Below are 138,012 nucleotides of genomic sequence, written 5' to 3'. Positions count from 1 at the left end.
ACACACACACACACACACACACACACACACACACACACACACACACACGTGGTGTTGGTGGTGGAGGTGCTTTTTTGTTGTTGTTTATCCGAGGGTAGATGAGACTAGCTGCTGGCGCCTGCCATTCGTGGGCAAGGCTTCTGGGTTCATCCCCAGCACCATAAGAAACAAAAAAGTTTCAACAACGAAAGCTCAGGCTTAAACTTGGGAGAGGGTAATAGAGCTACAAGAAACCGAACAAAAAGGAGGGAAGCACCGGAAGCCGGGGTGGCAAGCAGGTTGGAAACTGTCTCTCTTCCAGAGCTCTGCGGAACAGCTTCAGCCTACAGCTTTTAGCGAAAAGCTAGGGGAAAATTTCAGGGCCCAAGGAGCCCTCCCTATGAGCTGGGCACCAAGAAGCTGGGGCCGAGCTGGGCTTTCTATTTCACGCACTCCAGTATTTGAGACGGTTGCTCCGGCCACAGGTAGAATCGGGGTCCCGGGAAACCACAACGCCTTTGGCTGGAACCCCAATGGCTCCAGTGTGTCACAGAGCCACCAAGTCCGCAGGAGGGATCTGCGGAGGTGGTAGCTACGGAATCCCGACAGGATGTTAGCAACTTTCCCTAAGGCATCGGATGCTACAGTTCTCCCCGCCCCACTGAGGCGGCAGACCGCTGGGGCAGCTTTCAGCTACAGCCTCAGCTCCTATTGGTGGCGGCTTCAAACCTTCTCCGCCCATTTCAGCCCACACCAGGGGGCCGTTGGTTCCAGCCACCATCCAGGGAAGGTCTGTTTGAGCTATCCCTGTCCGCAGGCACCGGTTTCCAGCCCTCTGCAGCCGCCTACTGTGAAGACCGCCAGGAGACTGAGAGAGACCGATGCTCTGGGCAAAGCTGGACTAAGGGGTCCTGCTCATTTTTTTTTTTCTCCCTCAACTGGAAAAGAGTCCATGAAAACCAAAAGAAGCGCCAAAAGAAGGCTGCAGTTTGGAAAAAAGACCAGGGTGGCGCGATTTACACTTCTTTCTGCGTTGCAGGACACTCAGTGCCCCTCCCACTTCGCCACCTACCCCAGTCCGTTCGGCCACACCGCACTTCTCCTGCCTGAGAGCCCAAGCCCTGGAGCAATGGAAGTCTCTAACCTCTCAGGCGCCACCCCTGGCATCGCCTTTCCTCCCGGACCCGAGAGCGGCAGTGACGGCCCAAGTTCCTACAGGGGCGTGGGGTCCACCCCAGGAGGGCTCACCTTGCCTGGCCGCGAGCCGCCTTTCTCTGTCTTCACCGTGCTGGTGGTCACTTTATTGGTGTTGCTGATCGCTGCCACTTTCTTATGGAACCTTCTAGTTTTGGTGACTATCCTGCGCGTCCGCGCCTTTCACCGCGTGCCCCATAACTTGGTGGCCTCGACAGCCGTCTCGGACGTCCTGGTAGCGGCGCTGGTGATGCCGCTGAGCCTGGTGAGCGAGCTGTCGGCCGGGCGACGTTGGCACCTGGGCAGGAGTCTGTGCCACGTGTGGATCTCCTTCGACGTGTTGTGCTGCACGGCCAGCATCTGGAACGTGGCGGCCATCGCCCTGGACCGCTACTGGACCATCACGCGCCACCTGCAGTACACGCTGCGCACGCGGCGCCGCGCTTCTGCGCTCATGATCGCGGTCACCTGGGCGCTGTCGGCGCTCATCGCGCTCGCCCCGCTGCTCTTTGGCTGGGGAGAAGCCTACGACGCTCGGCTGCAGCGTTGCCAGGTGAGCCAGGAGCCCTCCTACGCCGTCTTCTCCACCTGCGGAGCCTTCTACCTTCCCCTGGCGGTGGTGCTCTTCGTCTACTGGAAGATTTACAAAGCTGCCAAGTTTCGGTTTGGCCGCAGACGCCGAGCTGTGGTGCCCTTGCCCGTCCCCATGCAGGTAAGGGACTGGTGGCGGGTTTGGGGATGGGGGATCCCGGAAAAAAGACATTTAGAAAAGGGAAGAATCTACAGAGTTTGGATAGCTTTCGAAGAACACGTGGGGTGCCTTATCGCTTGTGCTTCTAGCGAACCACCTGTGGGATGTGCACCTGAGAAAATGGTTTCTTCACTTGCACATTAGGACTAGTGCTGGAGCCTCCAAACCTCAAAAGTGTGTGTATGTGTGTGTGTGTGTGTGTGCGCGCGCGCGCGCATGAGCGTGCTTGCGCGCGCTTGTGCGAGTGTATTGAGACAGGGTCTCATGAGGCCCAGACTGAAATCCAACTCTTTATGTAGCTAAGGACAGCCTTGGACTCCGCCAACCAAGTGGAGGATTATAGGCATGCGTCACCAGTCTCTGCGTAAGCAATGGAGGGAGAGGAAAAGGATGGGACTCAGAGTTTCCTGTGTGAGAGACAGCTCAGTGTACCAACTCAGCTCCAGCTCCAGCCTGTCTTTCTCGGTAGTGATGGAGCCTGTCTGATTAGCTGGGCTCAGGCAAGCAAGCTGGCTCATTTGGAAAAGGCGCTTTCCACCAGGCCTCGCAGCCTGAGTTCTTTCTCTGAGTCCATGTCCTCACGTGGACCACACCTTGGATTCTGGAGTGGCTCTGCCCACATCAGGCTTGGTGCTGCCAACTTTTGATCCCTGCAAGGCCAGACTGTCCTGACTGTGGTTGGATGTCATTTACTTTGATATAAGTAAAGAAACTACTGTAGTGTTCACGCTTTGTTGACACTCCAAGCTCCACGCACACACCCACCAGTGTCCATGCTCTGAAATGCTAGAAGCCACTTCCCAGTCTCTCTCTCTGACTGGATGTGTGTATTGCTACTCTCCTCACTCTCTCTCTCTCCCTCCCTCTTCTTGCTCTCTCTCTCCCTCCCCATTCCTCCTCCCTTTCTCCCCCTCCCCGTGTGTGTGTGTGTGTGTGTGTGTGTGTGTGTGTATGTATGTGTGTGTGTGTGTGTGTGTGTGTGTGTGTATGTTTAAAAAAACCTCCATTATCAGTCCTGTTGTTTATCCCAATCCCAGAGCTGTTCCTGGAGGTTTGGGAGTGAGAAATTGGGTCGTGGTTCCAATTCCAGACATTCGTTACTTAATACCTGTGTGCCTCATTTTTCTGTTAAAACGAGTTAGTTACTACTTTTACTTTAATTTAAAATTTAAGGCAGGGTCTCAGGTATTACAAGCTGGCCTGGAACTTCCTTGAGTAGCGAGGGATGACCTTGAACTTCTGATTCCTCTCCCTGTACCTTAAAAGTACTGGAATTAGAAGCAGTACCATCATGCCTGGTCTATGTTGTTCTGGGAATAAAACTTACTGCTTTATGCATGTTGGGCAACGGTTCTACCAACTGAGTCATACACCCAGCCGTAGGTCCTATTATATAAGGCCCCTGGTGAGGTCCATGAACTAAAAAATGCAAAAATACTACCTACATAGTCCTGACGAGTGGCAGAGCTGACTGAGGAAAGAATGTTTCAACAGCCCATCAATTTAGCTGCATCAGCAAGCTGCAGGTTCAAAGAGAGACCCTGTCTCAAAAAATATGATGAAGAGCAATTGAGAAAGACACTTAATGGCACAGAAGTCTGGACTGGACACACATACCTATGTGCACAGACTCACAGATACAATGTGTGGCCCAGGAAACATGTCAAAATGAAAGAAATAGGAAAGGTTGTTGTTTATTTTACTTTTCCAAGTCAGCCCAGGTGCTAGCTACTACAGAAGTACATGAGCTTTTAAAAGTAGATTCATTTTCATTTAATTAAATGACAGAGAAATTTTTTTTTAACACAAAACAGGAATGTCAAGTCTATAATTGGAAGGTGTTGGAAAGGAGAACTTTATTCAGAATTAATGATGTTCTTTGAAAGGTCCCTCGGAAATGCCTGGGGTGATTATAGCTTTTCTGTCTGGTTGCAGGGGTAGGGCTGGCTTTTTTTTAATAGCTGTAATCAATCCAGTTATGCTCCTAGGAAAACCACCATGGAATGGATGCCTGAAAGACGTACCATGCGTGACTTGACTCTTTATTTTGACAGAAGAAACAGTACTTATTTATTTATTTGGTTTGCTTTTGCATCACTGGAGATAAAACCCAGAACTTCGTCCATGCTAGGCAGGCACGCCACCATATGACACCATCCCCAGTCCTTACTATTCTTTTTTTTATTTAAAGTTATTTACTTATTATTAAGTGTATTGGTGTTTTGCATGAATGTATGTTTGTGTGAAAGTGTCTGATCCCCTGGAACTGGAGTTATAGACAGCCATGTGGGTGCTGAGAATTGAAACCGGGTTCTCTGGAAGAACAGCCAGTGCTCTTAACTGCTGAGCTATTTCTCCATCCCGTTCAGCCCTTACTAATCACTTAGGACACATCCCGTTTAGACAGGTGATATGAAGAGGTGAAAGGACAGCTGGCTGGCCAGTCAGAAGTAGCCAGTGATGGAGAGAAAGAATTCCAGAAGGCAGGGCCAGCATTGCACTGAGTTACTCTTTTTTAAAATTAAAAAAAATATTTATTTTTTAAATAAATTACAGTTTATTCACTCTGTATCCCAGCTGTAGCCCCCTCTCTCATCCCCTCCTATCCCACCCTCCCTCCTTCTTCTCCTCCCTTGGCCCTCCCCCAGTCCACTGATAGGGGAGATCCTCCTCCCCTTCCCTCTGACCCTAACCTATCAGGTCTCATAAGGACTGGCTGCACTGTCTTCCTCTGTGGCCTGGTAAGGCTGCCCCCACCCCTCAGGGGGAGGTGATCAAAGAGTCAGCCACTGAGTTCATGTCAGAGACAGTTCCTGTTCCCATTACTAGAGAACCCACTTGGAGACTGAGCTGCCATAGGCTACATCTGTGCAGGGGTTCTAGGTTATCTCCATGCATGGTCTTTGGTTGGAGTATCAGCCTCAAAAAAGACTCCTGTCCCCAGAATTTTTGGTTCTGTTGCTCTCCTTGTGGAGCTCCTGTCCACTTCAGGTCTTTCCCCTTCTTTCCTAAGATTCCCTGCACTCTGCCCAAAGTTTGGCTATGAGTCTCAGCATCTGCTTTGATACCTTGCTGGGTAGAGTCTTTCAGAGGCCGTCCGTGGTAGGCTCCTGTCCTGTTGCCTGATTTCTCCGAGTTACTCTTTAGTGGTAGGCTCTGGGGAAAACCCTTCTCCACTCTGGGCCTCAGCTTGTAAAATGCATAATATTATCTCTGTTGTGCTTTGAACGGGAAATGTTCCCCATAGGCTCCTATGTTTGAACCCTTGGCTCCCAGCTGGGGATGCTGTTTTGGGAAGGTTGTGAAGTTTTTAAGAGCCAGAGCCTCCCCAGGAGTGGGCCTTAATCTCCCAGCTCTGCTTTCCTCCCATGTTCTGCTTCCTGGCTGAGGATGCAGTGTTGGCAGACACCTCCCCCTCTTGTCATCATGGCTTCCCTACCATGATGGACTGTGCTTGAGAACCATAGGCAAAAGTAGACCCTTCCTCCATTAAGTTGCTTTTTGTAAGATATTTGGTCAGAGAAACCAGAAGAATATTTAATACCAAATGGTGGTTGGTTAGGTGGTTAGTTAGTTAGTAAGTAACTTACTTAGTTTTTAGACAGTGTCTCTCTATCTAGCCCTGGCTGTCCTGGAATTCTCTATATAGATCAGGCTGGCCTTGAACTCATGGAGATCTGCTTGTTTCTGTCTGCCAAGAGCTAGGATTAAAGTTGTGCACCACCACAACTGGCTGATGCTTAGTTTTTAACTGTCAACTAGATACAAACTAGAATAACGTAGGAAGAGAGTCTTAACCAAGAAACTGTCTGAATTAGGCGGACCTATCGGCATGTCTGTGAGGGATTGTATTAATTGAGTTAATTGCTGTGCGAAGACCCAGTCTGCCTTTGCTGGCCCCATTCCCTAGACAGGGCTTCCTAAACTGTGTAAGAGAGGAAAGCCAGCAGGCGGGCCTGAAGCATCTCCCTCTCTGCTCTGGACTGTGGATATGATGTGACTAGTCACTTCAGGCTCGTGCCACTGTGACTTCTGGACTGTGATAGACTGGAACCTGGAATCATTACTACATCGCTCTCTCTCCGAAGGCTTTGGTGTTGTTGTTTATTTTGTTTTGTTTGTTTTTGGTCAGGGTGTTTTATCACAATAGTGGAAATAAAACCAAGATACACAGTATCCTATGCCTTACTGACCAAACTAGTACTATCTCTCCTTTCCAGAACCAGATGAAATTTTAGCTTAAACAAAAATGTAACTAACTTAACCTCAATTAATGTGCTTACATTTTCCCCTTCTGAGCATTAACCCTGGATCTTTAGCCCTTGAAGAGCTACCAACTCTCACCCTCAACAACAAAACCCACCTAAATATTAGAATTGTAACAAGTGTACCTTATCTAAGAGTTCAGGCAAATTGTGTGTGTGTGTGTGTGTGTGTGTATGTGTGTGTGTGTATGTGTGTGTGTTTTTCTGCACTGACAGGATGGTTTATTTGTGTCAAGCCAACTGTGTTCTGCTTTTATTTTTACAAAGAAAAATGCCCTCATTTCTTCTACACATGGGAAGCAGTTGAGAAAATTTTCTGTTTGGGGTTGTCAGACATGATAGGCATCCTCTGTCTATGGTGGCGGATATTTTGGGATGAAGCTTTTCAAACTTGGAGTTTGGGTACTGCAAAGGAGAGAAATCCCTGGATGTTTCAAGCCTTGGTCTGACATCTTTGTTTAGAAATGGCTACTTCTTTCATGACATGACATTTTGGGGCTTGGGCTCAAGGTCCTTCCACTGGCAAGGCGAGCATTTTACCAACTGTACTATCCCCCTAGCACGCCAGAGACTTTTTTACTGCTGAACTATTTGCCCCTTCATAGCCTCTTTAGGTGACATGTGGAAAGGGTGCTGTAGTGCACACTGCCAGAGGAAAAAGTCTTTTATGCATCTATGTTTAGACTTATTTGATGTGGTTTATGCATCTATGTTTAGACTCATTTGATGTGGTTTATGCATCTATGTTTAGACTCATTTGATGTGGTTTTGGTTTTTGTTTATTTTTTTTTTTTCAAACAGAGGTAGGGACCTTGGGAAAAGGGAGCAGGAAACAGAAGCTGAAAGTAGGCCTGAGAAGAATTCTGACTAGAAAGCCAGGCCACCCGACACTCTTTAGTCTTTATCTTTAGTGATGCTACTCCAAGTGAGAGCAGATGGACATGTAGATGTGCAGAGAGCCGCATCCAGCACCGTAAGTCCATAGTGGTCCTGATAGTTGCTTCCAGCTAGGTTTGGGGGAAGAGCAGGAACCAGTTATTGCTTGGCAGCTTGGCACCTCTGCATCTGCCAAGAAGGAAGATAGAGGCAGACGCCAGCCATTTCGCTGTAACACTATGCCATTGGTTAAGCCTCTATTTCCTGGGTACTGCCAGGGAGCAGGTGCTGGAGCTAGGTAGTTCCTGTACTAAGAAGATATCGTTCCTTCCCCTATTTCAGATATTACACACATAGTCACCCAAATTGTTACAAAAGGGGGAAATAAGGTCTTAATACAGGGAATAATGACTGAGTTCAGAGAATTGTAGGTATGTTCTTTGAGGACTAGTAATTTAAGAGGTAAACAGGAGTATGTGTGCGTGTGATAGATAGTAGATAGATATGCACACACACACAGAGAGAGAGAGAGAGAGGGAGAGGAAAGAGAATGTGCAGAAATGTAGCCAATTATTGTCCTGTCTGTGTATGTTTGTGTGCACGGTTGTGTACATGCAGCTTTCAAGTGTGGGTGCACATACACATGGAACCTGTGAATGTGGAAGCCAGACGTTGGTATGGGTTCTTGGTTGATTGCTCTCCTTTATATCGTGAGGCAGCTCTCTCACTGCCCCCAGAGCTTGCTGTTTTAGTCAACCTAGCTAGCCAGCTTGCTCTATCTCCATTTTTCTTGCTGGGATTGTAGGTGGGCTGTCATGCCTGACCAGCATTTATGTGGGTGCTAGGAATCTGAACCTGTGTGGCAAGTGTTTTACCCATTGAGTCATCTCCCCAGTCTCGTAACTAATTTATGATACAAACACATTTAGAGTTTGTTTTTTAATATAGGCAAAGCAGAATTATTACATTATTTATAAGGAATTCATTTACCATAGCAATTACACAGTATGAGTGAGTTTGAGGCCAGCCTGGAAAAATGAGGCCTCAAAAGAAAAACCATACAGTATTCCCTTCCCTCCTCCTATTCTTCCCATGTCCCTCCTCTTCCAAATTCACCTGGCCTCCTCTTCTTTAACTGTTGTTGTTACATTTACCTGTAAACAAACGAACGTCTAGATTCAACCTTCTGAGTCCATTCATTGTTGATTGTGTGTATGTTTCTAGGTCTGACCACTTGGATTAGATAACCAATCAGAGGCTCATTCCTGGGCAAGACTACTTCTTCCTCTCTCAGCATTGTTAATTGCTTGTAGCTCTTCACCTGTGGATGGGGTTTCCTCAGTCCATGTTGGCATACCAACTATTGTTGGAATTGTTCAGGTATTGTTTAGGCAGCCATGTTGTTGACATTTTGTGGGTACAGCTTTGCTGTCGTAGCCAAAAGGCAACAACCTCTCAGCAGGTTTTCTGGTCCTCTGGCTCTCACAATCTTTCCACCCTCTTTTCTTCAATGTTTCTGGGCCTTAGGTGCAGGAGTTGTGCTGCAGATCTCTCAAATGGAGCTGTGCATCACATGGTAAATTATTTATTTGTGTTTTGACTAGTTGTAGCTTTTAATAATGGTCTCTTACTGGTGCAAAAAGAAAAGAAGCTTCTTTGATAAGGGATGTGTTCTCCACTTGCCTGGGTCCCTACCATTTGTGCTCCATTATTTCATTTTTGGGACAGGGTCTCAAGTATTTCAAGAGGACCTCAAAGCTACTCTATAGTTGAGGACAACTGATCTAGCCTTCACCTCCTCAGGTCTTATATGCTACAGTGAAACAAATGGCTTAGTGCAGCCAGTGCAAGCACTCTACAGACTGAACTATGCTAGCTCTACTCTAGAGCCATTCTAATAGATATGTAATGGCATCTCATTGCTCTTTTGATTTGTATTTATTGGATAACACATGAGGTGGAACATATTTTCATGTTTTATGACATGTATATTTTTCTTATAAAAATTTAAAACTACTATATTTGTTTGTTTGTTGGTTTGTTTGTTTGTTCATGGTGTACATACATGTAGACCAAAGAAAAACTTTCTATGGTCCACTCTCACTTAAAACCATGTGGGCCTTGGTCATCAAATTCAGATCCGTGGTGTATGAGTTAGGGTATCTATTGCTATGAAGTGACAAAATGACTATGCCAGTTTTGTTTTGTTTTTTTAAAGAAAAACATTTAATTGGGGCTGGCTTACAGGTTCAGAGATTTAGTCCATTATCTTCATGGCAGGAAGCATGACGGCACACAGGCAGACATGGTACTGGAGAGGTAGCTGAGAGTTTTACATCTGGATCAGCAGGCAGCAGAAAGGGAAAATGACACTGGGTCTGGCTTGAGCTTCTGAAACTTCGAAGCCCACCCCCACTGACACACTTCCTCAACAAGGCCAAACCTCCAATAATGCCATTTCCTATAGGCCTGTGGGGGCCATTTCCATTCAAACTACCATATTTGGGCTTGGCATCAAGTATCTTTGCCCACTTGCCATCTTGTCAGCCCAAGATAAGTAGTTATAAAAATTTTTAAGTGATGTGTCTGTTAAAGTTTTTTTTGATCTATTTTTAAATAGGTTGTTTTACTTTCTTTTTTTTTCTGCATGTGTGTGTATGTATGTTTGCATGTGTGTAAGCATAAATGTGTGTGTAGGTGCATATGGAGGTATCTTCCTTAATCTTTCTCCATCTTTTAAAAATGTCATTTAACTTTATTTTATGTGAATTGGCGTGAGGGCATCAAACCCTTTGGAACTGGAGTTATGGAACTGAGCTACCATGTGGGTGCTGGGAATCGAACCCAGGTCCTTTGGAAGAGCAGACAATGTTCTTAACCACTGAGCAATCTCTCCTTCCCCCTCTCTATCTTATGTATTGAGACAGGGTCTCTCGATGAACTCAGAGCTTGCTTTTTGGCTCATCTTTTTATTATTATTATTTTAAATTATATGTGTTGGGTATACACATATAAGCAGTGCCCAAGGGTGCCAGCAGAGGGTGATAGATGCCCTGGAACCAGAATTTCAGTGAACCACCTGATGTGGGTGATGGAAACAAAATCTGGTCCTCTGGAGGAGCAGTAAGTTCTCTGAACCACTGAGGTATCTCTCTAGCCCTCAGCTGGTTGCTCTATTTTTTCCTGAGCTTGGATTACAGGCAGTTCTCTATACCTATCTGGTATTTATTTTTTCCATTAACTAACTAACTAACTAACTAACTAACTAACTAACTAACTAATTAATTGTTTACTTAATTAATTAATTAACTTTACATCTGATTACAGCCCCCCTCCTCTCAGTTCCATCCCCATACTCTTTTCCACATTTTCTCCTCCCCTTCTCCTCAGAGATGGGGAGGTGCTCTCCATGGGTACCAACCTGTCCTGGCACATCAAGTTACGGCAGGACAAGGCAGCCAGGCTAGGGGAAAGGGACCCAAAGGCAGGCAAGAGAGTCAGAGACAGCTCCCGCTCCAAATGTCGACCAAGTCAATAACCCACATGATAACCAAGTTGCACATCTGTTACATGTATGTAAAGGGCCTAGGTCTAGCCCATGAATGTTTTTTGGTTGGTGGTTTAGTCTCTGTGAGTCCCCATGGGCACAGGATAGTTAACTCTCCTACCTGGCATTTATGTGAGTTCTAGGGAATATGCACTTGGGTCCACACATGTAGGGAAAGTGCTTTACTCATTGAACCATCTACTTAGCCCAGTTCACACTGATGACTTTTCAGAATCTTTGTGGCTGAGCACGGTGGTGCACACCTATAATCCCAGCACTCAGGGAGGCAGGGGCAGGTGGATCTCTGTGAGTTCAAGGCCAGCCTGGTCTACAAAATGAGTCCAAGACAGGCAAGCTACACAGAGAAACTGTGTCTTAAAAAACAAAAACAAGAAAGAAAGAAAGAAAGGAAGGAAGGAAGGAAGGAAGGAAGGAAGGAAGGAAGGAAGGAAGAAAGAAAGAATCTTTGTCTACTTGCATATTTCAGATAATGGCCTTTTATTTGTTGACCTGTTGTTGCTGCTGCTTGTTTTCCTGGAATTATTTCCCTAGGACTGTGGATTGTCTTTTCTTCCTCTTGACCATGTTTTAGAGATCAGAGAATTTTAAAGTATTAATTTGTGGCACACCAATTCTTCCCTTAATGGTTGTACTGGTGGCATTATATCTAAAAAGTCATTATAAATCCAAACATATCTAGATTTTCCTCTACAGTATTTCCTAGAAATTTATATTTGCTCTATGATATATTTTGTTTTTGAGAAGGTGTAGAGGGTGTTTAGTTGTTGTAGCCCCACTTGTTGAAAATATTTTTTATCCATATTACCTTTGCTGTCTTGTCAAAGATCAGCTATCTATATGTTCCAAGTTTGTTTCTATTGCTGTGATAAAATACTCTGACAAAAACAAAACAAAACAAAAACAACAACAACAAAAAAAAAAAACAGCTTCAGGGAGAAAGAGTTTATTTTACCTCCCACTTCTGGGTTCTAGTACATCATCGTGGGGAAACCAGGACAACAGGAACTTGAAATGGCTAGTTACATCACATCTGTAGCCAAGAGCAGAGAGGAATGAATGACTACATGCTTACTACCGCTTAGCTCACTTTCTCTACTCTTACACAGCCCAGGACTCAACCCTAGGGAATGGTACTGCCTGAAGTGTGATGGGTCTTCCCATGTCACTTAATGTAATAAAGACAATCACTCACAGACATGCGCAAAGGCCAACATTGTATACATAATCCCTCACTGAGATGTTCTTCCCAAGCGATTGCGGATTACATCAGTTGGCAATTGAATCATCATACATACACTATATACGTAGGCTATTTCATTATTGGGCTCTCCATGTTCCCTTGATTCTTCTGCCAACATAACAAGCTCTTGGTTACTAAAGCTTTCTAGTATGATTTTTTTTTTAAGACTTATTTTTATTTACGTGTATAACAAGTCTCCATTTGACTATTTGTATGTGAGTGCAGGTAAGCGCAGAGGCCAGCATGGGCCACCAGATCCCCTGTAATTGGGATGTTTTGACATGGGTGCTGCTAACTGAACTCCAGACTTCTGGAACAGTCTAAAGCTCTCTTAACTCCTGAGCCGTAGATCTAGCCCCTTTAGTATGTTTTGAAGTTAAGTGGTGTTAATCCTTCAAGTTTGTGGTTCTCCTTCAGTATTGCTTATGTAAATTTCTACCTTAGGAAGCAAGATGGAAGGAATAAGTTCTGAAGTAAGAGTCAGAATAGAAATTTTAAAAAAGCTAGAACTCAATGGAGATCAATCAATAAATCCAAAAGCTATTTTAAAAAAGTGATCAATTAAACAGTAAAATTCTAGACAAGCTAAGGAAAAATGGCAGTAATTAATTTCAATGAAAAAGAGGACATCATTACAGATCCCACAGTCATGAAGAGGATAATCAGGGATTGGGGAGATGGCCAAGTGGGCAAAGTGCTTGCTGTATGTGCTGGTTATGTTTTTGTCAACTGACACAAACCTAGAGTCACCTGAGAAGAGGGGACCTCATATAAAGACATGCTTCAGTCTCACTGGTCTGTGGTCATTCCTGTGAGATGTTGTCATGGTTGGTGATTGATGTTGGAAGTCCTAGACCATGTGGGCGACACCATCCCCAGGCAAGTGGGCCTGGGCTGTGGCAATAAGCCTCGTTATTCCATGGTTTCTGCTTCAGTTCCTACCCTGACTTTCCTTAGGGATTGGCACTTAACCTGGAAGTGTAAGCTAAATAAATCCTGTCTTCCTCACGTTGCTTTTGGTCAGAATGTTTTAGCACAGGAACAGAAAAGCAAAGAACATCATGCAAGCATGAGGATCTAAGTTCAAACTCCAGATCCCACAGAAACTTGTTTTGGGGTCGGTGCCCTGGGCGGTAAACTTTACTCATGCTTGCTGGTCTCATCTCTTCAGGTGGGACTGTAAGCCTAAAGTGTCTGAGTTTAATGCTTATCTTCTCTAAGGTAGATTAGACTATGGTAAATTAATCTCTCCTGACACTAAGCTTTGTTTGGAACAATAAAATGATCTTATGGGTTTCAAAACAGGTCTTCCTGTCACCTACAGGAAGCCCAAAATGATCCCCTCACACTACTTGTTTCCAGCACAGGGAAGAGCTCCTGAAGGTACCAAATTATAGAAGTGTGTGTTTCACTTCCTGTCTCCTTCCCTGAGTGAGTTCTCCTGTGGAGTTGTGTGTATGTGTGTGTCCATGTATGTGTGGAGGCCAAAGGTCGATGTTAGGCATCTTCCTCAGTCACATTGCACCCTGCTTCTTAAAATTATGTATGTATTTGTGTCTGTGTGAGAGTATGTGTACCTATGCCTGTGTGCAGAAGCAAGATGAGGACAGTAGATGTGAGGACATCTGAACCTAGGGCTCCTATCTTCTCAGTGAGGCTGGAAGCCAGCAAGCTCAGCAATGCTTGTGTCTCTACCCCCTCAGCTCTGATGTTGCAGGTACATATAGGACACAGGGATCTAAAGTACAGTCCTCACAGCTGTACAGCTAGTGGTCTGAACTGCTGAGCCATCTCCCCATCCCTCTTCAGCTTGTCTTTTGAACCACGGTCTCTCACTGACCCTAGAGCTCACCAGTTTGGCTAGACTGGATGGACAGTGAGCCACAGAGCTCCTCCTGTCTCCACCTCCTCCTGTCTCCATCTCCCGGGAACTCCCCATTACAAGCGCATGGAATTTCTGTTGGGTTCTTAGGCCTTCATCTTGCAGAGCAAACACATCATTATCTCCCCAGCCACATCTGGAGCTTTTAGCACTCAGGTATGTCCATGCTGAGCTTTAAGCACCTAGCCAGTCACATTTGCTATTTTCTGTCCCGGTACACTGGTTCCTGCTTGTGGGTGCCTGTTCCCTCCAGCTGTGAGTCCCTGTAGTCCCTGGCTTCTGTCTTTGAAGGACACCCGAGCCTTCTGACTTCACTTCGCTGACAGACTGAGAATTGCTGATTTTTTTTTTTTTTTCCAGTTCAGCTTTTCCCCTTGTTCTGTTGTTTAAATCCCATATCTCCTTTATTCCAAGGCAAAGGAGGCCCCTCCGGAGGCTGAGATGGTCTTCACAGCTCGTCGCAGGGCGACAGTGATCTTCCAGACCAGCGGAGACTCGTGGCGGGAGCAGAAGGAGAAGCGGGCAGCCATGATGGTGGGGATCCTGATTGGCGTGTTCGTGCTGTGTTGGATCCCCTTCTTCCTGACGGAGCTCATCAGCCCACTCTGCGCCTGCAGCCTGCCACCCATCTGGAAAAGCATATTCCTGTGGCTCGGGTATTCAAATTCTTTCTTCAACCCCTTAATTTACACCGCCTTTAATAAGAACTACAACAATGCCTTCAAGAGCCTCTTCACTAAGCAGAGATAAGAAGGGCTGGGGGGACAGAAGGGAAGACCTGGGAAGAGCGAGGGGATCTGTAATTCTCGCTCCACCACACCACACTAACGACAGTGTTGTACCGCCGGGACTGGAATGTTCAAAAGTTCTCATGAAGGGTGGCAACTGTTCGCCACACATGTCCATGCCTTCTGCAGAAGGACATGACAGACATTACCAGTGAATTGTACATTTTATAGTAGGTCAAACCTTTTTGGGATGTGTTTTAGTTGTTACTGATAATTTGCTAGACTTGACACGTGACACAGTTGATTTTGTGTTTGCTTTATTCACTACTTTGTCCTTCGGGAAGGGTCTCTCTGAGACTGTCTCCTTGACATAGCTTCTCCTCTACGCATTCTCCACTGGAGGAGGAGTTTGGCCTTTCTTAGCCTCATGTAATTCAGTGGTTCTCAGTTTGGGAACAGAGGAGCCTCACCTGAAGCTTGGTTACAGAGTGTTCCATGCAGGTGTCTTCAAGATGCTCACTAGACAGAGGCACCTGCTGCTGAGCCAGGTGGCCTGCTTTTGATCCTCGAGACACACACAATGGAAGAAAGAAAACTACTACAACTTGTCTTTGACCTCCAGATATGTGTCAGACCACCCCTCCCCCATGTGCACACAAAATAAATAATACCTTTGCTTTCAAAATAGAAAAACAGTGTTCAGTAATTCATACAGACCAATCAGACTCTCAAAGAGGTCTGATGGTCTAGTATTGTGTTTTAATGGTTTTTCTGTTTTGTTTTTGTTGTTATATTTTGAGACAGGGTCTCCGGTGTAGCCCTGTCTGGACTGGGACCCATTATGTAGACCAGGCTGGGCCCCTAATGCACAGAGATCCACCTGCCTCTGCCTCCCAAGTGCCAGCTGGGATTAAAGGCATGCATATTATCATGTGAAGCTTTTTTTTTTTAATTTAACATTTTAGTCCATTTTAGTCCGAGGTACTTATATTACTCTTTAAAGTTTTTTAAGATTTATGTTTATTTTTACTGATTGTGTGTGTGTGTGTGTGTGTGTGTGTGTGTGTGTGTGTGTGTGTATGCTGGCGTCTGCAGGGACCAGAAGAGGGTATCAGATCCTCTGAAGGTGGAGTTACAGGTAGTTCTAAGCTGCCCCATGTGAATGCTAAGAACTTAACTCTGGTCCTCTGCAAGATCAACAAGTGCTTGTAACTGCTGAGCCATCTCTCAAGCTCCGTACTTCACTCTTTAGATACTTAAATGGGCATTTCTGGGGACAATCCAGAGAGCAGGACCCCTTAGAGCTCCCCATGTGGCCTGTTTTAAAGTTTCTTTTATCACAGGGAAGAACAACAGTGAGAAGCTGCTCCTGCTGCTGTGTGTGTATGTATGTACACATGCCTGTTTGTATGTCTATGTGCCTGTGTGTGTGTACCTGTGCATGCATGTTTGTGCACATGTGTATGTAACCAATAAAAATACTTCTGAGGTGTTCCTTTCTTGGGCCCCTATCAATTTATTTATGGTGCTTACTCCAAGATGGGGAGTGTGACACCAAAAGAACCTCTATTTCAGTGGTTCTCAGCCTTCCTAATCCTGTAACTCTTTAGTACAGTTCCTTGTGTTGTGGTGACGCCAACCATAACATTATTTTCATTGCTACTTTGTAGCTGTGATTTTGTTGCTGTTATGAATTGTAATGTAAATCTCTATATGCAGGATACCTGATAAGTGATCCCTGTGAAAAGGTCGTTCACTCCCAGTGGGGCCACGACCCACAGGTTGAGAACCACAGCTCTATATTGTACCACTACCTTAGGCTTAAAGACACTAAGGGTGGTCATCAGCTGTGCAGCTATAAAAACTTGGGTGGTCCATGGGAACAGCCCTTATGGCCTTGCTCAGATGCCTGTGGTCTGAGAGGGGTTTTCCAACTCCTGTTTCTCTTTTTAGTCTCCTTGGTGTGAGCAGAGTGTTCTCAAGAGAGGGTAAGAGGGTGAAAAGCCAAAGCCCTAAAATTCACATTAAGTCTACTGATGCCCCAGGGGCAGAAGCCCAAGGTGGAGACAGAGAAGTACACAGTAGCAGGTAAGAAAAACAGAACTGGGAAATGGCTCAAGACAAAGTGCTTACCATGAAATCCTGAGGACTTGAGTCCGAATCACCAAAACCGAAATAAAGCTAAACATAGAAGCATGTGTCTGTAATAGCAGCATTCCTATGGTGAGGGTCCCTGGAAGCTTCTGGGTCAGGTATGAGGCAGCGAGCAAAAGCCTTTGCCCCAAAGCAAGACTGCAGGTGAAGATTAGCATCCAAGGTTGCTCTCTGACCTCCACACTCTGTGGCAAGTGCTCATCTACACTTACACACACACACACACACACACACACACACACACACACACACACACAAATTGAGAAAGAGAGGTAAAAAATTTTAATCAAGGAAAAAAAGTCCAAAAATAATATAGAAACAGTAGGGGCTAGAAATGTAGCTCAGTTAGCACAATGCTTTTTTATCAGGTACAGGTCCTGGGTTTGATACCGATTACCACATAAAGCAAGGATGGTGGTACATGCCTCATGATCCCACTTAGGTGGAGGCAGGCAGATCAGGAGGTCAAGGTCATCCTCAACTATATAGAGTGTTCAAGTCTGAGACCCTGTCTCAAATACATACATACATACACACACCCAAACACCCAGACCCACACGTGTGTGTGTGTGTGTGTGTGTGTATACAATACATAACCCAAACCACACACACTGGCAGAAAGAGGTCTTCAGAAGCTTTTGTGTGAGTTGTATGTATTATGCTATGACAGTGGGTCCCCTACATTTTGCCCTTACCTTCCTGCAATCAATCAGCTCCGGGAGGAGGAGCCCATTAGAGCTGCTTCCTTCTCAAAACTCACAATGGCTCTTCAAACTCACTGGGGCATGTGTCTTTTTACTCACTTTGTCCCTCTGCTTGGAAGTGTCACCCAGCTCTCCATGTGACTCTCCCTGGTCAGTGGCTGAGGCCTTCCCTAGTTTCTCAGTACGGCAAGGCAGCCACCACCAAACGCAGTCCTCCGGGATCATTCTTCAAAGCTGCTGATGGAGTGCCTTCTTGTTGTGCGCCTTCGCCTGATTCCAGTCCCTCTTCACTACTCTGCCAGTGCCTGATACTTTGGTTGAATGTGTGGGTGAGCAATGAAGATCCCCACTGCACAGGAACATGGAGGCAAACAGGCCCCAGGTTGGTTCAGAATCTTATCATGCCTCCAGGAATTCTGGATTCCTATCTCTTTACCTAGCCCAGCTCGAGATGTCAAGATGTCTTTGCTCTGTCTTCAGATGGCTGATGCTACTCAAACAGTCTTTCCTCCTACCACTTGAAAACAACAGAAGGGTAGAGGGAGCTCCCTTGATGCCACTCTTGTTGATGTAGCCAGGATCCTGCCTTTGCAAGGCCACGTTAGCACTGCCCCAACATGTCACAGCTACTCTGGACCTTTGTTTATAAATCAGCCAAACGAGTACAGGTTCCCCTGCCTTACAACAGCCGCCTTTGGGCTGGATATGGTCAGAGCTTAGGAGTGTTCCTGCACGCACATCAGGTGGCTGACATATGCCTGTTAATTCCAGCTCCAGGGTTACCTAATGTCCTCTCTTGGCACACAGGATTCAGCACACACACGTATATACACAAACATGAGAGTAGAATAAACTATAGGCTGTGGTCCAGTCTAACAATGGCTGTCCATGAATAGGTCTAAGAATCCAGTAGTTGTTCAACAAATGGGTGTGGGTGTCTCAGCTGGTCTTCAGCATACAACAGAATCCCACAGAAGTAGGTTCTAATGCCAAGGAAGGAATGGGCTTGTCAGTGAGAGGAAGCAGGTGAAGTGAGCAAGTGAGAAGGGAGGCAGGAAGGGAGGGAGATCTTCTTTTTTCCAAGTCCACTATATAGAAAGCCAAATAGAAGGTGTGGTCCAAATTAAAGGTGGATCTTCTCATGCCAAAAGATCTGGATAAGGTTTATCTTCCCACCTCAAAGACCTTAGTTGGAAGTTGGTCTTCCCTCTTCAAGTGATTTAATTAAGAAAAAGTCCCTCTCAGGAGTGCACAGTCATTTGAGTTTTAGTTAATTCCAGATGTGGTCAAGTTGGCATCCATGAATAGCTATCACTGCTTCTGACCTCAGGGCTTTCTTTGCTTTTGTTAAGAAAAAGGATTATCTGGGTGTGGTGGTGCACACCTTTAGTCCCAGCACTGTGGAGGCAGAGGCAGGCAGATCTCTGAGTTGAGGCAGTACTGGTGAGGTAGAGGCCAGAGGATCACAGATTCAAAGTCACCCTTGCTATACAGAGTTTGGGAGGAGGAGGAGAAGGGAAGGACGGAAAGATTGGTGGAAATGGAATCCTCTCCCATGATTTTTAAAAAATGAAACTAAATTAAACTTCAAAAACTATTTATTTTTGAGTAGATAATGCATGTACATGGTACAAAATTTCAGAGTACAAAAGGCAAATGGTGAAAAGTCATTCCCACCCTCTTCCAAGAGGCAACCAAGGTTGCCAGGCTACTGTGTCACTTCTCAGAGACACTCTGAGAACACGCAAGCAGACATATCACCAGCAGATGTGTCAGTATATGCACACGCACATATGCAGACACACACCTACAACACATGTATTTATCTCTATTCCAAATACTAGCATTTCATGCATGTTCACTGATGTTTTCTTCCCCCACTTAACCATGTGGCTCCAAGATCCCATGAATGTTCCCTGCCAATAAACACAGCAGGTTTATTCTTTTAACTGTCTGCAGACTGCTCCAGTGTAGAGATGGGTCATGATTTTTCACCCCTGTTCTGAATTACTGGTAGTTTCTTTTTGTTATTATAAACGTTGCTTTAATAAAAGTTTCTGTACATAAGAAAAGTTCCTAGATGTGGCACTGCTGGTTCAAAAGGCGGTACACTGGGATTTGTGAACTGTCCAACTGTCCTCCATGGAGGCTGTACTTGTACTTTGCCATGACTGTGGCGTGCTACTGCCCACAGCTGTATGACACCACCCATCTGAAGGAAGAACATACTCATGAGCCTATGTGACACTAATGTGCCCTCCTTGCCATAATACTGGACATCTTCCAAAAGGTGATCTTGGTTAAAGGCTGGAAACTTCCAGAAAACGCCTTTTCCATTCCCCCTTCAAGGTTACAGACTGAACACATGCCTGAAAGGGCTTCTCTAAAGCTGCTGACTAGAACTGCCAGCCTGCTTCAACCTGAGCATGGACTAGGTTAAATCTCTAATTTGCTACTATGGGATGCCAAGATAACAATTTGGAGGGCCAACTTAATCAACTGGAATGTTCTGACTATCTGAGGAACCACAGCAAGGTGGGCAAGGCCCCCTGCTTCTGCTGCCCTTACACATTGCAAAGGGGAAAAGTGCAGACCTGGCAAAGGCCTGGGACCTTAAGCAGTGACACGCGTCATTAGGACCGACAACAGCAGTTCGGTGGGTGGACCGTGACATGATCAGGAGGCCAATGTGAAGTCATTACCTAAAATCGTGGAGAGGACACATGAGGAAAGTATCGATGGAGGGGAGATCGGTCCTTTTAGGAAACTGATACAGGCTAATAAAGATACAGAAGGGATGACTCCCCTATGGTGTCAAATGTACTGCAGATGAGGTACTGCAGCCCTGCTCATGATCTGTATGTCATATTTATTCTGAGAAAGAATAGAAGCATTACTTCTTTGTATGTGCATGCACATGTATATGCCCATGCATGTAAAGGTCAGAGGTCAACTCAGATGTCTTGATTGCTCTCTACCTTACTATATGAGACAGGTTATCTCACTGAATTGGAGCTTACCAAATCAGCTAGTCTGGCTGGTCAGTGAGCCTGACAGCTGTCTCTGCCTGTCTAGTTTGGAAAATACACTGCTCTGCTTGGCTTTTTACATGGATGATGGGGATCCTAGCTCAGGTCCTCATGCTTGCAAGACAAGTACTTTACTGACTGAGCCATCTCCCCTGGCTTCTACTCTGCCTACTGCCACCTGCTGCTAGAAGGGAGAGCAAGGAAAACTCTAAGATGCATCTCATAAGGTTCTTCCTCTGGCCATGCTCAGCTATAAGAACAGACAATGGCACCCATGTTACTGGGCTCTGCATTGTATTGTTCTGCATTACGGTGTTCTTTTTCTCTGTGACCAACCTTGGCAATGAACACATCATAAAACACTTCCTTACAGTACTTCTCAGAGCATATTTCAATTCAACTGCCTGAACCTTCACAAGTCAAAGTCACTGTCAGAAGTTCTTGCTGGGATGCACAGCTCCCTTAAACTGACCACCCATCACCTGGAGTGTAGGCAAGACAGAGCCATGGGGAGGCAGAGGGAATGCAGAGTGTATATGCTACAGTCAGGCTGGATGTCCCAGATACTCCTTCAGGTAGTGTCTACTTTACTCAAGGAAGAAAAGGTGAGTCTGCCAAAGCAATGATCCATGGAAATGCCACTTTGAGAGGTAGTAAGGGGGCCATAGGAAGGCCTGCCCCATGCTTTGTTCAAGGTTTCGAGAGGTCTCCAAGAACAGTCTGGAGAAGGAATGCCCTGCCTGGTAACCAATGCTGGTTTGGTACTCCATGAGCCCGTGTCTTCTCTCTTGAACCATGGGCTACAAACCAGACCCCCATCCAGAGGATCAGATTAAAGGAGCTTATGCCCAACATGGACTCTGCTTCATTAGAAATAACATCACCCTTCTGGATATGAGTTGGCAGCTCTTCTGTAGTACTCTGCACTGCCCCTGTAGTGCTAGCTGGCCAAGCACAGGACATGGGAGAACAGCAGAATGTCCCTACATCTTTCTAGACCTTTCACCACCACCGTAGTTTAACTTTGGTCACAGCTGCTGTGAGTTGAGTTTGGTCTCAACCAGAGCATCCTCAGGTAAGTCATGAAAATTAAGGAGGAAGGAAGGTAGCTCCTGCTCTAGAGGCTGGTCCTAAGAATGCATGGTACTAGCCAGCCCTGTGAACTAGCTCACTTCCCTGAATCTGATTTCTCTTAAAGCGCGCGTGCGCACACACACACACACACACACACAAAAGCCACTTACAGATGTTTTACTACTAATTCTGGTAAAAGCCACTAGGCTCAACACAATGTCTGGGTACAGAAGACATTGATCTGGGAGGCTCCTCCCTCCCACCAGTCTTTCAGGTAATCTCCTCAGCCTATAAACAGGTCAGACTGCACAGCCCACTTCATGCTGGAATTACCTACAAAGGTGCTGTCTATGTTTCAGGTTGCCTGAAGCAAATGTAGGATTCTCAGTGCTGGCTTTTGTGGTCTAATTCAAAGAGTATACACAACACAGCCTAGAAGGCTCCAAAACAATACAGGTGAGCCATTGTGCATGGTTGCCCACCTGAACTAGACATTAAGACATTACTCTTTTAGACACCACATACTTTGAATGTGGCACATAGAGAAATCAGGACAGATCTGAGCTAGAAGCGTCTTCCCTGTTGGCTAGCTTTCACAGCGTCAAATGCTGCTTGGAGTGGTGGTGTCAGCAACAGTCTTAACCAGCCACAGACTTGCATACTATGATATCAACTTGCCAGGCAAGCTGTGAGGATTAGTGCAATAGTGGCATGACTGTTATGGGGGTAAGAACTGTATTCTGTTTAGATCTGTGGCCTGTTCCCCAGGAGGAGTTCACACCTGCTACTGTAAAACCAGTAACAGGATCCTCTCATTGATCTGTGTTAATTCCTGTAGATTAAAAAATCAGACAAATCAGTATCCACCGATCTCTCTCTACCAGGAGTGAGCAACCTTTTGCTGTTACAACCTGACACTGACATCTACAAAGTTTACACAGAGTTAAGTGTAATGGAGAAAAAAAACCCAAAAAAACAGAGAGAAAATAATCTCCATGTTTTAAATTACTTTACAATTTTGCGTTGGGCTACATTCACAGTTATCCTTGGCTACAGGCAGACTGTAGTTGAGCAAGCCTATAACCATACCAAAAGCAACTCTCCAGAAACAGCATCTAATAAAGGTTCCCATTTCCAAAACCATTCTAGTTGCTTTAGATCAGTTATTCCAGACCTCTCCCAGACATGGGCAGGTGGACTCCAGTACCTCACCTGCCTCCATCTACTTCCCTACACCTGTGGTCAAACACTGACACTAGCCAGAGTTCTGCACGATCAAGCTTGTTCTCAAGAAAACACAGGCGGGTGGCCCACTCCTCTGAACTGGAATAGTTCCGAAACCTTCAAAATGCTGTCGCCTCCCTCAAGGTACTATTGTATTTTTATTAACATCATTATTATCATTATTGTTTCATAAGTACTTATTTCAGCTGAGCCTTTTCACAATGCTCCCATGACCACGCAGGTGCTAGTGGAGGTCGAGGTGCACACACGGCTCACAGAAGAGTGCTGGTACAGGGGGTGATGCTTTAGGCGCTGCTGTTTCTATCCAGCTCTGCACCCTGGTTCAGGAACTGATGATGCTGTTAAGGCTGAATGGGCTTTTTTGGGGGTCGGGGAGACAGTCTTATGCAGTCCAGGCTGGTTTCCAGTTTGCTGTTTCGCCTCGGATAACCTTGATTTCTTGATCCTCAGGCTTCTACTTCCTGAGAGCTAGGATCATAAGTGTGCCCTGCCATGTCTGTTTTATGTGATGTGAGACATGGAACCCAGGCAAGCATGCTTCCAGCTGAACAGCTTTTCATTTGTCTAAGTCTGAATGCCTCTTAATCACATTAGGAAACTGAACGAATAGTGCTTCTGTGCCCGCTTGCCTGACATACTTATGCTTGTTGAATGGTCGTAACCTGCTGTTCAGATCATGTGTGAGCCAACTTTATGCAGAAGGGGACAACAACCTCACACTGGGGTTTACGCATGATCCAGTTAGTTGCTAGGTTCTTCACAGCTGGGGGCGGGGCATGGTCTGCTCATTTCCAGAGGCCCCTCCTTCCCATCTCAGCCAACATCCTATTCCTTTCTTATCTAGCCCAATTGCTGTTTCCTCCATGGAGTCCTCGTGCTCCTGTGCACATACCTTCTTTTTCTCCATGCACAGCACAGTCTCTACCCATGTCTGTCCTGATAGCACTCAACAGTGTGCACATCTTAATCTTCACTCAGACCCTGACATCTGCAGTGCAAGAACAGGGGATATGCCTCCAACAAGGGCCTATCTACATAAGGAGAGCTTCAATTCTTACTGAGGTGTCCTCAATGAAAGGCGCACGAACATTTTTTTCTATCAAGGGAACCTGGGCGGTGTGCAGGGTTAAGGGGTGGCAACAAGCCGCTCTCACAGCTATCCCTGACCGCTTGCTGCTCAGGGCGGGACACATCTACAGCCACACCAAGGGAAATGCCTGAGAAGCATGGCTCTAGTTGAAGGGTTGCCATTCCCAGAACCCATCACGGTCACTTTCTATCAGCCTTCCCACCACAGACAGATGGCCTCCACTAAACCCGAACCTCACTTTCTGTCTCTACACCTGTGAGCTAATTGCTTTCTCTGCATGCCAGCCCAACCTGTAATCCACACACACTGTGAGAAGCCGGAACGAAAGGCACAACTGTAGATGAAGGGGCTGGCTACTCACCCAGCAGCCTTCTGAAACATTTCAGAAGTCAAGTTTTGGGGCTTATGTGGGTTGTATCTGTTCTCTGGGTGCCTGCTAGATGCCAGAGGAGCAGGTGTAGTGTTCTGCTACATTTACCTCAGGGCTTATTTCTCAGTAGTTGCTCAATTAATACTTGCTGAACACAATGCTCTTTATTCTCAGGGCCCACAGAAATCCAGGTAGCTTCATAAATGCAGTGTTACTGGAGCAATAAAAGTTGAATGGACAGAGTGCATGAGCACTGCCCACATTTCTGGGTGTCATCCAAGCCGTGATGTTAGTCTAGTCAATCTGAGTCCATCAGCCAGGAGAGATGAAATGAAACAAAAAGGAGAAAGGAAACATCCATCCATCCGGTTGAAATGAATCTTCCCGTATCTCTCCTCCATCATTTTCAGAACCGTTTCAGAATCCTGTAGTCCATACATGTCATTAAAAATATATCAATGATATATAGAAATGGAGATGGATTCTCAGGAGGCCTTGGCTTTGATCTTGGACAGCAAGAGCTCATTCTTTCGGCCCTCCTAGAAAAGCAGAGTAAGAGAGAAGCAGTGACTGTTCATCATTAGTACTCACTTGGGGGGAGGGGTCTCCAAAGATGCCCTAGCCCCCTCCTCAGTCTTAGCAACTGTCTTTTTTTTGAGACAGAGTCTCACATAGCCCAGGTTGATCTTGAACTGGCTACAAATGACCCTGGATTTGGATTGCAAAGCTAGCCCCCTACCAACTGAACTACATCTCCTGCCCCTTTGTAGCCATTTTCTGACAAGTCAGTCAGTTTCATGAAGCTGCGAGCACAGTGACGCTCCTTGGTGACCTACTGACCTATGTCAAGACAGATGTCATGAAGCCTCTGGGCTGAAGACAGGAGACCAGGCACTGCCTTTCCTACAGACAGAACTTTCTAAAATCTCCAGAGGACAGGAGCAGAAGGCAGACACTTCTGTGCTAGTCTGCTTGGCAGGGTAAGGAGAGAAGGGGCCCTGGAGACCATCCCCTAAGATGGGACTAGGCAGCTCCAATGTACACATAGACAAAACATAGGTTCTAATAGTGAAGATGCTGAGTAGTCTCAGCCTTAAGAAGTAAGTGCACAGAAGGCACAGTGAGCGGTATTTACGAAGGACACTCCCTTCTCCAATAATGAGCTCTATGAGGTCTGTGACTTAATCACGTTGAAGGTTGTCACTGAGGGACATCATTGGCCCCATTTCCTGCCAGTGGCGCCCGGTGTCCTGAGATACCAGTTACCCTTCTGTGTTCCCTTCCTCTGGTAAACGCTACAGCTCGTCACCTGATGACAGCTCAAGACACTTCTGTTAGCAAACCTCCAACAAAGATAGGCCTTTCCCAAAGCTACTTAACGTTTCTAACCAAAAGAGACCTGAGAGGCTGGGGAGACGGCTCATTGGCCAAGTGGGCCTGCTGAGCAAGTATGCTGAGTCTGAATCCACATCCCCCACACAGAAAGCTCAGCATGATTGTGCACATGTCTGTGACCCTGGCGCTTCGGGGACAGAGGCAGAAGGATTGGTGGGACTTCCTGGCTGCCGGCCTAGCTCTAAACCCAGTGAGAGATCTTGCTCAGGAGAATATAGCAGAAGGAAAGAGCACACCCCCAATGTCCTCCTCTGGTCTGCACAGACACACATGGACATGCGCTTGAAAACACAAGTATCACACATGGACTCTGCATAAGTGTCGGGGCTCTCCCCATGCTTCGGGGCCTTGGCTGCTCCCTGATGTGCTCTTGTCCTCCTCATAGTCCAGCCTAGCTCAGCCTGTAGAGCCTGCTCTCACCACAACAATGGCACTTGTCGCCCCACATGGTAAAGTCTGAGACTGTCACTTCTATTGTATCTTGTTTATTTGTTTCTCAGCTTCTGTCTCCCTCACCACAGTGAGGCTCCTTGAGGACAGAGAGCAGGTCTGTTTACAGCCTGGTTTACACCAGAGGCACAGTCAGAGCTGGAGAACATTGGAAAGGATGAGATTTGTTGCAATGCCTGTAGACATGCATACGGCTGCCAAAAATTAAATCAAAACAAAGGGTAGGGCAGGTAGAGAAGGTATATGGTAGAAGAGGAAGACAGAATAATCTTTAAAAATGAATGAAAACAGTATCATTGGCATGGGACATTTTCTTTTTATTTTGTTGATTTGTGTATGTGTATATATGCTTGCATGTGTGCCTATAGAGGTCAGAAGACAGAGGTCAGGCTTAGCTGCTGCTCTTCAGGCATTTTCTACCTTGCTTCTTTTAAAAAGTTCTATTTATTTATTTTGTGTGTGTGTGTGCCTGTCGTGGAGATCAGGCAACTTTTGGGGGCTGGTTCTCCCTCTCTACCATGTGGGTAATGGGTATTGAACCCAAGTCATAAAGCTTGGTAGAAAGGATCTTTACTCACTAAGCCATCTTGCTGGCCCTACTTTACTTTTTAGAGACAGAGAGGGTGTCTCTCTGGCCTGACACTCATGAGTAGTTGGCAAGCCTTACCAACAAGACTCAGAGATCCTCCTGCTTTCTCCCTAGCACTGAGGTTACAAGCAAGCACCATACCTGTTTTTTTCCTCCCCTGTGAGTTCTGGGGATCAAACTCAAGTACTCCCACTTTCACAGCAAGCACCTTAAGGACTAAGGCATCTCTCCAACACTCCAGCTCCAGTCTTTAATGGCACCTTGAGGTGCGGTGAGGTGCATCTGATCTTGGCTGCCATCTGTCCAGCCTGCACCCTCTCACCTCTTTGAACTCTTTCACAGTCTTGAAGTAGAGCCTCTGCTTCTCCAGGAGCTCCAAGTATTGATCGTTCAACTGGTCTCTTCTCATCTTGTTCTCCTGCTTCTTCTTCTCCATCTGTTGGAAACATTTTGGCAAATGGTGGTGAATAAATAGGCATTCTGATAGCAACCACAACATGCAGCATAATTAACATTCATTATCTGTTTCTTCCAGGCCTTCCCACATAAACATAATTTCTCAGTTGGCCTCTTTTCTTGAATGATATCATCTGCAGGCTCTATAATCTATTCAGCAGTTTAATTTTATGGAATGATGAACAGAATGTACTTCTGGGTGTTTCTCAACTTAGATTCTCAACTACTTTGTCTCTAGAGGGTATATGTGAGTGCTTACAAGTGGTTTTGAGTATCACAACTACAAGGAAGGAGAGTTGCTGGTGTCATTGGGAAGGAGAAGCTGCTTTCCACCCTAAAGGGTTCAGGACTGTGACAAGGCACAGTTATCTGGCCCAGAGTGTCAGCTGCTGTTTTGGGTGAGTGACCCTGATGTATGGAGTTGTGTATTTTTAATAAAATAGCCTCTTGCTCTTTCAGTTACCATAACTGTGTTATAGCATAAGCTATCTACAACTATCTTAACCATTTGAGATTGTTTTTAGGCTTCTGACCTTATACACAGTCACTAGATATTGACTTAGAGATTTCTAAGGTAGTCAAGAGCTGGAGGAAATAGACGATGGAGGACAACTTGTGGGAGCCACCTTTCTCTTTCCATCATGTGCCTGTACCCAGTGAGTCACCTAGTTGGCCCAAACTTGTTTTAGAGACAGAGACTCTCACTGGCCTGAAACTTGCCAAATACCCCAGACTGGATGGCTATCAAGCCCCAGGGATGTTCCTGTCTTCAGGTTCCTAGCACTGGGAATAAAAGCATGTGCTAGCATCACTTGATACTTTCTCAGGCTTCTAGGGATTAAACTCAGATCCTTTATTCACTTGATAAACAGTATTGGACCTACAGTGAGCCTGAAGTTAGCCATGGAGGAGTAAAGTTTTTGTTCTCACAGGGCACATCCTGGCAACTGATAGCAAACCAGAGCAGACCAACCCACCATCCAAGAGCCTGACAAACAAGTGCACCTCACAGTTATGAGCAGCATCAGTGCCGAGGAAAATGGGATGGAGATAGTGAGGGCATGTGGATCCGACGCACATGGCTGAGAGGAGGGCCAGCCCAGCAGGATGTACAGAATTGTCTGAAGCTAAGTGGAGAACATCAGCTGGCCAGGAGATGAAGGCAGAAAGAGCAGGTAAAGCCTGTGTGAGCATGTGTGTGTGTATGTTGCCTGTGTCTAGGTGCGTATGTGTGTGCATGTATGTAGACCAGGAGAATAGCTTGGCTATTATCCCTCACCTTGTTTTTTGAGAAAGGGTCTCTACCTGGCCTAGGACTGGATATATAAGTCAGGCTGGCTGGCCACTGAGCCCCAGGAATCCCCTGTCCCTGTCCCCACATCTGGATCATAAACACACGCCACCACACCCTGCTTCTTTTAAGGGAAGGAGTGGCTTTAGGATGAAATGTCATGAGATAAATGCCCACGGTGGAGGTGGCTGGACAGGACAGGAAGGCTGCTGGGAAGTGAGCTCTTTATCTGTGAAACAGGGGAGGGGAGCATCACTCAGTTAATGCCCTCCAGTGGGGAGCAGCACAGGAGTGCTGAAATCCTGGCAGCTATGACTGAGAGCAATGAGGAGGCCTTCCCCACCAGAGTCTCACGCCTGGTGGGAAGCAATGTGGAGGTATGCAGTCTGGATGGACAGCCTACACCCAGGACCTTGTCACCTCACAGACCCTGCAGTGCTGTAAAATAAGCCAGCTGACCTTCATCCTGCTTTGTTTAATGCCTTCAACAATTTGTTCCATCTGCCTTAAAAACTGGTCCCGCGCAGCAGGGGAGGCCATGGCTCTGAAAGAGAAATCAGCAGAGGTATGTGTGGCACATGGGACTGTTAGAAAGGGGGTGGGGGACCTAGATTGTGCCCCAACAATTCAACTAGACCTTTGCAGGGCACAGTGGCCCAGAGAGCCACCAAGAACATGGGCAGTCAGGGTGGCAAACCTCTGATGTGATAACCGAAAGTGAATCTTTTGGTTTCCCCATTCTCCCTGTGTTCCTGTGGCAACGGATAGCAAAAGGACCAGTTTTCTTTGACTGGATGGAGGTAGATTTTACAACTGTGTAGGTAAGAACATGCCACTCCTTTAATCTACAGAGACAATACGTGTGCCCCTTTTTAGCAGCAGTATGCACACAGGCAACTTCTGGCAGCTAGCCTTCTAAGGACCTTCAGCTTCTTCCTTACAATTTTTAGTCAGTATTTTTTCTCAACACAAAATGTGAATAGAAATAATAAAAATGCCATTTGCTATGAAGTATGGCATGTGCTGCTTAGGAAATGAATTCGGTTTTGTTTTTAAGTATCTGAGGACAGGGAGACATCTGAGGACAGGAAGACTGTCCTGGAATTAGAGGACAGTTCTGAATATTCCTAGCCCTGAGCTGGGAACCTGGAACTGTGCAGGAGATGGCAGAATGGGGGGTAGACTTCCTGGTGTGCCCACTACACCTTCTCTACATCCCTGTAGAGGGATGGAGACCAGGAGGCTCAGGGCCTGCCATGGGCTAACACAGGCTTGTGTTAGAAAAGGGAAGCATGTTATTCTGGGAGCAAGCCTTGGGCTACCAGCAAGGTGGGTAGGTTAGCTCACCAGAGCTGATACATTCCAAGGTTACCTGGTGACCTTGCTGTACAATTTACTTTTTTTTTTTTTTTTTTTTTTTTTTTTTTTTTTTTTTACACAGAATCTCATATAGGTTAGGCTGGTCTTAAATGCATTTTTTTTTAGTAAAAAAATGTCTCCAAACTCTTGATGGTCCTATTATCTCTTCGAAGTGATGGGATTACAGGCATGTATCAAGAAGCCGCAGTTTCTGCAGTGCTGGGGATTGAATCCAGGGCTTCATGCACAGTACAAAAGCACTCCAGCACTGAGCTAAGTGCCCAGTTTAGAGGATGCATGTTAACTTACAAACTACCCCTTCAGGCACCCTTCCTCAGGGTCCACAGAAGAGTGGCTAGGGGGGATGGTTACCAGGGAGGAGGGCAACCAGGGAGGACGGTGACCAGGGAAAAGAGCAGCCAGGAAGAAGGGTGGCCAGGGAGGAGGATGGCAGTACTTACTGTGAGAAGTTCTCATGAATTGAGTTAAGCAGGCTAATCTGGAGGAGTGAGAAGGAATTGTGTAAGTACAAGGCTGAAAGGTCCTCACACTACCTCAGATTGCTAGAAAGCTTGCTTAGGGCTGGGACAACAGCACTGAGGGCGAGCCTTGTCAAGCAGGTCAAGTAACACATGAAAGAACAAAAGAAAGAGCAACATGTTCTTACCTGCATAGTTTTCCTCAGAGAATCCATCACTATTTACTTAAAGAAAACTATTTTCCCTACAATGCATGACTGCAAGAATTCGGAAGGACAGCTCTTTAAAGGACGTGGCTGCCAGCTGAGAGGACTCGAGCAGCACGGCTCTTTGGACAAACTGTCAGCACAGATCATTTTGGTCTTCTGAAATGTGACTCTGTGTTGAGGCTGTCATCCCAGGTGGTCAGTGGGGAGGACAGAGAAGACACCGCCCACCCTCCACTGTCACACTCCCACCACCAACATGGCCAGCTGCCAAGTGGTCCTGAGAGCTTCTGACAAAACATACCCTTCATGGTCCTGTTCCCATGGAAACTGTCTCTGCTCTCACAGCTAGAGCCTCCACCTGACCTTATCAGACATGCAGGGAAGGGCTCTGCCTGGGGTTCCCCTGGCTGTGTACTGTTTAACCTGTTGGCTCATCCATAAGCAGTTGGCATACTTGGACCTCAGACTCACAACACACAAGATAGGGATGACATTCTTACCTTTAATGCTTTGAAAAGTGTGGGTTGTTTTCTTTGTTTTGTCTCATGTGTTTATAAGTGTAATTGCATGAGGCCAGAGAACACCTCGGCTGCCATTCCTCATGACACCAACCAGCTTGCTTTTTAAGATAGGGCCTCTCACTGGCCTGAAGCTTACCAAGGAGGCTAGGATGGGGATGGGGCAGTCATTCCCCAGAGATCTGTCTGTCTCTGCTACCCAATGCTGGGATTACAAACACAGTACCATTCTGTTCTTTCTTTGTTTTGTTGTTGTTTTCTAATATGGGTTCTGGGCATTGAGCTCAGGACCTCATGTTTGGAAGGCAAGCACTTTATACACAGAGCCATCTTCCCAGCCCCTCGGGACGGTGTCTCTCACATGGTACTACAGAACGGGATACCAGCTTCCCTTCATGGCAGCTAAGTCCCACATAATCTCCTGCTTTGCAGTGACAGACTCCCCTCCTTGGCCCAGGAAGGCAGGTTCTTTCTACTCAGACTAAATGCCTCCACCTCAGGCTCTAGGTCCATCTGAATCTTCTGAATTTACCATGCCGTCAATGGCTCGTCTGTTATTTTCTTTCCGTAAAGGCTCTTACTAGGGCTGGTGTGACGTCTTGGTGTAAAGGTGCCTGCTGCCAAGCCAGAAGACCTGAGTTCTGTTCCTGGAGCTCACAAGCTGTTCTCTGACCTCCACGTATGTACAAGCCCCTCCCCCGCAATTAATTTTAAAATGTAATAAGAAAAGAAAGAAATAAACAAGCAACGGCTCTTACCTCCTTTTCCAGATAAACCTTTTTGTCATCCAGGGTATTGTACAAAGTGAAGAACTGCTTGGTTTCCTTGTGCACTGCGGAAACTGCCAATGCAGAGAGATCAGCATCCCAGCTGAAGAAATCATTGATCCACAGCATCCTGACCCTGTGTGGCATGTGCCAAGGGCCTTATGCACACTTAATCATCATGGAAGCCTTTGCCTCTGTGTATACATGTTTGTACATGTGCATTTGGAGGTCAGAGGTTGACACTGGCTGTCTTCTCCCTCTTTACCTTACTTTTTTGAGGCAAGCTCTTTCGCTGGACCTAGAGCTCACTAAACTAGCCTTGGTGTTCAGTGAGCGTCAAGGATCTACCTGTCTCCAGTGTGTGTACCACCACGCCTGGCTGGGTACCGCTGTATGTGGACGCTTTGTCTGCATGCATGCATGTGCACTACATGTGTGCCATGGACCGTGGCGGGTACTGGGTCTCATGGATCTGCAGTTACGCACATCTATGAGTTGTCATGTGGGTGCTAGGAATTCAGCCTGGGTCGGCTGCAAAAACATGGACACTAAACACTGAACCAGCTTACCAGCCTTTAAAACAACATGATTCTTGGGATCAAGATCAAACTCAAGTCCCCAAGCTTGTAAGCACTTTATTAATGGAACCATCTCCTTAGACCCTGACAGGATGCAATCACTGGGTTGGCTGGATTATGAGAACATGACGCTCTAAAGCAACTCCAGTGAGACCCGGTGGAGCAGCATCAAGGGCCACCTGGAGATGATGGGGTGAGGATCCTTCCTAAGACGCTGGAAAGAATAGTGGGCTCAGGTGGTTAGCCACTGGAGAGCTGGCCAAAGCTGGCTCTCGAGCTCATGTACATCTACAGAGAGGACAGTAGGAGCACCAGGAGTCAGCTCCTGGGGCTGTTCAGCAGGCCCGGTGATGAAGTGCGGTCCTTTTCCAGGTAGCATTTGTGGCTGTGCTCTGGCCAATGCTGCACCCACTAGAGTGGATGGAGACTCTTGCCTCCCGTCCCTCCCGAGGCTTGATAGGCCATGTGTTTGATCAATGCACCTACTCTGACGGTAGAGTTCAATAAATCGCTTCTGATACTGTATCAGCTCTGCTCGACTGGGCACTTCGTCAATCTTGCGATGCAAAATCGCTATTTCTCGATTTCTTCGAGCCTAAATGCAAAGAGGTGGGGAGAGGACATTTGGTAAAGGGCGTTCTGTATTTGTCTGCTCCCCACACCCTGAGCTGGCAACAAAGACACACATACGGCTACTGGCTGGCGGTCCTCATGTGGGATCGCGACTGACCTGAGGACAGGCAGTGAAGGAAGAGTCGCAGGTGACAGGTGCCATCCTGTTTCCTCTCCAAAATGTACTCTCAAATCCTCTACTTGGAAGCTCACAACTGGCTCCTCACACCCTTTTTGCAGGGAGATCGTCCTATCAGGTGTACGGGAGACAGCGGGGTGTTGCTCCTAAGTCTGGTCTCCGTAGCTCTGGACTGAAGGATGCAGCCAAGGCTATGCACCCTGTCAGTGCTTATAGGTACTTGCCCTCATGGGAATCTTAAGGCAGAACCAATCAATCTTTAAAAATGGGTTTTTGTTAGTTTTTTTTGTTTATAATATGTGCCATGGTAGGTGGTAGAATTCAGAGGACAATTTGTGGATGTTCTTCCGCTTTTACCATGTGGGTCACGGGGATCAAACTCAGGTTGTGAAGGATGGAATCTACCTCTAGGTGGAGACAGACCCTTGTTTCCTCCCTTAAGGCCTTGTTGGTCCTGAGGTGAGGGAGCAGGCCAGGAGGCTACCCCTATGAGGTGGGTTCATGTCAGGATAAGGTCATTTTCCTTCCCCCAATCCCTGCTTCTCAGGGCAGTCCCTGTGAATTGCCATTACATTTGGATTGGTCTGCCTGCCTGCCTTTCTGAGTCCAGACTGCAGTGTTAATGATTCCTTTTTCTCTTCTTTGTCCTTCTCTTTCTAATGCTGGGAAGAGCCTAACTATACTTTTAAAATGGCTAACCAACGCCATGGGCCTTTTGCTCTTTTTCCAAAGCTGCCCTCCCTTCTGTGTTTCTGTGCGGCTGACCTCGACTCTCCTCTTCATGCTTCTTCCGGGCAGCTCTGATTCACAGCCTGCCTTAAAGGGGTTTTCCTTTAAGCTCTAATTGATAAATTGTCCTTGAGCTTCTGTTTCAGTCTGTTCATAACTCTTTTATTAATGAAGCCAAGAACCCCACAAGGGAACCTCGGTTGCCCTAGCACCATACGATGGCTCTGCTGGATTCCCCAAGATTTCTAGTGACCCCTCCCTCCTGCCTTCCGATTCTTCAATAAGCAGAGCCTGTCCCTGCGCTCCTACATAGCAGGCGTACACTTGCCTCCTGGCATCTTTGTTCTAGCTTGGCCTCAGCCTTGCCTCGCTGGTAGTCTGTGTGGCATTTCCCACAAAACAGCCTTGTACTTTGGCATATATGGGCAGATCTTGGTCCTCAGATAACTAGTTCCTAGAGGCCAGGTCTTCCCAGTTCCTGTTACTGGGACCTGACGCATGGCTGAATATGTAGGAAGTAGCTAGTCAGGGTCTCCATACATCAGCAGGGCTCAGACTGTATTAATTCTATGTACCTATAAATATTTGCACTTGATCTTACTGAAGGCTGAGAAGCCATCTTTAAATATTTGAAGGGTACTCATGCATGGTCGTGCATATCTATAATCCCAGCACTTGGGAGGTAAGGTAGGATTATCAGAAGTTCAAGGACAGCTGGGGCTACACACAGAGTTTGAGCTATAAGACACCCTCTCAAAACATTAAAAATCAAAATAGTGCTCCTGTATCAGGAACATATGTGACTCATCTGAATTTAACCAAATATCACACAAAATAATTAAGAGCCAGGAAGGCAAGAATAACCTCTCCTAAGCTCCCAAAGCCCCATGGTCATTCCTACCAAAGGTTGACTTCAACTACCCCCACCCCCACCACCAAGAAAAGGAAAGTGGCCCAAATCAACATGATGTAAGACAGGCAAGGGCCTTTATTTTATTTTTTTTTGAGGGGGGGGGGCGGTCCTGAATCTTCATGAGCCAGATGCTGGCAATACAACAGACTCAGAAATATAGAATTGATTGTGCTTAGGTTTGGAGCTGGCTTTACAATCTCCTTGCTCCAGATAGTAAGTAGACCTGAACTGAAATCCTGCCTCTGGGACCTAGCTGAGGTTTGCCTTTGGAGAGACAGCCTCCTTGAATTATTTTTTATCATTTTATGTGCATAGGTGTTTTGCCTGCACGTACATGTATGTCTGTGTACCATGTGGGTACCTAGTGCCCTTGGAAGTTAGAAGAGGGTGCTGAATTTCCTAGAATTGGAGTGAAAGGTGGTTGTGAGCAGCCATGTGGGTGCTGGGTCAAGTGGAAGATCAACCAGTATTAACTGCTGAGCCATCTCTTCAATGCCCTCCAGATTCTATTTTCCTTTTTAATGATATGTATTTGTGTGTTTATATGTGTGTGTGTGCACATACATAAACACATGAGTTTATGTGTTTATGGGGGGGTGCACATGAGTATGGGTACCTATGGAGATCAGAAGAGGGTGTCAGATTCCCTGGAGTTGGACTTACAGGCGGCTGTGAGGCACTCTCTGCAAGAGCAGCAAGTGCTCATAACTGCTTAGCCATCTCCCCAGGCCCCTAAACCTATGTTTTTCCACATAGAACTATTATAATCATGAGGCCAATCATATCTACTCTGCATGTAAGGTGAAGTTCAACTCCAAACAGCAATACTGAAAGTAACAGACATTTGTGGTGCTGTCAGCAGCACCACCTTCCACCACGGCATGACTGGATGCAAAGACAGACCCTGGTCACTCTACTTCTAATATACTGAGACCTTCTGTTCAATCACAGGGCATTCATACCAGCCAGGCGTCTCTGTGCTCCCCTGGTGGACACTCACCTGTAGTAACCGGATCTTGTACAGCTTCTCTTTTTCCATGTTGTACCGTCTGTCCAGGTCCTCCTAAGAGCGAGAACAGGCAGGCTACAGTTATCTAGGATGGAACTTCCATTCTCTGGTGGAGTCTTTGGAAGTTGAGTGCATTAGCTTGAGCCTCAAGTTCCTTCTCTCAAATGGCCAAGTTTAGAACCTTATACCTGTGAGACACTTCCACAATACATCCTAAATATTCCTTTTATTAGGATCCTGACTGAATCCAATGTTCTATGTAGAAGAAAAAAAATATTTATTATGACTGTGGAGGGACAGGTATGTTCCACAGAGTGAACTGTGGAGGTCAGAGGACAACTTTGTGGAGTTGGTTCTCTTTCCACCACATGTGGGTTCTGAGGATTGAACTCATGTCTTGTAATGCAAGTACTTTACCTGCTGAGCCACCCCACCCGCCCTGAAATCCAATGTCCTTAAGTGAGTCCCTCCCTTGGGCTCCTGAAGCCCCCTTATCTCAGAACACCTACAACAAAAGGGAGACAACACATTGCCTTAAGAGTCTTTGCTCTATGTCTCTGTGTTTTCAGCTAACACTGTTTCTGCCTGGACCTGAAGTATCCAAAATGACAACCACTAACCTTACATGTCTATATAAACAAACTTGCATCAAGTAAAATAAGAAAAATAAATCAGTCTCTCAGTTGCAATAACTGTTCACTATGTGTGGGAAGATGCTTATGCAAACATCTTCATTACAGAAAGTTCTTTTTGGACAGAGCTAATGCATAGGTGGGGCTCTACAAGGAACATGGGGAAAAAAAACACCTGGACAGTCTGTATCTCAGAGAACATTACAGAAGGGGCATGTGTGCCCAAGAACACACATAGCACCTGCACAGTTTCTCGCACAGGCTCAGCTGTAGTTGATGCCTAACAGGTATCACTGAAGGAGTCCCTTGTCCAGGCTCCTAACAGGTTACGAAGAACCACCCTTAAAGAAGGTCCTGCTTGGTATCCCCTGCTCCCTTCCTAGTCCTCTTCTTTACATGGAACAAGTAGTATTTTAACTCATGTCAGGATTCATCAAACTAGAGCATGCTATGGATAGCATATAGCCTTTGAGCCATGTCTGACTTTTGGCCTGTTACTGTAAAGAGAGTTGAGCTAGAATATAGTCATGTTCATTTATTTATAAAATATGTGATATAATGTCATCACTTATAAAGTTCATGCTTAAAACATGCGATTAAGTTACCAAAAAAAAAATTCCTCATATTTTAAGTAAGTTTACGTTGAGATTTGTGTTGTGCTGCAGGTTGGACACACCTGATACATAGCATGGCAGCTGGAGCAAAGAAAGCAATTTCCCCTCCTCACCACCCTTTCACTCCTCAGGGCTCATGTGGCCAACACAGGCCTCCTCTGGCCGAGGAGTGAAATGTCTACAATGGTGCCATGCCTCCAGCAGGCCAGCAGAAGAGGAGGTGGCTATACAGACTATACCAGGCTGGGAAACTGTGCTAGGAGGACGGAAAGGGGGCTGACACATTCTTCAGAACAATGCCAAGGAGGAGGAGATACTTACGTTGTGAGTCATGGTGGAGGTCAGCGCGCCCTTTGGCTCTCCACTGTGGAGACTCTGAAAGGATGGAAATGCGGTCAGCACCTTTGCTCAAGGTGGAGCAGACAGAAGCTGTGTATCTACACTCCACAGACAGGAGGTGTGAGGAGCAACTGCGGGGCTGAAGTGAACCTCTGTTTTCTGAAGAGTGGCCAGATGATTTGAGAATTCCAGATCTTAGGTTTGCCAGGTACACCCCAATAAGCTGGCTCTTCTGAGTGTGTGTATGTGGGGGTGTCGGTGTTGCTATCTTCATCAATCACTCTCCACCTTACTTACTGTAAAATGAGTGTTTGTGCATGTCAGAGGACAACTTGCTGTGCCTTCCCTTTAGCATGTGCGACCCAAGGATCAATTAGGTCATCAGCACTTGGTGGTAGCACTTTTACTGCATGTCTTATCTTTCTGAGACTCAGGCTCTTCAATGAACCTGGAATTTAACCAGTTTGGCTAGACTGGCTGGCCAGTGAGCTTCAGGGATCCTTCGGTGTCCACCTCCTTACTGCCTAGCTTCTCCACAGGGGCTGGGTCCTTACACTTGCACAGCAAACAGTTTATCCTTTGAGCCAGCCCCTTGGAGCTCGTTCTCAATAGAAGAATTCCTTTGATGGGATGTGATGAGGCAGAAATGTGATCTCTGCCAACTCAGAGGCCAGTGGAGCTGACAATGGCTAAAAGGCTCAAAGCTGGAGAAGTACCTGAAGACAGCCTGTGCTGCATTCCTGTCTCTGTTGTTCATTCCTCCTCTCTCATGGAAGTGGACCGCTCAGACTGAAATGACATAGCAGCTCTAAGGCCTTGGCCTGTCTGGCTTGGGCAGCAGTGTTGTGCATGGCCCGATGTCGACTGGAGAGTGCTAGGCACAGTGGTGGAATACATGGCAGAACACATGGGAGCTGAGACACAGACCTTTCCTTCCCTGACCTTCCCATTCTCCTGCTGCAAGTGCAGGGCGGGTTCATTGAGTGGGATCCTGGGTCATGACCATCCCACACCAGAAGCACAAGGAGATAACCTTTGGATAAAGTGCGGTAAAGGAAAATGAATAAAATCCAAGAAATCCACAGGGTCTCGTGGCTCAGGCCTGTAATCCAGCAACTCAGAAGGCTGAGGTAGAAGGATCCAAGTTCAAGGCCACTCTGAATAAAGCAGTGTAGTGAGATATTCTGGGATGTACCTTAGTGACAGTGCTTGCCTAACATGCATGTGCACTTGAATTCTGGGAAAGCAAACATTCAGGAAAACAGACTTGAGCTTAGACCCAGGGTGTCAGGCACACACTTAAGCCAGAATGCTTATACATTTCTGGCCTCTGTGTTTGTTTTTTTGTTGCCTTTTGGGAGTGGGCCACATTTCTAAGTAGAGGTGGAGGGAGGGTTTGGAGTTCTGTGCCTGTAGCTGCTCCTTCCACACCCAGAAGAAGATAAGAGCCAAGAAAATCACACACACACACACACACAAAATGCTATGTGTGCTGAGCACAGTGCGTGCTAAGGTGTACACAGTGCGCAGAAGCTGAAGGAAGGCTTCCCGTGCTCCGCTCTATTTTCCTCTGCCTTAGTTCCTTAAGATAGAGTCGTACCCTGAACCTAGAAGTAGGCTGGTAGTCAGAGAGGCCCCGCAATCCTCCTGCCTCCACCCACTACACTGATGGGGGTATAGGCCTTTGTAGCCGTGCTTGCCCCATCTTTTAAAAAAAGAAATATTTATTTTTATTTCATGTGTCTGAGTGTTTTACCTGCACTGTATGCCTGTGTACCACCTCGTACCCTTGGGGGCCAGGAGAGAGCATCAGACCCCTAGAATTGAAGTTACAGAAGGTTGTGTCACCCTCTGCATGCTGGGAATTGAATGAGTGCCGCTGGAAGAGCAGTTAAGTGCTCTTAACCACGAAGCCACCTCTCCAGCCACTCCAGTCTAGCTTTTTGCACAGGTGCAGGGGACTAGAACTCAGGTGCTCATGGAGCAAGCACTCCCACCCAGTGAGCCATCTCGCCAATTCTGGGAGATGCACATTTACAGGCCCAGCTCAAGTAAACTGGCGTGCTTTTTGGAACATGACTAATGCTGGTGCTGAGAGCATGGCTGTTCTCCCCAGGCTCGATTTAGCTGTTGCTGTCTTTAAACAGTGTAGCTGGGCTGAACAGCGTGAGACCTCCCATCCCATCCAAGAGGTAAGAGCTAATCTACTGACCACAGGGGGGCTCTTAGTGGCACAGCTGCCCCTAAGCTGCTAGGAACCCCCTTTTGGGTAGTTGCCTGTGAGTCACCCAAGCCCCTGGAACCAACCCCAAACAAGAAAATATATTACATTGGTTCACCAAGCCAGACTTAGGCAGAACCCGTCCCTGGCCTGTGAGAACATGGAGAAAGGAAGAGTCCCGGCACTGAACTGCTGCAATCCTTCCTCAGCCAGCCAGAAAGCAGCTGGTGGCACTGAGGGCTAACTGAAACCTTTACCTTCTCGCTTGGCGCTCTCTCAGCTTTGAGGGTCTCGATGTCCTGCTGTAGCCGAGCCATCTCCTCCTGGAAAAGCAACATGAACCTTTACAAGGTCAGATAAACCCCCATCGGAGGTTAACTGTTAAACCAGACGTGTTTTGCTTTTACATTTATGTTCGTGTGTGTATTCATGCTCATATTGTGCACCCTGGCATGTTAGAAGTCAAAGGATAACCTATGGAGTCAATTTTTCTCTGTCCACAGTGTGCATCCCTGATGCACAGCCCTGGCGGCACTGTTACGCACTGTTAGCTGAGCCGCCTTGCCTGCCCAGCTTAACTACTCGACGCAGACATTTCTTTCATTGGTTGTGGCAGGACAAAAGCCAGCAGGGAAGCAGGTGCTCTGCTTCCACTTGCAAACTCACCCCTTCCTGGAAAAGAGCTTTCCCAGGCATGCAAGAACAGAACTCACTTCCGCCACCGTCACCTCCAGGCCCGAGTCAGCCGTTTTCACTGCACAGGCCAGGATGCCCAGCGGCACCAGGAAGGCCAACGGAGAGCCTCAGCACAGCTCCCGTCTGGCCACCAACACCACACAGCACTTACCCGGCAGTGCGCTTTGAACTCTTGCTCCTGGCTTTTCAGACTTTCATTCATGGCTACGAGTGCTCTCAGGCTCTGCAGAATGCTGGGGAGACAGCAGACAACGGCACAGGATGGGCCATTACGACGTGATTTTATGAACTGCCGCTAAGGCCACATTGAGAATACAAAGACTTCCTTTTTAATTTCCTTTGTTTTCCTCAAGGCTGTAATGGGAGTGCCACAAATGGTCATGACTTCTATCTCCGACTATGCATTTGGACCCTCAAGCCCATGAGGAGACAAAAACATATATGACAGGATTCTAGAATGAGAATGTCAACTCTGGAACTATGAATGAACTTCAGTAGTACTCACTTATCATTTATTTACCTATACTCAGGGTAAACACACTATCAAAACCCACGTGCGTGTGGTCTGTGCACGTATGTGTCCGTGTGTATGCCTGTGTGTGTGCACGTGTATGTGTGTGTGCACGTGTATGCCTGTGTGTGTGTGCAGGTGCGTGGGTGGCAGCTACAGGATGATCTCACATGTTGTTCTTCAGGTGCAAGCCCCCATTTCCTTACATGTATTTATTTTGTGAGTGAGTGTACTTGTCAGCATGTGTGGAGGTCTGAGCACAACTTGTGGGAGTCAGTTCTCTCCCGCCATGTGGGTTCCTGGAAGTAAACTCAGGCCATCAGACTCCATAGTGAGCACTTCACCCCATGGAGCTGACTCAGCAGCCTGTCCCTCCCCGTGTTCTCCGAGGCCCGAGACCTGACAAGTACTTTAGCCTGGCTGGCCGGCAAGTGCCAGGGCCTTGTCTCTGCCTCCCTGGCTCTGGGATTACAAGGCACCACTACGTTCAGCCCTTTCAGGTTGGATCTGGGACACTAAACTTAGGTTTCCATGTGCCCCCAGCCCTGTTTCACTGTTTTTAAAATCAGAGCACCAGAACAAAACTGCTGTGATCACAAGGAGAGCTGAGGAGAGGAGGATGACTGGGTGCAGCCCAGCATCTCTGTGAGCAGCAGGGTGATTGCTGTTCCCTGCCAGATGAGACGTTATCTGAATTTCCATAAAGCTCCAGCCCATGACCTCTGGCTCCTCTGCCCCTGGATCAGACAAATCAAAGTCAGACACTGCGGCCAGTTTCCTCAAAGGGATGACGGCACATGCTGAAGCCCTTACCTCGGGTCGGCTTTGGCTTCTAATTTTTCCAGGGCTGCCTGCTCTTTGTCTAGCTTCTCAGTCTGATTCTTCAGCTGCAAGAGAGAACCAGGGCATCACTGGCTATAAAAGCAAACAGGAGGGTGTGCTCCATGAGCCACCCTGCCTCCGGGCTCATTTGAGATAAGTGACCCAGTCCACTGGATTTTGTTATACGCTGAGAAAATAGATGGGCCTGAAGATGGGAGAGAGGGGGAGAGGCTGCAGGGGAGCGTGCTCTGGCTATGGAAACTGTGGCAGCGACTCCACAGTGTTGAGAAAGAGGAGGAAAGAACCCAAGGCAATGCTGATAGCAATGCGCTTGGAGTAGGAGAAGGGTAAGCACAACCCAACACCCTCCTCTCCATACCCACACAACAACATACCCACCCCCACCCAGAAAGAGAGAAAAAGAGAGAGAGGCAGTCAAACAGACAGAGATAGACAAGGAGGGAAGAGAAAGAGTAACTAGTGTCATGACAGGGCTAAAACTTCCCAGCCTCTTGAATGGTGTACTGTCTGGTTTTGCGTCAACTTGACATAAGCTAGAGTCATCAGAGAGGAAGGAGCCTCAATTGAGAGCATGTCTCCATAAGATCAGGCTGCAGGCAGGCCTATACAACATTTTCTTAATTAGTGATCAATGGAGGAGGGCCCAGCTATTATGGGTGGTGCCATCCCTGGGCTGGTGGTCCTGGGTTCTATACGAAAGCACACTAAGGGAGTCATGTAAAGCCAGCCAGTAAGCAGCACCCTTCCATAGCCTCTATATCACCTCCTGTGAAGTTCCTGCTCTTTGATGTCCTGACTTCCTTTGATGAACAGTGATATGGAAATGTAAGCCAAACAAACCCTTTCTTCCCCAACTTGCTTTTATGATGTTTAGTCGCAGCAACAGAAACTCTAACATCTTCTTCTGAGTTAGCTAACAACAAGAAATCTTGAAGAAAATGCAGATTTTAACGCACAGCAGCAGACTTCTGTGCATGGTGTATGAGTGAGCACATATGCACCTGCCTGAGCGGGTGCCTGTGGAGTCAGATGCTCATGCTCAGAAGTCTGTCTCCGCTTTGGCTCCCATAACTTTATTTTCTGTGACCTGATCTCTCACTGAAATAGAAGGTCAAGGTTTTGCTAGCCTAGCTGTCTAGTGGGCTGCTGGGATCCACCTATCTTCATGCCCCAGTGCCGGGGTTACAAACACCACCAACATGCCCGGCTTTGACCTGGACAATCAGGCTCTGAACATACGCCCTTATGCTTACACAGCAAGCATTTTACCCACTGAGCCATCTCTTTAACCCTTCTACTGTTTTGTTTTTAAGTACATCTTTTACAAAGACCTAGAAAGCAAGGTCTAAAACAATGACCATGGCAAACTCCGTGGCATATAAAGAAATATGCACATATGGGCTGATAAGCTGGCTTAGCAAGCCTGATATCCGAATTTAGTCCTGGAATCCCCATGGTGGTAGGGAACCACCTTCCACAATTTGTCCTCTGACCTCTACACATGTGTGTACAGCAAAGGACACTGTCAACAGAACAAAACGACAGCCTACAGCCTGGGAAAAGATCTTCACTAACCTTCCATCTGACACAGGGATAATATCCAAAATATATAAAGAACTCAAGAAATCAAACACCAACCAACCAAATAATCCAATTAAAAAATGGGGTACAGAGCAAAACAGAATTCCAACAGAGGAATATCGAATGGCTGAAAGACACTTAAAGAAATGTTCAACATCCTTAGTCATCAGGAAAATACAAATCAAAATAACTCTGAGAGTCTATCTTATATCCATTAGAATGGCTAAGATAAAAAACTCAAGTGACAGCACATGCTGGAGAGGATGTGAAGAAAGGGAAACCCTCCTCCAATGCTGGAGTACAAAATTATACAACCACTTTGGAAATCAATCTGGCACTTTCTCATAAAATTGGGAATAGCACTACCTCAAGACCCAGCTATACAACTCCTGGACATATACCCAAAAGATGCTCCACCATACAACAAGGACACTTGGTCAACTATGCTCTTAGCAGCTTTATTCAAAATAGCCAGAATTTTAAAACAACCTAGATGTCCCTCAACTGAAAAATGAATAAAGAAATTTTGGTACATTTACACAATGGAATACTACTCAGCTATTAAAAACAAGGAAATCATTAAGTTTGCAGGCAAATGGATGAAACTAGAAAAGATCATCCTGAGTATAGTAACCCAGACCCTGAAGGACACTCATGGTATATATTCACTTATAAGCGGATATTAGCCATATAATACAGGATAACCATACTACAATCCACAGACCTAAAGAGGCTATGTAACAAGGAGGACTCTAGGAGAATGCTTAATTCTCATTCAGAAGGCAAAAGCGGAGCCAGTTGAAGAGAGACAACAGGACAAGAGCCCCCACTAAATGTCTCCTGAAAGACTCCACCCAGCAGGGATCAAAGCAGATGCTGAGATTCACAGCCAAACTTTGGACAGAGTGCAGGGAATCTTATGGAAAAGTATGGAAATAGAAGGACCCAGAGGGGACAGGAGCTCCACAAGAAAACCAACAAGGCCAAAAAATCTGGGTCCAAGGGCCCCTGCGGAGACTGATGTACCAACCAAGAACCATGTACGGAGAGGACCGTGACCCCCTGCTCAGATGTAGCCCATAGGCAGCTCAGTCTCCATGTGGGTGCCCTACTAAGGGGAGCAGGGCCTGTCTCTGTCATGGACTCTGTTTCCTGCTGTTTGATCACGTCCCCCAAGAAGAGGCGGACTTGCTAGGCCACAGAGGAAGAGGATGCAGGCAGTCCTGATGAGACTTGATAGGCTGGAATAAGATGGTAGGGGTGGGGGTGCTCCCCCTTTCTGAGGACTAGGGGATAGGTATAGGGGGTAAGAAGGAGGGAGGGTGGGACCAGGAGGAGATGAAGGAGGGGGCTACAATCAGGATGTAAAGTGAATAAATTAAAACAAATTTAAATAAAGAAAAGAAAATGGCAGCACAGCCAGGTGTTGCATCAAACCCCTCTCATCTCATCTCCAAATAATCCAGGCTATGAGGCTGGAACATGAAAGCGGGTTAACTCATGGGACAAGACAGAAGGCTAGCAGATGGGAATGGCTATGGAGAACTAGCCAGCATGGGTGAGAAGAATGGTTGGGAAGGCTGAGTCCTGTATTAGGAGAGCCAGGTTGACTGACAAAGCAATGAAGTCCGATTCCACTACATACAAGAGAGCATCTCAGGGCCCCAGATGGCTGGCAAGAGAGCAAGGAGAATGGGAAGCTTCCCAGCTCTGAATATCTGTTGCCAACAGCTCATTTGCCATGTAGAAGGCAGCACCCTTTCCAAGATACAATGGAAGCAAGCTGCCATGATGGTTAATACTGAACTTGTCAGGAGCTGGAATCACCCCTGAGACAAGCTCTGGGCATACTTGTAATAAATTAGCCAGGTTAGGTCAGCTTCTGAGCAAGCCCAGGAGTTTTTCGTCATTAGGTTCACTGAGCTGGGAAGGCCCACCCTACAAGTCTGAAGCGCTATCCCATGGGCTGGTGCCCTAAACTGCAGAAAAAGGAGAAGGTGAGCTGAGCACCAGCATCCATCTGCCTGCCTCCTGACTGGATGTGGCGAGGCCAGCTGCTTCAAGTTCCTGCAGCCTTGACTTCTGCACTACAGGGAGCTACATGCTTCAGCTGTGAGCCAAACTGAAGCCTTCCTGAAGCTTAAGCTGCTTCCTGCCAGGGGTTTGGTCACAGTAACAAGGGAAGTAGCTGTGGAGAGTATACAGTATTGACAGGTGGAGAGAGGAAACTTTACACCAGATGAACATATAACCTAGAACCCTCAAACATCTGCACACAGGCAAAAACCGGTGTATCAACTTGTAAACGAATTCTGACTAAAGAGACAGCAATAGAGCAATGTAAGACTTAGATACAAGGAGTGCCCACCACAGAGACCTGGGACCTGCTCATTCAGAAGGCGTTAGGCTTCCAGGGAGGGAATCAGAACTGACTGGTAGGACTGCCATACAGATAGAGGTTAGAGCTGAGGGCCCATGCCACGGAGGCAGCCAGCTCATGTCCTGCCCTTCCTGGGGAGGTTGTGGCTGTCTCCGCGGGTGTCATGTGCTAGTACCATCTGTCTGCCACCTTCCATGCCCTGCTTCGCTTAAGTGGGAAAACCAGTCTATTTTCATCAAGGTAGTCTGTCCTGGAAGGGCAGGTTTCATAGAAATGGAAATTAGATCTGTGTCATGAGAGGGCTCAGAGCACTCATGTCTGACCACGCACTGCTGGCCGAATGATGCTTTCATTAGCTGGTGTGGCGGTGACAGGTCCTGTCCTCAGAGTCTAGTCCACAGCAGGGAAGATAGGTTTTGTGGCAGTGCTTGACCCGAGCCATCACTGTATCCACACTGCAGTGATGTGACCTGGTGACTGTGCACCCTCAGGCCACTGTCAACAAGTGGGAAGATCTGCTTACCTCTGTCAGTGTCTTCTTCGTGTCACTGTACTTGGCTTGGAGGCTGTTACGATTCGCTTGCAGCTGAGTGAGAGAAAAAGGACATTCACTTCAGTGGAATCCTTTGCTCTGTATAGATGTCAGTGGGATCCCTCTTTTACAATGAGAAAGTAGAAACCAGAAAGGCCAAAACTGACTTGAACTGTACGACTTCCATTTTAATTTTTCAACAATTCTCTATTTGCTTGTATGGTCGGCTTTCCAGGGAGACTATATGAAGGTCTTCCAAAACAGTCCCACCTATTATCAAGAACTATGAAGGACCTCCTTAACAGCTCTCTTAAGAAATGTCACTTGGGGCTGGTGAGATGGCTCAGACAGTAAGGCGCCTGCACCACGCCTGATGATCTGAGTTCAATCCCCAGGGCTCATGTGTTAGAAGGAAAGAACTGATTCTAGCAAATTTTTGTGTGACTTCCATGACACATACCCCATCTCACAAATAAATGAGACATGCTGATCTGGTTCTCCACTCCCTGCCATCACCAGCCTATCTACCACAGCTGCCTCCCTTATCCTTCTTGCCCACACCACACGCCATGCAGAACGACAGGCAGCACATGCTACTGCCCTGCCGCAATTCTCTGCAGCTTCCACAGTTCTCCGGGCACAAGGTGCTCTGTCACCAGTCTGCCCATGACATAGCTCACACCAGACTCCTCAACTACCAGACAGGAACTGGCCAATGCTTCCTCTTTGATTATTTTGCTTCGAAAATCTCCACTGGCTCCCCAACATCTCCATGCAGACCAGTCAATACCTATTCATCTCTCCAGACTCAGTCAGCCGTGACTTCGGGCTTAGTTAGTTCTATTAGTCACCAGCTCCGGGACCTCCCCTTCAGGCCCTCATCACCACGGTAACTAAATGGCGAGTGTGACGGCTGTTTCACTTACCGCAGGTCGCCAGTACCCTCTAGGGTCCTGGCGGGCAATGCCCTTACCCGGTACTCATTCACCTCTGCAGTTTAGATCAGCGCTTAGCACACACAACACTACGTGTTTGTGTAGAAATAACATTTTGATCCTGTATATTTTCACGTGTGTGTGTGTATACGTGTGTGCACACAGAAGCAATAAAAACAGGGTCAGGCAGCTAGTTACAGCTAGCTGTGAGTGGCAAATGTGGGTGCTGGGAACTAGAACACATGTCCTGTGCAAGGGCAGAAAGACCTTCCACTGGCTAAGCCCTCTTCCCTGCCTTGTCCTGTATCTTCTGTGACAGGGGTTAGCAAACTCTTCCTATGAAGGACCAGACAGTAACTAGTTGAGGTTTGTGGGTCATTTGGTCTCTTCTACAAGTATTCAACTCTCTTACAGTAGCTTGAAAGCAGTCACAAAAAAACAAGTAAGCAAATGAGTGTTTAGCTGTTAAAAAAAACAAAAAACAAACAAACAAACAAAAAACCCTTTACTCACAGGGTTGGGGAGAGGCTTAGTGGACAGAGCGCCTACCATGCAAGCCTGAAGACAGAAGACTGGACCCCTAGAACTCATAGATGACTGTGGCAACTTGCCTCCCGTTCCAGTGCATAGGAGGCAGAGACAAGGGATATCCCTGGCAACTTAGCTAGACTAGTCAAACTGGTTCAGCCGCTGGCTTCTACATGCCATTTAGGCACAGGTACGCACATCTGCGCAGCAGTACCTCCACATACCTGCAAACAAGCACACGCACCTAGAGTGGACTGAGGACTGCAGTACACCTGCGCTAGAGCTCCCTCTGACCAATCTACAAGGCTCGCTCGTTCGTTCGTTCGTTCGTTCGTTCGTTCATTCATCTTTCTGATTTCTCTCCTCTCGGAAGAATCAAGTTTATTAGCTCAAGTGGAAATATAAAAACACTCACCTCTTCTAGATGTTTAGTCTTCTGCAGAATCTGCTTATTCAAGGACATGACTTTCCGCTGATGTAGTTGGGAGGTTCCTAGTTTTTCTGGACTTTCTTCAGCAGACAGCTCGGACTGCTGTGGGGAAACCCAAAGCAGATAATGAACTCAACTTCCTTCTCCATTCAGGTCGTGTGTCTGTACTCAGTGTAAGCAATGCAGTTCTGGGCAGCCAGTCACACACAGCAGGGCATCTGTCATGTCCTGCTCAGAACCAAAATCTAGACAGGGAAAGTCTGACACAACAACTGAGGTGCCAGTCAGCGATTCTGCTTTGGAGCAGGGGAAAGCATGGGTGCAGGCTGCCCAGCTAAGGTCAACAGAGGGTCTGAGTGCGGGACCAGAGGTCTTAGTGGTTTCTTCATAAGACCACCTGGAATCATCCAGAGTTACAACCTGGGGCTGGCTAGATGACTAAGTGGGAAAAAGCACCTGCTATCACGCATGTCAAGTTTGATCCCCCAGAGGTATAGGCTGTCCTCTGATCTCCACATGTATACAGTGGTACATGTGCAAAAACAGACACATACACAAACACACACATACACAATAAATGAACATAATAAAAAATTAAAAGCTGTAAACTGATTCACTTCCATCAAAGCTCTATAGTATGTAGTTGCAAAGACTAATCATTTCCGAGCATGAATAATAAGAAGCAAGTTCTTCATCCTACTCATCCCCGACACCCCCCCCCCCCCCCCCCCCCCCCCTTACCTATCTTCTCTTTTTAAAGAAGACAGTCCAAGAAGGAGAAAGTTGCCAAAGAAGGCATATAGTAAACTTCTGAGGGGGCAGGAGAAGGGCAAACAGGCATAAAGACTGTAAGAACTGCAGGGGGGAAAGGAGAGATTTCTGGATAGTGTCATAGGGTGAATGACTGACACTTTCTAAAAGAGGTGATGACTAGTACTAAGGGGTGATGCAAGCATGGAAGCAAGGGCTAGGGAAAGATGGCTCAATGGCAAAGGTGCTTGCCAACAAGCCCCAGGCCCATCATGGTGGAGGAAGAGAATTTACTCCCAAAAATTGTCATCTGACTTAAATGCATGCTTCCCAACCCCTGCCAGTCCCACAGTTTTTTTGTTTTTGTGTTTTTTTAAAGAAAGTAAGAAACTTGGTACAGAAAGCTGATAGAAACTTCTATCTCAATGACAAGAGGAGCCTGGCGAGATGGCTCAGCCATTAAAAGCACTTACTACCCCTGCACAGACACTGCTTCAGTTCTCAGCATATAGATGGTGCCTTACCACTACTTGCAATGCCTGTCCAAGGGGATCTGATGCCCTGTCTGGCCTCTGTGGTTACCAGGCACATACAACATGGAGGCAAAAACATTGAGAAATCTTTTTAAGAGGAACCCTTGGAGAAGAGACAGAAAGATCTGCTTGATGCAGTGCAATCCCTGTAAGAGACAGCTTTACTCAACAACCAAATGGCCCTCACAGCCCCAAGCCCAAGCTAAGCAGTGATTTGCAGCCTCAGTGTGGCAGAGCCCTTGGGTAACTTACTGTCCCTGCATGTTCCCCCAGTGCTCGGAAGAGTGAAGAGAGCAGCCCTGCGGAAGAGCGATGGCAACAACAGGGAGGGGGGAGAGGGAGGAGGAATCTGCAGAGGCATAAGCTCTGCTTATGTTGCTGAGGCTTTCCCTCAGGAACTTACACCACTGCTAACAGACGATCAAAGTTTTCTGTTGATTTGTTTTGCTGTTTAATGACTCTGGCGTTTGGGAACAGTGGGCTGGGTATGGCCACAGTGAAGAGCCGGGAGGAACATTCTGTATACTGAGGCTGACAGGCCAGAAAGGAAACAGGACACCCCTGGGGCTGGAGAGATGGCTCAGCAGTCAAGAGGGTACAGTGCATTCACAGAGGACTAGAGCTCCAGAGTTCAGTATCCGGCACATGATTGTGCCCGGCAGCTCACAACCATCCTTAACCTCCACTCTTGGAGCTCTGATGGCTCTGGCCTCCAAGAGCACCTGCCTGCACATGTGTATGCATGCATACGAAAACGCAATTAAAAAGAAGTAGGAAATGAAATATTAGGCATCGTAACTCAGCGCTTTAAAAACACAACCATTTGCCCACGTGATGGTTGGTATTGACTGTCAGCTTGACAGGCTCTGCGATCACTGAGGAGGCAAGCCTCCAGGCACTCCTGTGAGGGGTTACGTTGATTGGGTTAAATGAGGTAGTAAGGCACTCAGCTTGCTGGATTTCTGGAAACTGAAGTTAACATTTTAAGAATAGTTTTGTATGTATCGAGGTACAACACATAGCCTAGGGCAGAATAAGCGCTTTCTGAACTATCTGAGGGCAGAGGGAAAAGGGCAACAGTAAAGCCTCCTACTCTCAATCACTTCAAAGCCAGAGCTGCGGTGGAGTCACCGGACCTTACCCGCTTTGACTGCCCATCCTCAACAATACTATTAACCTGACCCTGTTTATAGCTGGCAGCTCTTTCCAAGTGACATCTAGTACACAACCTCGCCCAACACTGACCTCCAAAGCACCACAGGCAGAGATAGCAACATGTCACGTTACTATCAGAAGTCGGTAGGTCCGCCGTTCTGTTTACAGTGTGGCTCTACCTTTGCCCAGGCTATGCTAGAACTGAGGGCCGCAGCAGAGGATGACCTCGGAAGTGCTGGGGCCACAGGGGTGCACCACCATGCTTCATGTGCGCGTGCATGCCAGAGTCTCACTCTGTACCCCAGGCCATCTTTAGAACATTACATAGTCTGAAATGGCCTCAAATTCTCCCTCAATTGCTTTTATGGTCAGTCTCCAGAATAAAAACTGCCTTTTTTTTAAAAAAAAGCTTTTTATAGTAATAATAAACACTAGGGCATTACCTGTCGTCTCCATGCTCTTTTGACATATCTGCACAGTGAAATTTTCTAGATGTTACATGTGACACTGCTCTAACGTTGACGTGGAATACATTGATTATTATTCGTCAATGACTCAATCCATAAGCTCTCGGTCCTCAGAACATTTCAGAAATCCTTAAAAGGGAAGCTGAAACTAAATGTGTTGAGAAATATTACTTACATACAAAGTAAGCTCACTTATGACATCTATTCTTCGTTGTCAACTTGATTAATCTGGAATTAAATAAAAACCCAAGCAGCTGGGCACAGCTGTGAGAACTTTTCCTTGATTGGCTCATTTGGGGCTATACTTTCTGGTATATAAAAGATACTGAAGAAGAAAGCATTTGCCTGCTTGCCCTCACTCTTACTGTTAAGTTCATCTGTCCTGCTGCTGAGGCATTCCTTCACTGGTATTAGAGCCTACTTCTCTGGGATTCTGATGTATGTTGGAAGACCAGCTGAAACATCCATTTGTGGAACTCAACAATATTGGATTCTTGGACATTCTGTTTAAAGACAGCCATTATTAGACTAGCCAAACCACAGCCTATAAACCACTCTAACACACACACACACACACACACACACACACACACACACACACACCCCAGTTCTGTTCCTTAGAAAACCTTGACTATTACACTTTGTAATCTACTCAGTGCCTGGAACTCAACAATTGACCCACTGTTTGGAAAAGTAAATAAACTGAGGGAGGCCACCAAGAGTTTAAGGATGAAAGGGAAAGGTCTCTATCCACTCACTCAGCATCATATAATATGGAGAAAACACACTCACACAGGAAGAATGCTTAAGCTTTTCAAATCCATGTTATGTCTTTATTAGAATATGCTCCAAGAAACAAGGGCTTTCAAAATCCTTCTGTTGGTGCTAAGTGACAATATACATTCTATGGAATCTCTCTTTTTCATGTGTGTTCATGAAGATATGTGCAGCTGTGCATAAGGGTGCAAATGTGTGTGTGTGTGTGTATGGAAGCCAGGGGTTGATTTTGGGAGTCTTTCTCAATTATTCTTTACCATATCTTTGGAGACATGGTCTCTTACTGAAACTGGAGATCCTGATTCAGCTAGGCTCGTTGGCCAGAGTCTCCACCTTCCCATGATGGGATTGCAGATATGGGGCACTGCCTACCGCTTTTTAGATACATCTGAACTCAGGTCTTCACGCTTGTGTGGTAGGCACAGTACCCACTGAGCCATTCCTCTAGTCTCTGCAGTCTCTTAAACTTTCATTAATTCACATTAATTAACTCAGGATTCTGAGTACTATATCCATATTGCTACATTTCTCTAGTCTGAGTGAAATGACAAATACTTGTATGTGCAGGCCCACTATTCTAGGTTTTGAATGTAGACATGGGGCTTCAGGGAGCTGCTTGTCCAGCTGGTAAACTTTTGAACAAAGCAGTTTATTCTAGAGCTATAGTGAAGAGTGCTCTCAACCTAAGCAATGAAGGTCTGACTGCTTTTCAAACATACTTTTTATTAAACAATCCATTATGTCCTTTTTTTCAAATTATCTTCCTAACAGCCAAGAGAACCCAGAATGAAGGCAAAAACAGGCCCTTGGAGCAGCTGAGCTCATCTGCCACTGGCTGACTGAAAGTCCAGTGGGAGAGCAGGCTGAAAAGGACCAAAATGCACCTTTAACAATAGTACAAAGTTGGTGAGATGGAGAAGACAAGACAGGGCTTGACACCCAACCTTCGATAGGAAAAAGTTTAAATCTCGGCATCTCAACAGTCTATTTATAAAATACAACATCTGTCCAAAACGGCCAGTCATCGACAAACACAGCCTGTGTGCCCACCAAGGAGCAAGGGTTAATATGCCGATCTCATTTTGCTCAACAATTGCAGATTAAGAACGTGCCTGTAAAGCCACAGTGTGGATTAGCAGACTCTGCTGCAGAGCTCATGTTTTCAAACATGACAGACAGAAATGACACCTGTTCTTAGGGGAGATGGCTTTAAATGTCACTTGATGGCGTTAGGCTAGTTCAAAATGTTAAACACCCAAGAGAAAAAGGAAATGATTGCTTTTCCTAAAACGATATCCTTTCAGAATCAAATGAGCCCCGGAAGGTTACCTATGCATTAACCTTTATCCCTGAGTTCTCTTTTTCACACTGTACTTCAAACCCAGGGCGTTGTGCATGCCAGGGAAGCGCTCTACCCCTGAGCTATGTCCCCAGCTCTTTCATCTAGTGCAGGAAGCTGCCCCTTACAGGTCCTTCTTCCTACCAGTGCGTTTTCTAGGATGAGAAAGGCAAGAGCCCTACACGCCCACCTTACACAGGGTTCTCCACAGTGATCAACGTAACTTCAGTGTCCAGCATCTTGTAAGCCTCCAATTGAAATCAAGCAGACAGATGACAAAGCACAGCTCAGTTTCCCTCCTAAAACAAAGCTGTGAGCCAGGAAGAATGCTATGGAATTCTGGGAGGCCAACATGTAAGTGAAAGTGAGAATCTAGAAGGTGTGCGCCCTCCGTGAAGGTTACTACCCTGAGGGTATTTTCCAAAACCTTGTAATGTCTAGCTTTGATTTTACGGTTGATTAATAAAAGCCCCACATTAGCTTTGGCTTTACTGTAAGAGGAAAAGGTACACAATGAATGCTCTGGAGACAGGATCAGCTTCACGGAGTTCTGCCGTCTAAATCCACAAAGCTCCCTGCATGCCTACACAACTGCAAGGCAGGAGTCAAGTGTGGCGGTGCACACAGGCAATCCCAGCACTTGGGAGGTACAGCAGGATGACCAGATACAGACTGAGTTAAAGCCAGCCTGTGCTCATGAGACCCTGTGTCAAAACCCAACAGAAAACCACCTGCCGGTCAGGACTCTACTAGTGCTGAGGTCCCTGTTGCCCAAAATGCAAAACTAGATCCTCCCTGGAACAACAGTCCTAGAACCACCTGCCCCCAATAATTTCCACAGAAAGCTCTCTGGGAAATACGGTGAATCCACAGCCAAAATTCACAGGCAGGCTGGAGAGATGGCCGAGTGGGTAAGGTGCCTGTCACCAAGCCTGACGACCTGAGGCTGATCCCTGGGGCCCACAGAGTGGAAGTAGAACAGACTAAAGCAAAAGCTGTCCTAGTGGCCTCATGTGTGTATGCCATGCTGTATACATCCACTCTTAGCCTGAAAATGTAAATATAACTTAGACATTCCTCACAGCACCCTGAAAAGAAAAGCATGCAAGCCAGCAGGGACAGGCAAGGCAACAAGCCCCACTAACCCTGAAACACATGCACGGGTATGTGACTGGTCACCTTATGTAGGAGCACCCACAGTTCTTCTATGGTGGGGTGTCAGTGTCTCTCACTGCCTTGCCTGCTGTCCTCTGGACATACAGTACTGCAAGCGACCTTCTGAGCCGCTCCCCTTATTTTTTCTTTGAGACAGGGTCTCTCACTGAAAACTGGGGCTCACTGACTGGGGTAGGCTGCCTGGCCAGCAAGCCCCAGGGATCCTCCGGTCTCTCTTCGCCAGCGTTGAGACTGAACACAATGCCTGTCTTTTTATGTGGGTTTTGAGGCCTGAACCCAAGTCCTTATGCTTCTGTGACTGAGCCATCTCCAGAGCCCCCTAGTTGTCTTTACAACTGTTTTATGAAGCTTTTAAACATAACCTGGAAAACAGTGGCCAAGTCACAAAAAGGGGGCAGTTACATAACTCAAAGACAGGAGCCTCAAGTTGGCAGATAAAGTACTAATTTCTTCTCCTGGGTCCGTCCTATGGGATTCAGTATATAAATGTCCTGAGGGCCTCTGGGTGCTAGGCACCATGTGCTAATTTTTAGCGACACCAGCATGTTCCTGTGGGAAATCATCATCCCCAGTCCAGAGGCACTGCCAATCAGAGATCCCAACTTGGATACAACAAATGGCCTGAGTGGAAATAAATCACCCAAGCCTGCCAAACAGGGATGAATCTCTCTCAGGATTTAATACGGAGATATGGGAAGAGGCTGTAGGAATAAAACAGTCTGTGGTCAGCCCTGCAAGGTGAAGACCTTATGAAAAAGGTGAGCTCAGGCAAAGGGCCGTGATAAACGCTGAGTCCCGGGACCCCAGGAGAGCGCCGGTCACTACGAGGCTCTCCCTTGCACGCTCCAGCCGTAGAGTTGCTGTCACTCACACTCTGGCCAGGCCAGTGGATGATGACGGAACTCAAGAGGCACACCTTCCAACTACTTCACACTGTCACTTGAACCAGTCAAAGTGCTGAAAGTGAGTGACTGTTGAGTGCTCAGCCCTAAATGGGACCACATCAACCCCCTGAGGAACACTAGCGGCAAGGGGACAGGAGGGGAAAGAATGTAAGGCAGAGGATGGCAAGGGTGCTGGGAAACACTATCTCCCACACATGACATCCACACTGATGAACTCAGAGACGGCTACGGTTACCTGCACAAGACCCTCCTAAGACCAAGTCAGTCAACGTTCCATACCAGGTGGGTGAAAAGTTCATGAGGCTTCATGTGGTTACCCAAGGAGCAGTTGATGGTTGCTGGGGGAGGGAGAGTCACTCTCTTCAGTTGTGTAGCCATTGGTAAAGTGTGCACAGACTACAGTAAATAGTCCTCAAGGGTTTATCCAAGTAGCCTTATTAAAACTCAGTAGGAGGGACACACATCACCACCAACAAAACACAAAAGATACAAAAACAAGAGGGTCTGTCAAAAAGAAGGGTTCAGTGGGGGAGGGATAGAGGGTAATTGGGGTGAAAATGACCAAGATAGATTATATACATGTATGATATTGTCAAACAAAAACATAAGAAAAATTGTATTTTATGAAAATATAATATAAATATATTAACATATAATCTTCTTGAGTACATATGGGGTTATCATGTCTGCAAGCCTGTGCTGAGCTACCCTGGCATCTGAGTTCTCTGGAAGAAGGGTTCTTTCCTTTGTGTTTCTACATGTGAACCCTTGGACCAGCCCCAGGTCTAATTATCTGCTGAGACAAAGGTACTCTCAAAAGCAGGTGCTGGAGTGCAGTCGCCAGAAGCAAAAGGTCAGGACGAATGGAGCCTTCCAACTCCAACCAGGAAAAGAGTGCCCGCTATAAACAAGGTTCTCAGACATAGCTCCCCCTGGAAGCATCATGAAGACGACAGCACCCAGGCTGCGCTGCTCCGTTTTATTTATTTTAAGACTGTTATCTACTTATTTTGTGTGTACACGTGTAAATATGTATGGAGATCGGGAGACAACTTGTGGGAGCCTGTTTGCTCTTTCCACCATGATCATTAGTATTGGTAGCAAGTGCCGTAATTGGATGAGCTTTCTCTTTGGTCTAAAATGCTATATTTAAAAAGGAGCTATAAGAGAATGTCATAATGTGTTCTGTAATGACATGAAAAGTCATTGGACGCCATAGAAGAAACTTCCATAGCTTCTGTGGGCCAACAAGATGGCTTAGTGGTAAAATGCCCTCCCATTCAGGCCCAATGACCTGGGTTTGATGCCAATAGTCCAGTTAAAAGAGGAAAAAGAAGATTGAGCCTCAGGCTATACCAGGCTCCCTTACTTCTGTGGTCCATTCCTAGCACACACATTCCTTTCAAATACAGTGCCCAAGGCAGCTGGTGGACGTGAGCATCCCTGAGAAGCCATATGGGCAGTGCAGGATCAGAAGGCAGAACTAGAGATAGCACTCACAGCTCGACTTCTTCCCAGTGACCTTCCAGTTGGCTAAACAGACAGGTTCTAAAAGCAAGTGATTGGGCATTTGAACCAGGAAAGTGCTAACGCTGCACAGGGATGCAGAAATGACTGGGCCTCCGTAACCTACACTTTCTTCTTCTGAAAAATGGATATAACATTATGTACTAATTCGCCTAGCACCAACACTTGTAGTATTCAGTGAGTGGTCCAGCTAAACAACAGAATGTGGTCCATGTTGACAGCAACAGAGATGTACAAATAAATATGAAGATGAAGGCAGAAGGTCATAGGCAAGAAGACAGCTTGGAAAGATCAAATCACCTTGGGCAAACAAGATGCTCACTAAGTAAAGGTACTTGCCACTGTGCCTGTCATGAATTCAACCCTAGCACCCATACGGTGGAAGGAGAGAAGCAAGTCTGGACAGCTGCCTTTGACCTCCACAAGTAAGTCATGGTACACACACCCCTCCCTACCACACACAAGAGCACATAACAGATAATGTGTAAAAAAGGATCTTTTAGAGCTAAAAAAAAAAAAAAAAAAAAAAAAAAATTGCTGGGCTGGGGAGATGGTTCGGCATTCCTACAGGTGAAGACAAGAGAATATTCTAATAGGAGATGGGCCAGGAAGCCTGTAGAACCAAGAGCAGAGCAACACAAGAGAGACTTACTTCAAACAACATGGAAGGTGAAAGGTCATGTGACCTCCACACATGTGCACACACACATAAAAAGAAACTTGTGAACTAACAGTTTACAAAATACCTACCAGAGAGAACATGCAGATTCTCCTTCCAGAAGACAGATCTACCTACACCTTCAAACCTACAGAATCCAGCAGGCCTCCATCAGGATCTCCCAGGGACATCAGCTAAGGCTGAGTCAGTCGGCTAAGCCCCAGGGTGTCAAGATGGCTGGTGGTGGGTTAGCAGCAGCATCGGGGCTGCCCCTTCCTGCTCTTCCCATAACCTTGAGCATGTCCTTGCCCAGCTTCTTTCTTTTATTCTGACTTCTAAAGAGGCCTGTGGAATCAGTGGGCTCAGAGAAGTTTTGGGAAGGCCAAGCTGTTACATTGTCTGCAGACCACAGCAGCAGACTCCTCTCTGTTAAAAACAGAATCTGATGTGCTGGGAAAGTTAAGACTTCAACACTAAAAGGCTCAGTGAGGCCTTCTAGAACATTTTGTGAGTGTTAAGTGTTGAGAATAGGGAGATGAGGCTACCAAGCCCAGAGCCTCCAATGCTCATGAACCATAGCCGCAAAAGCTTTGTCCCCCCCTGACCCTTACAAGGACCAAATTAAATTGAGTTACCTATCCCACTGACAGCTTTGAGACACATTACGCTGTCAGAAGAAACTGTGAGCCTTACAACTGAAAGATGAACCTCGCACTTACTTATTTCCTCCTCATCTTCATATCCCAAAGCCCAATACCTTTCAAGCACCTGAGCCAGGTAGGCTGTTCAATTTATTCCTTGTTCACAAAAATCCTTTTTACACTTTCCCCTGTGAAAGTGGTTTGGTCCTTTCTCCTCACTAAAGAAAAATTCACACAGGTGACGGTCCCGCTTGGGTTCCTCTCAGGTAGCACTAATGGCGTCTCCCTGGAGCACTCTGTCCTCATCTCTATCTACAGCAGTGCTATTCCCAAAATAACTGAGAGCAGCAACGCCAATCTGAGAGGAAACACTAGTGCCCAGTGTGGAGGCAAGCCATGGTGCTGGGACAAGAAGACAACAAAGTAGGGGGTGTGCTGTGTGGCCAGCCTGTGTTGAGAGCCACGTCCTTGTAGCATCTAAAACAGAGCAAAGTTCCACACACTCAGATTCTTCCCCAAACCACCCAACACAAATCCACACCCCGGCACGACTCCTTCCTCTCTCCCTTCCCCTTCCTTTTCCATTCCTCCCTTCAATTTCCTTTCTGTCCTCCCTTCTTCCCCTCATTTGCCTTCTTTCCTTCCTCAAAGGTGTAGTCTCACCTAAGGGCTAGCCTCAAACTTTCCATGCTCCTGCATACCACCATTCCTGGTGTGCTACAGTTTCAGCACCATCTTAACTAGCAGCTGTACAACTTCACTGAGGTGACCTTCCTCACCACAAACAGCACCCAATGCATCCCACCACAACTGGCTCCAAGCTGAAGGCAACCAGTTTGGCTAGAGGCATTGACAAGGCAATAAAAAACAAACACAGCAATAACAAGCAGAGTTATAATAAAACAAAGGTCAGTTTGTATTTTACATTAGATAGAAAGCAGAGTAAAGCTTAAGTGTGTCATAGTAAAACAAAGATATTATTTGACAAATAGTACTAGGGTAAATGGATACAAATGGAAAAGCCAGGACAGACTCATACATCAGAATCAATAAAATCTAGTTGAAGCATTAACTGCAAGAAGAAATTAGTTGAGGGCCAGTGAGCTGGCTCAGGAGGTAAAGATGCTTGCAGCCAAGCTTGACAACCTGAGCTTAATTCCTGGGACCCACAGTGTGGGAGGAGAGGACCAATTCCTGCAGATCCTTTTCAACCTCTGGCCTCCACATGCATGCAGGCACACACACACAGACACACACACACAGACATAAACACAGAATGACTGACAGGAGACCAGGAACCTTTTGGGGCAGTGAATTTCACCACTCTTTCCACAACTACACATGGCAGTCTTTTGAGGTTGCTACACCTTTACAGTAAGGGAACTCTCTCCTGGCTCAATCTCTGGTGACACCTCAGTGTTCCCCTTTCTAGGTGATACATAGAAAGACAAGACCTTTTGGAGTTTTTGAAGCTAGATAGAAAATCCATGTTCAGAAGCAAACACTTGGCTGATAGGGAAATAAGGAAAGCCCACAGTGGACACCCTCTATTCAGTGACGCTTCACTGAGACCCCCACCTCAGGCACCAGGGACGCTCTTCCCCTAGTGCCACCTACACAATCACTACAGACGCCTCAAGTGCAGAGGAACAGTGGAACCTGTTCCCAAGGCATCAGCACAAGAAAATCAGAGCCGCCCACTCCAGAAATGATGCTCAGAGGATAGCTGAGGAAGGAGGGATAGGACACAAGACCCTTCTGATGGTGGTTTTAATTGCACACCAGACACAATCTAGAACCACCTTGGAAGCATGTCTCAGAAAGCAGCTGTCTAGATCAGGCTGGCCTGTGGGAGTGGCTGTGGGAATTTCTTAGTTGGGTTAACTGAGTGGGGAATACATTCAGGCAATACTTCATGGGCAGGGCCCTGGGCAGAAGGAAAAGGAGAGAGAGTTGAACACTGGCATACATGCATTAACTGACTGTGTCCTCTGATCTTGACTGTGGTTCACATTCTTCCTGACTCCACCCCCACTGCAAAGATGAAGTATAACCCAGAACTTTGAGCCAAATAAGTACTTTCTCCTGGAAGTTGTTTTTGTGGGGTATTTTCATGGTAACAGGAAATGAAAAACAACAATAACAAAAACCAAGGCAGTCTTGTAAATCAGATTTCACCTGGGCTATGGCACAATGAAATATGACCGAGGCTCTTGTTCATTCTACACATTTTTTAAAACTCCATCAAAAACTTTTGCCTTGGGCTTGCCTCAGCTATGCAGTTTACCTCCTAAATGGCAAACGGCACTGTTCCTCAGGCCACTTGGCAAAGCAGGCCTGAGTAATAGGCAGCCTGACAGGGAGGAAAGATGGTGTTGGCACTTCTAACTAATGTACCTGGTAATTCCAACTACACTCCATGATTACATGGGGAAGGAGGCAGGAATCAGGAGGGGAGAGCTGTGGGTGTGATCTGAAGCCCAGGCCCTGGCAGGCAGCGACCTACCTTCCCTGCGTACTCAGACACAATCTGCTTGATCTCGGCAGAGCAGAGACCCACGATCTGGCCCACGGAGCTTGCACTGAGACGGCTCTGCAATCAAATGAGGTATGTTCTCAGGGACACTTGCCCATCACAGAACTGTGTAATACAAAACACCCAGCATTGCCCCGGGAGAGTGATGTGGCTTTGACCACTGACTCACCCACAGTACTCAGGACAGGAGTCAGAGCCACCCGCTCCTGTCTCTGACTCACTCAACTGGTTGTGTTAGCTTCCTTGGCCCCAGGGTACCCTGCAATCACCCTCTATCTCCCAAGTCAGTTAGTAGCTATGCTGGCTTGGGTCCAGTACCCTTGCCAACTTCCTCATGCCCTGGGTGTCCCTCCTAACTTCCCCTGTGGCCTTGGGTATCCCTGCTAACTTCCCCTCAACACTGCTTACCCCTACTAGCTTTCCTTCAGGCCCAGGGTACCCCTAGGATTCCTTCTTCTCCTCCACTCCCACATCCAGACATTTGGGGGCCTGGGACCCACGTATGAGAAGTACAAGAGGAACCATAAGCCCTAAAGTATCTCTTTATTCCCACAGGTCTTTCCTGATCTTGAAAGAAAGGCTCTTATCCAAGGAACAGCCAATCTTGGGCAGGCCCATGACCTGAGAGAGGGCTCACTGGAAACACAGGATTTCATCTTCTACATAGCTTGTTTCAGAAGAAGACAGGGGTTCCCATGGTTACAGAGAAGCAGGAGTGACCCTTGCTTTTCTGTAGAGGCCAATAAGGCACCCCTGCAGGAACATATCACCCTAACAGGGTCCTTAAACTCTCACTCTTCGAAGGCCCTGATGACAATGCTGGGCATTATAAAAAGCTTCCTGGTGAAGACAGAGGGCTCTGAAGACAGTGTTCCCCTGCCTCGGGTCCCCAGAACAGATTGGGGTGAGGCTGAGTCTCCACCCCTGTGTCTCCCCTACACTCCCATCCCTACTAGCCCTCACCTCCTCATTTGCCATGGCGGTCATCTTGGTCATCAGCGACTGAATACGTTGCTGAAACAGAAGAGAATAATGATGAGTGGTTCCGATCGGGTAAGACTAAAGCATGTGCCTGCATGGGTCTTTGTGGTGAAACCTCAGAGTTGCTATTTTAATGTGGGTTAACTGCAAACCTCATAATATTTCAAGAAAGGGAACTGTAAGGGTGGAAGGTAGCGTGAGAAAGCTGTGGATGGGAGCTAACTCTCTCCACAAACGACCAAACTGGAACCTCAGAGGGCCAGTACGTGCTACACACCTCTTCAGCTGCTTGAAGCTCATCTTCTTCATGTGCATCCGCTTTCTCTGCAGCTGACAGCCCTGCAGCAAGGGCTGTTTTCTTGTCCTCAGCCTGGAAGGGAAGATGAGGAAACAGTTGAGCATCAGAGTTGAAGACTCAGCAAAAACAAGACAGGCTTGCACAGAAAAAGCCTGTGGGGGGGAAAAATATCTGGGGCCCAACTGAAAGAGAATGGATAAGCGAGGGACTCCAGGTCAAGTTCCAGCCAGTTCTGAGGCAGGCCAGTCAGGCACGGGTTGGTGAGGCCGGCCTTGTGCCATGTCACATCTGCATGCTGAGCTTCAATCAATTCTCCCTGCTCTGTAGCTCTAGGATGCTTCTGTTCCTGGCCTGCAGATGTGGCAGGCTAGCAACATTGAGATGAACAAGCAGGGGACAAAGGTGACAGGTATATTCCCAGGGACCCTGCCTTCCCAGGACCTGGTGTTTGGTCAGCGGCACCCCCGCTACCCTGCCTACAGCTGTTGCCACCTTCCAGCCTAGGTATTTCTTACCTTCTCTGTTTTGCTCTGTCGACTAAATCCATATCTCCTGTAAGCCACAAGAAAGAGTTTAATTACTATTCAAAAATCACAATAAAGTCCCCCAAATGTATTTCTTCGGATGTCTCCCTCAGTCACTTTCCAAGTTTTCCCAAGACAGCATCTCTCGGTGAGCTCAGAGCTCACTAATTTAGCTAGAATGACTGGCCAGTGAGCCCTGGGATCCTCCTGTTTCTGTGCCCCAGCATTGGGGTTATAGGCTCACACCATCACAGCTGGCTTTCACAAGGGTGCTGGGCAGTGAGTTAGGGCCTTGCGCCTGTGTGGCAAACCAAGTAGGCCATATCCCTAGCCCTTGCTTAGATTGTTCTATGAAAAGATAAAATATTTCAAGCACCTTCCCCAGAAACATAATCTATCAGATTCTGAATATGGCCAGTCATGTTATCTGCTGTACACATGCTATAAAAGGAGACACTAAGATAATACAATATTCCTTAAGAACACTCGTTACTCTTGGAATCAGGAACTGCATCTCAGAACCACACTGCAAGCTAAAAACCTTATAAACATCTGTGTTAAAAACAAACAGACAAACTACATTTAAGGGCAACACACTTTAATATTACTTTAATGACTTCAAGTCATGCCCATATTTTCTTTTCAAACAAATACCAAACACAATGTCAGTAATGTCTACTTATCATGAAACCTTAACTTTGAAAGGTACACAGATGCATTTCAGCTTAAATTAGTTTTGTTTTTGGCTTAAAACAAAAACTATGCTTTAACAAAAATAAAGCAAATACAATAATAGAAAAAAAGACTCAACCAAAAGCAAAAGGTGCAATGCAGCCTTGCAGATCTTAGTTTGGAATAAAATCGCACGCAAGCATTTAAGAACAAAACAAATTAAGGTTTTGCTCTGCCCCTTCTCGGGGACACACCTTGACTGTGGGATCAGTGTGCAGCCCTCCCTGGTCACCTGCTCCTGAATGTCCACCATCCCCGGCCAATCTCACTAAGGTCTCCTCGGCAGCCTCCTGTCCTCGGGCTTCCTCAGTCCTTCATTGCTCCTTCCAGGCCCTGTTCTGCCTCATCCGAGCAGCTCTTGCTCCATCTACTGTCTGCAGAGAGCCTTACACAGTCTGCCCAGTTCTGCATCTGCCTCTTTGCTCTATGGAATGTCTCCAAGTGCACACATACAAAGCCAGGACCAGCCGCACAACCCCCCCCCCCGCCCACCTCCACTATGGTGGTTACGTGAGCAAAAGTCTGCACCCTTCTGATGGGTGATACTGCTTTTACAATTTGAATTTCTAATGTTTGTTGAATAAAAAAATACAAATGAAAGAAAATGCAGAAGTAAGATGACCTGAGCACTGCCTAACTTTGCAATAGGCTGCAACAGAACTGGAAAAGACCAAAAACGATATTGCTGGGCAGAGGGCCAAAGAACAGTGAATTTAATCTAAGGCTAAAGTGTGGGTCTCCACAGTCCTGCAGAGGACCTTATGGAAGCCTCTGTGGCTTAGGAGGTGCTGCCCGAATTAGCAGGGGTTAAAAAGCACATCCGAGTTAACGTTTTTCAAGGCACACCTACAACTCTGAGACATTGGAGATGGAAAGTTGTAGATCCTAAGCCCAAACACCTTGCCGTTATCCTGAACCTGCTTAGCAGTCAGTCACTGCCCACCTCTAACGTGATACAACCTTTTGGGATGAGTTTAGCATGCCACCAGCTTCCACTAGCCCAACAGCTAAGATTGGCACCAGACAGCATCCCTGCTCCACAGCACATCTCCTTGGTTTGTTAACACACCTATCTGATGTAATGGGGGAGGGGGCTTTTGTTCTATGGAGTTTCAGTAAACCATTTCCATGTAGGAACATGCTATTTTGGGAAACCTGAATCCATGTTCCTGGACCTTATTAACTTATTTAAGAATAAACTACTTTAGAACATCCCTTTTTCACCAACCAAAAGCTAAGAGTCACCAGACAACATCCATCTCTGACTATAGCTTCTCCAAGTAGGCTGTGAGCCCTATGCCAACCTAATGCTTCCACCAATGTATATAAAAAGTGCCTTATTTATGACATGGAACTGCTTCCATAGCAGAACCCAGAACTGGGGGTGACTTAAATCTGCGGCTCCAGGCCATGGTCTGGAGTCTGAGTGACTGAATCCCATGATTCAATCCCTGGGAGCTCCCAGTGCAGACAGAGGCCACAGCACAGCTTTATCACGTTCCCTTATCGTGTCTGTGTGTGTGTACCTCATTTTAAAGACAGCGTCTTTAAGACAGGCCTGGCGCTCACCCATCAGCCTAGGCTGGCTGTGGTGAGCCATGAGTATGTTTCTGCTTTCTAGCCCTGGAATGACAAGGAATGCCACCACATGCAGCTTTTACTGTGGGTTCTAGGGACTGAACCTTAGTCCTCATGATGGTAAAGAGAGCAGTTTACCAAAAGAGCCATCTCTGTATGCCTTCATTAATAATTTTTATCAAGAGGCCATGCATTTTAGTTTTGAACAGTTCCTGCCCCATCTCAAAATAATGTTGTTGGTCTGAACAGTCTCTAAACTGAAAAGCACTCAATTCTAGGCAGCAAAAGATGAGCTAAGAGGATGGCCATCACATGTGGTTTAGAGTCCACAGAAAAGACTCTATGGCTTCTAAAGCACACTAGTTTCATTGGTGGGAAGGAAAGAGATGACCTCAGACCATCACCTCAAAACAAGCAAATAATCAAAACCAAGCAAGTGGCAGGTGAGATGGCTCAGTGGGTAAAGACACTTGTCATGCAAGCCCGAAAACCTGAGTTTGATCCCTAGAGCCTACATAAAGATGAAAGAACTGAGTTGTCTTCGGACCCCTCTACATACACATATACACAAACACATACATCATGCCTTGCACTCAGTCCTCATCACACACACACACACATGCAAACGACAGTAAATACTGTCTTTCCTTGAAAAGCTAGAAAAGGTAAGTCTAATTTCCTCTCTTGTTTGCCACTGTTTCCCACAGGAAGGCACCATGAGACACTCAGAAAGAGGCTAGTGAGAAAGAGTTAGCGTCAACCACACAACAAGGGCCCGGACACAAGGGCAGGGAGCACAAAGCACATACTCACATCAAAGGATCGGTCACCCTGGGTAGAGAATGCAGGACACGGGGAAGGTTAATGTCCAGTGTTGACCAAGGCATTCAAAGGAAGGCCTGTCCTTGTACGTTTAAGAAAGTGAGGCTCTAAAAGTGAAACTCTTCCGTAAGGCCAAAATAACTGTAAGAATAGTAAAGCTTGCTCTTCAGATTGTCCCTTTTCCAGTCAGAGCACTCTTTGCCCCTCAGGATTACTGCAGGGTCCAGGGAGACTGCTGCGGGTGCTCTGTGGACTGTCTGTTTTAAAGGCGGACCAGAAAACACACCCTGGCCTCTGCACCAAGTTAGTTCCCCAAGGAGGTCAGAGAACATGCATGGCAACACTCTTATTTCCAGAACTACAGAGGCCAGGCTCAGAAATGGATCCTGAATGTCACAGGCAGACTCAATCAGGCAGAACCTAGCTTTCTTTTCTTTCCATGATACAGGGTCTCGATATGTAGCCTTGGCTAGCTTGGAACTCACTCTGTCGACTAGGCTGGCCTCAAACTCACTGAGATCTGCCTGCCTGTGCCTCCTGGGCATGCATCGCCACTCCAGCAGCCATCCAACTTTAATTCAAAAGAAATGGACTGTCAGCTTTCTTTCTTCTTTGTTTCTTTAATTTAGAAAGGAAAGACAGTTTATTAAGAAAAAAACACTCCTGGAGATGGGAGAGTGCTAGTAAGCTGATATAAAAACTCAAAAAGCCTTTGTGTGTGTGTGTGTGTACAGGAAAGTGGAGGCCAGAGGACTAAGTTGCTCAGGATTTGGTGCCCCTTGGTAGTCCACACCTTCTCCCTACAGGCTTGGTGCTCACCTAGTAGGCTTCGTTTAGGCTGGCTGGACAGAGATCTCCTGCATGTCCCTGTCTCTACTTTCCTAGCTCTAGAAAAACAAATGTGTGTCCCCATAGTGGACTTTTTTAGGTGGGACTGGGCACTGGAGTACTTGCTGTAAGGCAAGTACTCCGTTGGCTAAGTGACCACTCCAGCTTTTCTTTGAAATGGTGTCATAAAATAGGTTCTGACCAGTACCCACTCCGTACCTGCCGTATTCCAGAAGAGTGGAGTGGACTCGGGACTCCTCATCCAGCAGCTCCTCTGCTCCCCGCTGCCTTCTGTACTTTCGACGGGGCTTGTAAGCGTCCTGAGGGGATGAGAAAGGCAAGGTATGGAGCATGAGAGGCTGCCATGGACAGTGGCTGGGTGTCTCCTCCAGCCACTGGGGAGCAAGATGGGGGTACCCAGCCAGCTCACATCAGGGGCCGCAGGACACAGAGATTAGGTGTTATAATTCTAACTGTCAACTTGACACAGCCTAGAATCACCTGGGAAGAGAGTCTAGATCAGGCTGGCCTGTGGACATGCCTGTGGGGGCTGTTGTGACTGCCTTAATCCACGTGGGAAGACTGAGCCTGAACCTGGGCGGCACCGTTCCCCGAGGCAGGGGCCTGGACGGTAAAGGAGAAGAGAAAGCTGCCTGAGCGCTGTAGCTGTGTGCACCTCCCTGCTCTTGACTGTGATGTGACTAGCTGCCTTCAGTCTCAGTTCACCCCACAACGACGGACGGGAAGCTGGAAGCTCAAGCCAAAGAAACTCTTATTCTGTTTGTTTTGTTTTTGTTTGTTTTGGTCAGGGTATTTCATCACAGTAACAGAAAGGAAACGAGAGCACAAGGTTTAGGAAGCTCGGCGAGAGGCCATGCTGGGGCTGCCTCTGGCACCTGCAACGAGCTGAAGACCACAAGCCTCAAGTGCTGAGAGGAAGGACAGGACCTGCCACCAGGGCAGAAGTCACCGAAGAGAATGGCCTCTGCTCTTGTGGTTTCCTTCTCTTTCTCTCCTTCCTTCCTTTTCTTTCGTCCTTACATAGCTGAGAGTGGCCTTGAATTTCTGACCCTTCTGCCTCCAGCTCCAGAGTGCTGGGGTTACTGAAGCATGTTCTGTCATCTCCAGCTTCTGTCCATGGTGCTGAGGGACTGAGCTGAGGTCTTTTCAACAATGTGTTTCTTTAATTCCAGATTTTATATTGTGATTGTTAGTTTTAATTGTCAATGCAACAATTAGAATCATGTAGGAAGAGACTCCTAATAAAAAACCGTCTCGAGCAGGTCAGCTTGTGGTCACAACCAAGAGAAGGCTGGCTGAGAGTTAAGCACACATGCGCTCATTCTCTCTGTTCAGACAGTGAATGTGGCTGCTTTAAGTTCCTGCCTTGACCTATAATGGTGGACTGCAACCTGGAGCTGTGGCCTCAGACAAACACTCCCTGCCTTTCTGTTAGAGTGTTTTATTGTAACAACAGAAAGGAAACTACATCACGTAACTTACTTAATCGAGGAACAATAAAAACAAGCAAACACAGAAACGAAATACCTTATTATGTTATCCTCACCAAGCATATTCAGATTATACTTTATGTTTAGCCTTAAAAATATTTTTGGTGCAGTGAGTGGTAGAAAGCCATGTTTTTGTGAATGGAAAACAAAGGAGCACAGCGCTACCCATCTGGGATTCTAGACTTGTTACCTACAGAGCCACACACATGTATGGACTTCATAGAACTCATCTCTTCAGTGTTCCCTGTTTTACGATCACGCTTCCTGCCATCACTGTTTTGTTTTACCTAAATTCCTTCCTATTCTTATTCCAGCACCAGCTTGTTAAATTCCTGATGCAAACTCTTTGTTTTTATTAGAATCAATCCAAATTTCTAGATGACTTTGAAGAGCAGGTATCTTTATGACAATGTCTTGCTTTAAGATAAAGGTTTGGAAACAGGACTGGAACCTACCATAGATGTCCTCTGAAAAACTCCACCCAACAGGGAATCGAAGTAGATGCTGGGACTCACAGCCAAACTCTGGGCAGAGTGCAGGAAGAGTAAAGAGATAGTAGGACTCGGAGGGGACAGGAGCTCCACAAGGAGACCAACAGAGCCAACAAATCTGGGCCCAGGAGGCCCTTCCAGGACTGATGCTCCAACCAAGGACCATGCATGGAGAGGACCTACACACCCTGCTCAGCTGTAGCCCACAGGCACCACAGTCTCCATGTGGGTTCCCTAGTAAGGGGAGTAGAGGCTGTGTCTGACAAAGACTCAGTTGCCTGCTCTTTGATCCTTTCCCCCTGGTGGGGGTCCTTGCCAGAACACAGAGGAAGAGGATGCAGGCAGTCCTGATGAGACTTGATAGGCTGGGGTCAGACGGTAGGGGAGGAGGACTCCCCCTTTCTGAGGACTAGGGGAAGGGAAGAAAGGGGAAAGAAGGAGGGAGAGAGGGACCAGGAGGAGACAAAATTTAAAAAATTTTTGAAGAAAGAGAGAAAGAGACAGAGAAAGGTTTGTGTCTCCCATGATCTTCTGAACAGCCTGTCAAGTGAACAGTCATTATGTGGTTGACCTTCCCACAACCCCGGGCCACAAACCAGCTCACTATCAGACGTGTGTGTCAAGCAATCATCCTAAAAGGTCTCTACACAGTAACGGAAACTTCAATTTTTTCGGAATCTAACACCAGAACGTACGATGGTTGTGGTTTAACTGTAAACTGCCCCCTATAGGCTCCTGTGTTTGAACACTCGGTCGCAGCTGGAGCTTCTGTTTGTGATGATTCTGGAACTTCTGGGCGATGCAGCTTTCATGGAAGAAGTGTGTGACCTGGGGTGGCTTTGAAATTGGCCCCACTCTTGTTATCTCTGCTTCCTGTGTGGACAAAATGCAACCACTCTGCTTCGTGGCTGTCATGCCTTCCTCACCTTGATGGACTCCATCTCCGTGGAGCTGTGCAAACCAGAATAAACCCTTTCTTACCTTCGCTGCTTCTGTTTGGGGTATTTTGTCACAGTAGCAGAGATAAAACACTCCAGAGGGCCACAGCTGAAACAAAAGTGCTCTGGAACTTGAATATCAAAAAGCTTAAGGAAACTAAAATGTCCTGTACATTTTTGCTGCTTCAAAATTATTAAGAATTTTTCCCCTCTTTTATGACAAAGTCTTGCTTTATTTATCCAGGCTAGCCTCAAACTCCTTGTTTCAAGAAATCCTCCAGATCCGGTGGGACTACAGACACATGCCTGGCTACAGTTGTTTTCGTTATAAACGTACAATATAACGAATATAAGTCTACTTTATATGGCACACCTTCTGGTTGAATGTGCACATACATATGTACATATGTACACATTTGACATACGTGTGGCATACAGTACACATCCAATAATCACTAGTGCCCACGTCCTGATGGCCTCATTTGTCAGTTCACCCCCAAGAGGTATCCTATAAGCCCCTTCAAACAGTAGCACTGTACTCCAGTTAGAGCTGTTCCCTGGAGATGACCCAACTTACTAAGTCCTAGTTTACTTTTCTTTATGAAAACTTTCGCTATCCTTAACATGCATAATCTCAAAATTTTAAGCATGTATTTATTGTACGTGTGTTCATGCTTGTGCATGTGGAGATCAGAGGTCAACTTGTGGGAGTCAGTTCTCTCAGGACTGGCAGCAAGGCCCTTTTTCCACTATGCCATTTCACTGGCCCTTATCACATTTTGCAGAAAATATCTGGCACAATGCTTGAGGGCTGTTCTCGTAAAGTTTTACCACAAATATCCCCTAGTTCACCCCCAGTGTCTCTACAAATAGCAAACTATAAATAGCATAAACCAGACTCACACAAAAATGAAAACTAGAATGAACCCTTGACACTGACTGCATGTAATTTAATTCCCACCAAGCTCTCGTGTTATAATAGCACTGCATAATTGAGCTTAACTGCTATTCTCCTCTGTTACCATTGAAAGAGCCAATGACTCAAGACAGGAAATTGGATTCTTCTAAAAAAAGACTTCAAAACAATAGCATAGGGAAACCCAGAGCCAAGGGGACCGCTCGCTCTGCACACAGATGGTAGGCTGGCTGTGTACACTTTTAGTATGTACCTTCATATGCACCTTAACCTTTGATACTGTGAAAGTATTATGAAGCAGAGGCAGAGGCAGAGGCAAGGCACATGCTATTACTTTTAATTTACTGCTGAAGAAGCAGGGGCTGGGCATGTGGCTCAGTTGATAGAGCACTTGCCTAGCATTCGTGAGGCCCTGGCTTCCAGCCACAGACCTGCATAAACACGGTGTGGTAAAATACACCTGTAACTGAGCACTCATGAGGTAGAGAAAGAAGATTAGAAGTTCAGTGTCATCCTCAGCTATATAGTGATGTCAAGGGCAACGCAGGGTAACATGAGACCCTGTTTCAGTAAAACAAAACAAAACAAATCCAACAAATGAAATAATTTGTCCAAGATCCTGGGATATAGTATTGGGTCTAGGATGGCATTAGCCTAAGATAGCATTAGCCTACAATAACATTAGGATTAGGATAGCATTAGGCTAGGATAGCACTGGACTAGCCTAAGATAGCATTAGCCTACAATAGCATTAGGCTAGGATAGCATTAGGCCAGAATAGCACTAGCCCATTAGCCAGGTCTTCCCACGTCAATTAATAATTAAGGCAACCCCTCCCCAACAGGCCAACCTGTTCTAGACACCCCCTCATTGAGACTGTCTTCCTAGGTGATGCTAGACTGTGTCTGGCTGACAATCAAAGCTGACCGTTGCAGCATCTCTGGCAGACACTTTTTAGTCGAGGAGCTATACATACATGTGCTTCCCACCCAGCAGGGCTCCACAGGTGCTTACACCAAGTGCCATGCCCCACCCCAAAAGCAAACAACTGTAATTTACCAGTGCTTTCCTTCTTTTCTAATTTTTACATTAATAAAGAAGCAAGCAAATCAAGGCCGCTGGGTACTAAGTGACAGAGATGTGGAGACAAATGGACAGTATTCATTTGTGCGTGCTGTTCCAGACACAGCCCCAACCTCATCCCGGGCCTGGGCTTCCCGTGAGCAGAGCTCTCCTGCAGACCCAACCGTCTTCTCACAGATCCAGCACGGGTGCCACGTCCAGGCTCTGTGAGTCTGTACCACATTGTGCCACTAAGCTGGGTACATTGGTGCATACCTGTAACCCTGGCACTTAGGAGGCTGAGGCAGGAGAATTACCACAATTTCAAGGAAATTGAGGGATACACAGTAAAACTCAGTCTCAAGAACAAAACTCTCAAGATTTTCTCTTACTTCCCGCTTCAAAACAGAATGGAGCTGACAAGACAAAGAAGTGTAACATGGCACAGAGGGTTACACCTGAGTTCTTCATGTCTTCTACCATCAAGTGACATGTGCCTTTCAATGTCATCACTTTGGGACAACGCAAATTCAGGTCCAGAATTATTTTTTCTGTACAGATTCCTGAGCCAGCTCACAAAGCCATATGGGCCAGGCAAACTCAGCTTCTCATTTTGCTGCAACCTGGGCATCAGCATTAAACACACAGTTGCTTTTTAAGCTGGGTGGCCTATTACTAATCAGCACTAATTCAAACACCAAAACAAGTAACTCAGCTGGGGTAAGGGCTCTGTGGGTAAATGCACCTGCCATGGCGGCATAACGACTTGAGTGTATATCCCTAGAAGTTTACATCCCTACATTAAAAAAAAAAAAAAAATGTATAATTTGAGTATCTTTAATCTTAGCACTTCTACAGGGAAATAGGCAGCGGAGACAGAACAATCACCAGAAACTCAGACACTCTCAGGCCTGCTGCACAGCCCCAAAACCAGGCAAAACACCCCATCTTAAACAGGGTGAGAGGTGAGGATAGCACCCGAGTTGTCCTCTTACCACGGCTGAATCCTTGCGAACCAGACATGTAGAATGTTAGACATGCCAGATACAATGCTAATGTGATGTAATGTTAGACATGCTAGGACAAAATAAAGTCATAAACAGAGGCACAATGTGCCGTGTGCTGCTTCTAGGAGAGAGAGACTGCACCAGACATAGAGCCTTTATTCTCTTCAGCTCAAAGCCCGAGGCTGCGGTCTCCCGGCTCTGTTTCACAGCATCTTAACAAAGCTCCCCACCCCCACTAGGGAAGCAGCTCATGTGCACAGACTCAGTATCAGAATGCACCCGTATGGTGGCTTTCCTGCATAGACTCAAAGCTACTTTGTCTTCCCAAAGCCCGAGTGGGGATGGGGCAGGAGGAGGCGGGGCAGTGAGTTCCATTCACCATACACGGTGGTTCATCGTCTGTTCCCTAGGGCTGTGCAGTTGTTCCTGACTCTGATGGAGGAAGGGGAGCTTTGCATGCTGATTTTTATCCCTGAAAACCAGAACTAAGGACTCAGGGCACGTCGGTGGGCTCCTGTGTCCTGGTGTGTGTGTCCTGAGTGTGTAAAGCAGGTAGGGATGCTAGTATACATTCTCTGCTGCCTGCTCCTGGGTGACGTGTGACTTCTAGAGGGGATGTTTGGAGGCTACACAGTACCAGGGCAGATGCACAAGAACAGGGGGACGTACCGAGAGGTCAACAACGGTCTTGATGGCCTTGTCTTTTCTCTTTAGGAAGTCATCATCCTGCAAGACAGAACACAGGAACTCAACCAGTTCTACTGAGGACTAAAATCAGCTGGACGTGCCAATCTCCCTTATCGAACAATTGTTCATTGCTGCTGTGCATGAAGAACTCCAAATCTGCTTGTTAAAAATTTCTATATGTATGTGCATGTTCCTGTATGCACAGGTGCATGCATGCGTGGGGAGTCAGGAAGATTACCAAAGCTGTTCTTCCTCAGAATTGTCCACCCTTTACTTTTTTGGCAACAGTCTCTCACTGTTCTTAAACTGGCCAAGTGAGCTAAGCCGGGTCCCCTGGGAGCCTTAGGGACCTGCCTGTCCCTACTTCCCCAGGATTGGTAGGACAGCCTGGCTCCTAAAATGTCAGTCCAAGAATCACAGTCGGTATCCCCTGCTTGCAAGGCAGGTGCTTTACCAACTGAGCTAGCTCCCCAGCTCTCAATTTTCTTATTAATTGGAATATATCTCCCATGGGAAGAAGCTAGAACCTCTGCAAATAACGCCAACGGGGCCTTATAGGCAGGAAGAGAAAGGGAGGCTACGGAGAGTAGGGGTTAGACAAGCAGCCTCTGCCCAGTCCTTCAAAGCACTAAACGCTTCGGTAAGTCACCTCAACTCCAAGCTTCAGTTCTTCCATCGCCTGTACAAAGGAACAGCTGCCAGGATGAAAATGGAAGGCAGTGATGTGCTAAAGTATTCGATGGTGCTTAGTGTTCTTATTGTTGCAATTACTATAAACCAAGCCTGCGGGAAATGTGCTACACAAGTGTTTTTTACAAAAATAGAATCGTGGGCCGAGGAGATGGCTCCGTCAGTAATGTCTTGTCCCACAGGCATAAAGACCTGAACTGGATACAGCCAGAACCCACGTAAAAAAGTTAGGCAAGGCGGCACACATTTGTAATCCCGGCACTGGGAGGTAGGGACAGGAGGACCAGCCAGTCTAGATGAATCTATTAGCTCTAGGTGCAGAGGGAGGCCTAGCCCATAATGTAAGAGAAAAGAAAACAGAAAAAAAGTGGAGTGACTGAGGGAGCTACCTGAGGTCAATCAGGTACACACATGCATGCACTCGACCATATACATAATACGCACAAGCTTTTGCAATTTAGTGAAAGTTCTGAGTCAAACACTGAACTTGAGGAGAGAGAACAATAAAACTGTAGAGATTTATCCTCATCAGCCATCTAAAGAACACTTCTAAGTAACCACAAGGCTGCTCAGAGGTGCCGAGAGGGGGCAGGGCGCAGGAGAGCTGCACTCTCTCTACCCTAGGACTCTCCCGTGCGCACTCACCGCCTGTGAGAACAAGGAAGGAACAGCACACACACATTTAGCCAGAGATGCTTCTTCTGCAGCGGACAGCTGTTAATAACAAGAATTAGGACCAGCCAAAGTGCTGAGAATGCCTGTTGAGTGCTCACCCCTAAATGGGACACATATGCCAACTGCAGGATAGAGTATAAATGGGAGAGCTCGGAGAGGATCTGTGCTGGTGGCTGCCCCCCCTCCCCGCTTTTGCTGGTTTGCTGGACTTGCCCCTAGAAACCCGACCCCCTGATCAGCAGGAAGAAGTCGAAACAGGGAATAGGCCCCCATTCCTTTAACCTTTCTCACCTACCTAGTGTTGGGGGTTGGAAGGGATTGGGGTAGAGAAGAGTGGTAGATATAAGAACCCAATAAAGTAGCCTAAAAAAAGTACACCTAGACACAGCTGCATGGCTCAGGGGACATCACAGAAGAGAATGCATAAAGAATTTAAGAACTGGAGGATGAGGAAGAGGGCGGTGGAGTACATGACATGGCCTCTGCACTCACAAGCTCACTGTGACTCCCAGCACAGGATCAGCCAACAATCCAGCAAGGAGTACCAGCTGCACGAGTGGGGTAAGAGAAAACGAGGGAGGAGAGCATGATGTGAGAAGGCAACATGTGGACACGCTGTCCATGCTGGGCAGGAAGGAGCTGGAAGTAGGTGTGATCAAGATACACCTCATACATGTATAAAATTAAAGATTAGAAGAAAACCCAGCAAGCTGAAGAGGTGGCTCAGGCGCAAGAGCTCTCAATGCTCTTACAGAGGACACCAGGTGCTTCCGAGCACGCATGTCAGGTGGCAGGCACACGGCCTCCTGTAACTAGCTTCAGGGAACTCCTCAGGCACTTGCATTCATGAAAACACACAAACACACACAATCCAAATAAAACAAATCTAGAAAAGAAAAAAAAAATTATGCATACCAGGACTGAAAATACCTAGTAAATAAAAAGAAGAAAGTGGAGCACAATACTGACCTCTGGGAGACTGTAGGTCTTCTGGAACTGGGATATAGAATAGGATCGGATGTAGTCACCCATTTCTTCCTTTGTTTCTATAGCTCGTTTCACCAGCCACTGGGGAAGAAAGTGAGGAAGTGTGAGGTGACAGGAATGGACTCCTAGTACAGTGGAACTGCGCAGCCTGGGAAGCCAAGTCAGCACGACTGACCCGAGCAGGTGAGAAGAAACCATGAGCACACCCCGTTCCACGAGAAGGGCAACCAGCTGGGCATCTGAGATGCCAAGATCCGGTGACCTGATGTGACCAGCCCTAAGAAACTGAGCAGCGTCTGACAGCTACAGGCCTGTCTGCCTCTGTCAAGGGAAGGGAAAATCCTTTGGCATTCTTTTGTCATGTAGCTCAGGCTGACCTGAAACCCACTATGTAGCTGAGGATCTCCCCAAGTGCTAGGACGACAGGCATGTGTCCATCTCTTGCTTAAGCCTTGCTAGGGATGGAACCCACAGCTTACTGCATGCTGGGCAAGAACTCGACTAACTAAGTGAAATCCCTAGCTCTCAGTTCCCTAATGCTCTCTTATTCTCTCTCTTCACACACACACACACACACACACACACACACACACGCACGCACGCACGCACGCGCACACACGCACGCACGCGCGCACGCACGCACGCACGCACGGGTGCTTTGCCTGCAAGCATATCTGTGCACCATGTGCACACACTGCCTAGAAAAGTCAAAATCCTCTACACCTGGAGTTGCAGATGGCTGTTGGCTGCCATGCCGGTGCTGGGAGTTGAAACCGCATCCTCCGGAAGAGCAGTCAGTGCTCCTAACTGCTGAGACCCTTTTCCAACCCCTCCATATTTTTATTTATGCACACGTGAGTGCATGGGGAAGGGCAGCACATAAGTGAAGGAGCCTGCAGAAGCTAGCAGGGAGCACTGGATCCCCCAGAGCCAGAGGCACCCTGGGTGTGAACTGTGATGTGGGTGCTGGACACTGGAGTCTGGTCCTCTGAAAGAGCAGTGAATGCTCTTAAGAGCTGAGCCATCCCCAGGCCCAGCTTAGCATCTATATTGAAAGGATCAGACTAACTTTGTAACCTATATGTCTTCTAAAGCCTATAGTTTTAAGTTTTAGGTCCAGGTTAAGCTAAAGCCTCTTAGTACCTTTCCAGAGAACAAAGGAATGTGACTCTATCTGTGAGGACAGATATAAAAAAGAGAGCAAGCAATGACCTTCACTCAGCAAAAAGAATGACCAGACCCTTGTCTTCAAGATAGTGTTTCTTAGCAATCAACCTAGATGGCCTCAATCTTTCTCCTGAGTAGACCCAAAAGCCCGCAGCCCCATCCTCAAGAATGAGCTAACCACCCCCACCTTCAATTGCAGCTGCATCCACACTTGGCTGGACTGGCCAAGCTTGAGCACCTAAGACTAACCAATTATCTTACTTTATAACTTCCTCATCCAATCCTAAATTGCCAAGACTGCAACCTCAAAATTCCCACGCCTTGTCTTTTAAAAACCCAAGGCCTTTGTCTCCCGGGGCCACTCCTTGCTGACCAGCAGGGGTGACCTCATTGCACAATGGCTAAAATAAACCTCTTGCGATTTTGCATTGATGAGATCTGGTCTCCTGAGTTCTCTTCATCCTTTCTGAATATTAGGCTCATGCTGGGCCTAACAATATATTCTAGATAGCGAAGAACTACAACAGGAGCAAAGCAACTCAACATTAGAGCTCTTCGTGAACAACTGTGAACAACGAAAGCTCAAGGTGCCTGAACTCACAGAGCTCCTTCTACCTCTGCCTCCTGAATGCTGGGATTACAGGTGTGCCACCACAGCTCGGCTTCAGCGGCTAATCTTAATGGCAACGTTTTTTTTTTTTTTTCTGTTTGTTGCAAGAAGAGAGAGAGTATCATAGAGAACGCTTGGGGTGCGACCTCTCTTCTGTCAGATGAAGGAAATCCTGGGGGGGGGGGGCAGGGCTGTATTAGAGTAGGTATGAGTATTGGGCCTAAGGCGCTGGGATCACAGAAGGGAACATTCTCAGAATTCTTGTGACATTTAAGGTAGATGGTCCTGAGTTTTCTAGAACCTTACACAGAGACACTACATTACTTTGCTCAATGATCTGTAGCTACAAAGATAAAGCTGGGCGGTTTTCCGTATCAGGTGGCTGAAAAGCCTGCGTTTTACTATGGTTCCCAGTCCTATGAGGCTGGTATCTGGAAGAAGCTAGCTCTGCTCTTCCTAGTTTCTGACTTTAAAACTCATGTAATTAAAATTGAAGCATGCTGTTGTGTAACATTTTCTTCCATGATTGAAACAGGAAAGGTAAACAACTCAAAATAACACCAGGAAGTCCCTGAAATTGACCAGATTCACTAGCCTCCACCCTGCCAGAGTAAGCAATAAACGCTGAAAAGGCCACTAGGACACAAGGAAGCCAAGCTACAAAGAAGACTCTGAGTGCGAACCGGCAGCCTAGAAGAAGCAGAAAGCGGGGAGCTGCTGGAAGAGGGTTAGACCGGAAGGATGCTCTCCAACTTAATGAGCTGCCAGGAGGCTGTGCAGTGTGCTCCAGGCTCCCAGCTGCCTTCGAGGCAGCTCCGTCCCTGCAAGTAAGCCCTCACCCACATTCCTGTAAGTAACTCTAAGAGTATCCTTCAGTTCAGGCTGAACTTTGGTGCTATCTGTACTTTGGTCTGCTGTGGGCTCCCTATCTGAGGTGAGTAGCAATATGTGGTATGTCTCCCCAGAAAAAGTTTTGCCATATAACACTTGTACCAACACAAATATGCATATCACACACATGCTCGAATTCATTCACATACTGACACACACACACACACCATGGACAGTGCACACACTGAGCCTCCTTTTTATTCCTGCTCTCCATTCATTCTTTCCACCATTAATGAACACATCAGAAGAGAGAACCTTTTGTCAGAGTTACCAGCTCCTCCTCAGAGAGAAGACCTCCATCCTCAAAGCTATTTGGGGACAGTGTGGTTTACCAGGCTCATGGCATACTTGGCCAGGTCCAGTTGCCTAGGCACCTAGATATGTGGCCCATAGCAAGGTACTCCGGGGGAAAGTCTATAATCTGTTTTTATTAACTAAATGCAGTATCTTGATTATAGACGTTGGAGAACTTCTCATCTTCCAACCTTTATGTGGGTTCTGAATTTAGGTCATCTCAATAATTCAAATTACGCTTGTGTAGAAGGCTGCCAGCACAAGTAAGAGACATCATTAGGCAGCAGCTGCCCAGAATAGGTTGGCCTCAAGAGCATGCTACACAGCACAGACACCATGGGAGGCATCCCTGTGCTGTGTACACCCTGGGAGGACCACCCCTTCTGTTATTAGCATCTTCCACTCTCTTCCAGTTTACCACCAGCCCCACCGCCAGAGACCGTGGACACTGCTGAAATCATAAACAGAGCAGGAAGCACTAGCATTAGCCTGTACTCGAGCCTCCTCCATTCCCACCAGGAACCATGGCCCCGGATTATATGGTTCTGTCCCAGTTCCTTTTTGTTTCTGTGACAGAAAAATCTCAACAAAAAAACAGGAAAGCAAAAGTTTACTCCTTCTCACAAGTACAGGTTACAGTCTATCTCTGTGAGCAAGTCAAGAACTTCAAACAGCTAGTTGCAGCTCGTCCACAGTCTAGAGCAGAGAGAAAGGAATATGTGTACAGCTAGTGTTGAGCTGTACTCTCTTCTCCTCAAGAGTCTGGGACCCACGCCAGGAACGGCGCTGCTCCCTTTCAGGCTGGGTCTTCCCACATCAATTATAACAAGCAAGACACTCCCTCACAGACACGCCCAGAGGCCAAGCGGATCTACAGTCCACTGCTGCTCCCTTCCAGTGCGATTCTAGGTGGTGTCATACTGAGGAGAGCACTAACCGTGTAGCCAGGCAGTGGTGCTCCACACCCTTAAATCCAGCATCTGGGAGGTAGAGGCACAAAAATGTCTTGAGTTCAAGGCCCACCTGGTCTACTGAATTCAAGGACAGCTAGGGTTACAGAGAAACCCTGTCACAAACAAACCAACAAACAAACAAGTGCAGAGATGCTGCGTGATGGATCATGTGATCTGGGAGAGACGTCTGCGTCCCAGCATCCTCTCAGAGAACCTGCTCTCCAGTCCCCAATATCAAAGAGAATGGAGGGAACCCCCTAATCAACAGTCACTTTCTACCGTGACTCCTCCAGCCTTGAAAAGAGTGCCTACGTTTACAGACTCAGATGCAGTTATGGAAGGAAAAAAACATGTCTTAGCCAGCTTGTCTAGTCTGCTTGGCAAGCAGACACCTAAGGATCAGTGTCCTCTGGCTTTCACATGCATGCACACACGTGTATGCCCACAGGCACAGATACCCACACACACCCGTGTGCCTTCACACATGTGCACCTCCACACTCATGCACCTACAATCACATGTGCACTGATAACATGCACACACAGCAAAACACACATACAAAAAGGAAAACAAAAGCCACTGATGGGAACAATTAAGATCACAGCAGAGGCTAATGTAAAACTATGACAGATGAAGGACGAGCTGCTTTTTGGGAATGACGGCAAAAATCCCTATCAACCATCCTGCACCAAATCCACAGTACATCCAGGATCCAGGCTGGGCTGTGAGAGCCAGATGTGTTCCAGGGACTCTTAGTACGAGGCAAGAATCCACACAGAAGCCCTCACCTGCACGACAGGGAATATGTGGATAAAATCCATGCCCTGGATCTGGTGGGGCTCCAGCTGGTGAGGACACTTCATCCTTGGGAGAACCGAGACAATCTTTTCCGATAGAGCTCTGTCCAGGAAAAAGCAACAAGCAGAGTCAGGACACACTGGGTGGCTCTACAGACATCTCTAACATCTGGTACTCTAGACATCTGGCCTAGTGTGGGTAACAGTGACATTTGGCCAGGTTCATCTTCATCCCCGTGGACCGGCAAGAGAAGCACTAGTTGTGTGCATGTAAGGTCACAAAACGATTCTTCTCAACGTTATCACTATTTCTTTTTCTTTTTGCTTTTTTAGGCAAGGTCTTGTGCAGCCCAGGCTGGCCTCAAACTTGCTAAGTAAACAAGGATGATGCTCCTGCCTCCACCTGGGTGCCTCCACCATGGTGGCATGTGCTGTTTATGTTGGTGCTGGGGAACTGTGATGGACGCCACACTAGGACAAGCATCTCTGCTGGCACCAGGCCCCAGCTCAGTGAGTCCCTATGATCCACACACCACCACGCGCTCCCTCTAGTGGGCCACCATTTGGTAGCTTAAAATCCAGAGGACACACAGCCAACCATCTTGTCTGCCTTTCCAGAAGTTTCTCCCTGGCCACTCCTCACGGCCAGCTTAATCAAGCAATTCATAAACACCCGGAGGGGAGGATACAGCAAGTCATTCTGAGGTTTATGAGCCTCTTAAAACTGCCTCCCAGAAGCTACAGACGGTCTCAGCAACAAAAGTAGGAGTGGCTGCCAACAGGAACCCCAATGGCTGGAGCAATAGGGAAGGAAGCGCTGGGACAAGTGTTGGGGTGGGGGTGGGCAGGGCACGGACAGAACAGGGCAAGGAAAAGAAGTCAGGAAGACTTCATAGAGACTTTCACCAGCTACCCTCTGCTTTGCTCAGGAACTCAGACTTCCTAAAAAAACCAGGAGAACTTTTTTCTGAACAGTCAGAACTTCCTAAAAAGTCCCAGTGAGCTTTGTCAGCCTGACACAGCTTGGAGTCATTTGAGTACGCCTCCCAGATGACACTGGCCTGTGTGTGATTAGGGGATTGTTCTGTTCACTGCTATAAGAGTGCCCATGTGGGGAGCACCATCCTAATGCAGGTCACCTTGGGGTGTACAAGAAAGTTAGCTAAGCGTGAGTCTGAGGGTGAGTGAGCAAGCGGGACTCTGTCATGGAAACTGTTCCCATTCCTGCTGGAGTTAACGAGACTGTGACCTGCAAGCCAAATAAATCCTTTTTCCCCTAAGCTGCTTTTGATCATGGTGTCTACCACAGCAACAGAACACATTCAATAAAACTAGTGTAGGTCACCAGGCAAGCTTCCTGAGAGTTCAGACTGAGAGTTTAGTCTGACCACTGTCGTTACAGACTACCAATCTCACAATTTAAGGGCATCTTCCCATTAGACAGGCTCTCGCTCTGCTGCCAAGGAAAGCCTGAAGTTGTAATCCTCCTGCCTCATCTTCCGGAACGCCTGGGTTACAGGTGTGCACCACCACATCCAGCCAACTCATTTCAAGCTGTGAGTGTTAGACACACTTTCCTCCTGCACAGCAGTCAGTTTGTCGTGGATCTAAACGCCAGCCCTACCACCACCTGTGGGACTAGCAGCAAGTCATCAGCTCCTTGGTCAGACTGACCCATAACAAAATGAGAAGGAACTGGGACAGCGAGATGGATCAGAGGGTAAAGGCGTTTTCGGCCAAACCTGAGTCCAGTCTCCAGGACCCACAGGGTGCCAGGAGAGAAGCAACTTTTACATGTGTTCAACGCCACATGCAAGCAAGCTCTGGAGCACGCACACATATACACAGGGCTGGGAAGAGGTCCCCTTTGCTGGAGCCCTCTCCCCTCCAGCCTCAGGCCCACAGCACCATCCTGCAGCACCTCACCTACAGCTGCAAATGCCTCCCGCGGCGCTCCTCCCTAGTCTCTGCCCCAGCTCTAACTGTTCCCAGCGCTGATGCCGCTTCCATATATATTTACTCCTTCAAGATTTACTTTTTGCTTTTTGATTATAGGTATGTGTGGCCAGAAAAGGGCACTGGATCCCTTGGAGCTGGAGTTATGGGCTGTGCTGGCTAGTTTTGTGACAACTTGACATGAGCTGTATGCAGTCATTTGGGAAGAGGGAATACCAGCTAAGAAAGTACAGCCACTAGAAGGACCTGTGGAAAAGCCCGTGGTCGTTTTCTTAATCAGATATTGACGTGAGGAGAGCGGGCACAGCGCATTGTGGATGGGCTGTATTTGAAAGCAGGCTGAGCACGCCTTGGAGAGCAAGCCAGCGTGCGGCACCCGCCTCCAGGCTCCCGCCCTCACTTCGTTCTAAGATGAACTGTGATGTAGAAATGTGAGTAAAATAAACCCTCTCCTCCCCAAGCTGCTTTTGGTCGTGGTCTTTATCATAGCAGGAGAAAAATAACTAAGACTCTGTTGTGGGCTGCCCAGCTTCGGGGCTGAGGACTGGACTCTGCTCTTCTGAAAGAGCAGTACGCATTCTTAACCACTAAGCCATCTCTGCAGCCCCACATTTTACTTACTTGCTATCTGTAGTGTGTGCCATGCTGATTATAAGCTTTGTGAAGGCAGGGCACTTCTCCTTGGTGTCCCCAGAGTGCCCGAATAATGCCTGACCCCCAGTATTAACACAGACTTGATAAATATTTATTGAAAGGATTAATTAAGTTCTTTTCACCTGATACTTGCAATTTTCTCTTTTAAGAATTACCATTTACTCTGGCAAGATGGCTCAGTGGGTTAAGAAGCTTGCTGCCAGGCCTGACAAACTGACTTCAATCTCTGGGACCTAAATGATGGAAAAAGAAATTGACTCCCTCAAGTTATCTTCTGGTCTATCTCTCTCTCTCTGTCTCTCTCTCTCTTGTCTCTCTCTCTCACACACACACACATAATTTTTAAGTACTATTAGTTTGAAGAATTGTATTTTCTTTTTTTTTTTGATCCTATCCCTGTATTTAGTAATTACTATAAAAAGTTATACATTTAAGAATCTACCTGAAGATCAATCAAATGACCTGTCTTCATAAATGCCCTTACCATTCTGAAGGCAACGTTAGGATGGTAGTTGGAGATAGAAGGTCAAATAGAAACGTTAAAAAGTCTTCTCTAAATTCTTAGACTCCAGGAGAAACTAATGATGTTAATGGGTTAAGGATCAGAAGTTGGGAGGACAGCTTGGCAAGTAAAGGAAACATAAGCCCAAGGACCTTCAAGGTACTCCTAAAACCCATAGGGTGTGGGGTGAAGGGAGGGGGAGGCAGACATGGTGATGCACCACTGTACGTACCCCAGCACTGCAGAGTGGAGACAGGCAGTGCCCTGGGCACACTGGCCTGCAGCCTAGTCTAGTTGGCAAGCTCCAGGCCAGTGAGAGACCTTGTCTTTAGAAAGGTAGACAGTGCTTGAGGAAACACACACATGCATGCCTACACATACCAGATCAAGCACAGCCTTATAACATGAGAAATAAAAAGTATGTGTATATAAACATAGGAGCACCAACTCCATCATAAAGACCCCCCCCCCCCCCCCATTAGATTCTTCTACGGCAAGCCCTGGGAACTTACATTTTTTGACCAATTGTAGAGTTTTCCTGAAAGAGTAAATCAACATCCACATCGAAGTTGCAAGTGGTGATACACCACGTCATTCCTCCTACTACCTGTAAGAAAGGAGAATGCTGTTTCTCAGGAGCCCCGCCAGCGGAGAGGCGGCAGGGTGCAGACTGAATTCCTAAACAGTTTGTACACATTCAGTAGCACACAAAACTAAATCCCAGTGTGTGTGCATGTGTGCTTGAGAGAGAGAGAGACAGAGAGTGTGTGTGTGTGTGTGTGTGTGTGTGTGTGTGTGTGTGTATAAGCAAGATACCAAAGTCTGGTAGAGATCCTCATGCTGCAGACCTTGTTTATTGAGACAGGGCCTCTCACTGTCCTGGAACTAACTTGACCACTTGATTTGGCTGGCCGGCCAGAGAGCCTCCTGTATTTTTCTGTCTCTATGACCCTAGTGCTGACGTAACAAGTGTCTGTGGCAACACGCAGGTTTTTATATGGATCCTGGGACCTGAACTTAGGTCCTCACGCACACATAGCACTTTCCTTACAGCTCTCTACAGCCCTCCCAAATAATGGATCTGTAGAGTGTCTTCCCAGCACTGTCCTAAATCCTTCTGCCGTGGGGCAATGTCCGTCCCTGCACGTGTGCTCCAGCAGCTACAGGCCCTGGCTGGTTACTGAGCATTCATAGTGCTGCCAGGATAACTAAAAAGCTGACTGTAATCATGAAATCGTCTTATCACTCACTACTCCTCTTTCTAGGGAAGGGTCAGATAGTATGTGTTCAAAGATTTCTTTTGTCATGGGATAAGTGTGTGTGTGTGTGTGTGTGTGTGTGTGTGTGTGTGTGTTTTCACCTGTTCATGGCCACATGGAGGCAGAGAGACACCAGGTGACCTCTGGGGTTCTATGCCTTGGCTTTGGAGATAGGGTCTCTCACTAAGCCTGGAGCTCACCATGACCAGAGAGCCCCAGGGAGCCTCCATTCCCCAGCATGGAGATTACAACTGTCCACCACCATGACTGGCTCTTATGTGGAGACTGAATGAGATGCTCACACTTGTACACCTAGCACTCTACCCACTGAGCACATCAGCTGAGAGATATCTTAACCCAGTTTCTGACACGTGCCAGATGGAGAGAGATTATGTGTTTTACCGACCAGCATTGTGGGCAACAAGGCGGACATAGTCTGGCTCCTTACTGAATAGCTGAGATGTACAATAATATACACATTTCCAGGTCCCTAGCCCAGGCCCACCTATGCAGTCTCCCCAGCCTGAGAAAATACTCTCTTGCTTGTTTACCTTTCTCAAAACATTGTGCACAGAAAAGGAATCCAATTGCATCTATTGACTGATAATTCTCTTTGAAGAGGGATCTGAGTATATCCCTGAGGAATCTGTATTGGGAGGAATGGAATCAAGGGTACAAAGGAAGTGAAAAACCACCACTTCATCCTCCGTTACCTTGGTTAATCTGCTATCCTTCACAGAAATAGCGTACCTTGTCAAAAGGAGACAAGCCTTTAATTCTTGCTCTGAAATACCCAGCTGCAACCAAGAGCTCCAGAATTTCAGTCAACTTGACATTTTGTTCTTCATCTTCTCTTGTTTCCACCTAGAACAAAAGGGATGTGTGTAACTGGTAAAGACCTTGACTGAATGGAAACAAAATATATCCTTTCTGGTGGTACCACAGTAGAACTGCCAAGAGTCTCATGACTCTGGCTGAACTACTGCACTATTTTCTCAAAGCTCTTAAGGTGGCTCAGGGGACACAGTGCTTATCATATTAGCATGAGGACCTGAGTTCAAATCCCCAGGACCCATGTAAATCCTGGGCAGGCTTAGCGGCTCACCTGTGACTCCAGCACTTGGAAGGCAAAGACCACAAGCGAGCTATTAATAGCTAGGCTAGTCCAACGAATAAACTCTGGGTTCGGCTGAGAGGTCTCGCCTCAATGAATAAGGTAAAGAGTGACTGAGGAAGACCCCTCAATGTCAGGACTCCACATGCACTGGCATACAAGTACATGCACACCCACACATACACATGTACTCACACACATGTGACAGTCCATACACATACACACAGACATGTATAGACACCACACATAAAATGGACACACACATATACAAATAAATAAAATAGGAATTCTTCACGTATTCAGCCATCACGTGCCATGAAAATACTGCCAAGAAGAGGCCAACACATCCCAGAAGGACCCTCTCCTACCCCAGTGCACTGTGTATAGCATTCCTGCAGGCTGCCTATGGCTGAGGCCTCTCATCCACTCACCCCAAAATATAGAACCATATTTTTGCAATAGAACCAATGAAATAAATTTTTGGCACAAGACACTGAATGGGGATGTTTGATCCGAAATTCACTCCACACATTACACAAAACGGAAAGGGGCCATGGGCTGATACATGGAAAAGACCATCCTTTCCTGAAGCCACAAAATCCCACCACACTGGTCAAAACATCCAGTTACTAAACCCAGAACACTGGAAGCCACAGAGACGGTTCAATGGCTAAGGGAACACACTGTTTCTCTAGAGGACCCATGTTCAGTTCCCCAAGCCCACACCAGGCAGCCCACAAACACGATAACTCATTCCAGGGTATCCAACACGCTCTTCTGGCCTTCATAGCTACCCAAATTCATGTGTACATGCACACACACAGACATATACATAAGTAAAAAAACAAAAAATCTGTAACCAGGGCACTGATGAAGCTGAATCCCTATGTGCTCCTGAACAAGGCCAAATAAACTCTCGGCTGTCCTGCGGCTCACAGAGGCTGGAAGGATCTAGTCATGGTCTTCTCCCACGGGCTTATAACTGAGCAGCATGAGTTAACAGGAGTGAGGGCCAGGTGACAGTGATCTTGTTTTGCCTTGCCTCCCCCTTACTGAGGTTACACGCATGCACCACCACCCATTTTTCATCGTCCTGGGCATAGAGCTCAGAGCTTGTATGCAGGCACTACACCCCGAACCCTCATTATTTGGATCTTTAAAATTTTATCCCTGTACTATAGTTTTGGGGACACAAAGCCTTTATATAGTTTGTTAAATTTATATCTGTGTACATACTATATAATACGGTCATTGTTTCGTTTTTCCTGTGTTTTGCTTTTTCTTCTTTGAGACAAGGCCTCACTACATATGTCACCCTGGCTGGTCTGGAACTCACAATGTAGACCAAGCTAGAGAAGAGCAACAAATCAGACCCAGTCTAGCCTAGTTGGGAATCTCCAGGCCAATGAGATGCTGTCTCAAAGGAGGTTTTCAGTGTTCTTGAGGATGACATGGGAGGCTCTATTATGACTTACACACACACACACACACACACACACACAGAGAGAGAGAGAGAGAGAGAGAGAGAGAGACTGATTTTAAGTGGCAAAGAAGAATTGAAATATTACAACTCAGACCCCATTCTTCACAATCCCAAGCAAAATCAGAAAAACACATACATAAAGTTTTACCTAATGCAGGGGTCTGACAACTGACAGCCACATCCCCCACCCACTACTATATTCTCAACAGAACACACTGACTGTAATAAATCGGAAGGAAGATGAAACAGAAGGATGTATGAGGGGCGCTGGGAGGCAAAATCGGTGCCAGTGAATATGAGTGGGTACAAGGCACGGTGTCCAATAATCAGAGAGCAGACCTCGGCCAAAGACTGCCTCCCCCACCTTAGAAAGGGGTCCCAGTGCAGCAAGGGTGTTCCCTATTTCTCTCTGGAAACTGGGTCTCTTCACTGAGCTCTAAGCTTTGAGTAAAGCAACTGGAAACCACAAGCTCTAACAGTGGCCCAATGAGGTTGCGCTTTTATTCCCAGCCAACGTGGAAAATCCTGCCCCTAGGATCGCGCGAGTACGTGACTACAACCGCGCCTGGAGAAGTCGTCCCTCTTTACTATCAGCAGCAGGGTTTCTGTCCCAGCACAGAGCACCAATGGAGAGGGTGTCCTCAACTCTGCCACCACCCCGATGTGCGCATGGCTCCCAAACTTCCTCCATCCTCCCCGGCCCGGAGGGAGGATCGGAGGGCTCCAAGCTGGGGAGGTGGCATTCTTTCTGGACGAAAAGGGAGTGAGAGGAGGGCCACCTGGACCCCCGCAGAAGGAGACGAGCGTCCCAAGGTCACCGCCCTCTGCACACCGGGAGCCAGGACAGTCCCGCCGCACGTCTCGTGACTGCTGAGACTCCTGAGCGCAGCAGCCTTGGCCTCGGGAAGCCAGTCTCACAACGCGAGGGGCTTCCAGGCAGCCCGAGCCAGGGATTCCCGGGGACCTCAGGATGTATGAGGTTGCATCTGCGCAGGGATCTGGATGTTCCCTCCGTCCCCAGAGGACCCAGGAATCCTTAAGTTTGCGCCCAGCAACACGCTGTGCCCCGGCACGCCAGGGGACCAGTCAGCTGTCCCTCCAGGGTGCCCAGGGCCCGCCTTGGGGCGGGCACACCTGAGCAGAAGCGTAGAGTGTCCCCGCCGCCCCCCAGGCCGGTCCCTGCCCGCCGCCCGGGCTTGGCCCTCTCTCCCCAGCAACCCCAGGGTGTCAGGGACAGAGGTCCTCACCTCGGGGAGCCCCTGGCCCTCCGGCCCCTTGGGTAACCCCATGATCCGGATGCGCTGATGTGGAGCCAGAGAGAGCCGGCCCTACAACCCAACTGTGATCCGGGTGGGGTGCAAAGCGGAAACTTCCTTCACTGGAGCTGACACTACCACAGCCGGTCGGAGAACCGTGGCCCCGCGGAGCATGCGCACAAGGGCGGAAGAGCGGTACCACTGCGCCTGCGCAAGGGCAGCCAGACCTGCTGGGCGGGGCTGGATCCTCCTCCCCTCAGGGGCGGTACTGAGCTGAAGATTCCTCCCAAGCTACTTTTTCTTTCTTTCTTTTTAAAATGTTGCTTTTTATTTCCTAAGTTTTTTTCCTTAATTTTTTTTTCTAATACTTATGTTGTTGTTGTTTTAGTTGTCTTCATTTTCTTCTTTCTTTTTCTCGAGGCAGTGTCTTAGCCTGGTTTAGCACTTGCTGTATAGCTAAGGATGACCTTGAACTTCTGATGCTTCCACATCCCAAGTAATGAGATTATAGGCTTGTGCCGCTATGCCCAGCTCAATTGTTTGTTTGCTTTTGTTTTTGTTTTTTAATCAGTTTACAAAGTAGCATGTTTCCTTGTGGCATTTTCATGTAATACCCTTCCACCTCCAATATTTCTCCCTTCAATTGCCATATCACCTATGTTCTTTTACCATCCCCATTCCCCTCCAAGAACTTCTTAAAAGCTATTTCCCTGAGCCATGAGGATTTCTTGCATCCCGGCTCCCTTTTCTTTCCTGGCTATCAGATGTTGTGAGTTTGGTTCTCTCCAAACCTGCAGAAGCTCCCGGCTCCTGTGTCAGACCCACAAGAAGATGTACTCAGGTATTTTGTATGCAGCTAAGCCAGTTCTAGCCACGCTCTTGTGCAAGTTATGAATATGTGGACCCAGGGACAGAGAACCCCAAAAGAGATGATTTAGGTTGGCTTCCTCCCAGTGTCTGCAGCTTATTCCCAGAAAGCTTCGTTTGGGATGTTAGTCTCCAGCCCATCTCATCCTGGCACTCTTCGTCTTTCTGGGAGAAGTATTTCGCAGAGTCCTGTGATATTAGCTGCTGCCTCACAGATGTATGTATCCCTTGCCTGCCCCAGGGGACGGCAGCTATACAGAAGGGTTGTCTTTTCGCCACCAGCCTAGCACACGTTCCGTATGGGCTTCCCAGCCTGTTTTCAGTTTGTAAGAAATGGAGGCAGAAGTGACAGGAAGTCTCTTGCTGTGGGAGGGGTCTTTACTGCAGCAGTGAGAGTACTTGCCCCTAAAGGGCCTTTGTGTCTGCTCCCTCTTCCTTATATCTCTGATAATCTCCATATTTTTTATTTATTTATTTTAAGTGTATGACTCTTGTGCCTGCCTGCATGCCTGTATACCATGTGCATGCCTTGTACTCACAGAAGTTTGAAGGTATGAGACCCCCTGGAATGTGAGCTACCCATGGCCACTGGGAATCAAACTATGCCCTCTGCAAGAGCAGTAAAACCTCTTAACCAGTGAACCATCTCTCCAGCTCCTGTGATGGCTATTCTTCACTGTCAACTTGACTACATTTGAGTCTTAGTTTGGGTTTCATCGCTGTGAAAAGATAGCACAACCACAGCAACTCTTCTAAAGGCAAACATTTAATTGGGGCTGGCTTACAGTTTCAGAGGTTTGGTCCGTTATCATCATGGTGGGAAGTGTGGAGGCACACAGGCAGATATGGTGCTGGTTGAGCTGAGAGTTCCATGTCTTGATCTGAAGGCAGCAGAAGGAAGCTGTACCCCACACTGAGAGTAGCTTGAGCATATGAGACCTCAAAGCCCCCACAGTAACACACTTTCTCCAGCAAAGCCACATCTATGTCTTCTGCTTCAGTTCCTCATGTTTTCTGCCTTGAGTTCCTGCCCTGACTTCCCTTCACGATTAGCTAAAAACTGTAAGATGAAATAAACTCCTTCCTCCCCAGGTTGATTTTGGTCATGGTGCTTATCACAATAAATAGAAAGTAAACTGGGACAGTGTGTGTGTGTGTGTGTGTGTGTGTGTGTGTGTGTACAAGGAGTTCCAGGCAATTATGAGTCCCCTAGCATGGGTTGGAAACAGAATGAGTCATCTGAAAGAACAGCAAGTGCTTTTAATCACTAAGACTTTTCTTCTTCTTCTTCTTCTTCTTCTTCTTCTTCTTCTTCTTCTTCTTCTTCTTCTTCTTCTCCTCCTCCTCCTCCTCCTCCTCCTCCTCCTCCTCCTTCTTCTTCTTCTTCTTCTTCTTTTCTCTTCCTCTCTTCCTTCCTCCCTTCCTTTTTCCTCCTTCTCCTCCTCTTCCTCTTCCTCCTTGTAAATGTGGGTCTTGGGAATCAAACTCAGTTCTTATGCTTGCAAGACAAGCCGTTTACCCACTGAGTTGTCACTCCTGTCCCTTCCTCCTGAAAGTTCTTAACTGTACACTATTTTGCAGTGCTAAAAGCTTTGCAGTTGTGCAACACTGCATTCTATATTTAGCATGACATTATTTATGTATTTATTTATGTATTTATTTATTTATTTATTTGCTACTAAGGATTGACTTTAAGTATTGTGCAAGCCAGACAAGGACTCTGCCACAGAACCATCTCCCAACTGTATTTTTCATTTTTATTTTGAGATAGGACCTCACTGAGCTCCCCAGTAGAGTGTTGAACTCACTCTGTTCCTCAAGCTAGCCCTACACTTGGAACCCTCCTGCAACAGACTCCCAAGGAGTTAGAATTATAGTCCTGTGTCATCCAGGCTGACAGCATGTAACATCTTTACAATAAAAAGGTCGACATGATAGTACATGACAAGATGATTTAAACCAATGGTTTTCAACCTTCCTAATGCTGTTTAATACACTTCTTCATGTTATGGTGAGCCCAAACACAGAATTACTTCATTGCTATTTCATGACTGTAATTTTGCTACTGTTATGAATTTTAATGTCAATATCTGAAATGCAGGGGTCATGACCCACAGGTTGAGAACCTGTGGTTTAAATCCTATGTCCTCTGGACTGAAGATAAAACAACCCAACACACACACACACACACACACACACACACACTTATACACATACACGCACACACTGATGATTTCCCCTAACAACTCCCCAAAGAATAGTTTTATTAACAGATTCCAATAATTTTCATAACCGTACTCTATTAGCTTCATTAAAAATGATTTGACAAGGACCCTTCTCCACAGCAGTGAAAAACATGCTGTGGAGTATCTTCTGTGTTCTCTGTCTCCTAATAAAAACACTGACCAGGCTTGGCTGGTCAGTGAACCCCAGGGACGCCCACCTGTCTCCAGCCCCCACCAGCTGGGACTATAAATGCACACTAATGAATGTACTGTGGAGGTGCGTGGTGAGGATTGAACTGGGACCCTGAGCTCGTGCAGCAAGCACTTTGCCAAATGTGGGTTAGGTCGCTAGCCTACACATGGCCTTTTACGTCTTCATAGGTGGTTCCAGGGAACGGCCAATTTGAGAAGAGTTTGTGCCAGAAGTTCTTCTTGGTGCTGGAGTTATTGCAGCCAACAAATCAGACAAGATAATTACTGAGGGAAATTAAGCGTGGAAATTAATAAGATAATGTCTGGTGGAAATAAATGTTATTAAGGGGAAAAAAACCTGCTGTAATGGGTTAGGGAACAGTCCAATACAGAGTCATTTTTACAGGAAGAGGCCAGGATGCAGTTCTCTCATGCTATTTGATGGAAGTTTAAAGCCCAAGAAGGTGTCATAAAGGGCCCTTAAGGTATATGGCATAACCTTCCCTGGTCCCTGAAGACTGCTCTCAGAGCTCTTTCCTTGCTTGTTGCCATATAACACTGACCATCAAGTCCTTAATGTGGGCCCAAGGTAAGGTGATCTGCAGTGTGAGTCCTGGAGACTGGGGATCTAAGTTGTGGGGTCTGAGGGTAGGCTTTCAATAGCAGTTTGTTAAATATACAAGGACTTCATCATATCCTTGGGCATGATATTATTATTGTGTGTGTGCATGTGTGTGTGAGTGTGTGTGTGTTGTATATGTCAGCATTTATGTGGATGTATGTTCATGTATAAAGCCAGAAGAGGTCAAAGCAAGGTGACTTCCTTGATTGTTTTTGAGAAGGGTTTCTCATTGAATGTGAATTTCATTGGTTTGGCTAGCTGGCCACTCAATTATCTCCTGGGATCCACCTGTCTTTGCTCCTGCTCCCAGCATTTTTGTGGCTATAGTGATCTGGGCTCAGCAGGTGCCTCATGGTACTCCCCAGTGCTTGGTGCATGCTTATGACTTCTGTATGTAACAGTGCTGAACTAAGAAAGAAGCCAGCATTCATATAAACACCTCTAATAAAGGGTTAAATGTAGTATTTTCATTTGTGGGGCCTCCTGTTGTTGGCGAAATGTGAAAAAAGAGGAGAAGAGGGTGATAAGGGGGGCTGTATAAATATTAACAATGTCCGCCTGTCTAAAAAGAAAAAAAAAAACACATTTAGACTACTGAAGGACAAACTGGTGGGAGGATATTCATTGCTTGAGACAAGACTCACAAACAAGGAAGGAAAATTGAATAGAAACATGAGTGTGAGGCTTGAATAGAGTATTTCTCTGGGAAACTGTCACTAAACAGATAAGAAGAATTCAGCTTCATTTTAGAAAGTCAAAATGAAGTATCCTTCCTGCATGGAAGAAACGTTGTTTAACGCTGTTGAACCAGCACGGGTGCTGGGAGTAATCACTGTGCACTGAATATCCTAACAGTCTGGGACAGCGTGGTGGCAAACTTCACGGCTCACCACGTAGCCCTTCAGTGGCCGCCAGGACCCAGCCAGCACTCAAGGGGCAGGTAGAACTCTTACAGGGTTCTAAGTTGCTGTGATAAAACTCTGAACAAAAGCAACTCAGAGGAGGAAAGGACTTTGGGTTGCAGCCTATCCCCAAGGGAGGGCAAGAGGAAACTGGAGGCAGGGACTGTGGAGGAATGCCGCTTGTTGCCTGCTCTCTGTTGCACTCATAGGCTCATGCTCATAGGTTCTTACATAACCCAGGTCCACTGCCTAGAGATGGTGCCAGCCACAGTGGGCTGGGCCTTCATGCCCCAAAGAAATGCACACAGGCCAATGTGAGTGAGACAATTCTTGAAATGAGACTTCCTCTTACTAGCTGACTCTAGGTGTGTCAAGTTGACAGTGAAAATTGACCAGGTTGCACAGTTATTTAGACCTGTGGGGCTGCTGTCACCAAATGCCAAAGGTGGTTTTTAAACTGGAAAAGTCCATTGCTCGGGTTGGAGAGATGGCTCAATGGTCAAGAGAGCTTGCAGAGTACCCGAGTTTGGTTATGAGCACCTGTATCAAACAGCTTGCAGCACCTGAAGGGGATCTTACACCCTTTTCTGGCCCCTGCAGGCACCCACATGCAGATTCATAGACAGGCAGATAGAGGGACAGAGAAAGAGACAGACAAACACACAGACACACATGTACAAATGATTGTTTAAATTGATTGCAGAAAGTTCTAGAAATTGAGAAGTCGGAGACCAAGACAATGGTAGATGTTATCTTCTCGTTGCCACTTGTTAGAGGCAAGGGACATCTTCAGTGTCATTTAAGAGGGCAGATTCTTAATTGCTGCCCAAAGGTCGTGCCTCCTATTAATGTGTTCCCCAGGGGTTTACCTGTCTCTACCTCCCAAGCACTGTGAGTACAAATACATGCCACCACACCCATCTTGTGTATGTGGGTGTTGACGGCTGAACTCTGGTCCTCATGCTTGTGTGTCAAGCACTTTGAAAACTAAGCCACCTTCACAACTTGTCTGTAGATGTTTACATCTCCACAGGTAACTTCCAGGAACTGTTGTAACCTACTTTTTCAAGAGGGGCTAACACTTCAACCTACAGGTTCTAGAATGATGTGAACAGTAACATCACAACATCACCGACATTTCACACCCGTTGTTACAGATCTCAAACTTCTGACATTGACATTATGTCCTAAGACTCTCTTTAAATAGAAAAATATGTGGGCAAAAATGAGATTTTACAGGTTTAGGCAAAGCATTAGAAACTACTGCCTATTTTCTCACTGTGCTCGTGTGTACTATCAACCACAGGAATTTACGCAGGCAGCCATTGCTCCTTTAGCTTGGGAATTCAACTGAACAATGGTTGGAAGAGAATTGAGAAGATCTGAGAATGAAGTTCAGCCAAGCACCAGACCAATGAGTGGACTTCAGTGTTTGTAATGAGCATTGAGATCAGATCATTATTATAACATAAGGGCCAGCAAGACTGCTCAGTAGATAAAGGCACTTGCTGTGGTGGTTTGAATAGGTTTGGTCCTCACAGATTCATGTGTTTGAAGGGTTGGCCCGTTGCAGGTGGCACTATTAGGAAGTATGGCTAGTAAGTGTGTCACTATAAGAGCAGGCTTTGAGGTCTCATTTGCTCAAGCTCTGCCCAGTGTTGAATCCAGTCTTTTTCTGCCCTCTTGGGAGCAAGGGGATCAAGATGTAAAACTCTTGGCTCCTCCAGCACCGTGTCTGCCTGCATGCTGCCATGCTTCCTGGCACGATGATAATGGACTACACCTCTGAAACTGTAAGCCAGCCACAATTAAATGTTTGCCTTTCTAAGAGTTGCCTTGGTCATGGTTTCTCTTCACAGCAATGAAAACCTAACTAAAGCACTTGCTGTCCAGCCTTCTTGCTGCCAAACCTTAAAACATGTTCAAACCCCAGGCCTCATTGGTGGAAGAGAACTGATGCTCACAACTTTTTCCTATGTTCTCCACATGTTCCACATGGAACATGGTCTACACACACTGACATACAAAATAAATACAATGTAATAAAAATTACTATCAAATAACCTAATACAAAATCATCCTTTCAAATGTCATAACCAGACCTGGATGGTCTGGATACTGGATACGGAAAGGAAGAGCATAGATCTGTAGAATGAAAACTCAGCAAATAGTCTTGTGGAAAACGTTATAATTACATGCCAAAATAAGTGTCTTTGGTGTATGTTGGAAGGTGGGAGGAAAAGGAAAAATGGTTTTAAGTAGTAGTGAAAGTTTCTCTAAGGTCTTAATGTTTAAGACTTAAAGGTTGGGTCAGGGAGATGGCTCAGTTGCTAGACCTGACAGCCTGAGTTCCTGTTCCAGAAAACACGTAGTAGAAGAAGATAAGTGACTAATACTACTTTCCCTGATCTCTACTTACATACACATAAGACAGCATGTATACCAATGTGCCAACAGACTCACATCGTGAATAAATGTCATTTTTCCAAAGAGCCTCTAGGGTTAATGAGGGCTACACATTGTGGGGGAAGCACTTCTGGCTGAGGGACAGTAATGGACAGGCTGGGGAAAGCCCAAGAAAGGAGACAAGGAGCGGCCACAAGGACTGGGGAGCCAAAGGAAAGGAGTTTGGATTCTACTGAAGCACAGAGTCATCAAAGTACCATTTTGGCTCAGTAGCTGAAGGATGGCATCTGCCACCAAGCCCGACAAGCTTGACTCTAACCTCCAGGACACACGTGGTGGTAGGAGAGAATTGTCTCCTTCAAGTTGCCCTCTGACCTCCATGGTCATGACAAAGCACACATATAAAATAAACAAATACAATGTAGAAGCCAAAAGATGAAAATATTAAGTCTATGTCTTAGTTGGAGTTTCTATTGCTGTGAAGAGACACCAGGACAGGCAGATGTAGTGCTGAAGAAGGAGCTGGGAGTTCTACACCTAGGGCTGCACGCAGCAGGGAGAGAGTGTCACTGGCCTGGCTTGAGCATTTGAGACCCCAAAGCTCATTCCCAGTAACATACTCCAACAAGGCATTCAAATCCTCTTAAGCATTCAAATATGAATCTATGGTGGGGGGGGATCATTCTTATTCTAACCACTACATTCCACTCACTGGTCCCCATAGGCTTGTAGCCATGTCATAATGCAGAAATGTATTTAGTTCAACTTCAAAAGTCCTCAATTAGTTTATTAGTCTCAGTTTGTTTAAAAGTTCAAAGTCTAAAGTCTCTTCTGAGACTCACGGCAATCTCTTAACTGCAATCTTCTATAAAATCAAAATAAAAAAGCAGATCACATATTCAGTAGGCACAGAATACACATTACCTTTTCAAATGGGAGAAAAGGGAAATAATGGACCAAAGCAAGACCAAAATCCAGCTGGAAAAACTCCAAACTTTGTGTATCCATGTGCTTTTCAGGTTTCCAACTCCTTTCAGCTTTGTGACAGCAACACACTTCTTTCTTTCCGCTGGTTCCATTCCCTGTTAGTAGCTTTCTGGGGCAGGTATCCCATGATTCTTGCATTTCCAGCATCTTGGGGTCTCAAGGCAATCCATGCTTCACTTTCACAGTTTCATGCAATGGCCTTTCTGGGCCTTCATTCAGGGATACTCCTGCCATACACCTGGCCTCCTCAGCTTTCCTACTCATGGAGGGAAATTCCATAATCCCTTCCTTTTATCCTTAGTTCTAAAGCCAGAGCCACGTGACCAAAGCTGCCAAGGTTTGCTGCTTGCTGAATAAGATTGGAGCATGCCCCACTAGTTCAATTATGTCTTCACCAGCTTTCTGTTTTCGGTGGTTTCCCTCACTGTGTACGCTTGGCTGTCCTGGAACTTGCTCAGGCTGGCCTCTAACTCAGAGATCTGCCTGCCTCTGCCTTCTGAGTGCTGGGATTAAAGTTGTGTGCCACCATGCCTGGCCCTAAACTGTTCTTTAATTCCTTTTCACAAGTTGGGAGCTCAGGTGGGTGGGGCCTTGCTATGATGCCACCACTCCCTTTATTCCACTCAGTGTCAGGTTTTTCTTTCCTCACTTTTCTCCTCAAACTGTACATTTTGAATTTTTCCTTGCTCAGCTTGCTCCTCTTCATTATAGACTTGCATAAGCATGGCCACTAATAACCAAGCAACACAATCAATACTAGGCTGTCTTGAAATCTCTCCCAAAACTATTAACCCAAAACTCTTCAATTTATTCTCAGGCAGATTTTTTTTTTTTTTTTGGACAGGGAGAGAAAAACCACACTCCTCACTAAAACATCACAAGAACAATCTGTAGGCTACTTATTAATATTCTCCAAAACCTCTCGATCCAGGCTCTCAAGCCCTCGTGTCTTCCCTGTTACTACTAGCATGGATCTGTTAAACCTCACCTAAAGCATTCAACTGCTTTTCTAATCCGAACTCCTAAAATCCACCTTCTGCTGACAAGAAACATGGTCAGGTCTACCCCAGCAATGACCCAGGCCCTGGTACCAACTTCTGTCTTAAGGTATCTATTGCTGTGAAGAGACACCACGACGGTCAGACATACTGCTGGAGAAGGAGCTGAGAGTTCTACCTCTGGATTGGCAGGCAGCAGGAAGAGAGAGCCCCTGGGTCTGGCTTGGGCATTTGAAATCCCAAAGCCCACCTCCAGTGACACACTTCTTCTAACAAGGACACACCTCCTCCAACAAGCAACACCACGCCACAGCCATTCAAATTTCAGTCTCTGGGGGCCATTCTTAGCCAAACAATTGCACTCTCCTTTATTAAACTCCAGCACTAAGAAAGGGGAAACCTGAACACACAGACACAGGCCTCCAAGCCTGTGATGGTTAAACATAATGGTCATCCGGTCAGGATTTAGGATCACTTAGGCACCACACCTCTGGATATGTCTTAAAGGTGTTTTCAAAAGGTTGGACTGAAGAAGAAAGGCGCAAGTTGAGTCCTTGGGCTGGGTCCTGGGCTGATTGGGAAAGGGAAAAGAACAGAGGACCAGCATCCATCATCCCTCTCTGCTTCCTGACTTTGGAGGCAATGTGACCAGCTGCCCCACATTCCTGCCTCCATGACTTCCCCACCTGAAACTGTGAGGCAGAATAAACCCTTTTCTTCTTAAGTTGTTTGTCCCATTTTTATCCCAAAGAAACAAAAGAAAAGTAACTAATACAAACAAAGCCTCAATACTTCCGAATCTCCTTCAGACACAAAGTGCTCCCCCACATGAATTTGTCAGCTTCTCAAGGAAGGACAAGAGTCTTACCTGCCTTATCAGAGATAGAGAGGGTGGAAAAGCAACAAAAGGTGGTCACATTAGCATAACGTGTATATCAGAGTGGCCACCAGGTGGCAGATGGTTAGTCAGTTCCCTCAGAGAAATCCTAAGAAGTTAAAAGAGGACAACCTCTTCAATTTTATGTAAGTGGAATTTCTTCAGTATTTAACTGGAAATTTACAGCTATCCTAATATTGATCTTCTATCTCAAATATCACTAGGATAGATTACTCTTTTCTTGTGATTGAAAGCCTTGATGGAAAATCAACAATTAAAAAACAAACAAATTGATAATAAAACGAAACCAAAAATCAAATAGGCAAAAAGCTAGGTGGTTGCATAGACTTGTCATATAAAGTAAAATTTGATGTAGTTCGAATCTAGAATGTTCTCACACAGGCCCACACATTAAAGGTGAAGTTCCCCAGTGTGATGCTGTTGCAGACTGATGTGAACTGTTAGGAAGTGGTGCCTGGTTCCATATGTGGCGGCATAAGCCTTTGACCCGAGCATTTAGGAGGCAAAGGCAGGTGGACTTCTGTAAGTTCAAAGCCTTTCTGGTCTACATACAGAGTTCTAAGTCAGCCAGTGCCACACGGTGAGACCCCATCTTAAAAACAAAACAAACAACAACAAAAGTAGGTCACAGAAGAAGGTTTTTGGTCACTGGAGGTGTTCTCCTGAAGGATCATGGGACATTGGTGTCTACATCTTTTGTGTTTTGACTATGAGGTAAGTGGAATCCTCCACCATGCTTCTGCTGTGATGTGCTGCTTTACCACAGGCTAACCTACAGCATCAGAACACTTAAAGCTGCAAACGTCTTAGGATAGAGGTGCAGATTAGTTGCAAGAGTGTTGGCCTAGCAAACAAGGAGCCCTGAGTGCCATGGCCAGCATCAAGTGAAACTAGGTGCATGCCTGTAATGCTATCACCTAGGAATCAGAGGAAGAAGGGTCAGAAGCTCAAGGTCATCTTTGGCTACATAGTGAGTTTGAGGTCAGCCTGGGGTACATGGAACCCTGTCTCAAAACAAGAGAACAAAGGGATAGAGGGAGTGAGGAGGGGGAAGAGAGAGAAAAGGAGGGAGAGAAGGAGAGAAAAAGAGAAACAAAGGAAAAGGGAGGGGAGGGGAAAGGAAAGTGATACAGGTCAGCATAGGAGATAGTTTAGCTTTGGATCTCCGTGCTAGTTAGATTGACACAACTTGATGCCAGCTAAGTCATTTTGGAAGAGGGAATGCCAATTCAAAAAATATTCCTACCATTTTGGCCTGTGGTCAAGACTGATGACTGGTATAATGGGTCTATCTCTCAGATGTTGCCACCTCTGGGATGGTGGTACTGGAGAGGAGAGGAGAGGAGGAGAGGAGAGGAGGAGAGGAGAGGAGGAGAGGAGTCTAATGTACTTTCTAGCATTTGGCCTTGTCTACTTTAAACCGATCATAAATTCTCCCCTATGGAAGTGGAGATAGATGCTCTGTTCTTTCTCTTCCCACATCCTGTTTTCCCTAAACCACTAATTGATGTTCCTACAGCCCACTTCAGTTGTGCTCAGGTGGAGTAAAGGTTAGAAGAAAAGAGAAAGGCTGTACTACTGATGCTTCTGTGTAGCAGGTTCCTTGGCAACCGGCCCTTTCTGATGCACAGCTTCTTTTCTACTCTCTCAGGACCCATCATGCAGCTGACTCATGATGCTCCTGTCGCTCTTCTCCCAGGTGCCTGGGTTGCAATGTCACTCTGTTAAACCAGAACACGTAGGTGGGATTCTTGTAAGGACACTCTTACTGCACAGGTTTCTCAATCAGTTCTTGGAAAAGTCAGGTTGTCTGACCAGCTTGAGGGTGGCGGTTCAAGCCATTCCCACTTCCACCCTTTCTTGGTACCACACAGTTATCCCCAGGGACGCTTGAGTGATTGGAAGTGTGAGAAGTAAAGCCCCTCGCTTCATAATAAGCGCACTGGAGACTCAGAGTAGCTAAAGTGAGATGGTGTATTTTAAGACCTTGCAAAGCTGGGCTTTGCCTAGTGTGGCAAATGTGCCCAGTGCAGCCCCTTCCTCCCTGTCCTCTGGGGCTTGTTTTTCCCTTCGCTGCTTATGCCTGCCTTTTTCTCAACAAAAACCTTGTGCCGGTTCATCTCCACAACTTACATTCTGTTTCAAAACTTATCAAAATCATGACCTTTCACAACTTCAAGTTGGTAGGCAAGCTTGGCTGTTAGTAATTGTCTACTGTAAATTTATCTGGGGTGTGGCTTGGCAGAGTTTGGGCAGGCGGGCAACAGGTAGACTGGTAGACTCTTGCAGTGGCCTCTGCTTCTCTGTGTTTGGACCTAAGCTGGCTCAAGTTACTTTTGAAAGGGATCCATCCAATATTTTTTTTTTTCCTACAGAAGGACCTAATCTCTCAGCTCCAATTGACCCCCAACTCCACAGGACAGAAGTCCAGTTTTCCCAGAAACACCTTGTCCTCACACTGCCCAGAGTCACCACAAAGCAGGGGCTGGAGATCAGATGTTGATCTCTGCCTTTGCTAGAGATCTAAGTTTCTTGAGGTATGATGGGAAGCTTAATCTTGGGTAGAAGTTTTGCTCTCCCACATACAACTCCTGGATGTCTCAATGGGTCTATTTTCCATTTCTTCTGCTGAATTGAAAAGCCATGGGCTGAGCAGATGGCTCAGGAAGTACAGTGGTGCTTAGGCAAATAGAATGGATCTGAGTGTGGATGCCCAGCACTCATGTGAAAAGCCAGGTAAGTTGGGGAATGTCGGGGAATGTCTGTAATCTCGTCCCTGGGATGGCAGAGGCAGGGGGATTCTTAGGGCTTCCTGGCTGTCCAGTCTAGCCCCATCAGGGAGCTCCTAGTTCAGTGAGAGGTCCCATCTCAAAACTAAGGTGGAAAGTGATGGGTGAAGACACTCAGCAACAATCCCTGGCCTCCACACACATGTACAGCAGTCCATATGCACCCATATCCGTACACATGTGTTCATACATAAGAACACATACATACAATTTCAGCTATCATTTATTAATTTCTGACCCCCTTTTAAGTTCTTTACCTGGCGATATGGCTATAATTAGAATGTCTATAATTAGATAATTATAGCATAATAGGCTTTTAGATGAAAAGTCATCCTGCTTCACTGTGAGTCTCTAGGCTTTTAACTATCTGATTTACTTTTCTTAATATATGGGCTAGAGAAGTGCTATAGGCAAAAAACTGAAGGTCTTATTTTGCTATGAATGCATAGTATGCAAATTCTACTTGGATTTCTAATACCTTCTTTTGGAATGTAGAGCTATGACTTTCTAGATGCTGAACCTCAACCCAAATTCCAAGTTTATTAAAACTTCATTTGAGCCTCGTGTAGTGGCACATGCCTGTCATTCCAGAGACTTGAAGGCAGAGCCAGGAGCACTCCCAATTCAGAGCTAGCGAGACTTTGTCTCAAACAGGAAAGAAAACCTTATTTAAAAGCTTATTTATTATACTATAATCACATAATTATAGATAGTCATCAATTATAGATATATTACTAATTAGATAATTTAAAGGGGCCTCAAATTAATGAAATGATAACTGATATTTTTTTAGTTAAACAGAAGTGTTGAACAATAAGACTATGAAAATGTCCAGGAGGTCAGACATTCTCAGAGAAGACAGTAGGGAGATTAAAAAAGTGTACTGGTTGAAAAGATGCTGCAAACGCCACATATAAAGGCTGAAAAAAATCCACCTCAAACCATACCGTGATGTCATTTCAAAGGATGCTAAGATGGTTGGTATGAAGAATGGGTGGTAGGGTAGTGGGGAGAATATGCTTAACAAATAATACATACGTGTATGAAGACAAAAGATGCTAATATTTTTTGTAGAGAAAGATAGAAGGTCACATGACAAAGCAATGCTGGTAATGAGAAGGAAATGAGCTCTTAAAAGTAATGCATGAACATGAAACTTGAAACTCTACACAATAACATATTTAAGTATGTCAGGAGGGGCTGAGGGGATGGCTAGTGAGTAAGAGTACTTGTTGTGTACACATGAAAACCTGACCTCAACTCCCAAGCCAAAAAAAAAAAAAAAAAAGCTGGCTGTATAATAGCCTTCCTATAACGCCCACTCCATCCCCAACACTGTGAGGGGTGGAAACAAGGAGATCACCGGTTTGCTGGCTACCAATCTAGCTCCAGTTGAAGGAAAAACATTCTCTCAAGGGAATAAGGCACAGGGTGGCTGATGTCTCTGACACCTCAGCACAAGGGTATGCACCTGCACTTATACTTTTGTATACATCACACACACACACACACAGAGAGAGAGAGAGAGAGAGAGAGAGAGAGAGGGAGAGAGAGAGACAGAGAGAGAAACAGAGACAGAGAGACAGAAATACACACAGAGAGAGGTTAGAAAATCTTTCCCCCATTTCTTCACAAGTTCTTTTAGGTCTGTGTACATTACCCTGTGTTCTAGTTTGCTTTTATATTGCTGTGACAAGTACCATGGCCAGAAGCAACTTGGGGAGAAAAAAACTTTTTTGTGGCTTACACATCCCAACTACAGTCCATTACTGAGACTGGGCAGGGCAGGAACCTGGAAGCATAAACTGAAGCAGAGGCCATGGAGAAACAATGCCTACTCAGCTTGCTTTATGATACACCCCAAGACCAGCTTCCTAGCAGTAAGATGGGCCCTCCCACATCAATCAGTACTCAAGGAAATGCCATGCAGGTTTGTCTACAGTCAGTCTGATGGAAGCATTTTCTCAACTGAGGCTTCTCTTTCTGAGATAACTCTGGCTTGTGCAAACTTGACAAAAATGAAGCAGGACACCCTGAACTCCATGTTTTCTCCTTCTACTTTTTTCACTACCTTTTAAAACTCTTCCTGTATGAAAACAATATACTTCTTCCTCCTTTGATAGAAGCACTGACTCAGTGTATTTTTTAAAAATTTTTTAACGTAATTATTGTTGGTGGTGGTGGTAGCAGTCGTGTATTTGTGCCATAATACACATGTGGAGGTCAAGGAACAAAGTTCATGAATTGTTCTCTTCTTTCACGGTGTGTTCCAGATTTATAACTCAGATCATCCAGCTTGAGTGGAAAGCACTCTTCCCAGTGGAGCCATGTCCCATTGACATGGAATTTCATGTATCCCATGCTGACCTTGAACTCACCATATAGCTGAGGATGACTTTGAACTTCTCATCTTCTACCTTCTACTCCTGTGTGTTGAGTGTGAGAAGTCACATCTTAATCCACAACCCCAAGGGGGAGCCAGAAAGGGCATGCTGGGAATGGCATGAGTCTTTTGAAACCTTGAAGCCTGCTGGCAATGACCCATCTCCTCCAATATGGCCATACCTCTTATTCCTTCTGAAACAGTTCTGCCAACTGAGCACCAAGTATATGAATTTATGAGGAACATTGTCATTCAAAACATCACAACAGGTATACATGACATTTCTAGGGTTATCTGCTACTAGACATCGAACTCAGGACCATGTTCTTGCTAAGCAGGCGCTCTACCAACAGAGCTACACCCCCAGCCCTCAGTGTCTTATTGCTGTCTTCATGCTCAGTAGAGTCGGTTTTCCATTATAGGTTTTTGAATGAATACATGACCCAAAGACGGCACAAATTATCTATCACCTTCTAAGACTTTCTTTCAGGACATTTGAACTTGATGCATTGTGTATTTGGTTCACCATTCTTGCTCACAACTCCCATGACTTTAACACTCATGATATCCTTCCAGCCCCCTGATCACATTCTGACTTCCCTTGAGGACTGAATGCAGCGATTTCAGGTTCCATTCCTTCTTCTACCCCTGTTTTCTTCTCCCACAATACTTTTTATTGTTCCTCACCAGGATGTTTACAATACTGTTCCATAGATTCCTCTCCTCACAATACCCTGCTGTGAGAGTTACTATCTGAGCAACACAGATCCTTGACTTAAGGTCCATTTATTAAAAGTTGTCTTTGGGCTTCAAGTTTTCCATTCATAATCTTGTGGGAGCATGCCTTTCTCTTTTAGCCTCTGAAACTCAGATTTCAATCTTTAAAACTGTCTTCTTTGGTTTCATCAGCTAAATGCATTAAAGATAACCTCAGAGACATCAAAATGGGTCAGTGTTGCATTGAGGAATGAAGTCAGAGCCTTCTTGGATTAATTTGACTGAGAGTGAGCCTCAAGTTTGAAATCTCCACTTCTCTTCTCGTGTCTTCCGTTAGTTTGTGGTTACTGGCCTATCTGTGGTCTATTCTATGTATCTGTTCTGTATGGATGCTGTCTGTCCTTCTGTCCTTAACAAAGGGCTTTGTTCTGTATTTAGTGAACAGCCCAGATAGCATGTTATGGAGGAAGAAACTTTAAAGAAGTCTTTAACAGAGTTTCATCAGGGATTAAGTTACTGACTCCTACTGACCTCAAAACACACAATATTGAAAACAAACTATATCTGTATGTTGTTTTCAGCATTTGTGGCAGATATGTGTTGTACAAGGTCACTTCCAGCCTGCTGGCTGTTTTCAGCAAATGATTACCATATCACGCATGCACACACACATGCACATGTGCAAAAATCAATTTATAACTTAACACTGAAGTTGTACATCAGCTTATCTTGTAAAAGCTGATTACACGAGAAATCCAATGCAAATGAAGTTGGCTGTTATGTTGTTCTCTTAAAGGCAAGCGAAAGTTAAAGAGACTGATTACATAGTGGGATAGCAGGTTAAGTTTTAAATGAATTCTAGTTGTATTATTAATTAATTCAGTTGTGAAAGCCAGCAAAAGTTCAGTCTCTTTGAATAAGAGATACTTTCGAAAAGACTCATACCCTGTTCCCATTTCATATTCTCCTCATGGTCCCTCTTAAACCCCTTTGCTCAATACATCCTTTTTTTTTTTTTTTTTTACTTTCATTTAAAAAAATACAACCCACTGAGTTTGTTTAGGGCTGCTTGAATGTGTATGTATGTGAGGTTATTCATTGGATCATGGAGATTTTTACCAGAGGATAAACGACTAAAGAAAATGGCTCTCCCCTCCTTCTCCCAACAGCCATTAACTATTAATAACTCCTTCACTACTGGGGATCCCATGTGCCTGTCTCCCATCCAGCCACTACAGACTTCTTTCCACCTCTCAAATTTGCTTAGCCTGTTCCCAGCTCCTTGGGATGGTTTATATTCCTTCCTCTGCTTAGAACACTCACATTCACTGTGGCCTGTAGACATTTATCTCAGCCAAATGGTGCTGAATCCATTACCCTTGGGGCAGTTCTCATAATACCTTTACCGATGAAGCATTTCCAACTAATGTGAGTGGAATGAATCTCCAAAGCCACTATGACTACAAAAACATATATCGGTTATATCAATTATGTCTTTCATCAAGACAGTACCCAGCCTCCTGCCCAGGTACACTTACTGAGAATGCTCCATTTCTGTAACCCTCAAAGATGTGGCACTTGGTGCCTGAGCATGTAACATAACTCAAACATTGTTAGAGGAGGGGCTAGAAACGGCTCGGAGGGAAAGAGAGCTTGCCACACAAGCATGAAGAGCAAAGTCTGAAATCTCCAGCACCCGCATAAAAAGCCAGGCATGGACGGAGGGAGAAGAGGCTCATGAACTTCATACCCAACTGAAAAGCTATTGACAGCTGATTCCTACTGGGAAAAAGAAGAGTCAGGTTTTATTTTAAGCATGTGGCCCCAGCAGGGTGGGCATGCTCAAGGAGATGGCTATAGTCCTGTGTGGGTATGAAGAGCACCAACTGGACTTAATGGATTACTTCATTAAAAACAATAATGTGAAATTGAGGGAGTGGATCCCAGAGAGGCTGATAGGGGAGAAAAAAGTGGGAGATTGAATGTGATCAAAATTCAATGAATGAAAATTTCAAAGAGTTAGATAAAATACTGTATTTAAAAATCACTCCTGATTTAAGCAGTTCAGAGACAGGACAATTAAAAGTTAAAAAATCTGGGCATGGCTATGTGTACCTGTTATCCCAGTGTTACGAAGGCCAGAGACTGGAGGACTGCCGGGGCTTGCTGGGTGCAGGTCTGGCTCCAGGTTCAGAGACAGAGAGAGACCCTGCCTCAAGGCAAACAGGGATACAGCACGGCACCTGATGTCTCTGTCTGGCCTCCACATGGGTGTGTGCACAGATGTGTAGACACACTGCATACATATACCACACACATGCACACATCCACACAGGCATGCACACACAGAGAGAAGGGAGTGTTAGATGAACAGAACTGAGATTCACGGAGCTGTCCCTAACCACAGTTAAGCTGAGTGTCTTTCGAAAATAGGAAAAGGCAAAGTAATGCATCGCTATTCCCCTAGGAAAACAGGCTCATAATTATTTTTAAAGTTTTCCATTTTATCAAAGAGCCATAGAAACTGTTCCTTTTCAAAGCTCCACCAAAGCATTATTTTCCTAATTAATTGTTATAGAGGGAAAACTATTGCATAAATCAATTTCCAACTTAGTTTGATGGCAATCACTAATGAAATAGATTGGAGATCTGAAGCTTTAAAGAGAGGGTTTTCAGATGAATAATATATTTTATTTGTCAGCACTCCTCAAGCTCAATTTATGCTGAAATTAACTGAAAGTGGATTGCAAATAATTGTCAGTTCGTTGTCAGTCTGCTTTTCCAAGACTGTGAATAGATAGGATGACGAAAGGTAATTTCGTTTTTTTTTTTTTTTCCTTTGTAATTGCTTCTGGGTAATACCAGAGCCTTTGAAAGAGGGTGCAAGGCTGTGCATGTTGAAGACTGCAAAGAAAATGTAAAGCTTGGGTTGAATACCAAAAATTCTCTAGACACAGAGGACTTCATACTCCTAAGGCATCCTGCAGACTGTTTTTCTCAAACTGTCTACCCAAATCATATTAAATAACAGAATTTTGAACTTCACATATGAAAAACATCATGTCAATGGTGATAAGTAGGATAGAATCTGAGACCAATGATCAGACAGTGATTTCTCCATGGGTGTACGTGTATGCCAGATAGAGGCCAGAGGTCAGCTGCTCTTTAGGCACTAGCCACATTTTTGTTTGTTTGGCTTGTTTGTTTCTTTGTTTTTGAGGCAGAATCTTTCATTGGTCTAGAACTCACCGAACAGGCGAGGCTGGCTACCCTGTGAAATCTGGAGACCCACGTGGCTTACCAGAGCTAGGATTACCAGCATGTGTTCTCACACCCGGCAGTTTCCTTTCCGGTGGCTTCTAGGGATCCTGTTCAGGGCCTGGCTTGCAAGGCAACCACTTTTCTAACTAAGCCATTTATCTCCCCAGGCAAAGGTACATATCTGAGGTGGAGTAGTAGTTCCTGAGGGTAATCTGCAAGGGGTTTAAAACAAAACAGTTTTTAAAGTTTTGTTTTCTTTCTATGTTCCAAACACTTCAAGGAAGAATCAGGTGGAAACCACCTCACCAGAGGAGAAGAGCCAAAATCCAATAGTTTTCTATTGCAAGGCTTCTTGGGGGGAGTGAGGATGCAAAGCGCACAGTGAGCAAAATGACCCTCAATGAGAAATAATTTGTGACACCCCCACATTTACTTGGGTGTAGAGGTCATCTTGTAAGGTGAACTGTCTTAGCAAGTCAAGGTGTTTCTCAAAACCACACACTTGATAGCTGGCGAGTGTTTGCTGGAATTTCTGACATTGTGTCAGGTGGTAACCTACTTAATTTTAATTTAATTTTTGGGAAAAATATAAATAAACAAAACAATACCAAGCTTGTCGCTTTATTTCTACTTGTTACAAAGCATTATTCCCCCGATCACTGCTGTCTGTGCATTTTCCTTTTTAACCGCCACACAGCCCCACAGCTCCCCAGGTGACTGAGTTCACTGTTAAAGCAAATGTGTACTAGATCCTGAGAGCTCTTCCGGTGAACCTACTAACAGGAACGTGGACTCAAGCCCCCAAACATAACAACAAACATTTTCAAATGTGATTAGTAAATATAACTGCATTTCTGGTTAAAAACTAAGGAAGATGGCAAGCTGATGCTTTTACATGGAATTGAGCTTGGTGTGTCCATTGGAACGGCTCTGGCCAGTTTGTCATTGATGGCTGTATCCTTCTCTTCACAGTCACACCTTTGAGCCGATGGAGGAATCTTGTTGGGTGTTTCTGAAACATGGTTCCTAGCCAGGCCTGGCTGCACAAGGTTGTCACCAGAGCTATGCAGGAGACAACTGTAAGTTCAAGGCCTTTCTGGGCTACAGAGAAAGCTCAGAGCCAGCCTGAGAGACTTAGCTATACACTACGTTTAAATACATGAAAAAGAAGGCTGGCCAGAAAGACAAAATGTTGCATGTTGTCTCTCATCAGAAATTCTTAGCTCCAAATCTTCTCGTGTGAGTACATAGCCTGGAGTAATGACAGAAGCCAGGAAAGTAAAGTGGGACCGTTGCTAGAACAAAAAGTTTGGAAAAGCAGTAAGAGGAACAACAGAGTACAATCAGGGAAATGGGAAAAGGGTGGCTCTTTAAGAAAGGGAGGGAGATAAATACAGAAGAAGGTAGGTGGAGGGTAAATAAGAAAAGCAGAGTACAGGTGATCTGATAGGGCTATTGGGGAAGTGGGGTCGTTAGAGAGGGGAAGGAAGATAAATACAGAAGAAAAGTGTAAAATTACAATAAGAATATCTGAAAGAACAGTCACAAGAAAAGATATTATTAACTCTATCTAAAAAGTCTTTAACATACATAAATCTGTATATAAATATACACATAATTTTAATGAACTTTCTCATTTGTAATGACAGCACTCGCTCCAAGAATCAAGGAGTACTTAGTAAAAACCCTAATATCAGACATGAGAAACCTCTTTTGAGTTGTTGGCCAGGGCTGTCTAAGAAACTCCCCAAAACACTCAGCCTATCGGTAGTCCATGGTGTCCTCCAAGAGGTGGAAGGTAAGTCCCTGTTGCTGAAGGGACTTCAGAAAGAAGGCTCAGTGACTCCTGGGATGGAGCTGACTTGAATGCCCTCTCCCCAGGAACTAGCTTTCATGTTATCAGAAGGCATCATGCAAGCTTCCAAAGGAGGAAGACAACCAGCAGTCCTACCCAGCTATACCCATGCACCAGATCAAGGACCAGCACGCCATAACCCTAAGAGTGCAGTAGTGGCAGACATTCCTTGGTTGTAATCAAGAGCTCTCTAATCGGACTGAAGACCCACTAAAAAAGAGGACAGCCGTGCCTAGCTGGAAACTTAGCTCACTACTCAGTGCCAGTCAAGTCATGGTTATTGGAGGAGCATCTACAGCCACTAGTTTACTAAGCCAGCATAACAACAGTTTATAAACATCTGTTCTTATGGCCATAGATAAAAGTACTCTTCACCTGTCATCAAAGAAAACTTCTTTTTGCAACAGAGACCACTACTGAATCCCACAACCAATCAAAATGCAGTTGTGATTTCCAGTCCCAATGGATACATCTACAACACTTCCACACCTGAGGCTCAGGGAACATTTACAAAGAGGGGGTGAAGAGCCAGAGGATCAAAGAGTTTGTTGTGAGATTGTGTCTCCTAGTAATGTCAGAAGTTACACCTGTAAAGTCTCACCAACGTGACTGCCCAAACATGAGCTGAACAAGGACGACACTAGTGGACATGCCAAAGTGGATGGGGGAAAAGCCCATGAGGCCTCAGCCCTACCTAGAGAACTACAGGCAACTGAGGAAAACTGGCAGAGGCAGGGGTTGTCTCCCTCAGGGAAGAGCACACCAGCTAGCTGTCCAGTGCCAAATGGTCAGCCCTGAAAATGCACATACAAGTAACATCGTATGTACTGAACCAGATATATTTAGGAATAAGTATGTATATACGTATACATGCATATATGCATGCAATAACAATTAGTGAAAACAGAGACCATGAATTTGAAGAGGAACTTAGAGCTTTGGAAGGAGGAAAGGGAAGGCAGAAATATTGTACTTATATTATAGTCTTAAAAATAAGATAAAATAAATAGTTTATTGTGTTTTATGTATATTTCTGTGGCTGAACGCATGTGCATGCAGGGGCCCTTAGAGGTCCAAAGAGGGCTCTGGATCTCTTGGAACTGAGGAGTTACAGGTAGTTCTTAGTGCTCATGTGGGTGCTGGGAACTGAACCTAGGTCCTCTGCAACAGCAGTAAGTGCTCTTTACTGCTGAACATTCTCTCCAGTCTCAATATCTGTTTATTTTCTCTATTTATTTCTGAATTAATCATTGTGGGATGTAGATTATTCTCTTTGGTAATGGTGAGTGACCTGGTTATTTTTTCATCAACTTGACACAAACTATTTGGTACAAAAAAACTGTAGGCTTAGATTTTTTCACCAACTACTTTATTTAGAGTTCTTAAACACCTTTCCCTCTCTTCCAACCCTCAACCTTAGGTAGGAGATTAGTGGGGAAAGGGGCTGTAGACCTATTTTATTTACTTCCTGCTGATTAGGGTTGATGGGTCTTTAGGGGATTACCAAACTCAGTTATCAGGAAAGCAACAGTCCAGTTCAAAGGCCAACACAAAGAAGCAACATGAAGTCAGAGAAAGCTACAAGACTTAGATTGCCCAGGGAAGTTCTCTGGCACTTTCCTCTCTGTGAAGTCAAGTGTTGAAGCACAAAGATTAGCACAGCAATGTTAATTCAAAAAGTGATGCCTCACTGTGCATAGGCCTCTATATATCTCCTCTCCTCAGAGTCCACCAATGGATGTTCTCAGCTGGCCAAAGTCACACCCTTTGCATGAGAGAGCTCAGAGCAAAACATCACATGCCCTCTCACAAGCCAGCCTCCAGCAAAACATCATGTGACAAAACTGTCTTTAAGGAAACCAGAATCTTCTACTTGAAAAAAACTTCAATTGAGAAAATGCTTCCATCAGATAGCCTGTAGGCAAGTCTCTTAATTAATGATTGATGTAGGAGGGCCTAGCCCACTGTGAAAGGTGCTGCCCCTGGACAGGTGGTTGGTCAGGGTTGTGTAAGAAATCAGTCTGAGCAAGCATAGGAGGACCTAACCAATGAGCAGTGACCTCTGGTGGCTTCTGCTCTGTTCCTGTCTCTGGGTTCCTGCCTTGAGTTCCTGCCTTGGCTTCCATCAATGGACTGTGACCAGGGATATGAAAGCCCAATTAACCCTTCCTTCCCTGAGTTGCTTGCGAGCATGGTGGTAATTACAGCAATAGAAACCCTAACTAGGACACCTATTACTAAACCAATAGAAAATAGATGAGGTGGAGAAGAAACTCCCCACCCCCTGCCCCAGAGGCAGCAGAGCACAAGTCTGGCAGTATCCTGGATTCCAGACTTTGGGGCTCTAGAATGTGAAGCAGTAATATCTCATATGATTGTGGGATTAAGATATCATGTTTGAGGCACTCTTGACACTAGTTAAGTAATGCTGAAGAAGCTGCGTCATCTTCCAGGAGTGTTAAATAAAGGTCTGATGTGGAGAGCTGTGTACATACATACTAATGTGAAGAGATGTATCTCTGCTGATGTAGAAGCTGCATACCTGTTGATGTGGATATCTGCATACATATGATGTAGACAGTTGCATATGTCTGATGGAGATAGCGCTGCATTAAGGTTGAGAGCTCTGTGCATGTCTGATATGGAAAACTACATATATGCTGATGTGGATATCCCCACATATGTCTGATGTGGGCAGCTGCCAATATGTGGTGAGGCCCACGGAGGTCCCTGGGTCCAAATGAATGATGGGCCTGGCACCTGCCCCCCACCACTAGAGAGAGGCAAGGATTAGCAACAGTGGGTTGAGAGCTGTGGTGGAGCCTTGCTTCTGAACCCAAATGGAGAGTAATGATGCCATTTCTTTTCTCTGGTTCTTAAGCATCACGTAGATTCCTCTTATTATCTGAGCCAGATGCACAGGGAAAGAGATTGCACTGTAGTCCACATTCAGTTAAGCCTGCCACACAAGCTGCCACATCTCTTCTCCAGTACAGCTCTTTCCAGGTCTGGCCTGGGTCATGCACAGCTGATTCCTGGTCCCCTGGCAGAGCGCTGTGCGCAGCCAGCCACTGTAAGACTGCCCTTGCACTTAGAGCACAAGTAACCGTGAGCCTGACCACTAGATTTGCATAAGGGGCCCGCATGGGCCAGTCTTTCCACTATCTCTGAAAGTGATTTCCAGGATTCTTGCTATATAGGAGCGCCCATTCTGTCCTCAGTGACCCATTCTGAGGACAGGGGATTTAGGGTGGGCCCAGTTGCTACAGCAGAACCTTAACCATCACTCTGTTTTTTGCCTTGAACCTTTTTCTCCAGCTACCTGTGCCTTGGCCCTGAGGATGTAAAGATTCCAGGAGGCAACTGTGTGTCGCTATGACTCCAAGTGCCCTTCAGGGCCCAGCTCTTCTTTGTGAAGTTGAGCACCAGTCCTCCATGCATAGCCTGCCTCCACAACATGTGGAATTCTCCAGTCCTCCATGCATGTGTCTGTCTCCACACACATGAAATTCTCCAGTCCTCCATGTATATCCTCCTCCACACACACGTAGAATTTTTCCATTTGATCATTTTTATCCACCATGTTCCTTTCTTGTTCCCATTATCCCTGCATGTTAAAATACTTTTTCTGTGTGCTGTGTGTACATGTGCGTGTCTTTGGCCTGCTTCACCTACATCTTGGTGGATCCTATCTCCTGCAACCCTCACCCCTACCACACCCAGCCAAAACACATGCCTGAAACTGCTTCTTCCTTTTCTTCCCCCTTTAGTGAACTTCCCCAGAGTTTTCTCTTTGGGGTACAGTGGTCATGTTAATGGGACACTCACCAAATGTGCTTTTCTGTTTATGCCAACAAGGGTTGTTTGTCTCAAGGACCAGAAATGTGTTTCCAGTTTGCTTAAGGAATGAAAGTGGCGCTAGGAAGATGGTTCAGTCAGTATGGGGCTTGCCTTGCATGCATCAGGACCGGAGTTCCATCCTTAGAGCTCATGTAAAACAATCTGGTGCTGTAGTTCATGCTTGTGGCCTTGTTGCCGGAAAGGGGAAAGCAAGTTTGCTCACTGGCCTAGCTGACTTGGTAAATTCCAGACCAGTTAGAAACCCTGTTGCAAAGAAAGACAGGGTAGATGGCTGTCATCCAGTGGTCTTCACAAGCATGCACACACTTGTGCCCTGTGTACACTTGCATAAACACATGCACACACTCAAAGTAAGAAAAAAAAATCAAAGAAACACTCATTATCTCATTTATTGGACCTGAAGACACCATCAGATGCCCTAAACTATTCGCTCAGGGTATGCTCTGCTGCGCATCTCTCGGACTGCTTCCTTCCACATTTACTTTGTTCTCAGATAGTCGCTGTCTACCAGGTGGCTATTTAGGTGAGCTGTTGTGTCTCAACATACCAGAGGAAGAAGGTTCCTGCTCTCCTGCAGGGTGTTCATCAGTCTATTTCTCTCATTTCCTACTATATTCACCAGTCTATCTGGCCCACAAGCTTACAAGGACTCTCCAGTCTCTGCCTCCAATATCACCATAAGAGTGCTGAGATTACAGGCAGCCATGTGACCATATCTGGCTTTATGTGAGCTCTGGCTGTCTAAACTCAGGTCTGTATGCTTGTCAGCAGACTCTTACCCACTGAGCCATATATCCTGCCTGGAAAGTCTTTCCATTGATTGATTGATTGATTGGAGCTTTAACCTTAGGTGTGCTTTTGGAACGAAGGCCCCACATTTTTATTTTATATGGTGTAACACACCCTACGGCAGCCACTTACTTTACTGATGTCTTGTTTGTTAGAGGGCATCATGATGGCCTCTCTCTCATTAGCTATTTGCAAGCTGTGTTGTGCTTGGCCCTCACTTGACATCACTTTTATAGGTGCGTGTAAGCACAGAGTAAATCTATGAAGGGCTTAGAGCATTCAGTCTTAAATTCCCTTCTGCTCTGACCTCACTTACTAACTCATTCACCTGTACGTTTCCTGCTTCTGAGTGTGTGTACATGTGTGCTGATGTATGTTTGTGCACGTGTATGTAGAGGTCAGAGAGCAACCTTGGCAGTGCCACCCACCTTGTTTTCTGAAACTCAGCCTCACATTGACCTGGAGCTTGCCAAGTGGGTTGTGCTGCTGGACCAAGAATCCAACTGTCTTTATTTTCCCATTAAAATCATGTGCCTTGTTGGCTTTTTCAAAAAAGTATTTTCTAGGCATAAGGATCAGGTCCTCAGCAAACACTCCTAACTGCTGAGCCATCTTTCCAGCCCCGAGTTATATTTTGTTTATTGTTTGTTTTTGAGACAGTGTGTCATATAACTCAGGCTGCTTTAGAACTCCCCAAGCAGCTGGGAATGTACTTGAACTCCTGATCATCATGTCCCTACCTTCCAAGTGCTTGGGTCACAGATAACGAATGCCTGGCTTACATGGTGCTGAGGACAAAATCCAGGACTTTGTGCATGCTAGCTACGTACTCTACCAACTGAGGCATGTCCCCAGACCACAGGATGATTTAAAGGATACAGGAAGATAGATACTGCTTATATGCAAACACCACATGATTTTACACAAATGATTGGAGTATCTCCAGCAATGGAAAGAGGGACAGTGACCTAGGACAAAACTCCCACAGCAGGAGGATGGACTACTTGCATTTCAGTCTCATTTCATCTCTGAGTTCAATTAATTTACTGTTTAGAATTAGCCACTGCAGTTAGCAGAAAATGGGCTGGCAAGATGGCACTCAGTGCCAAGCTTTTCAACTGGAGTTTGATTCCTGGGGACTCTTATAGTGAAGGGGAAAACCAACTTCTGCAAGTTTTTCTCTGACTTCCACGACTGTGCTGTGGAACACACACACACACACACACACACACACACACACACACACACACACATACACACACACAGAGTCAGACGCACACAGGCATGCAAATGAATATATACATAAGTAAATAAAAAAAATAAAATAAAATAAACTTTAGAAATTACCAGAATATCTTATTTATTCAGTGACAACACAAGAAAAAAAATCCAGAAAAACATTTTCAGGAGAACACTGTTGATCATACTTAAAACTCACAAAATAGTTAAGAATTACTGTGTGACAAATTGGGAGAGGGAGACAAAAAAACATATTCTACTTCCGAACAACAGATGGCGATGTAGCTAAGCAAATGGAAGATGTTGTTCTGTGTTCCTGAAGCGTGTAGAAGCAAAGCTATAAACAACATATGGGAAACAATGAATATTTTAATTAGATGTTAATAACTGAATATCGAATCCTTGTCTTTCCACCTAACTCACAACAGTGTTATGATGGCTAATTAATAAGTGATTGTAAAGGAAATGAGTCATTATTTGCTGCAATAATTAGGCCAGTTGACATGATTTTCATCATGAAGTATTTTTAAAAAGTAGATGGATATGGAGCAAGTTATCTTTCTGTCCTTACAGGATCCCCACAGTGCCTGCTTGGGCTGATTTTTATTGCCACTTTATATTGCTTAGGTACCTGGGTACCAGCGTGGATTTGTTCTGTCATTTCTTTCTAGCCATGGAATCATGTGTGGGTATTGTCTTAAAAGACAGCCTGTCACATGTACTTGGAATTATGTATATAGAAGGAAATGCAAAAGCCTGCTTTTGTGGGGGAACTTTTTGGAAAGATATCAACCGTTGAGCAAATCAAAACAAAACCCTAGCCAGAAGAATAAAGCCTCGATCCAGAGTCCCCATCCCTAGCGTCTGATTTTCATATATAAAAATAAAACTAAAAAGCAAGTATATAATCCCAAACTCCTCCTCCCCATTCCATATTTCAATCCTCTTTGAACTGCCTCATGTCCTCAGGACATAATGAAATGCCTTGCTCTGGAAGGAAGCCACACAGATACATTTCAAGACCCCTCCCTCTCCCTCTGCTAGTAGCAGGGCTAATACAGTTTACTTATTAGATGAGTCACCATGGATACTGATAGACTCAAGCCAAGTCTACCCCACTAAGGGGAATTGGAGAGTTGAGGCAATTAGCCTCATAATTTAAATAAACAAAGTTCCTCTCATTTTTGTTTCGGTTACCTGATTTTTTTTTTCTTCAAATGAATGTCTAATTTTAGTTTTGAATTATTAGAGGTGGTTCTTGCCTCGGGTCTCTTGTTAAATTAGCTGGCAGAGATCTGGACTCTTCTACCCCAGGCGAATGAGCTTTCTGTTTTATCATTCCCAAGCCTTTCTAGCCGGCATTTTGGGAAACAAGGCGAATAGCTACAGCCCAGGAAGAACAGCTTCTTTGAAAGCACGGAGATCTAGAAATGGCTGCTTGGAGAGACCAGATCCTTTCAATCGGACAAAGACATTCATAAACCCATGTCCTTCATGACCCTGTGGTCCCCAGGCTGTTGTGCTCAGACCACATGTTTCTTCACTGGTCCTAGGCCAAGCCACAGTCTACAGTGACACCCCCAACTGGGACTTTAGGGCTGGTCTTGGCTACCTCTTGCAATCTCATTTTTTTTTTTTTTTCTCAGATCTTGTCCCACCCTCGCCAGTATGAATTCTCTCATCTGGCTTTCTGCTGCGATAGAGGAGCCTAAAGCATGGCTCTCCTTCCCAAGTAACAAGGCTTCATGTGTTACAACCAGCATACATCATCCCCATTATTTAGCACTTCTTGTCTTTATCCTGGATGGTACTAGCTATGGCATGAGTCCTGATAAATGTGGCCTGTGTTGTTTTGCTTTGTGTGTGCCTGTGTTTGTGTGTGTGTGCAGGTGCATTTGTGTGTTTGTGTGGAAATCAGAGGATGGCCTCATTTGTTGTTTAGATGCCATTCACTTTGTTATTTTGAGGCAGGGTCTCTCACTGGTCTGTTGCTCTCCAAGTAGGCTTGGCTGGCTGGCCAGAGAGCCCAGACATCTGCCTGTCTTTGCCTCCCCAGTGCTGGGATTACAAGTGCTTCACTACTTTGCTTGTTTTTGTTTATATGTTTGTTTGTCTGGTTGTTGTTTTTCTGGTTTTGCTTGTTTGTTTTTTCATTCTTTGTATGTTTAATTTTGTTTGTCTGTTTTGCATGGATGTGCTCTACTTCAGGTCCTGCTGATTGCAGGGCCAGAACTTTAGCAACAAACCATCACAGCAATGCTGCACTGTTGGTCTTACTGTTTGTAAAGAGAGGATCCTTCTTTTAGCTTTTGCCACTTCCTAAGAAATGTCTTGCTCAGCGGGACTTAGCATTGAGAGTATTCTGGCCCATTCATCACTTTTTTTTTTTTTTAAAGGTTTTAAATTTTATATAGTGTGAGGGTAGGTGAGGGTTGGCTGCCTGTGTACGGAGTTATAGAACAACTTGTAGAAATTAGCTTTCTCCTTCCACTTCGTGGGTCCCAAGGAATCAAACTCAAGTCCTTGGGTTTTGCAGAAAACACTTTTTTTTTTTCACTGAGCTCTTATTGGCCCTCTTATCCTAGCTTTTTAGTTCTTCCCCCTGAAAGGAGTGGGTGTGTTGTCTGTGCAGAGGCTGCATGCCAATCTGATTGGACAGTGTGGTATCCAACGGAGGTAGGGCTACAGGCTAGAAAGGGATCTTGACAACTGGTGGTCATGAGTTTGATTCTTATTCCATATTCATATACATATATATATATATATGAGGCAGAGTAGTATGATAAATAACTTGCACAGAGTACCTCATCAGAGCTCTGTAATATTTTGTATATTATTAGATGAGCTTGGTCTTACTGCATACGGTTTTAAATGTGTATTTTTATTTCTCATTCAGGTGTTTTGACTCAACATGTGCCTGTGCATCACGTGCACACAGTGTCCCCAGAGCCTAGAAAAGGACCACAGACACCCTGACACTGGAGTTACAGATGATCACTAGCCACCGCATACATCACCATGGGTGTCCTGGCATTTGAACCCAAACCCCCTGGAAGAGCAGCAAGTGCTCTGAATCACAGAGACACTAAGGGCTAACAGGTCGGACCTAGTAGATATCTGTAGAACATTCCATACAAACAAAAGAATATACCTTTTTCTCAGTACCTCATGGAACCTTCTCTAAAACTGACCACATACTTGGACACAAAGCAAGCCTAAATCAATTTTAAAAAATTGAAATAAGACCTTGTATTCTGTAAGACCACCCAGAATTAAAGCTAGACTTCAACAACAACAGAAACACCAGAATGTCTACAAACTCATGGAACCTGAATCACTCTTTACTTAATGACCACTGGGTGATGGAGGAAATAAAGAAATTAAGGACTTTCTAGAATTCAATGAAAGTGAATTCTTAATCCAGACCTGAATGCTTATATTTTAATATAATAAGAGTTGACAGTTAAGTATAGAATTGTTCTGCAATGAGAATGTGGGTATTTTATTCTATTGCTGTTACTCCTCATTCTTTTTTCTCCACCTGAGCAAGACTTAACGTGTCAGTTCTCATTTTGTGTACACACGTGTACTCGCATGCGTGAGGCACACATGTGTGCCTATGGAGGCTACAGGACAACTTAGGCTCCTTCAGAACACCATCCACCTTAGTTTTGAGACCTCGCCTCTCATTGTCCTGCAGTTCTTCTGGTCGGCTAGGCTGTCTGGCTGTTGCAGTAGCCCAGCTATCTTTGCTTTTCTGGCTCTGGGATCACAGCCAGGGTTGTGTGTTTATGTGTGTGCAGATGTGTGCACATGTGGAGGCCAGGGGTCAACATCTTGTGTCTTATTTTTTCACTCTCCACCTTATCTTTTGGTAAGTTTTCACTAAACCCAGAATTTGCTGGGCTAGACTGACTGCCAGGCAGCTCCTAGGACCCCATGTCTACCTCTCAGCCCTGGAATTAGAAGAATGCAGCTATACCTGTTTTTGTTTTTATGGATGGTAGGGATCTGAAATCAGGGGCCCATGTGGCAAGCACTTTACCTACCCAGTCACCCCAATCTCCATAGACTAGCATTTTAAAATGCAGGTTCTGGGGATTCAACTCAGGCCCTCACATTTGCAAGGCAAGCATTTTACTGAGTTATCTCCTCAGCTCAGTACTTGTTTTGAAAAAAAAAAAAAAAAAAGATATGTGACTTAAACACTGCTGGGAACAGACATGACATTCATTCCCATGACTCTGCCTTCAAGGAATTATGCTCTTGCAACTGAGACAACACCATTATACACGAGCTAAAGTGGTACGAACACTACCTAAAACATAGAAGGTTTTACTCTATGAAGCAATTTCTATAAAACACTCTGCAACTTTCATTTCATTATAATGACTGCCTAGTAAATCAAGGCAATCATTGCCATCCTTGATTTACTGAACAGGAAAATTGAAGCTCAGGAAGTCAAAGACTTGCCCAAGGTCACATAGCTACCAGTGGCAGCCTCAGGACTTGGGGTGGGCATGTCAAATTCTAGAGTCTGAACCTGAACCTTCATCAGTTGTTCCTAGGGGCCAGGCTAGCGGGGTTTAAACAAAGACCAGTCAATCATCAGAGAACAGAGGAGCAATGTCGAGATGGAACTCACCCAGATGGTTTCCTGGGGAAAGTGTATGGTAACCAGAGTTTCCAGGGACAGTCTTCACAAAGGAAAACAGTGAAACAAGACAGCCATAAAGAAATGGGTGTGTTAGAAGTTCCTCATGAAAGTGTGAGACCATCTCTTTTCTCTGGGGCTGTTCCTGGGTGGAGTTCTTCTCAAGTTGTCCACTGTTCTTCAGGGTGTCTGTTGCATGCTGGTGTCATTTTTCTGAGGCATTTGGACACACAGTTTCCAGAACCTATGGACTGCTCTCCCGGAAGATGCCAGGACTCCCATTGTGAGTTTGAGAAAGAGTGTGGGTTGCCCAAGATGACCCAGTTGGCCAAACTAGATGGTCACCAGAGTGCACTACTGCTCTGTTTTCCACAGTGGCCCTTACTTTTTTTTTGTGTGTGCAAGGTATGTGTGTGTATGTGTTTCATGTATGAGTATGTATGTTTCATGTATAAGTATGTTGTGCATGGAAGCCAGAGGTCAGCCTCAAGTATCATTTCTTATGCACCATCCACCTTGTTTTTGGAGACAGGGACTCTCACTGGCCTGGCACTGGGCATTAGGTTAGGCTTCTCAGTTGATTCATGTCTGTCTCCTTAGAACTGAGATTATAAGCACATTAAAACCACCATGCCCAGCATTTTTTATGTGGGTTCTGGGGATCAAACTCAGGCTCTTTAGGAGAGCACTTTAACAACTGAGCCATCACCCCACTCTATCCCCTGCTAGGCCTTGTGTTTTATGATATCGGGCATGGGCATGGAGTTTCTAAAACTTCTTCCATCCATGTCTAGTGCTTAGTAAAGGGCCCTCATTTCCTCCCTGGTACTGGCTAAAGTAGTTATAATGTACCCCAAACCAGACAGACCACAGCATCCTCATGGAGTGCTATTCTATTGTCCTGCTTTAGAAGCCAACACAACAGCAGAGCTTCCATTTCTCCTTCTGAGAAGCCTGCCTGCCTGATACTGGAAGCAAAAACATGTTCACACTCAAATCTTAAGGGTCTGATGGGATTTTTAAAGTTGGCCATCCCCTCCCTTTCTGCCACCCAATACATGAAGAGCACAGCAGGAGCCTCTTTTGTTTTGAACAAATGTCTCTATTTACAACAAAATGCAGAGCCTGTTTAGATCAATGCACAAACATCTATCCAATTCAGTGACTTCTTCCAAGAGGCAGCCTCTCCCATTGTCAGTGGGTCCCTGCTGAGATATCTGATGCATCCACTGCATTTTATATCGCTTAATGTGGCTTATGTATCTGCCAATAAATCTGCAATCCAGGTCACAGAATATGTAGCTCAAGGAAATCCATAAAAGTCATAGAGAGTGGCTTCACTAACTGCATCGCGTTGCCAAAAGCTGAGGTCATTTCCTCTTGCTAAAAATGCAGAGCTTCATAAATTATTTTTATCACCTCTGGAGTCAAGCAAACAGTTTTGCACAGATGCCAAGGAGGTTTCACCTCCCTTCTTGCCCCCATACCACCACCACCCTTCAATCTTGAAATGTTTTTCACAAGTCTTCTCCAAAATGATTGTGTTTATGCTCCCTCCCCTCCTTTCCCCTACATTACCAATGTCCTAGCAAAGTGGATGTAAATCTGGGAACATAAACACAATTGTATCCAGCCAAGGTTTTCACAGAAATTGACATAAATACTGGGCTTGGGGCTGGGGAGATAGCTCATTTTCACTAGATTGCAAGATTGGTGACCTGGGTCTGAATCCTCAGAATTCAATTAAGAAACCTGATTCTGGGACTGGCATCTGTACTCTCAGCATTCCTAAGTTGGCAGAGCCAAGAGAATCAGCCAGAAATTCACATGGGCAACACAAAAGAAGGAACCAGAGAGACCCTGACTCAAAACAATGTGCAAGGAGAAAACAAATTAGAAAAAGCTGTCCTCTGACCTTCACACAATGCTGTGGTAAACAAACCCACACGCATGTGCACACACGCATGCATCGAACGCACACCTACATACACCAGCTCACACAGACTCACACACACACACACCACAAAGTAGATCTTAAAAAATTAATAATGAAGCTGGGCGTGGTGGCACACACCTTTAATCCTAGCACTGGGGAGGCAGAGGCAGGTAGATCTTTATGAGTATGAGGCCAGCCTAGTCTACAGAGCAAATCCCATGACAGCCAGAGAAACCTCATCTTGAAAAAACAAAAATGAAACCAAAGCAAATAATAATAACAATCATAATCATCATCATCATCATCCCTGGACCTATTGTAAAGGGAGAAAACCACCTTCACAAAGCTGTCCTCTGACCTCCACATGTACGGCACACATGTCCACATGCACACATCATATCCCCCCCACATATACATATACACATACATAATACTGACCATAGAAAGTGGTTCTGAGTTTGCTGTAATTTTTTCCAACCCCTACCCACTGACAATGTTTCCATAAAAGCCTTTTTTTTTTTTTAAAGGAGGTGTTAGTTATGCTGAGATGGTAAAAACAAGCCATGAATGTTCAGTGAGGAACTTTATAGAAAACACTACCGAATTAACTTACAGTACATTTGTTAAACATGAGCACTTCTAATAATGACATTTCATTGAACAATGCCCTTTGTCTTTCTCAGTTCATCAGCTACCTATTTCAGTAATGAGCCACAGTCATCCCATTCTGGTTTTCCCCTAATGTAAAGGCTCAGCTCACTTCACCGCCAGTGAAGCATAATGCTATTATTCAGTCCTTGGCTTAGGAAGAAAAAGCTATGGAATATATCACCATTCTAATTGGCTAACAAATATTAAGCCTTATGATTGTTAACGGCATGCAGCCCTTCTGGTTTGCATGGGAATAACTGAAAATAAATAAATAAATATAACACAGAAGGAAAGGGAGAGGGTTTGAAGGGAGGATAAAAGAAAGAAAAGACTAGTGGTGTAGTTTATGAGCAGTAACCTGAGTATTCACGGAAAAATATGAGCACATATTATATTTAATAGCTCAAATGTTATCTTAATTCTTTATCAACAATTCATGCAGATAGCTTAATACCAAATATTTTAGTTAAGATTAACAACCTGTGAAACAGAAGGCTTGGCAAATGAGAACCGTGTCTACCTCAGCTATCTGAGGAGGAACGAAAGCCACTGGAAGGCTGGGTCATGCATGAGGTATTCGTTTTCTGCCAAGTAAATGCAGGCAGATTTGGAAAATATTATGTCTATCGTGGCCCTGATTTATACTCTCTGTGGAAGGTAATGAAGCCTGTGTCCAAGCTTATTTTCACTCCTTTTGCAAAAGCTTCTCCCTAGAAATGAAAGATAGGTTCCTTCCTGTTTCTCCTTTTCCACGTGGCAGAATCTCCTTAAGCATGTCCCCCAACCCCGATCTCTCTTTTGAACTCAGCAAAACATCTCATTAGTAAAGGCAAGATTGGGCTCCTTGTAATCTTTCCCCAGCTGAGGCAAAGCTACACAATTTACAATAGATCTTTGGAAAACTGCTTTTTTTTTTCCTTTTTCTTTTTTTCTTTTCTTTTCTTTCTTTCTCTCTCTCTCTCTCTCTTAAACCGAGGGCGGCTGCTTCTATAGATCTCTCTCTCAATTACCCACAGTAAATTTAGGCATTGTGCAAGAGCAAATTTTACAGTCCATGAAGAGATGAAGTGAAATCTAGATGAAATTCATTGTGACACATTCCCAGTTAGCGCTGTGATGTGTCTGTATTACAGAAGATAGACGTTCTATTAGCATGGAAGCTCCCATAATGGACTGTGAATCATCTCAGGTAATAGAGATGCCAAGCGGAATGAATGAAAAGTGCTATTGGATTCCATTAGCGCCCTTTGTTTTTAAATCAGTCATTTCTTGTGAATAACCAACTCTACACTTCTTGACCCTCACTCCAAGTAATAATTGTGGACGAGTATCACCGTGCATTAATCTGACTTACTGTGTAATTAGTGGTGTAGTTAAGAGCTTATTTGGGTTTCCTAAACTCAGAAGCCTGTGCCTTTCCCAGCTGGACAGAGGATTATAAACACATAAATGGGTAAAAATAGCCTCTCTGTGACTCATTTTAATTCTATTTCAATTTCTTTGGAATTATGCCCCTACCATCTTGTTTATTTGGGATTTTATATTGTTTCATTGCTACTTTCTGTTGTTCTTTCTTTAAAGATGTCCTTCTACCCCAGGTTTGACATCAGGACAAATGTTATCCCAAAGGTAGACTTACAAAAGGAATTTCGTTTAATTAAACCATTGAGCCCCCACCCCCAACCAATTTTAAAATTCACTGGGTATCCATTCCGCAGCAACGTAATATCAACATCACATTTCCTTTCACAGACAGCCTCACCTAATCTGTCAATCAGCTATGACTGGTCAGAGGTACCCATTAGTCTGATAATTAGCACAGGGGTTAGGTGTAGCTCAGATCTGGTGCCTTTGGGAAGCCTAAAAGGCTGTCATCTGTGCAGCAGATCGAGGCACAGGAACGCTATTTAATAGTACTGTAAACAAGGAACATTTGGACAACCCCGACAAACATTCATTTTCTTCTTAGAATTATGTTTTAATTAATTAGTTAATTAATTGTGTATGTGAGAGAGACAGAGAACACAAATGGAAGTCAGAGGATAGATAAAGAAGTTAGGTCTCTGCTCCCACCATGTAGGTCCTGGGGATCAAACTCAGGTAAGCATGTCTTTTATCCACTGAGCCATCTTGCAGGCTCCAAACACTTATTTCTTAATTCACTGCATTTGATACAAATGCAGTATCTTCTCATGAGAAAAAGCTGTATTTGTCCCCAAACTCTGTAGTAGGTGTATATACATTTCAGACACATCCACAACACACACACACACACACACACACACACACACACACACACACCTGATTTACAAGGCAGGAACAAGCGATTTTGCAAAAGGACGATAGCATCTAAAGCAAGCAGAGCAACACGACACGAGTTGCTTTAATATTCCCCCATAAATCCCCTGAGACATCTTTAAGAAGAGCCCGCTCTGTGTCTTCCGTCTATGATCATCTGTTTCCACACCAGGACGAACAACATTATCCTCATCTGCAGAAGGATGTGAGAAAAGAGTGCTTCTATCCGTGGCTTTCTCCTTAATGTTGTACTGACAGGTGTAAGATTAACTTTGTTAGGTGTCTAGCCACTCATGCAAACTAAATTAAATTAATGGAACAAATTTCTCTCATAATTAAGATAAAAATTCATGTCAGCTGTAACCTTGCTGTACACTAATTATATACAAATGATTTATCATCTGCTTCGCCCAGAATATTAATCCTTACCTCATTGATAACTGCAGTCAGTGTTAAGAGATGAAAGTTGATTAAATATGACAGATTAGGCAACCACGGCCCTTGGTGCCGGCACTACAGTGAAACCAATAATGCTCAAGTCGCTCTCTGTGTTTCAAACGCATCCCCATGGAAACAGATGCATGCTTAATGAAGGGTGCTGAGATTATTTTCAATAATGACTGATATTGGAACAGTGGGCAGAGCTGATCAATAACAATTAGCCACTTAGCCTGCTAAAGACATGGTTAGAGAAAACAGGTTATTTACACATTAGTGGGACCTTATCCAAAGACGAATACTCTGTAACGTCTCTATGCTATATCATGTGTGAGTATGTGTCTCTTTTTTTTCCCCTGCGTGGGAGGGGCTCCGTGGCGGAGGGTGGTATTGTGCCAAGCGCCCTCCTGTCGCCTCTTAGCTCCTGCTTATGAAATGAGTGATTGATGTTGCCAGCGGTTCTTTGGTGCTCTGAAGAGAGCTGCCAAGTGTATCAGGAAAAGTCCAAAGGCGACTGTGACCATGAAACTAATATTGCTTTGTAGGGATTTGGTTTGAGGAAAACTTCGCTGCCAAGGCGTAACTCAATTGTACAGAAAATTCTTTTGATCCCTCACTGTAGGCTCTGTCATTTAATTTTAAAGAATCCAAGATGAGTCGTGCAGATATTTAAGGAAAACCTCTGCTTTGGACTCCCTTCATACTAGCTGTAAAATATTTTAATAACATAAATTTAATAATAGATCTGGCTTTCAAGTCTATTTGGAAATTTGCACTTTTATTTTGTATTAATTTGAATCACCCCAGGAGTCAAGATCTTGTAATGCTAATTACTTATAGAGACTCCCAGGATTCCTACCCTGACAGTCAGCTTGGAGAAATCCCAACTCCCTGGGCCAAAAAGTGTTAATAAAAAGTGATTAGCTACTCGGGTCGAGCCCCATTATAATAATGCATTATAGTTCCCTTGAATGGGCTGTGCACATTCTCATTTCTCTGAATGAAGAAAATGGTTGAGGGAGATGAAAACCTGAGCATTTCAGCTGGCATTGTTACCCAAAGAATCAAGCTTTTAAAAATAAAAGAGAAGGTTCTTTCTTCACACTTCTTTCATTTCCATACTCAGATCTGGGAACACAAACAGTGACACACTGGGCACATCCCCCAGTCTAGCTCACCTATTTGTTCTGGTATAAGAAGGTATGTGTGAACGCATTCAGGGGGTTAATGCTGAACCTAAGAGGCTGGATGTGAGAGGACTTTTTTTTTTTTTTTTTTTTCTTTTAAAGATTTATTTGTATTCGGATTTATGTGTGTCTGCCTCTATATATGGGTATGTGAACGTGACTGCAGTGTCCACAGAGGCCAGAAGAGGGCGTACACTCCCCCTAGAGCTAGCTGAGGTTTACCGGGGAGGGGTGATTGTGGAGGTAGTGGGGGTGAGCCACCCGTGTGGGTCCGAACTCAAGTCCTTCTGAAGAGCAGCGTCTGTTCTTAACGCAGAGCCCGCTCTCCAGCTCACCCGAGAGGCTTGATACTTAGGAAGAGCGCACAGAATTTGTCTTTTAGTCCTGTGGGACAGACGCTCTTTACTGAAATCATCAGCCGCAGGGTGTCCATGGCTAGGACTTCACACGGATGCCAATAAAGCTGGAACCACATTTATTGTGACGGAGCAAAAACAGATCCTAAACACCCTAAGTCAAGCGCAGCCAACGAAAAATGGGTTGACAGGTTTCTATCAGGAAGGCAAACGGGCGTGTCAGATTCTCGAATGACACTGGGTCATTTCATCTCTGTTTTAGCATCATAATAAATAAATACAGAATACCTATAAAGACCACTCCACAGAAAGCACATCTTAATACACTCCCACGAAGCCATCCGATACATAGCTCACGCCTTTCCCCAACACCAAACAGTTTAAAGTTTTGCTACATCTCTAGGTGGAACTAGAATTTCATCAAAAACAAAGGTGACGGTAGAATAATACTATTGTGTTTTGGCAAATAAAACATGGGTCTCAGGGTAAAGTTTATTAGATAACCTAGTTATCCTTATTGGGGTATGTTATTTTATTATTGTTTTGGTGGTGGCTGTATACAGGCCCTTGTGGGAAGGTTAGAGAACAACTTCTAGGAATCACTTCTTTCCCTCCCCTTTTGGTTGGTCCTGGGGATTGAACTCAGATAATCCAGCTTGCATGGGTAATTTAGCCAGCCATTTTGCTTGCTCTGTTTACAATCTTTCTAAAAGTACTATGCTCTGCTCTCTATGCCTGAGGACTTGAGTCCTTGCTATCACTCACCCGGTTTCATCTCCCACACCTACCCTGACTGGAAATATAGTCGGGGCAATTACCCTCTCTCAACAGTCTGAACAACACAATTATTGGGAAGATAATAAGATTATCCAGGCTTTTGCTTCTTCAAATGATACCGAGGAATTCTGACTGAATACCATCTCGTATGCATTCATCTTTAAAACAAATAAGGAGAGTGAAAACGTGCCTTTGAGCTAATGAGGACCACGAGACAGGCTGTAGATACATTTTCTCACTTGCCTAATGAGCAAAGTGACAGATAGTGAGGTGTTCACAGTTGAGTAATTCTCAGCCAGAGCAAGTGCAGCAGCAGGACTGCCTGCAGAAGGTCGTGGGGGGGGGGGGGGGATCTGGGATGTAATGGACGTTCCCTGACTCTGCTGGCCGGAGGAAGTTATCACCAAGAGAGTCTGGGGGTAGACTCCATGAGGAGACTGAACTAGGTGAAAAAACAAAACAAACAAAAAACCATCAAGGGCATTTCCCATCCAACTTTCAATTAGAATTGAATTAAAACAATGGGTAGGAGAAGAAAAGAAAACATCACCTGTTCCTTACCAGGCCAGCTACCGGGAAGAGGAAGGGTAGGATAAAGGATCAAGAAGGTAATGACTTCACCAGCCAGGGTCTCCACACTGATGATATACCTGGGCCTCTCCGCTCTGAGGGCCTTGGTGTTGTGCAGGCTTAGTCCCCAGGGAAACTGAGAAAGTTGAGCTAAAGCTAAGGACCATCAAGGTGGCAAGGGGAGGGGAGGTGTGGAAGCAAGATGAATGTGAATTTCTATGGAACCCACTGGAGCCTACTGGAGAATTCACGGAGTGAAGGGGGGGTTGGAATCCTTCATTTTTCTGTTAGGAAACTGTTTCACACCACCTCTGTGCCAGGACGATCCTTTCTGTACCCTCTTGCCAGCTTTGTAAGTGGCCTCTGTTGGCCACTATAAAGGGGAACAGGCTGAGGTCCTAAAGGCTGAGCAACTTGCTTTGGCTCTCCTGCCTAGCAAAGGAAGTGTGGGATTCCCATTCAATCTGCCTGGCCTCAGAGTCCAAGCTCAGTTCTCGTCACCAAATTGAGCCCCATTTCTTCATCAGGAAGCTGACACAGGCCAAGAGCTAAAAATTCAGCCAGAGAAATGTATGCAACAACCGATTGGTCCTTTACAGTTTTATGGTCTGTTGAAATGGTTCAATGGCTAAGTGACACTTTCTGTAAGTCCGATGACCCGGGTTCAAACCCTGGGACCCACACAGTAGAAGAAAACCACCAACTTCCAAAAGCTGTCTTTGAATGCCATGGCACACACAACAACACATATATGCTTAAACAAACAAACAAACAAACAAACACAAAAGGTTCACATATTTGTAAGATTCATTTATACATAAACACTTATACACATTTATGGGGCAAAGTATTGTGTTTTTCTACAGATATATAGTGTATGAGCAAACCAGGGTGAGCAGGATTTCTGTTTCCTAAAGCAATATTTCTATGTGTTTGCAACCTTCTGACTCATCTAATCACTTACAAGTAATCAGAGATTAGTGATAGGGCTGGAAGCCCGAATTCAGTTCCCAGTGCTATATAAATGCTGTGTGGTGCTCCATGTGTGGCTCGAACTCCCAAGCCACAGAGGCAGAGAAATGGATCAGGAGTTCAAGGTTATCCTCAGCTACACAGAAATCTCAGGGCTAGCCTGAGATACATCAGGTCTTGAAAGGAAAAATATAAAAATAAAAAAAGAGGAAGAAGGAAAGAGAGGGAGGGAGAAAAATCTTATCGGAGACTATAGATACCTTATACGTATACCTTATACTCTAGAACACTAGAGCTCATCTAGAACCAATCTCCCAAGTTATCTACCCTCCCCTAGGAACCGTTTCCCAGCTCTGTCAAACACCTGTGCTCCTCCCTTACATGGACATTTCCACAGGTGAACGTGCAGTGCCTGGCCGTCTTTAACTGGCTTAGTCTACTTAACAGGTTCTTTTGTTCTTATCTATGTTACTCTAAAAGACAGGATTTCATTCTTTCCTTGCCTGAAATCCCATCATGTACGTAGACCACACCTTCTATATCCATTCATCTATAAGGGAACACACTGCTTGATTACAAGTTTCTATCGATATCAACTGCACAAGAGGCCCTTTTAGGCTATCAGGCCAATCCGTCCCCGGTAGGTATCTGCTTGTTTCTGCTTCTGCAGTGCTAGGATGGGAAGCATCCTCTACTAGGCCTGTTTTGTTTGTTTTTTAAAACATGCATTTTGGCATTGAACTCTCAAGCTTGCAAGGTAAACAATTCCCTGACCAAACTATTCATGTAGTTTGAGACACATAGTTTTATCATTTATCTTACTTCCTTCATGAGGACAAGCACCATTTTATGGAGAGTGAAACAAAGATCTAGTGAGTCTGAGAACACTCCATGGACCACACAGATGGGCAGGGTAAACACAGATCTTATCTTAGCATCTCTGGTTCCCTATGACACCACAGCTGCCTGTCTGTGCATGGAGGAGAAGGGTTTGCTCCTATTCCAGCTTAATGCTGGTATACCACAAGAGAAACACACAGTGTCTTTTGTAAACTGTTGCTTACATGTTTGTTTGTAAGATGACTGGAGGGGCTGGTTGAGTGCTTAAAAGCTCCCATGTTCAATTCCTAGAACGTTGTCCTCTGCATACATTCCACGGCACATGTTCACATGCACAGACACACACAGAGAATAAATATCTTATTTAAAAAAAAACACAATAGTCACGATCAGTGCCCATTAGTTACAAAGCGAAATGTATACTGTGGTGTTTTGAATGAGAATGACCCTGGTAGGCTCAGATGTTTGAATACTTGGTCCCTCTAGTTGGTAGAACTGTATGGGAATGATAAGGAGGTGTGGCCTTGTTGGAGGAGGTGTATCTCTGGAGCAGGATTTGAGCTTTCATGCCATTCCTTCCCCCCAACTCCTGCCTCCCACACATGCATAACATGTGAACTCTCAGCTACTGTTGAAGTACCATGTCTACCTGCCTGTTGGCATGAACTAATCCCCTGAAACTTTAGGCCTCAAACTTTCTTCCATAAGTTGCCATGGTCATCGGGTCTTAGTACTTGCCTTAATAGAAAGGCAAGTAAGACACACCCTTAGCTCTTAGTATAGACAAGACCAAGGTGTAAGTGTTATTACTATTCTCTCTTAACACACAAGCAAACCAAGCCTTAAAATAGAAAATATTTGGCACTTAACTACCAGTTTATGACTTTGCCAGAGCAACCTGGCGTGACTTAATGACTGAAGCTCAACACCAGTTCTCAGGGTACTAAAAAACCTGTGTGTTCAGCTTTCAGCCATTTGTATGTGTGGTACTGGTAGTGTGTGTATGTGTGTGTATACACTCAAATATTCACCCATGATCTGAGGACATTAAGTGTCCTCCTCTATTGCTCTGTGTTGTAAATCCTTCAGGGGCTCTCACTGAACTTGGAGGTAGGCTGGTAGCCAGCAATCCTTTTGTCTCCTCCTTCCTCAGTGCTAGGCTTACAGGCAATATGGCCATGTTCAGTTTCTTACGCAGGTGTCAGGGATTCAAACCCAGTTCATGTGTGTGCAGTAGGCGTTCTCACACACTGAGCCATCTCCTCAATCAGCCATTTGTTCTGATGCCATTAGTGTTACATGTACACACAGATTCTAACCTGCCTGAAGCTGGCACACTCTGTTATATTCTCCTCAGTGCTTTAATAAGCACTGTGCCTTCGACTGTAGAGTTCTCTGAGCAGAGAGCCCAGTGCTCCAGCTTTTAGAGCTGCTTTACTTTATTCAAATTACTAATCACTTAGAGCATCGCTAAAAGCCTTTTTCCCTCGCTCCCCATGCATGCTTAACCTAATTAACTATAAATGAGGAAAACGCTATCCACATTAAAAGAAAATGTTAACCTATAAATTATCAGCCTCTTTCTGTGAGGCTAAGGATGGCTTTAAAAAGCACCACCCTGGGGGCAGATTCTCAGTTCATGGGAGCCCAGGGCCAATCTTCACCAATGTAGACTACAAACCACCTGTCCACAGTGATCATAGTCTCTGTGTTCAGTACACTGTAATTTGCAATCCCTTCAAACTCCCTTTGTGTATGTTAAAACATAACCAGGAAGGCCAGGCATAATGGTGTACACCTTTAATCCCAGCACTTGGAAAGCAGAGGCAGGAGGATCTCTGTGAGTTGAAAGGCAGCACGGACTGCCAGAGCTGTATAGTGAGACCCTGTTTCAAACAAAACAAAACAAGATGATAACAACAATCAAAAAAAAAAAAAAAAAAAACCAAACAAAACCAAAATATTCTCAGGAAACTAAATACCAAGCAGAAAGCCTTAAAATGTCTCAGGAGCCCACAGGGGGAGAAATAAATGGAGTGACATTTTTGTCCCTCACCAAAGAGACCCTTGATCATCAGAGGCAGACCCAGCCACCAGAAGCCAATAGCGTCTTGGAAACCTTAGCTCATAGATTTCTAAATAATCTACCCTAGGCAGTACCTGCAGCCCTCCTGCTGGGCCCCTGGTAAAAGCTGGCCAACACAATTGGGGCAACTCTCTTGGAGGCTCCTGTTGGGAAGAGAACACATTTGCCCAGCCATCTGAAAGCCAGGTTGATACAACAAGTTTTTCTTGAATTGACCCGAGGGATGAACAGTATGGAACAACGCTGTGTAACTTTTTCTGGAAAAACAAAAGCATATTTTTCTCCAGACAGGGTACCAACAACAGACTGAAGATAATGCCCCAAGAGTTGAGTGAACCAGTGAGTTTACTGGGGTTACAAAGCATGGGTAACTCTAGGCACTAGTTTTTCAAACGCTGCTTTATTTGAGGGTTCCTTAAAGCTTATACCTTCCTTCTTACCCCTCACCCCAGATAGGGGGAAAAGAAGATTGTAAGGGAAATGAAATGTAGCTCTCTTTACTTCTTCCTGATGGATAGGGTTGTAGGGTTCTTTTGGAGGCAATACCAATATCCATCGTCAGGAAATCCAGAAGTCCAGATAATAAGCAAACCCCAAGCCAGCAAGCCAGCAAACCAGCAAATCAGCAAACCAGCAAGAACAGCAAGTAGTGCTCCTCTGACAACTCCAAGACACTGGCCCTTTTTCCTCTGGGCTATCCTATTTATATCCCTCGAAGTCCTCAGAATTAAACTAATTCCAGCTAAACTAATCCTCAGAGCCTGCATGAGGCAAAAAGCCTTCTGCTGTGGACTATCTGAATCAGTCTCATATTCCACACCTGGGATTAAAACAAATCCCAGGTTTACATCCTCAACAGGTAACTTAAATGCAGCTCAGCATCACGGAGAAGCCCACTCCAGCCTGGTGATGACTCCAGAAAGCTCCCAGCAGCTCTCTCCCCAGTGCACGGTGACTCCTCCAAAGTCTCCTCTTGCAACACAGTTGTGAATCTGATTTCAAGAGCTTCCTCAGACATGGCAAGGGTGCTGTGAATAGGGGGTTGGGTGTTCTGTAGCCTAAGTTTTGTTTACACTTTGTCTCATAACAGGAGAGAAGGGATGCTTTAGTTTGGAGGAAGTAGCTACACAATAAACAGGAAACTGGTAATGGGGTGGGAGGAAAGGCAGTGAACACAGATCATCCCCCAGGGAAGCTGTGATAGAAAGGTCCAGAGAAAATAGACCCATTCTTTGACCAAGGGCCAGGGCCAGAAGTGAACTAAACTAAAAGACTCTGGGTTAGAAGTTCCCTCTTTTTAACTTTATTTGTAGCTGTTTCTGCTTTAAATGCAGAGAACACATTAGGACAGATGACTGGGAGGTTTTAACAGCTGTTAGGTACAGAGCTTCTAGCTTCCACTCTCTGAGGATACACCCCCATATAGCCTGTGTCTCACAGTACAGTCAGCTCTGGAAAGCTGCTGTGGTCTCATAACTCTCAGAGCCGAGTCTCCTCCCTCCCTTTTGTAGCTACAACCAAGTCCAGCTCCCCTTGATGGTCAGACCTTCAATAGTATCTAGTGTCTTGTGACTCCTGGCACAGAGTATGGATCACACCCACCTTGAAAACCTGTGAGAGTCAGAAATCCCATTTGCTTCCTGGAACTGAAGGGCTTATTTCTCCCTTTAGGATGCTGTCAGGTTGTCTATCATATGATGCTACAACTCTTTATATTCTGGGAACTGAAGGGAATTGGAGGCTCTTTCCCTGCAGAATCCTGCCATGCTAGACATGGCAGCGATCTCGCCTAACGCGCTTGCACTGCAGAGCCCCTCATGGCTGTGTATGACTGTTACGCTGTCCCTCTAATGCCGCTGCGCTGAAGGGTCATCCGTCTCAGCTTTCTTTTGGCATGCCTGTCCTTTTCCCGTAAGTTATAACAGTGACTAAGGAGGTGCAGCTGGTACAGAAAACTGTAGATCCTTCAAGCCCCTTCACTTTGGCTGCAGCCCGCGACAGACCACAGCTCCCCCTAGTTCGAAGAGCAGCTCTGGTCTTTGGGGTATTAGTACAGGGCTTTTGTTCCCTCTCCAGACTTGCTAGGGGTTTGGAGCTCTACTCCTCCCTGGGCTCTGAGCAGCAGGAGTAGGGGAGGCTGTGATCACACCACTGGGGAATACCAGAGCTGCAGCAGGCTTCATATCCTCATGTGCGGTCAATTCTTGATTATCCACGCCAATGATCTGTGACCCAGACCCAGGTAATCCCAAACAACCGACAATCCAAACGAAATTCCTCTTTGGTTGTGGAACATGCTCTGGTTTTTGCAGCTGTAAAGCCCGCTCTGACATGCGCACGCCTCCGTTAGTTATTAAAGATCATTTACGTCCCTTTAGTTGGGCACTGGGTCTGAGCAGTGACTTGAAGTGTGTTCGGATTGAGAATTTGCCTAGCATATTGACAAATGATTCCCTGGCAGGCAGTTGAATTTGACAGGATCATATATTGTACTAAGAATCATCTTCCAGGGGTTGGTGAGATATATTACTGTCTAAGAGCATTGTTGCTGCAGAGGCATGAGGACCTGGGTTCAAATCCCCAGCACCTATGTAAAAAGCCAGACATGGCTACACATGCATGTAATCTCAGTTCTGTGAGGGACAGAGACAGGAGACCACCAGGGTTTTTTGTTTGTTTGATTGATTTTATTTGTTTATTATTTGTTTGTTTATTGGCCAGCCAACTTAGCTCAGGGTCAGTGTGGTGGGTTGAGAGAGAATAACCCTGATTGGCTCATATGTTTGAATGTTTGGTCCCGGGCTGGTGGACCTGTTCAAGGATTAGAAGGTGTGGTCTTTTTGGAAGAGGTGTTACTGGGAGCAAGCTGTGAGGGTTCAGAAGCCTACACCATTCCAATTGGTTTTCTCGGCCTCATTGTTGTCTCAACAGGTGACCCCTCAGCTCTTGCTCCATGCCCACCTGCTGCCATGCTACCTACCATGATGGTCATGGACTCTGGTACCCTGTGGAACTGTGAGCTTCTAAATTAAATGCTTTCTTTTATAAGGTTCGTGGATGTACACACACACACACACACACACACACACACACACACACACATGGGAATAGGGAAGAGATAAGGGATGAGGAGAAGGGAAGGGGGGGAGAGAGAAATGGTGGGGCAGCAGGGGATAATCTCTCCAGGCTTGTTTATTAATTCATTTATTTATATGCTCTGCACAGATGTGTTAGGTTCTTTTAGTGTTCTAAGATTGCAATAAATCAGAGCTATGGAGATGAAAGACTAATCCCCAGCCCTGCTCTTGAGGAGCACACCTTTTCCAGAGGCTTAATGGGGTAGATTGTGTATCTTTTATGTGTAGCCAAGAGGGTGCACGCGTGCATGCATGATCATGTTTGTGCCATGAGTGCAAATACTCATGTGCATGTTTGTGTGTGTGTGTGCTTGCGTGCAGGCCAGAGCTTACCTCCTCTGCTGTTCTTCAGCTGCTCTCCATGTTGTTTTGAGAAAGGGTTGCTCAGTGAACTGAGAACTCACCAAATCAGTTAGATTGACTGGAGCAAACCTCAGAGAGTCTCCTTTCTGGATTTCCACAGTTCTGAGTTTATGCTGAGCTATTTGTGAGTTTATGCTCAGAACCACCAGGCCTGAGTTCTGGGGAACAAGCTTAGGTCTTCATGCTTGAAAGACAGGCACTTTCCCGACGGAGCCATCTCTTCAGCCTGGCCCCTCCCTCACCTTTCTTTTTTCATACATGGTATTGAACTCATTATGTAGCTGTGGATGATCTTGAACCCTTGATTCTCCTGTCTGCATATCCTAAGTACTGGATTACAAACATGAGCTACTAAGCCCAATTCTTGTGGTGCCACCCGGAGCAGTTTAATGGGAATTGCATTGAATCTGTAGATTGTTTTTGGTAAGATGGCCATTTTTACTATATTAATCCTGCCAAGCCATGAGCATGGGAGATCTTTCCATCTTCTCATATCTTCTTCTAATTCTTTCTTCAGAGACTGGAAATTTTTTTCATACAAGTCTTTGACTTGCTTGGTTCATACCAGGGTACTTTATGTCCTTTGTGGCTGTTGTGAAGGGTGTTGTTTCCCTAATTTCTTTCTCAGCCCTTTTGTCTTTTGCATACAGGAGGGCTACTGATTTTTTTTTTTTAGTTAATTTTGTATCCAGCCACTTTGCTGAAAGTGTTTATCAGCTGTAGGAGTTCTCTGGTAGAATTTTTGGGGACACTCAGGTATACTATCATATCATCTGCAAATAGTGATAATTTGACTTCTTCCTTTCCCATCTGTATCCCCTTGATCTCCTTCAATTGTCTTATTGCTCTAGCAAGGACTTCCAGCACTATGTTGAAGAGATATGGAGAAAGTGGGTAGCCTTGTCTTGTCCCTTTTAGACCTATATCTTCTCAAAATCGCCATCCTTACCTCCACCTCCACACACACCACTTTTAGACCTCATCCCCTTTCTTAAGATGTCTAAGAAAGACCGAAACTTCCAACAGTGTGAATATTGGGGTTAAGGGTCACAGGCTGCCCCTTTATAATTTTATATTTCTGAAGGTAAAACAACACAAAGGTGGCCTGGGGAGATGACTTGGTCAGTAAGAGGCCAGCTGCATAAGCATGAGGACCTGAGTTCAGATCCCCAGAACCTATGCAAAACAGAATGTGGCAACACGAATCTGTAACCCCGACACTGGGGAGAGGTAGGTCAAAATGGAGGGCTTCTGGGGCTCTTTGGCCCATCTGTCTAGTTGATTAACAAGTTCCAGATTCAGTGAGAGAGCCTGTCTCAAAACATGAGGTTGAATGATGAAGGAAGGCACCTTCTATTTTTTTTTTCTGGCCTCCATGGGCACATACACACATACACAGGCACTATATATAAAGCCCACATTAAAGAAAAAAGAGAGCCAGTAACTAAATAATGTTCTAGTGACATTTCACTCACCTCAGTCAGTTATGAGGATGCCATTTGATGGGTTTTATCTCCACATCCATTGCTTAGCAGCAACTTTGGAGACATTTCCTCCAAAGTGAAACAGTGAGAGACAGATGAACTGTAGGTTGGGAGGAGGCCTCTCCTCTCCATGTCTTCCTGTGCCGCTGAAACTACCAGCACCACAGTGACGGTCCTGTGTCTCCTGTGGGTCTCAGCATGCAGAGTAGTTTGGAAGGTACAGTGGGAAAATGCTTGGGCTTCTTTCGTGGCTAGTTTGGTGCATTTGAAGTAGCTGCCCAGCAACTAGGATTAACCACAGCTCTGGCTGAAGCCCTGCTCAGACCTAACTTTTTCTTTGCTTCCTGTTGTTATCAGACAACTCTTCACCTTCCCCATCCTCCTCTCCCTTGTCCCCATCTCCTCCATTTTCCTGCTTTTTCTTCTTCTTTTCCTCATTTCTTTTTGGTCCACTTTCTTTCTGAATCCCCCATTGTGTTAATCAGAGTTGTCTAGACGGAAAGAATGGTTAGATGAATATGTACCGTAAAATGGTACTTGATAGGTTGGTGTACAGCAGATGGGCTGTGGGTAGCCTAACAACGACCATCTGCATGTTGGAGAAACTGAAAATTTAGGAGCTGTTCAGTCCATGAGGCTGATGCTTCAGCAGCCCCAGTCTAGCCTGGAGGGTTCCTGGAGAGGACTGGACCTTCATTACGTACTAGAAGGCTAAGAAGGTAGATGGGTGCTGCTGGCAGGGAAGGATGGCTACAGCAGCAACAGGAAGATGGACTCACTTGCCAGCAAGAAATGAAGGCAAGCACGCAGCACTGCTGTTCCTTCTGACCTCTCTGTGGCTGGGTCATTGCCAGGAGGTGCCGTCCACTCAGGCAGAGTCTTCTCCTCAGTTAATCCTTCTTGGAAGCACACTCATGGATCTACCCAGAGATGTGTCTCTGAGTTTATTCCAGATTCAGTAAAGTCTACAGTCAAGATTAACCACAACACTCATGTTTCATTACAGAAAGTTCCACTGCTCCTGGCTCCCCTTTCTACCCCAACACAGAGTTCTTGATAGTTTTCCTGCTTGTTTGCAACAGAGATAACTCAGAAGTCAGATACAATGAAGCCAAAAAATTCTTGTTGCTTGTAAAAGGACATCCAGAAGCCGGTTCTTGAACACAAGGTTTCCTGAAGGAGAAGTTGTAGCTTGGAGAAATTCTCTTTTTCAGGTGTGTGTGTGTGTGTGTGTGTGTGTGTGTGTGTGTGTGTGTGTGTG

At 45.7% G+C, this 138,012-nt stretch overlaps 2 protein-coding genes across 2 annotated transcripts; one reads left to right on the top strand and one right to left on the bottom strand.

Moving 5' to 3' along the window:
- The first annotated feature begins 1,108 nt into the window (after positions 1–1,108).
- On the top strand, positions 1,109–14,505 carry LOC129675059 (5-hydroxytryptamine receptor 5B). The gene is made up of 2 exons (XM_055605132.1): positions 1,109–1,885; positions 14,170–14,505. The coding sequence occupies exons 1-2, from the start codon at positions 1,109–1,111 to the stop codon at positions 14,503–14,505; spliced, it is 1,113 nt and encodes a 370-aa protein (XP_055461107.1).
- A 9,786-nt stretch (positions 14,506–24,291) lies between these two features.
- Positions 24,292–88,165, bottom strand: Ccdc93 (coiled-coil domain containing 93). Its single transcript, XM_055601876.1, has 24 exons — positions 88,003–88,165; positions 84,909–85,022; positions 83,412–83,506; positions 79,779–79,890; positions 75,058–75,156; positions 72,706–72,762; positions 66,331–66,431; positions 62,143–62,179; positions 61,607–61,699; positions 61,312–61,362; positions 60,319–60,405; positions 47,870–47,986; positions 45,983–46,045; positions 41,469–41,542; positions 40,296–40,377; positions 39,706–39,771; positions 37,210–37,263; positions 35,634–35,696; positions 32,727–32,835; positions 31,654–31,736; positions 30,151–30,188; positions 28,790–28,874; positions 26,906–27,019; positions 24,292–24,688 (listed from the first exon to the last, which is right to left on the bottom strand). Exons 1-24 carry the CDS (start codon positions 88,042–88,044, stop codon positions 24,635–24,637), a joined length of 1,890 nt encoding a protein of 629 aa, XP_055457851.1. The 5' UTR covers positions 88,045–88,165; the 3' UTR covers positions 24,292–24,634.
- Between the last annotated feature and the right edge of the window lie 49,847 nt (positions 88,166–138,012).

The sequence above is a fragment of the Psammomys obesus genome, unplaced genomic scaffold, assembly GCF_907164565.1.
Source record: "Psammomys obesus unplaced genomic scaffold, mPsaObe1.curated_primary_1811, whole genome shotgun sequence".
Lineage (NCBI taxonomy): Eukaryota > Metazoa > Chordata > Mammalia > Rodentia > Muridae > Psammomys > Psammomys obesus.
This window is presented reverse-complemented; position numbering and strand designations above follow the sequence as displayed.

What these genes read in the sequence shown, in the direction of transcription:
- Ccdc93 (XM_055601876.1), bottom strand. Translation starts at nt 88,044, where the DNA reads ATGGGGTTACCCAAGGGGCCGGAGGGCCAGGGGCTCCCCGAG. An exon ending in ACATATTCCCTGTCGTGCAG is followed by an intron (nt 75,157 to 79,778) that starts GTGAGGGCTTCT and finishes TTTCTTCCCCAG; the next exon opens with TGGCTGGTGAAACGAGCTAT. An exon ending in TGTCTGAGTACGCAGGGAAG is followed by an intron (nt 47,987 to 60,318) that starts GTAGGTCGCTGC and finishes GTTTCCCCACAG; the next exon opens with CAGTCCGAGCTGTCTGCTGA.
- LOC129675059 (XM_055605132.1), top strand. Translation starts at nt 1,109, where the DNA reads ATGGAAGTCTCTAACCTCTCAGGCGCCACCCCTGGCATCGCCTTTCCT. An exon ending in CCTTGCCCGTCCCCATGCAG is followed by an intron (nt 1,886 to 14,169) that starts GTAAGGGACTGG and finishes CTTTATTCCAAG; the next exon opens with GCAAAGGAGGCCCCTCCGGA.